Source organism: Populus alba, chromosome 7 (genome assembly GCF_005239225.2).
Source record: "Populus alba chromosome 7, ASM523922v2, whole genome shotgun sequence".
NCBI classification, from domain to species: domain Eukaryota; kingdom Viridiplantae; phylum Streptophyta; class Magnoliopsida; order Malpighiales; family Salicaceae; genus Populus; species Populus alba.
In genome coordinates this window covers 10,563,790-10,696,095 of record NC_133290.1, presented here as the reverse complement: position 1 = coordinate 10,696,095, position 132,306 = coordinate 10,563,790, and the positions used below count along the sequence as shown (strand labels likewise).

Below are 132,306 nucleotides of genomic sequence, written 5' to 3'. Positions count from 1 at the left end.
TCTAAGGTTACATATCTAAACTATAGAGAAATTTATATAAAATTCTCTATTGTTTTATTAAAAGTTTGAATAATAGTCTTCAATCTCAAAATAAACTAAGTATCTTTATTTATATTAGTCCTAATATACTTTATAGAAAAAAAAATCCTAATTAAAACTAAAAACATTTATAGAAAAAAATTTCTAATTAAAACTTGACTAGTTAATAAAACTCATCTAGTATTAAGATTCATAAATATTAATTAAAAACAAATAAATAATATCTAAAATTAACTAGAAAAATAATTAAAACAGCAATCTTAAGCTTCATATTAGATGCTGAGAACTTTTCATCAAGCTTAGTCTCGTTTATATGATTCATAAATATAGTTGTAATATGTTCCACGTCAATCCCCTCTATTTAAGAAAGACTCAACCTCAAGTCATCTCCAAGCTTTGGATACAAAGGTTGATCATCATAGAAAATATAAATTTCCGACACTAAACATTTTGGAAATACTCATTATTGAGTAAATCAATAACATTGTCACTAATCTTTTTCGGGATGGGGTAAGGATCATATTTCTTCTATTGTAACTTGCTATATGACCCCACCATAAATCTCTCTTTGTAAAGGAACACCATTATATTATCTCTTTCCTTGAACACTTTGGCATGGCAGTGCCTATCAACAACTTCCTTGTATTTGGTAGTGGTCTTCATCAACTTCTGCTTCACATCCTCCACAATAGTTTACGCATCCATAGTCATATCTCCTAAACCATAAATCAAAATGAGCTGAAATTTTATAGGAAGATACTAGACACATGAAGATATATTTTGGTAAATTATCAGGTCAAATGGAGTTTATAACATATTATTTAAGATGGTTGAAGTTACTAGACAAATCTTGTCAAATCTATCATACTAGACCTTTGTGTACTGTTTAGAACATATCTGGAGCTATATATGTAATTGTTTTACAATTCAATTAGAGTTGACAATTAGACATCTCAAACTTTCCAACCATCTTTGGTAAGCCCAATAATTCATTCAGACAATAGAGAACGACGTGTTTTAAGTTAGGATTGAAAAATCTGCAAAGAATATGTGAAAATTAAATATTCGGGCTATATGAAGGAATTTTAGCATGAAGAATTTGTTTTTATTATCCTATTTTATTTATTTATTTATTTAATGCTGAATAATTATTTGTTTGTTCTGGCTCATTAGACATTATTTAGAGGTTTGTTTCATTATTGGACTTATGTCAGTTGATTACTAGTTTAGGCTCATTAGCTTGCAACCCAAAATGATTTCATTAGAGTTAGTTAGACGAGATGATATTATGTTTTTTAGCTGCAAATCTTAGTAGCAAGTTGGAGAATAAACGTGAGCTTTTTTTTTTATGGTAAAACAACCTTTCTTTACAGGGACAAAGGTTGTATACTGACTTATCAAAGATTAACTGGCTTCATGACATCATTCGTATACTTAGGGTTATTAGATATAAGGTTATCTCTGAGTCCAAGTTCTTTTTCAATACATTTGGTTCTTAGATACAGGGTTACCTCTGGATCAAAGTTTTATCAAAGCTGATTTTCAACTTTTCAAATTGTTATCTACTTTGTTGATGATTGTTTGACCATGTGATCAAAAGATTCACATGAAGTGGTATCATAGCTCGGCTTTAAAAGTCAGGTTATATATTTTATTTTCTTTTTGTTAGTTTCAGCTTCCTTAGCTTTAGTTGTCTTTGATTATGTTTTTTATTATTTCATATCTACTACTTAGTAGTTTGTGTCTAGGTTTAAAAAAAAGGTGTTATTTTAGTTTGTTGATGTCTAATAATATATTACTAGCACAAAGAGTTAAAAAAGAAGAAGCAAAGAATATCTAAAAATCATTTTTGTCGAATCTGCCACAGTTCACAATCAAGGGAGAATTTGGACCAAAACAATTCAAAAAATTCTTAACTTTTAGATACTTGTTTGAGGAGTCCTAATCACACCCCATATAAAATTTGAGCTCACTCAAAGATTGTTTGCTATAATAGCCAAGGTTGGGGTTAAAACTTGTCGTAACATGTTAGATTCGTATCAAAAGGGAATGTTAAGTCAACTAAATTCATAAAATTATGAAATGTTATATATTAGATTTTAAGATTCTTGTCGAACCCATATAAAATTTGAGATCATTTGAAGTTTGTTTGCTATAGTAACAAAATTCAAGATTAGAAATTGTCGTAACGAGTCTAATTCTCGTCAATAAGTCAAACTTGTTTTGCTGCTAATATTTCTCAATTATGATAGTATAATAACATCATAATTGATATACTTAGATGTTATATAAATTTTTGTTTACTTACACTTTGCATCTTTTTTCTTTTGCATCTTCAAAAACATCTATTTTTCATACAAATTTGTTTGTTACTCATTAAATTATAATTGTAGTTTTGTCTTCGCTTGTTTTTATACCTTTCTTTATTATTTAGTTATATACACATATTTGGATATGTTGATAAGGCTATTATATTTGTTGTTGATTTCAGTTTCGCAAAAATCAAAAAAAGGTGAGATGAAAAGAAAAGGACAATGGATATATTTGAGTGAAAAGCCTATATTTGAGTGAAACAAGATAACAGTGTAAAAATATAAAGGAGTGGGCGAGGAATATATATATTTTTTCAACTAACCAATTTTCATATTCAAAGATATCGGATGTAAGCAACAATAAGGTACCACATAGAGGAGATAATGGAATTGTAACTTAATTACACATTATGAATTAGTTGATGGATCTGATGACCAATGAATTTGGAGATAAGTTAGATAGGGTGGAAAGACAACGTGTTAATGATCATGGTGGGGTTCAAATTAGGCCTGAACAAAGAGAATTTAATGTTAGGAGGGCTAATATGCGAGTTAACGCTAATACGAATGAGTTTGTGGCTGATAATACGGACATAAATGATGTTGATTTGGAAGATGTGTTAATGAGAAACGAGGAACATTTTGGACAACAAAAAAATTTACAGTTTATAGGGAAAAGATATGGTGATAATTTTGGTTATAGGGGTAATTATAGATATCAGGACCATAATATTAAGTTAGGTAGAGATTTGAATAAAATTAAGATGAAAACATCAACTTTTAGAGAAAGAAAGATCCAAAAATTTATTTAAAATAGGAGAAGAAGGTAGAGTGGATTTTTTAGTGTTATAATTATTCAAAGCCCAAGAAAGTCAAGCTTGTTGTGACTAATTTTTTTTTACTATGCCATTGTGTGGTAGGATCAATTAATGACAAACCGCAGGAGAAATTATGAGAGGCAAATTGATAATTAGGATAAGATGAAATCCATTATGATGAGGGGATTTGTGCCTAACCACTATTATAAAGAATTGTATCAAAGGTTGCAGAATTTAAGTTAAGGTAAAAAGAGTGTTGACAAATACTTCAAAGAGATTAAACTTGTTATGATTTGAGCTAATGTTGAGGAGGATATAAAGACTACTATGGCTAGATTCATGAATGGCCTTAATCATGATATAACTCATATTGTGGAATTGGAGAAGATTGTGTATATGGTTGTAAAGGTGGAGAAACAACTTAAATGACAGGATATCATTTGGCAAAACCAACTATTAGGCCCTTCGATACCTTAAAAACTTAATTAGAAGGCTAACAATGGGGGGTGGTCCATCACAGTAGAATAAAGAGGGAAAAGTTGAATACCCTAAAGAGAAGAAAGACTAATCGACCGTTGTTAAAAATAATAACGTTACTCTTACTTCTCGTAACTATAACATTAAATGCTCTTGTTGTCTACTTTTTAGTCATGTTGCTTCACAGTGTCCAAACAAAAAAAATCATGATTATCAAAGTTAATAATGAGGTTGAGACCGATGGGGAGAATTAATAAGAGAAAATGCTACCATTAAAGGATGTTGATGATATTTATGTTGAGTATCCGATTAAGGGGAAGGCACTTATAGTGAGAAGAGCATTGAATATGCATACCAAGATGAATGATTCAAAAGGTCAAAGAGAGAACATATTCCACATGAGATGTCATTTTCATAATAAGGTATGTAGCTTAATTATAGATGGTGGTAGTTGCACTAGTGTAGCAAGTACTAAATTAGCGAGAAAGTTGAACTTGCATACTACAACCAAACAACCTATAGTTTATAAATTACAGTGGTTACATGATGGTGATGAAGTGTAAATGAATAAGCAAGTTTTGGTTATTTTTTATATTGGTAAATATTATGATGAGGTGTTATGTGATGTTATGTTGTGTGAATGTAAACTAGTCAATTGTTGCTTGATAGACCATGATAGTATGATATGAGAGTTATACATGATAGAGTGAAAAATATGTATTCCTTTAAAATGAATGGAAGACCTATAACTCTTGTATCTTTAACACCTAAGCAAATATATAAAGAGCAAGTGAAATTGAAAAGGAAGAAGATTGTTAAAAAATAAGAGTTTGTGTATCAAGAAGACCTCGTTTGTTAACATGGTTCTTCTTAGTTTTGATGATAATGTTATTCTTTGGCTTTGTACTTATTTTTTTACCTTAGAAGATATTTTTCATGATACAAATTCGAGATCAAATCTTTTTAAATAAGGGGAGGAAGATATGAACTAAGTCAAGTCCAAATTTAGCTTTAAAATATCTATTAATCAGTTTTACGAGATCAGACATATCTCTCAAAATATACATCAAATTGAGCTGAACTTTTACAATGAGATACTAGATACATGGAAGTATTTTTGGGTAAATTTTTAGGTCAAATAAAGTTTGGAAACATATTATTTCAAAGGGTCAAAGTTACTGAATAAATCTTATCAAATCTACTACAGTAGACATTTATGTACTGTTTAGGACATATATGGAGTTACAAGTGGAATATTGTTGCGATTCAAGTTGAGCTAGCAACTAGGCATCACAAAATTTTCAACCATATATAATAGGCTCAGTAATTCATCTAGACGAGAGAGAACGGCGTGTTTGAAGTCAAAACTAAAAATCTATCAAGAATGAGCAAAAATTAGAGATTCAAGCTACATGTAGGAATTTTAGCATGAAGACTTTGTTTTTATTATCCTATTTTATTTATTTATTTATTTTTGAATATTTTTTTTTTTTGAGTTTGTTTTGGCCCATTACATATTGTTAATGAGTTTATTTCATTATTGAACTTATATTAGTTAATTACTAGTTTAAACTCATTAGCTTGCAACCCAAAAGAGGTCTATTAATGTTAGTTAGATGAGACTATATTATGTTTTTTTAGCTGCAAATTTCGGCAACAAGTTGGAGAATAAACATGAGTTTTCCTTTTGTTTGTTTATGGCAAAACAAACTTTTTTTACAGAAACAAAGATCGTACACTGATTTATCAAAAATTAACTAACTTCGTGGTGTCATTCGTATACTTAGGGTTTTTAAATACAAGGTTATCTCCAGGTCGAACTCCTTTTTCAATACATTTGGCTCTTAGATACAAATTTACCTCTGGATTAAGGTTCTATCAAACATAATTTTTTATTTTCCAAGTTTATATCTATAATGGTGCCTTTGGTGTCAAGAGAGATTGGCATAAATAGAGGAGGAGTTGATTTGGCACTATAGTAAAAATGGCTTCTATAACTCAAAACCTGAACACTCTGTGGCTACAGAGGTTGTTATTCCAGATTTTGGTGAGGCTGATGGAGAAGATTATAGAATCTCAAGGTACCCCCGAAGATCAAACATTTTATTTTAGGGAGAGCTTGCCAGGATTGCATCCCTGCACAATTTCGACTCCTTCAGAGGGGAATTGAGATCAATGATGTTCGTGTTTTTTGTGGTTCTGCAGGTAAGACTAGAGCATGTTTTGGTGACTTGTCCATAAGCTTGTGATTTGATGAGCATGTTTCTGTTGGCAGTAGTTGGGTCTGGCTTTTAATATGACTACCACCGTGAATTTCCAACGGTGGTTCTTCACTCAATTCTTCACTCCGAAGGTGGGTGTGACCTAGTGGTCCATCTGGAACCAAAGGAACGATAGAATATGGGACAATGGGGCTTCGGCAGAGCATTGAGTGGTTAAGGCTGGTCTGGATTTTCTACAGAGATGGAAAACTGCACAAACCACTCCCTTGTCTTCAGGATCTCGTCAGACTCCTTTGCATAAATAGGAGAAACCTCCAGTTGGGTATCTAAAGTGTAACGTGGATGCAACTGTTCTTGAAAGGACATGGTTTGCAAATGGTATGACTGGCCCCAGCATTTCAGATTCCATATTCCAAATCTGATTTCACTTATTCTTTCCATCCATTTCTTGAAGTTCATTTCTTTTTTCGAAGATTCTGTCAAATTTCGTTCCAGAATACAATCTGAGGCAGTAAACCACTATGGGATTGATGGCGGCATAGAGCCACAATTCCAAGTCAAATGAGAAGCAAAAAGGACGACATGAAATACTTTGAGGAAATTCTGATAAATTTAAGGTCTGCTGCAAAGCATTTCCATACATTTTTGCATGGTAATCCAAGATTCACTACCCCAAAAACACATTGTCGAGATGAATCTACATTTTTAATCATCCTGGCATAGTTCAAAATATTAACAGCATAGACTATGAAACAAATACTACCAATCATAAACAAGTAGAGAATCAACCTAGGAAACAAATTCATGAAATTAACTGGAAGAAATCCAAAAGTTAAAAAGAAAAGGACTTGCAGAGTAAACCGTGCTAGTACTATCATATGGAAACAAGGTAGCCACCATTGAAGGTGTCCTCTGCTTAGATAATCCTACTAGTCAAAAGTCCAACTTGCATACAAACACAAAAACAGCTCATATTATCTTAAGTACCCATCTCCATCGTTAGTCAAACAAGTAACTCCCACTCCCCATAATCACACCAGCATTGGACAAAGACAGAATAACAGCATCCAATACCAAAATGGGCTGATCTGCCAATCCCAATTCATTGCTTAATTGCTTCTCGAAGAATCAAGTTTTTTCCATTTAGCATCCCATTATAGGAAGAATAGGACGGCGCAGCTAAGTAGTAGCACTAAAGCAATTTAGTGCATGAAAAATATGAAAAATAGGCAATAATTTTGGGTACCGTAGACATAGCAATGTATAATCTATTCTCTATTACAGAACACAGCATAAAGTTTCAGCAAGCATATGGGAGGTATGGGCTAAGTTCATCCTAGTCTTACTTTACCAGAGCCTTCCCTGCTGCAAGACTGTACAAAGTCATGATAATCTGTACAGAAAACAAGTAGAGAACCAATTCTTACAGCAACTATATTAGGAAACAACTAGAAACAAAGGCCAAAACCAAGACCAACAAACGACTTATGGCTTGCAGCTATAAATTCCTAATTTCTATACTCTCGTGCTGCTGCTTTCCTAGAACTGATAGAAAAACTCTGGTATTCAACAGCCTGCATCCAATGAACCTGAATTTTTAATCCATCCCACCAGCAGGTATACACACTATAGCAAAGCAAACTCCAATATGCATCATCATGGTTTCTTCCCCTCCATACTAGAGATAGATATGTAACTACAGAAAAGATTACTAATGGCCCAGATAAAGATTCCTTCGAGACACCAGTCTCATAACAGATTAGTGATAACTACTGGCTAGATTTAATCTAAAATTGTCTCATTTATGCGACTAAACTACAAGAGAGAAAAATGATTAAGCAACACGACAAAATAATGGCAATCAAACTGCTATATAAAATCACTAATTCACAATAGAATCATTAAACCCCAAATTGTTAAACACGGAATAAGCAAAGCAACCAAACTGTACATATAGACACGAACAAACAAATAAATATCCAATGAGAGAACATTATTCTCCTTGACTGACGCATAAAATCATCTTGAAAGAAAATAGAAAGTACATACTAACATGTCAATTATGGATCATATCTTATCAATCTTATCTGCCTTGACAACAGGATTGGCTTTAGCAATAGCATCCTGTCCAGCACTCTTGTAATCGAACACACAGTTATGCTTGTCCGAATACCTGTGCTGCGAACAGAAAGTGTGTCCACAACGGCACTTGAACCCTGTCAAGCCCACTTTTTTCCTGCAGGAGTTGCACCTGTTTGCCGCCACCACCGGCCGCTTCTCCTCTTCACCTCCTTCTTGTTGCCCTTCAACTTCTGCTGCTGCTGCTGCACTGTTTTCGGCAACATGAACTGGAACATCAATTGTTGTTGTAGTTGTGTCTTGTTGGGTTAGAAGGAATTCTTTGTAACATTTAGAGCAGAGATTATTAGTGTTGGGGCTTCCAAAAAAACCACAGTTATTCACACAAAGAATTGATGTGTTTTGTGCCTCGTAACTGCTGCTGTCTTCTAGCTTTCTCTTTTGGGATTCTTGCTCCATAATAATAATTAAAAAAAAAAAAAACTCAAATTTTAGGGGGAAAACAACTTTTTTCAAGAAACAGAACTGATCTGGTAAGAATATGATAATACAAGAAAAACTAGAAATCCAGAATTATATTATAGGAAAAAAAGAAGAAGAAAGAAGACAACCCTTTTGAGATTGGAGATAAAACACAAAGGAAAAGATATGAAAAGGTAGAACAAGAAATCAATATGAGATCTGGGAGGATACGGGTAGACAAGTGAAGAAAACATATATATAAAAAAAACGGGAGACAGAGATTGTGCCTTCGTGTGGTTTTGTGCGTAGTGACTTTGTGGGGTGGGTTTGGTTCATCAGAAAAAGGACAAGGAAAGAAAAGGTACCGAAGAGATGACGTAAGAAAGGAAAGGATACGGTCTTCATATTTCCTCTGAAGCTTCTTCATCAATATTTCACTTCTATATTATTTATAGTTCTGAATTTCTCAATGTTACCCTCTTAATTTCCAAGAAGTTCTACCCTTGCCCCTAATTGTTAACTAGCCTAACTTTTCAATATTGACATTTGAACAACGTATTTCAGGTTTTTAAGTGTTTCTGTTACAATATTTTATGTGGGTTTTACAGGAAAAGGCGTGACTAAAATAAAAATATGGAAAAGATTAGCATTTTGTTAGTTATTTACTTATTTTTTAATAAATTAAAGATTTGAATTTTCTTATACTACGAGGGTGGAAGTTAAACATTGATAAATTACAAGGACAAAAATAGATTTGTCGGGAGGATAATATAGAACTTTCAAGTGAAGTATGTGTATGTATAAAATTGTCACGAGCGCATAGATATATTCTGTGATGATTTGCTGTCAATCACTAAAAGCCCATTAATTATATTATAAAATACTTTTTATTTTTAATATAGTTATTTTTTTAATAAATAACACATTTTATAAAATATTTTAAAAAATAATAATATATATATATATATATATATATATATATATAACTCACAAGATTCATGTATCATATATGTGACTTTAAATTTATAAAACAATATGCAAAAAATTAAATTGAGAAGAAAGGAAAGAAGAAGAAAAAAAGAACACATATTAAATACGCATAACTAACAAACATTTTTTTTAATTTCAAAAATTCTCATCCCCCCCTCTTAAATTGTCTGCTCTACTTTTATCATAAATATCTAATTTTTCTTCTTCAATTATATTTTACTTAAAGTTATTTACATCATATTTCATCATAAAAACATCACATTTTTACAATTTTACCTTTTTCCAATTTAACATTTAATAATTCTAATTCAAATTTTAAGAATTTTGCATAAATTTTATTAATCTTTACTTAAACTTTTATAATTGAGTTTATAATATCTTATTCGATAATGACATAAACTCTGAATGCTACCCTGTCAAAGTTTGTTACTCTTTTCTCTCTCTCTTAATATCATGAGCTTCCTCTCTTTATTCCATTCATTCACTTAATTTTCCTTTTAATTCTTGAGTTAGGTTTCTTATCTATATTGTTTTAAATATTGGTTTCTCTTTACGGTTTTAGTGAGGAGACTCTCAATTTTTTTATCTAATTTTTTTCCTGCACTAGCCGGCAATTTAAAAGGAAAGAAAAAGCTGAATTTCTAGTTTTCCGACTTATTTATGAAAATATTATTAATGAACCTACATCTTAGTTTTGGCCCAATTGTTGATATTCTCGCATGGCCTTTTCAAACTTTGATTACCCTAAAGTTTTAACCCATAATAAAGCAATGTGTTAAGAGACTCCTCATAAAATTCAACTCAATCCAATGATCATATTAAGAGTTATGCTTGATGATATAAAACTGGTCAATATGTGATTTTATGTCAAAATCTGAATTTTTTTATTTGGTCATTGCTAGAGACATATTAGTTATTTTACTAAGTTCTTGGACTCATTTTCTTATTCCAAAATATATTTATTTTTCTTTTGATCATTTGTTTCATTTATAGACTTACTATAATTTCACAATAACATCATTGATTTTTAATCGGGGTTTACACTAATAATTTTTCAAGCACTTCCTTCTTAACTTTTATTTCTCATTTCTATTATAATTCCTCGAAATTATTTTCTTATTCTCAAAATAAATATATTTTAAGTTTTTCCTAATCTTTCTATCCATCAAAACCCTTTACCCATTTTGGCATGATATATATTTCATTTGATTTTTTTTTGGAAGTGTGAGCAAGTGCCTACATTGCTCGCATGTTCGACCCGTCCATGCTAACGGGGGCTAGAGTGGATCACATGAACTGTCAAAAAATAATAGGGCTCATTTGTTTTGAAACTCAATCCTATACTTACCTTAAGTGCCGCCTCCCAACAACTGGCCCTTGGCTTTCCTAATAAATACTCCTCTTCTCTTACCAAGTCAAAGCTAGGGATTGTTTAATACTTCTTAACACGTGAAACACAAACTGTAAGCCATAATAAAGTGAAGCATTATTTATTCTCTTTTTTCCAACATTATACATTGAAGTTGGTTTATTAGGTTGTGAGTTATCAATATTTGTTCTTTTTTCTAAAAAAAAAAAAAAAGAATCAATTCTTCTTACTTTATTCATGGTTCATCCTAAATCAAAACATATATTATGAGAAAAAATTGGTAATTTTGGTGGCTCTACTAAAAACAAAACATAAAAAAGATCCAAGTATAATCAAGACAAACCAATAAAATATATCTAATTAATTAAAAAACAATCACTATAACAAGAATTCAAAAACAAATTTGGTAAAACTAGTAGATCCGAGCAAGAAAACAAAAGGAAGAAAAAATAATCGAATTATAAAAAAACCTAATCAAATTCTTAACAAACATCCCAAAACAAAACAAAAATAAATTTTAAGTTTTGGGGTTAGCGATGCTCAATTACCTTAATTTGTTTGATTTGTTTGATGAAAGAAGAATTAATTGGTTGTGCTCTGCTTCAATCTTTTCGTTTGTGATTTATATTCTTATTTATGTATTTTAGCTTATATATTAGAGCTGCAGCGAGAGAAAGCGGTAAAATTCATTCAACTAAAAAAGTTATTTACAACTTCATATTTTTTCTTTCCGCGTAAATAGTTTCAAAGTTAAAGGATAACAAACATATTTACTATTAGAAGGCCCACCTTTTAAATATTACATCTTCTCACACTTAATCACTAACCAATAAAAAACTAACCTACATAATCAGTCATCATATTTTTTCTTTACAGGACAGGGCCCCGAGCCTTTGCTTGCCTTCTATTGATTCTGCCCTGGGATCCAAGAATCAACATTAAAGGGCTAAAATGAAGATTTAATATTTTTATAGGGATTATTATGTACAAATATGCTTTATATAATTAAAAAAGGAGGCAGACATATACAATGTAACAATCCATAATATATAAAACAACAACTAGATGCCATGCCCGCGTGATGTCGCGGGCTTGTGGCATACTTGTACTTTGTCGTGAGTTTGTGAGAAAAAAAATTATATTGAGAAAAACTGTTGCAATTCACAATATTTTCAAGAAAAAAAAAATTACAAAGCGAAATTTTCAACCAGCTTAATATTAAAAAAGTAAAATCAACAAAGAAAATTTTGGAAAAAATCATAACAAAAAAAATAAAAGGAAAAAAAATCATGCAAGGAAACACTATAGCAATCTATAGTGTTTCATGAGGAAATCTACATTTGTAATTCTCAACCAGCTCAATACTAAAAATAATAAAATCAATAAAGACAATTTTGGAAAAAAAAAAATTCATGTAGGGCAACACTATAGCAATCCACAATGTTTTTTTTTTTAAAACTATGAAGCTAAATTCTCAACAAGCTCATTATGAAAAAAATAAAATTAATAAAGACAATTCTAAAAAAAAAAACAAAAAAAATCATAAAAAAAGAAAAGAAAAGAAAAACAAAACTATGTGGGGAAACACTGTAGCAATCCATCGTGTTTTTTTTTTTTTTTTTAAAAAAAAAAAAACTACAATGCTAAATTCTCAATCAACTCCATATTAAAAAAAAAATCAACAAAAAAATTCTAAAAAAAACACAAAAAAAAAAAAGAAAAAAAAAGAAGAAGGTAATTTTGGAAAAAAAAAACAAAAACAAATGAAAAAAAACATGTGGGAAAGTTAAAGCTAAATTATCAACCAACTCAATATTAAAAAAAAAATCGATAAAGATAATTTTGAAAAAAAAAACATGTGGGGAAGCACTATAGCAAAACAAAAACCATGTGAGGAAATATTATAATAATCCATAGTGTTTTAAAGAAAAAAACTATGAAGCAAAATTCTCAACCAGCTCAATATGGGAAAAAAAAAAGATTGACAAAGACCATTCTTGAAAAAAAAATAAGAAAACAATTCATAAAAAAAAAAAATCATGTAGGGAAATATTGTAGTAATTCTATAATGTTTTAAAGAAAAAAAACTACATAACTAAATTCTCAACTAGTTAAATATTAAAAAATTCAACAAAGATAATTTAAAAAAAAATTCAAAAAAAAAACTAAAAAAAAAAAGAAGAAGAAGACAATCTTGGAAAAAAAAGGAAAAAATAAAACATGTAAAACCCAAAAAAAGAATGAAAAGAACGAAAAGAATGGGGGAAAAAAGAAAAAAAAAGACAAAACACAAAATTCAAGAATAAATAATAAATAAATAAATAAAAACATGTGGGAAAAGTAACCGTGCTTTTCCCACATGTTTTAGAATATTAGTTAATAAAAGAAAAAAGTAAAAGAGCTCCCTATAGTTTTAGTTTACAGTGTATTGTAATTTTATTTGGGTTTTTTCTTCCATGAAGTAACAATAAACTTGATCAAATTTATTTTATTTTTGTAATTGAATTATGTAGAAAAAAATATTTTACAATTTCATAAAAAAAATTAAGTAACAAAAAATTAAAATCCTAACAACAATCTTTTTTTTTTCTATAAAAAAGTTAATTGGTGACAAGAGAGTTCACTGCCCATAAATTATTTTACAAACAAAAGGTAATCACAAATTTATTTCTTCGGTTAATAAAAAGAAAATTAAGCTCTAGGTTTTTGTTTTATTTTGCAGTGAACTAATCCAATGGACTGATTGACTAGAATAATTTTTTTTTCTTTTTATATCCTAGTATTTACTTTTATAAAATTTCAATATTATTTTTTATTATCAAGGTTTGTATGAAATAAATTTACCTTTTTTGCCATTGAAATAAAAATAAAACAAAACATGTGTATAAGGACCTTTTGGTCTTTTCACAATGATTTATTTGTTACTAGTAAGGCAACTTGATCTTTTTGTATAAATTAAATATTACTTAAATTTTTTTTAAAAAAAATAAAACATGTTGAAATGTTGTGCAAGTGGAGGCATGTGGGCATCTTTTAGCGGCAAAAAATACCCTTTCATTATTTTTAGAAGCACCGATGAGTCCTTCTCCTGTGGTGAGACGTGTGTAAATGGCAGTTGAGTGGTTTGTTGCCTATATATATATATATATATATATATATATATATATATATATATATATATATATATATATATATATATATATATTATCTCTTCTCTCCTAAAAAGTACAGTTCGATCATCTTTGTTATTGATGTTTTAATTTTCAATTTTTATTTCTAATTTTTATTTTTGATTTCTTTGTAAAAAAGTTTTATTAATTTTTAATTTCACCCTTCAATCTTAATTCATCATATATTATTTTTTTAATTTGATTCTCATTTTTTTATTTTTTGGATCTTTTGTTAAATTAGTTTTTCATATCAATCACACCCTTCAATAAAAAAATATACTTGTATTTTTTATTTTAATTTTGATCCTTATTTTTTTTATCTTTTTGTCCTTTTGTTAAATTTTTTTTTTTCAATTTCATCCTTCAATCAAAAAATAAATTTATTTTGTATTTTAATTTTGATCCTCATTATTATATTTGGTATTTTTTTGTTTTGAATTTTTTTGTATAATTTAATTTTTTTTTTCAATTTTATCTTTAAATATTTGATTGAATGAGAATTGAGTTTCATGGTTTTTTCAGATATGATGCTTCAAATCTAATAATTTGGGTCACTAGTTTGAAATGTTCACGTGAGTCGACTTTGTTTTTTTTTTTTTTTTAAATGGGCTTTGTGATTTTCATTGTTTTCTTTTCTATCAAATTATCCCGATCTCATGAACTGGACAATGAGTTTAGTTGGATAACCCGGGTTAACTTGGTCCTGAATATTAGGGTTATAGGTTTGTCATGCTTAACAAATTCAAACAGATTTCTTTAGGTGTTTTTTTTTTTTCACCCAGCCTCATGTTTCCATATTTAATAGGCTGGGAATTGAGTTATATCTTGGTTTCATATTCAATTTTGGCACGTGGGTGTCATTTGTTATTAAAAAAATCATACCTGCATCATAGCGTGGGTCCATACATCTAAAGTAAATGGAAAAAAAATATATGGTGCTTCATTATTTATATAATCAATGAAGAACCTTTTTTTTTTTTTTTTAATTGTTTGGTCTTGCAATTACATCTTTATCAATCCTAATTAGATGAAATTAAGTTTGGAATTATGGTAAAACTACTAAATTACAAGTTAGAGACCTAAAAAGTAAAATATAAAGAAAATAGATGATCAACCATGAAAGTACAACAAGTTTAATTTTGGCAAAAAAACTTAATTTTCTTAGTCCTTGGTTTAGAGAGGAAAGAGAAATTTATTGAAAAACAACAAAAATAAAGAAAATTATCGGTTTGTCTAGTTTTCAACAACAAAACTCATTTTTTATGTCAACGAGTTTTGTTCAATGAAAAGAGTTTGATGATGGTTGTTTATCTTTAAACATCCTTGAAAAAAAGATTAGGCTCGATTTAAATATTTTTCTTTCATTTGAATTTGAATTTTTTTTTTTTTTTACGGTTTTGAGGTTATTAAGTGGTTTAGGGAGGTTGTTAAGGTAATTGAGAGGTGATTTTAGATGAAAATAGGTTGGAAAATGATTTTTTCACCCTAAAAACTCAAGCAATGGCCAAAATTTAGATTGTAGCCTAGTAGACGACACATCATCTGTCATAGCAAGAAACAAGCCATTTGATGCTTATATTTTTTAATAAATAGGGGGTAAACCCAAAACAAGAAAAAAAATTATACTTGGTCCAATCATACAGGATAGGCTCAAGCCTATACACTTGGGCCACCTAAGCTTTACGCCCATGAATTTTTTTTTCAATTCCATTATTTAGTTTTGGAATTTTATGAAATTTTATGTTTAATATTATCCTTTGATATTTGGTTAATTTTGAATTGATTTTTTTTTTATCTTATCATAAAACAAAATAAAAATTAATTGAACCAAGTGGAATCCATAACTTAGATCATAGGTTTTGCAAGCTAACACTTGTTAACCTGTATTGTTTTTTTTTTTTCTCTTTAATTTTTTTTTCTTTGGACTTGCCAATTTAACTAGGTCATGTCAAGGTAGCTCCTACACTATTTAATCTAAAACTCGTGCTAGGTGAAGAGTTAGAAGCTTTTAAATTAGAATTGTTACTCTAATAGTTTGTTGTTTCTCCATGGTGAAAGCCTTTTAACAAGCTTCTAAAACCATCCATAAAGATTGTAAGCATAATACATCCTAAATGAACTATTCTAATCCACTCAAATACTTGGTCATTAACTACTTCATTATTATTTTTGACAAATTATTCCTTTTCATCGGTTGATAGAAATTGTTAGTTTATTCATTAACATACTTTTTTTTTTTTTTGTCTTAATATGTGAAGTTGTTGGTATGAAGTATGAGTGTATCCAAAAAGAAGTAATAGCTCTTTCATATTTTTCTTTATCTTTTTCCAATCACTAATATTTTATTTTCATTATCTCTTTTGAGTCTTTTTTATTTGTTCCCACCAAGCAAAAGCTTTCCCTTTTAATATAATGATGATTAATTTTACCTTTATCTGCTCCAAGACTTACTTACACTAAAAAAACTTCTCTCCACTTCATTTATCCATTCAATGAATTCCTTAGCTTTGTAGCATACCTGAGAACTCTAGAATTTTTAATCCAAAACCTTAAATCTCCATAAAATTCACCCATTGAAATTAAATTTTTTTAATTTAATTAGAGCCTTAAATTTTGTTTATTGCTTAAATTTTTTTCTTTGATGTCGTCCATTGAAATACAAGCTAAACAATCATATTTATTAATCTCAAGTCTTTCTTAAAAAAAAAAAAAGATTTCATTAAAGTTTAATTAAGAAGATTTGAATACATGAGATTCTATTTTATTTTTTTAAAATTCCACTGCAGTTAAGATTTTTTCGAAGAAAACAAAAAAATTTGCCATCCAGGGAGTCCACAAACTGCAAATCCCCACCCACAGGCCACAATTAACCAACCAACCAACCAAATCTAACCCACCCAAAATCCCTCCCTCCCTCTCCTCCCCCCTCACCAGCACCAGCACCAGCACCAGCACCGCTCCCCTCTTCAATTCGAATCAAACAATGCAATCACGCTTCACATCCTTGGCAACTCGCACCCTCAAATCCACAACCACCAAAGCCAAAAATTGTTACTTCTCCTCCTCCACAACCGAACCCTCGACCAAACAACACCCACAATCCCCCGAAACCCTAGCCGGTCTGCGAGCTCGATTAGCCGCCGAATCCCCTACGCTCGGCGATTTCATCGACCTCCAATCCAACAACACTTACTCCGTCGAAGTTGGAACAAAAAAGAAATCACTCCCAAAACCTAAATGGATGAGAGAAGCCATTCCGGGCGGCGAAAAGTACGTTCAGATTAAGAAGAAATTGAGAGAATTGAAACTCCATACTGTTTGCGAAGAAGCTAAATGTCCTAATTTGGGGGAGTGCTGGTCCGGTGGCGAAACCGGCACTGCCACTGCTACGATTATGATTCTCGGAGATACTTGTACTCGTGGCTGCCGGTAATACGAATAATTGTAAAGTTTATAAGTATTTTTTGAATGATAGTTGTAATGAATGTAGGACGTTTGGATTTATTTTGTTGTAGGTTTTGTAATGTGAAGACATCGCGGACGCCTCCTCCGCCCGACCCGAATGAGCCTACTAATGTGGCAGAGGCAATTGCGTCGTGGGGTTTGGATTATGTTGTGATTACGAGTGTGGATCGTGATGATTTGACTGATCAAGGGAGTGGTCATTTTGCGGAAACTGTGCGGAAGTTGAAGACACTCAAGCCAAACATGCTTATCGAAGCCTTAGGCATGTATAATTAGCATGGCATTTTGGATTTTGTCAGGTTCTAACATGTTATAGTGCTTTTCTAATGTTGTTTGCAATGTTTTGGTGTAGTTCCTGATTTTCGAGGAGACCGTGGTTGTGTAGAGAAAGTTGCAACATCAGGACTGGATGTCTTTGCTCACAACATTGAAACAGTTGAAGAACTTCAAAGTTCTGTACGGGATCGTCGTGCTAATTTTAAGCAATCTTTAGATGTTTTAGTGATGGCTAAAGAACATGCTCCAGCTGGGACACTTACCAAGACCTCAATAATGTTGGGCTGTGGGGAAACGCCTGAACAAGTTGTGAAAACAATGGAAAAGGTGAGAGCGGCAGGTATTGATGTGATGACTTTTGGCCAGTATATGAGACCGTCTAAACGTCATATGCCTGTATCTGAATACATTACCCCTGACGCTTTCGAGAAGTACAGAACACTTGGCATGGAAATGGTATGTTTCTGCCTTGTATTTTTTTAAATTGTGATTTATGCATATGGTTTCAGTTTTGGTTAAATTGCAAACTAGAAATCCCCATGTATTGTGTGAGGTAGTTACGCTCTTTTTTTAAGTTATGAATTGCTGTTCGTTCACTCAAAAATATTTTAATAGCAGCTATTGTTAACTCCAGATTCTCTCCATTTTAGTTCTGTATTTGGTGGCGAATCTGATTTTGTTCCATGAAGGAAAGCACACGTAGTGTATCAATCTATTTGACTTTTTAAATAACTGATTCTATGTATGCTAGAGGATGAATCAGTGGCAGTGAGTTAGGGAGGTGGGCGGCTGTCTTCCATGCTGTAATTAATTTCGTTACATAGATTTGGGTTTTTTTATATGGGTAACAGTGCAATGGCTTCTTAGGGTTTTATTTAAGACTTTGTACATCTTTTGATGTTTATTGAAGCTAAGTTTTTGGCTGTTATTGTTAATGTTCTTGATATTATTGTCAATTATGTTTGAGGTTTATCTGGATTCATTAAAGTTAGATTGCATGCATGTACATTTCTGTATCTTTGATATTCCTTTAAAATATGTCCTTACTCTGCCACTTGCACCAATCTATTTGTAATTTGGAGAAGTATTGTATGTCGGAAGGACTATTCAAGTATTGCAGATGAAAGCACCATTTTGAACACAGTCGACCTTTATATATTTATTTTTTCTGTTGCTTCTCTGTTGTGTCATTGTCTGGTTTCAATTCTTTGATTGAGAGCTTGAGGTTTGTGGGTGACCTAATTTGGTTGCCTGGAAGAAGCATCCACATAAATTAATTTGTGATTATTAGATACCAATTCATTTGTTAAAGTTGGATGCCTTTAATATATATATATCACTGATTAGTTTCCTTGATCCCAGTCTTTAGCTCTTTCGGGAACTAATTTTATGGGACTAGGTTGTAAATCTGAATATGTTTGCAATTTCTTCCCTGCCATTGTCTGACTGTTTGTACTGTGATAAACTGGATTTCAAGCTGTGCGGTTCTTTAATCCTAGTATCAGTGGTAACAGCTGAACTCCTGATAGGGCCCACCTTTATCTATATGTATGTACAAGCATTGCTGGTTTAATGCATTGAACACAGTGGATGCTGTCATTTACCTGGTCAAAGAAATATGTTCAAAGTTCTTTGGCTTGTCCGTGGTGTGCCTGTTTTCTTTTATGATAAGTCAGCTGCCAGCGTCATGTATGACACAACTGTTGACTGTCAAAATAACCCTTACAAATAGAAATGATATTTAGCCTTCCGAGTTTCTCAGTATACCGTGGAAGTATTACTACATCTAATGATATTGATCTGATCTGTGGATGTTCCATGTACTTGTATTAATAATTGATTAGTGATGCCAGCCACAATACTTGATATTCATTGATTATTACTTGGGAGATATGCTTGTTGGCAGATGCAGCATCCTTTGTTGAATTTGCCTGTAGCTGGCACTAGAACTTCTTGTGTGATTCTTATTATCTTTGGATGATTCAGGGATTTCGATATGTGGCTTCTGGTCCCATGGTTAGGTCATCATACAAGGCAGGTGAATTCTACATCAAATCCATGATAGAATCCGATCGGTCTGCCTCCTCGCAGCTTCCTATCTCCTGATGGATGCTCAATTAATTATATTTCACTGCAAATGGATTGGCTGTGCATTTGGTTATCATTTATAGGGACCCGAAACTCAATGAGCCTTGGCAGATGTCTAAAGCAATTTGTTACCAAGTTGTAAGAGGCCAACCTCGTAGATCGTCCTCAAGGTTGCATGAGCTCGAGGTCTTTCTATTCTGCTGCTGTTGTAAATTCAGTCTATTGTGCTTAACCACTTATCCTTTGTTCTCATTATTTTTCCTAATAAAATCATCTTTTTTCATCCATTGGCACTGGCTCGGAGTATACATGCCATGAGCGTTTGGCACCGCCAAGTAACAGGTGGTGCATTCCATCCTCTGGTGGTCCATTAGTTTGTGCACCTTGTTTCCTCATCGTTGGAAAGTGGGTTTGTTTTTAGTTTTGGAAATTGGTTTGGAATTGCAGTTTTCAAGGCCGACAAGAAGAAAAAAGAAGAAAACTTTGATTTTGGATACAGTTTCTTTGTTTAGGTAATATACCTTACATGCGATGCAAAAGGTCTCAAATTACAAGTCTAATGAAAATTTGATGTCCCCACTTTACTCTCAACTGTCCAATCCTTTTCTTCAAAGTGGAAGCAAAGTTTGATGTGTGGATCCATGAATCCTCGAAAGGAGAGAGCATCAGGATAACAGACAATTCTGTAGCTTGGGGCAATAATAGGACTTTCAAATCTTAACTTTTAGCATCCTTTTCTTACATTCAGTTTTGGGTCTTAGGCTTCTATAGTGTTTGACAGGGAGTTGAAAAGTTTTTGTTGTTTTTTAAAGGATTTTTTTTTGTTTAAAATATATATATTTTTTAATTTTTTTTAAAATTACTTTTAACATTATTATAGTTAAAAAAAACTTTAATTTATAATTTTTTAAATCACAACAGTAAAAAAAAAATTATTGCAATGTCAATTTCACTCGTGAAAGCATCAAAGCTTCCGTTTTTATTGAGATGTAATGTGCCAACAGCCTAATAAAATCTCTTTAATAATAGTCTTCACATAATTACATCTGATCTGTCCCATCAATCTCTCATAATACCCACCAGGCTCCCCACCCCCACACTCCGTGGAGCTTCAATCAAAACCCCACAGCAACTTCATTAGCTCACTCTTATCTGTCTTCCTCTTTTGCCTACCTTTTATCTCCATAAATTATACAATTAGCATGTAAAATGTAAATAAATTGTGAAATAACATATAATTTTTTTTTTTAATAAAATAACATATTTTTTAATGATGAGGTTGAGAATCATGAATTTTTTTCAATTCATATCGCGATTCACAATATATCTATTTAAATTTAGGATTAATTAATTGACCTGATTTATAAAAAAAATAAAAAAACTATCAAAATAAACTCAAGCACTAAAAATTGGATAGTTGGAGTAGTGATTTCATACTATTCTAAAAAATAATAATCTTTAAAAAATTTTATATAAATTTGAGCGTCATTCAATAATCAAATAAAAAATTAAAATTTTTTTGAGTTAATATTTTAGTTTGATCTTCTAAGCTGAACTCATAAATATCATATTTTAAAAACTTGGTAAGATAAAAATAAAAAAAAAATACTATTTTACTATTTATTTTTCAAATGATATTATTCTATTAAAACTTTTAATTTATTATAGTGAAAAAAAATCCCTTTTATCTATCTAGTACGTATCTATTATTATCATACCCCATTTTAAATGTTTGGTAGTCCTTCTCTATTGTCATTTCTAGCTTAACCACCAGTAATTAGAAAGTGTACATTTAATAGCCGTTAAGATTTCAGATTTTCAAAACTATACAAACTGCAAATTCCGACATTATCTCATTCTCTCTCTCTCTCCGCCTAATGGGTTGCTGTTTTAGCTACACCGACACCACCAAAAGAGGGCCAAGTCACCCAAAACCACCAAGCCGCCACCATCACCATTCACCGCCACAACCCCACAAACCCAATGTCACCGCCACAAGAACCCCACCACCACTTGAAGAAGAAACAGTCAAAGAAGTCCTCTCAGAAACCCCCATTATCGTCAAACCACAGAAAACTACTCCAGTATCAACACCAGCAGCAGCAGCAGCAGCACAAACCCAAGAACAAAAAATCCTAACACAAAAAAACAATAAGAAACATCAAGAGGACCAGGAAATCTCTCAAGCATCAGAGATATGCAGCAATATCACTGACACTCTCTCAGAAGCAACTACGACAACTGCCGCCACCACCACTACAATAACAGACATAAGAGAAGATGAGGTTACAAGCAAGAAAAGGGTCAACAAATCTCCTGTCAAAGTACCAAAAAAGCGTCCGCACACCGGAGACAGAGAAAGGGTGCCAAAACCTCCGGCGAAGACGACCGGTCAGGTGATGATCAGGACTGCAGCTGGGCAGAGTAATGTGGGGTCCAGTGGTGTCAGGAGGGATTTTGGAAGGTCACCGGGGACTAGGACGGCAGGTGGGGTTGGGAGGGGTCGTGTGGGAGCGAGTCCTGGAAAGGGGACCGGAGAAGCCGGTGGGAGGTCAGTGGAGAGGAAGAAGAATGAGGAGTCGGTAAACGGCGCCGTTCTGAGGCGGCGGCAGCAGCAGGAGGAGGGGAATGAGTCTCTTGAGAACCCTCATGAGTCTCTTGAGAACCCTCTTGTTTCCTTGGAAAGCTTTATCTTTCTTTAGATATATTTATTATCTATTTAATTACTCTTTCTGTATTTTGCATGCGAGTTGGATGCATATTCAACATTTCTATTATGCAAACAATTGGCTATTCATACCGATCAGCTCCATTTCTTTATTTCTTTCTTTGTTATATCTTTGAAAGTAAAGAAAGACAACATCAATGTAATGTTGAATATATATATATATAATTGAATTTAGAAATGTTGGGAAATTTGTATAAGTGCTTAATGAGTTTATTGGAGATTAAATTCAAAATAAGTTCCACTCATTTTTATTATAAAAACTTTGTTAAAATCTAATTTTTAATATATAATGTCAATATGTTTAAAATAAATTATGAATAAATAAAAAATTGATTTCAAATTCTTTTTAATTTACATGCTTTTGGTGAAACTCGAAACTTCTTGAAATAATTTTATTCCACATATGAAAGAAATAATTATATATATATATATATATATATATATAAAATAAAAAGTTCAGAAGTTAAAATTGAGTTCGAAAAACAATAAAGCTTTAAGAGGGGATAAATTCTAAGCGAAGTAGGTTTTGGATTTAAATCCACACACATGCATGTGTCTGCTCGTGCTCGAGGATCAGACTTGAGTTTAAGTTTACTGTAAAATAATATTTTGAGCTACAAAATATTTTTTTTGTCAACTAAAATTTGATTTTGAGTCTGATTCCATGGAAAGTTAATTTCTTTCAATCCATGAAAGGAAGAATCGAATCAATTTTTCTAGATTTCTTTCAACATTTATATATATTTCTGACTCAAAAGTCGCATGATTTAAATTTATTTATTATTATTTTTTTATCTAAAGCTTAGATTCAATCCTTGTAAAGGGATAATTGAGTCCTATTTCTTAAAGAGAAAAGGTATTGGTGCTTACTCAAAACGTGCTAGCGAGTGGTGGTGCCTGTGCCATTTAGACAACACGTGTAACTCCACCCGGTGGCCGAAAATAGCTTTCCACCTCCTCTCTGGATGCGCCATCGTGTCCTCTTCAATTTAAAGTGGTGCATGGTGTCTAAAGGTGGTCAGATTCTCGCTAGTGGCCATTTGATTTTTCCCTTCTTTTCCCTCTCTTGATAGACAATATATATAATTTTCCTTTGTGTTTTTTACTTTTCAATTTTCAGTTTTTATTTTTTTAATTTCATATTTCCTTTTGAGTTCATTTAAAGAAGTTTTTTTCTTTTCATTTTAGTCCTTTAACTATAATTTTCCATAATGTTTTTTTTTTTAATTTCAATATTCATTCTTTTGATTTCTTATTTAGTTCTAATTCCTTTTATAGAAGGTTTTTTTTTTTTTCAATTTAGATGGCAATAGGCACTTGGGGGCCGCGAGTCAAATTTCTTGATATTTATACCCTACGCATTATCTATCGAGTAAAAAATTTAGATATCGATAAACTATCCATCAAGTTACTATATATATATATATATAACTACTTTACTTTTTATTGATTAATAATGATATCAGATAATGGATACTTATTGGATTCCTAGAACTAAAGGTTAGGTTCTGAAGGGTTTTGGGTTAGGCTCGAGTGAGTTTTGGTGCTGCTGTTGAATTTTTTTTAGCTTTCAATTTTATCATTCAATTAAAGTTTTTTGTTTTTATATTTTCTAGTTTGACCACCATTTTTTGATTTATTTTTCCTTTTATTATAGCTACTTTTCAATTCATTTAAACTCCCAATTGAAAAATTTTATCCCTTTAATTTTTTTTCACCCTAATATTTTTAGATCATTTTCTGTAATTGATTTATTTTTCTTGATTTCATCTTTCGACATTTAATTTGTTGGGGATTCAACTTTGTATGATCTTATTGTTATACATTATATATATATTTTTTATTATTGGTTTGTGATTATGTTTAATTTTTTTCTATGGATTTATCTAGATCTCATGACTTAGGTCACACGTTTTCATGTATTTTTTAATCTCTATTTTTTTTTAATAAAAATTTAATTTATTTTTTAAAATAAAAAATATCCATTTTAAAATAATATTGTTGATGTGTGCAACCTTGCATAAAATTTTTTGGCGTGGGTTTATTCGTTCAATTTCATTTGTATTTATCTTAAGTCGTTGGTTTTTTAGGGTGTGGATTTATCTTTTGTTAATTTAAATAAACAAGTTCAGTAAATACAATCTGGTGAGTGTCTCATTTTATATGATTGAAAATCTTGATCTACACTTATCTCTTTATTTTTTCAATTTTTTTTTCATTGTTAATGTCTTTTTATTGTTTATTTTTTTTAAATGGCTATCAATTTATTTAATTAGACACTCGTATAAGCTTTTCAATTTACACTTTAAATTTTTTTATGTAAGAAAATACATTGAAGTAGCCTACATATCCAATATTTTTTTTGAAATGTTTTTTTTATAACCGATAATGAAGTTCGTGTTACATAGCTAACACATAATATGATGTGTATAATTCAATCAAGAGTGCAAAGGCACTTTGAAAAACGTTGGACAAAACATTTAAGGTTGGATTTGCTGTTATGAAAAAGTTTATAAATAAAATTTTTTTAAATTTCAAGATGGTTGACTTAAGAATTGTTTCGAGTCAAGTTTCAGAGTTTTAACTCACCTAGCATGATAGTTATGCTAAAATATGGTAAAAAGTGAATGTTTCAAGTGGTTGCAATCATTGAAGAATTGCCAGTATCTTTGAAAGAATTCAAGAATTATCATATGTATAAAAGCAAGGAAATTAGGGTTGAAGACATCATATTAAGGCTAAGATTAGAAAAGGAAAATAAGTTGTTCAAAAAAGAAGCTAACTCTTATAGTATAGTTTTTAAGGCAAAATTTGTTGTGAAAGAGAAAAATATTGCCAAAATGTTTAATAGTAAATGATGTAATAAGAAAAGGTACCAAGCCAATGATTGCAAATTTATGGCTCGACAAAGTGATCCAAGAAAGAGAATGACTGTTGAAGCCAATATTAACAAGGTTGATAACCTCACTAATGAAGTTTCAGAAATGAACATGTCCGTTGTTGCTTTTTAAATCAACTTGATAAAAAATTCTGAGTAGTGATGGGGTCGACACTAGTACAATAAGACATGTATGTACCAAAAAAAGAATGTCTTCCACTTACATAAAAATATGGTTGGTGAACACTTGTGCATGATGAATTCATTAACCTCCAAGGTACTAGGTGTTGTGAATATCATACTGAAGATAACTTTTGAATTTTTTTTAACTTTTAACAATGTGCTTTATGTTCAAAAGTCATATGATTTAGATTAAAAGATGTTTACGTTTAATACTAGTTTTATGATGGGTAATCAAAGTGATACGATTAAGACTACACTAAAAGATCCATTACAAGTTCTAATTGAGCCAATTACAAGATCAATGGCAGAAAAGTTCATAGATGCATTCAATAAGCTTATTAAAGATGCATTCAATAGGTTTATTCAGAATATTTGAGCCAATGTGGGTTTTAAAAAGGCAACATTAACAAGTGAAAATAATACCTTATTCAATTTAATTTATGCATAATAGAGGCCTGATCCATCCACTTCATGAGCTAATTATTTTTGGCAATTAAAGGTTTATTTTTTTTAATGCAAGATTTTACTCTAACAAGCATAATTTTTTATCCGATTACCGGATCAAGATGAAATTTTACCAAATATTTCTAGAGGTCTTGTTATATATTACTTAAAATTTTGACAATCAAACATCATAAAAGCCTTGAAATAAAGTCTAGAAGCTAGTGTGCGAGAATTATATTAATTTCCTCGTTGCTTTAAGATTATTCTATTCTATTTAGATTTTTTTTTTATTTTCCCATCAATAATTAGAAAAGTTTTACTTATTATAAATAGAGTTATTTAACTTTCATTTAAATGTTTTTTGGGAGATAGACTTTGATTTCAACAATTATTATTGTGTGTGAGGTTTTGCTCATACTTATACTCTTGGTGTCTTGTTACAATTATTGTTGTGTCAAACTCAGTTATAAATATGATCTTAGCTTTCTTCAGTAGAGTAGATTTGACTGGGGGTTTTTTGATCTTTATATTCACGGGTTTCACATCAGCTGGTATAATAGTAATGCTCTAAATCAACTTATACTCCATTATTGTTGAGGTTTTTTTTTTTATTTTTATTTTTATTTTTTTAATCTTCTTTAAAAACTAGTTATGACATCAATTTTTTTTATAAAAAGAAGTTATTTGCAATCTTTATTAAATAAAGTCATATAAAAAAGAACAAAAAATCACAAGAAAAGAAATTTTTAAGGTTTGTCGCAATCTTGATTCAAAGAAACATAGATTTCGACCACTTACTTTAAATCTAATAAAAATCTTCATTCTTAGGGATTTTTGGAGATAAATATTGATTTAGGATATTTTAGATTTAATTGGTTTGGCTTTCTTGAAAATCATATATAAAAAAAATTAGTAGTTTGTTTTTTGTCATTGTCTTTTTTTAGTTTCAGCTACCATATACAAATTTGTTGAAAAAGCCTGTCATAACCTGATTTTTATAGCCTTTTTTTTTAAAAAAAATCCAAAAAAATAGCAAACATTAATAAAACATCCAAAAAATATATTTTGATATAATTGTGTTGTTTTGACATTTTTAGCGTCTTTTCAAAAGAATTAAAAAATCAGAAAATTGCTTTCAACATGTTTGGTTTTTGAACTCACTCGTTTCAAAATCATAGATCAATTTTATTAAGTTGATGTTGACGTTGCATTTGTTCATTAATATTAAAATAAAAATAATAAGAAAAGTTAAAAACAAAAAATATTAGGACTAGGGAACCAAAAGTGCAAAAAATAAAATAAAATGAGGGACCATAATATTTTTAATTACTTGGGGACCAAGTAATTAGGAGGAAAATGAGAAGTTTGTTTTTCCTATAAATAGATGGTTATACCACACAAGAAACAAGGGGGGAATTCTAGAAGATAATTAGTTAGAACAAAAATCACCTACAAACCCAAAGATTGTCCTACCTACTAGCTCACACACACCTACACACCAATAAATACTTAGCCTCCCTTTTTCCATAAAAAGAACAATCTAACCGTTGCTCAGCCATAAAAAACCAGTTGTACTTCATCCCCACCCAGACATTCAACAACACACTAAAGATTTATCCTCTTTTTTGAAAAAAAAAAAAAAAAAAACAAAGAACCTGTGACCCTTTATGAAGACAAGGTTAAAAAAAAAAAAAAAAACACCGAAATAACTAATTCTCCTTCCCCCTTTAAGAAGCACAACCCTTCTTCCTCTCAAACCAATCCAAACCACTAGCTTCCTCTACACCAACGTTACAAGCAAGACCCACTTCCCCTTCTCACCAAACCTATCAGGTCAGCTCGTCGTCATCGACCACAACCAACATCATCAATTGCAACCCTAATCATCCTCCTCACCACCTACATCATCCTCACCTGTAGCAGTACCATTTTTTTTTCATCTGCTAGCCTCCTTTCACAAAAATAATCCCTACCATCATCCTTACAACCAGCCTTCATAACAACACAAACCATCATCGATAACCACTTTTCTCTCTCGTCAACAGCGTTGCCCACTACCTTTAATGCCACCCTCCATCTCCATCTCCATTTTCCATCATCACCAAACCCATTATGGACGAGCCATGAAGACTCCTTTTCCCTATCTTCTTCCAAACCACTACAATTAAACTAAATTACCAGTAACCTCAATTGTTTTTTTTTTTTAACTTTACAACACCACTGCTAACAACCATCTCAATCTCCTTCTTAACCATCAAGTCATCCGGCATTGAAAAAAGCCTCCTCATGGTCTACCTTTCTTTCCATCTCTACTGTGTCCTTGTAGTTATCATTAACAGTAACAAGACTTGTTTCTTCCAAACCACTACAATTAAACTCAATTACCGATAACCTCAATTGTTTTTTTTTTTAACTCTACAACACCATTGCTAACAACCATCTCAGTCTTCTTCTTAACCATCAAGTCATCCGGCACTGAAAAAAGCCTCCTCATGGTCCCCTTCTCTTTCCATCTCTACTGTGTCCTTGTAGCTACCATTAACAGAAACAAGACCTGCTTCTTCCAAACCACTACAATTAAACTCAATTACCGGCAACCTCAATTGTTTTTTTTTTTTTTAACTCTACAACACCACTGCTAACAACCATCTCAGTCTCCTTCTTAACCATCAAGTCATCCGGCACTGAAAAAAGCCTCCTCATGGTCTCCCTCTCTTTCCATCTCTACTGTGTCCTTGTAGCTACCATTAACAATAACAAAACCTGCTTAGACCCTTACTTTCTCATGTCTCTCGGCGATAACCACCTTTTATTAATGACCTAGTAGCAGTAAGAGACATTGTTAGAAACAATCATGCTGAGGGAGAACTAGGGAAGAGAAACAATTGCGAGAGAAAAAAGAAAGGAAAAGAGGACTGAAACTTTAAAAGGCCAGATCTCTTTCCTCAAAGAGCAAGAAGGAGAACCACCAGTGTAAAGGCAACAATGTGACCGCAGAGCATCAGATCCACTAGCTTGCTCCCCTTTAGTAACGGTGGCACGTGAGTTTATGTTAATTTAAACATTAAATCTTAATTCATGGGTTGTGCTTGGATTGAAGTTGATTTATTTGAACCAACATGCAAATTGAATATAAGTTCATGAATTTAATAAGATTTGTGTGGATGTTTAGCATTGTTTGGTTTTGAGTTGATGAGCGATAATTTGCCTTGAATTGATATCGTAGTTAAAATAGCCTTAATGAAAACATTTTATTTGCATCTTGTCTAATATGATCTTCGTCCATTTTTTTAATAAAGTTTTATTTTTTGAAATATCATTTTACAATTAATTTTGAATTCCCTACTTTTTTCTTCTCTCACATATTTAACATTTCGAATTGTGACCTCCACACGAGGTGCTTTTTTGATATTAAACAAATTGGTTCCCTTCCAAAAAAACAACAATAGAAAAATCTTTTCTTAAAAATTACAACTTTATTTTAAATTGTTTATGGCCAACTCTCAAAAGTAAATTATATTTGCATATTTTAACATATTAAAAATTTCCAAAAATATTTTTTTTTATTTTTACATGCATTTTTGAATTTAGTAATCAATTTATTAAAGCCACAAGAACCTGACTTACATTTTAAAAATACGAAAAATATGATTTTGTTTGTCCCAATATCATGGATTATAAAATTATATGTAAGATGTATTTTCAATATAAAAAAAATGTTAATTCTAGAATAAATAGGCTTTAACTTGATAAGATAATGACTTTTTTTTTTTTTTTTTTTATTAAGGGGAGCTTTTCTTAAACATTAGATAGACCAATGATTATAAAACACAACAATATCTTAGTTTATATCAGACAAATAAACAATACAACTTACTTTAGGTAATATGCACTGGAGGAGATACGTCATCTCTATATATAATCAATCCTCTTATCCATATTCTAAAACCAGTTAGAGATTATAGTGATCAAAATACTAGGGGACGACTCCGTCCTTTTTATTAACTGATAAGAAACAATAATTCTTCCCCCCATCATGAAAGAGATCTTAATTCGGGAGGACAATCGTCGCAATGCTGTACACGTGCGACATAATAATGACTTCATTGGAGAAGAGTGAACTAAACTTTATTTGTTTGTCTAATTATTATGTTTTATATTTATTGGTTTGTACTTTATTTTTTTTATTAACATGCATCCTTTTATGCTTTTAAATTTAAACTACTTTTGTCTGTCATTTTTATTTTCAACTTGCATTCTTTTATGCTTTATTTTTATATTTCACATGCATTTGTTTATTGTACAATTAATTCCTTCATACATCACCTGCTTTAATTTTTTAAAGCACACACAAACTTTTAGGTTAGGTGGAGAATTAACGGTTTGCCCTTTGAATATTAGTTAAGGTTCAGATACGTGAAACATTCAACTGATAACTAAGTTTTTGCTTGGTAATGGTGAACATATATGCCTTAGCCATTCCTCGCAACACCCATATGCTATTTTTATAAAGATCGTCATTGGGCAGTTCTGATACCCTTTTGAGACAAGATAGAAAACCTACTTATGATCACTTAAAAATTAGAGCTTGTTCTTAGGTTGTATGTGTTAAAAGTAAATTATGTTAAGGAAAGCAAGCATGTTGTATCCTGAATTCCAGGACTTTTTAGGTGAAAAATAGTCATCACATAGATTATACAAGAGTCTGATTTATTACAAATTAATTGACATGAATATGAATTCCCTTGTCAGTGTAATAAAACATTAGGTGACGGCCATTGCTACCCCTTAAAGGGCAAACTCGTATTCAATTTACTTTATTTTTTTTCTTCACAAGCATATCATATTTGTTAGCTTTGCAACATTACACATCTTTCATTTGTAGAAGAAATATAGGACCACCCTAAAATGCCAACCTTTAGCAAGATCTATAAAAAGCAAATAAGAAAGTCCAACTTGATCAAAAGCTAGATAATTTCATGAGAAAGGAGATGACTTAGTTAACCGATATGATAAGATAAACAATTTGCTTCAAAAGGAAGCCCCCATACATGGAAGCAAATACTGAAAAGATCATTATGAATATGCCCCTTTGTCCATTTTCACACCTACATCAAAAGATTGTTTTTGATACTTATTTGATTTATCGAAGTTTGCAAATTATTGCATTCAATGCCCCGAGCTCATCAAAAGATTTATGATGCCTCGCCTTAAAATTCACTATAATTTTCTACAAACTAGATACATCAAACATCCTCATTTTTGTTTTAGCCCGAATATCATCCAAGAAGAAAATGCTAAGAATAGTTTGAGGTTTTTGATTTGTCATTGGTATGAAAGATTCATTGACTTTGAAATATGGTCGGCGCCTTTTTAAAATAATTGGAGCATGACTTGAAAGAGTATTTAACCATATTTAACCTTCAAAGAATATGGATAAGTCGATTAGGGAATATGCTCTAAGGTTGTGCAAAATAACAAATTCACTCATTTATGGCTAAAAATAATACTCATTATCACCTTCATTAATTTTTAAAAGCTCTGGTTACTTGACTAGTTACTTTTTGAAAAAATTACCAAAGTAAAAAAAAATCCATCAAAAGAATAAATATTAAATTTGATAGAAAAATAAAAATAAAAAGAGGATGAAATCGTAAAAAAAAGGTTCAATTTTAAAAATTATCTCAAATAAAACAAATGACAATGAAAAGAATGAGACTAAATTTTGTAGATGAAAAAAATTGAATGGTGATGAAATTGAAAAAAATAAATTTTATAAATTATTTAAAATAAATGAATAGTAATCAAAAGAACATGAATCAAATCTGAAGGAAAAACAAATTGGTGGGTTGCTTTGAAAATTTAGAGGGCCAGTCCGAGAAGGAGAGAATAAAGAATGAAAAAAAAGAGAAATGATTATCGATGTCAAACTAGAGGTTAGTAAGCTACACATGCTATATAGGGAGGGAGGGGCCACCGAAGACGATTACAACAATGTCAATGAAGGCCATCTTTGGTCGTCGTAATCTATCGTATGCACAGCCTAAACATAGCAAAGCAATAGATGTTTTGTCGTATGGAATGCACATACATTTGTTTTTTTAAATAATATTTTATATTTATTAAAATACTAATTTTTTTCCTTAGTTAACTTGATTATAACTAAAATAATAGGATGAAAATATAAAAAAACCACTAAATATCACTTAATTGTTTTTTGCTTTTAAAGATAGTTTCGTTATTTTACTATGCTTTAAGAAGTGAAAATTCAAAAAAGCCTATAAACACCAATTAAATAAATTTTGTTTTTAAGAATAATTTAATCATTTTACTATACTTAAAAAATATGAAAAGATTGGGTTGTCATTTATCGATCTAATAATGACCAACATATCTTATAAAAAGACAATATTACCTTAATTAGCTAGCTCAATGGTTTTGTTTGAGAAGGGTAAAATCACCATTTTTATTTTTTCAATCTACAATATTACCCTCAAAATGTTTTTTCTTTTTATCACGAGAAAAAAGAAGTAATTGTTTTTTTTATTTTTAATGAATTGCACATGAATAAACACAAGTAATAAATATCCTAAAAGTTGAACGAATTCACATATCATTAGATCTTTTCGTGTGGATCTGATGAATTAATTCATATATTTTGATCCAACAGAAAACTGCTCCAAAGGCTAAAGAACAGAAAAGAGTAAATCATGAGCCACTGGAACCCAACATAAAAACCCAGACCCAGTCCATTTAGCTTAAACTATTCCCTTAGTCCATTCATTTCACATATAAATAAATACTCAAAACGCATTAATTCACAAAAAAAACTCCTTTTAAAGACACAAAGAAATATTCAAACACATATCTGTTCACAAGAACTTCCGGTTTCGCTTGAATTATTTCTATGTCCAGTGAAAGTCATTGGAAGTCTAAATGGTTTTTGCGAATTTTAATAAATAATTTCTTCACATCAGATCACAATGGTTTTTGAATTAAAAAAAAAAAAAGAAGAGAAAATCAAATTTTACCTTAACTCGAATTCATAGTTTAAAAAAACATACCCAGCTGACTTTCATGAGGGAATTATAAACGTCCAGCAAATCAACCAATATGCAAGAATCAAGATATAAATCCATGCTTATGCATTTCAAGCCTCAAAGATAAACCTCAACAAGTAAGATTTTTTAGCCAATTTTTTTCTTAAAAAGAAAAAAAAAACTAGATTCAGAGTAGAGAAAGTTATATATCAACGAAAAGAGGTGTGTGCGTGTGATATTTATCAGGTCAGGAAATAACAAAAGAAGACTTGGAAACTCAACCGAGAGACTTTATAAATTTAAATTGATGTAAAAAATAATTAAAAGATAAAAAGAAAATTTAGCCTGAGTTAACTTGCCAAATTCATGACCTGAGTTATGAAATTAAAATAACTTTATAGAAAATAAATAAAAAATAACCTAAGTCAACCCATGTTAAATTTCCAAACCTACAACCAAGTCATGCAGACTATGATAACCTTTTAGAAAATAAATAAATAAAATTATGAAACTTAATTTTCAATAAAACATTTTGAATGTTGAAAGTTAAAAAAGCTCAATTAAAACTATGACAAAATAAAACAACCTGAGTTATCTGTATTAACCCGCAAAACTCGTGACTTAAGTTATAAAATCAGGATAACCTCATAGAAAGCAAACTAAAATAAATCATGAAGCCTAATTCTTAATCAACTTTATGATGAAGGATGAAATTGTAAAAATACCAATTAAAAAAAAGATAAAAATCGAGTCAATTGGTTAACCTGTCAAACCCGTTAACTGAGTTATAAGATCAAGCTAATCTGATAAAAAGCAAACCAAAGTAAATTATGAAGTCTAATTCCCAATCAACCAAATATTAAAGATTGAAATTAAAAAAAAAATCAATTAAAAAATAACAAAAAAAAAAACTCGAGTCAATTGAGTTAACCTTCCAAAACAGTGAAACGAGTTATAAGACCAAGTTAATCATATATAAAGCAAACCACAATAAATTATAAAGCTCAATCTCCAATAAACTAAAAAAAAAATATAATGTCTCGTAGATTTAGAAGAAAAAAAACCAAAGGCAAAGACAAAGAAAAATTAAACACTATTGAAATAAATAGTGTTTTGTGAGGTTGTGCACAATAAAAGCACCATATCTTTTAGTTTATACTACCTATTTGACTCGTGCTTTGCTGATTTTTTTTTTTCAATGTGACAAGATTTTCTACATGTTTTTTAACATAAAAAACTCTTAATCACAAATAAAAAAGTTCATGTATATGCATTTAATTAAATAAACACAAACTATTAATGCAACCAAAGAAATTATAAAACTCAATTTTTAACTAACCAAAGTTAACCAATTAAACCCATGACTTAGGTAATAGACTTAATTGAGCTAAACATTTTTTTTTCAATAATTTTTTTTTTATCTCAAATAGAAACCTATAAAATCAAGAACAACCCAAATACTAAGGTAACTAGATAAAAATTTCAAACCGAAACAACTTATATTGCTTAATTAATAAATAATAAAATATTAAATGATGAAATTAAAATAAAATTAAGTAAGAAAAAAAAAAGGTCAAATTGTGATGGGTAAAATTTTGAAAAAAAAAAGGGGAAAAAGGAAAAAAGCTTAGGCATGATGGTCAATCCTCTTAAATTATTTAAACACATATATCTATTCACAAAAACTTCTAGTTTCTTTTAAATTATTTCTTTGTCCAATGAAAGTTATTGGAAGTCTAAATGACGGTCAATCTTTCTGTATGAAAAATAATCTAGATATTGCTAAATTTTTTTCTAATAAAAAAGTTTTACTTGATATGACTTGATAGATCTAAATGATATGATGAGTCCAAAGATAACTAGTAAAAAGTAGTTTGATTCATAAAATTTCAAGACAACATTTTCTTTTTTAAATAATATTGAAACAACAACATATTGAATCGATATGGGCCAACCTTGGCTAACCTATTAAATTCTCAATCTAGATCATGAGATCATGATAACCCTTATATAAAGCAAATAAAAACAAATTATGAAATTCAATTCCCAATCAATCTAATATTAAAAAATAATTTTTTTAAAAAATTTAATTTAAATATAACAAGAAAATTTAGCATGAATTAACTTGTCAAACTAATGAATTAAGTCATGAGATTGAGATAACCTTATAGAAAATTAAAAAAAGGACCTAAGTCAACCCATGTTAAACTTTTTTAACCTACAACCAAGTTCATGAAGACTATGATAACCCCTTATAAAGTAAATCAAAATAAATTATAAAGTCTAATTTTCAATAAATCCATTTTGAAGGTTGAAAGTTAAAAAGCTCAATCTAAAACCACGACATAATAAAACGACCTGAATCTACTTGGGTTAATCCACAAAACACATGACTTGAGTTATAAAACTATGACAACCTCATAGAAAGCAAACTAAAATAGATCATGAAGCCTAATTCATAATCAACTTTATGACGAAGGATGAAACTGAAAAAATACCAATTAAAAAAAAGATAAAAAAAATCAAGTCAACTGGGTTAACCTGTCAAACCCATGAATTGAGTCATGAAATCAAGATAATCTCATAGAAAGTAAACCAAAGTAAATCATGTCTTCTAATTCTCAATCAACTAAATGCTGAACCTTGAAATTAAAAAAAAATCAATTTAAAAATGACAAAAAAAAAACTTGAGTCAACTGAATTAACTCACAAAAACCGAGAAACGAGTTATAAGACCGAGCTAACTACATATAAAAAAAAAAAACCACAATAAATTATGGATCTTAATCTCCAATAAACTAAAAGAAAAATATAGTGTTTTGTAGATTTAGAAAAAAAAAAAAAAAAAAAACCAAAGGCAAAGGCAAAGAAAAATAAAACACTATTGAAATGAATAGTATTTTGTGAGGTGGTGCACAATAAAAACACCATATCTTTTAGTTTATACTACCTATTTGACCTACTCTTCGTCGATATTGTTTTCTACATGTTTTTTTAACATAAAAAACTCTTAATCACAAATCAAAAAGTTCATGTATGCATTTAATTAAATAAACACATAACTATTAATGCAACCAAAAAAGTTATGAAACTCAATTCTTAAGTAACTATAGTTAACCAATTAAACCCATGGTCATGAACTCAATTGGGCTAAACATTTTTTTTTTCCAACAATTTTTTTTTATCTTAAATAGAAACCTATAACATCGAGAACCAACCAAATACTGAGGTAACTAGATAAAAATTCCAAGCCGAAAAAACTTACGTAGCTTAATTAATAAATAACAAAATATTAAACAATGAAATTAAAAAAAAAATTAAGCAAGAAAAAAAAGGTCAAATTGTGATGGGTAAAATTTTGATAATATATATATATATATATATATATATATATATATCCCTAAAAATAAAGCTAATTTGTATAAAGCATAAAAAAATAATCATGGAAGATGAAATTATGCCTCACAACCATGTTCAAAATACAACGAATTTAAAATCATATGCCCACATCATATCAATTAATTTAATTTAATTAACATCTCGGGTTTTACATATTAACTAGGGATTGTCTGGGTCAATTAAATGTGTATCCCTCTTAATATGTCATCCAATATGTTTTCAATTTTAGTATTTAAAAAATGTTGTTGCCTAGTTTGCATCAAATTTTAGACTTCTTAACATCTCAATATTTTTCTTTATGTTGCAAAAAAAAATGATTTGAAGTTGGTGCACGTGAGCTTATTTGTTTCTAAACTTTATAAAAATGTTTAGAACAAATACGAAGATGATGAGATATAATATGATATATTTAAGAAAAAAGTGATTAATTTAAAATTTGAGATAGCTAGGGTTATTTTTAAAATTAGTAAAAAAACAATAGATCATAATCCCAAAAAAAAAAAGTATAAAAAAACCTAAGCGAATCTTCAAAACTTAGGTTAATCACTACATTGTGGGTGAGAAAAATTACCCTAAACACAAAAAAAATTCATATGACACTAGAGTTTTTAAAAGACTCAAAGAACATTTGAGACTCGAGTCATTGAGTCGATTAGGTTGAACAATTTCAAATAACTTAAACTAAACTTATAATGTAAGGAATGAACATCTACTGATATATATATAAACCAAATAGAATAGACGATGCGTTGTCTATAATTCCCCTGATTTCGACCACTATGGCGGCAAAAAAATAAGGTTATTTGTTTTCTCAACTTAGAAACTCATTTTTAACCTAGAACACCTATTAAACACCCTTGGAATCTTGTTAAACAAATCTATGTCTTTCAAAAACGCAAAAAACCGCCCTGTAATCAATAATCAACCCGAGAACAAATCTTCTTGAGCTAAAATATATTTTTTCAGATGCTTTCAAGATAAAAAGAAAATACATAATCTTAACTCTCCTTGTCATATATAGCCATTTGACATAAAATTTAATCGTTTTAGTATTCAAAATCATCTCCAATGAAAAGTTTCACTCTACTTTCCTTCAAATAATAGCTTCAAATGCTTAACCAAATCTATAATTTCCAACATGAAATGGATAAATTGCCTTCTAGTATGACGTAGTATTTTGTATTATAGTAATTATTTTTTTTAAAGTGTTTTTCTCATAAAAATATATTAAAATAATTTTTTTTAAAAAAATTAATTTTAATACCAACATATCAAAACAATTTTTTTTAAAAAAATATAGCTTTATTTCTTTCACAAACACGGTGCCATCACAAAATAAACACCCTGAATTAAGCTATTTTATTAACTAAATAAAGGCAAAGAGTCCATGGAAATGTCCCACACATTAAGGTCTACCAAGTCAACGGCTTTAGACCCTTTATATAATGTTAGCCCTTATATATATATATATATTGACATTCTTGCTCATTAAAGTATCAAGGTACATGAACTTGAAGAGAATATTTACTTTGCTTTGTCACGAAATAATATGCTCTTGGATGAAGGTGTCAATATCAAATCTTATAATATCAAGTATAATTACTTTGTTAGAAAATCTTAAACATGGTAACTTGTAATGGCAAACATTTGTAATAATAGCATGGACTTTTAAGGCACAGATGCCTCTCTTTAGGTAGGTCCCCAAATCAAATAACCGTAGTAATGTCCAAAACCCCAAAAAGAGTAGAGCTGGCGTGATTTTGTTGCTGTCTCCAATCATTTGTTAGCCACCGAGCTAGTAGTGTCTTTCAATTCGGTAGGTAATTATTTTGACATATGAACGGCTTCGAAAATGAAAGGATTATGAAAAAAGTGTTCTTCACTGAACACATTAATGCTGAACTGACCCCATTGCCTTGCACAAAATAAAAATCAATGCAAATTAAGTTTAAAGCATTCATAATATTAAAGCACAATACGCAGACACCTAACCTCTCCAACCAGAAAAATATAAAAATGGTATAAAATTCGATAAAAATCTTATAATGAAGCAATGTCCTTCCTCTAGAAGCTTGGTGCCTTTGCTGCAAAGCTATGAAGAACTACTTTAACTTTATGGTGCTCATCTTAGAGAGCCCCACGTTGCCTTTTTGAGCCAACAAGCTTCAAATAAAAGGAGAAACAGCTTTCAGCAGACATTCAATTCCAAAGAACATGGATTTGTTCAAGGTGGAGGATCAGGTAAAGGGAATAGATTAGAATAACAGGCAAAGAATGTCACAAGCAACTTCTCAGAGTAATCAACAAGACGCTGAAAATTTGAGGAAGAATGCAAATGCAGTTCGTCAAATCTCAGAGTGATAAACACGGGAATACGTATTTGAACTACTTCAATAGATATAATCATTCCTTTCAAGCTGATGATATCCCACAAGCATTAGAATCTCTTACCATTGCCTCAGATTTTTGAATGGTTCCAAGATACTGTAACTTTAGCACACATGATTAGGAATGATGGTAAATTACAGAACCTCAAACCTTACATTGGTAATGACTCTGTCATGATTGCAAATGGTGCATGATTATCTTGTAAAGAAACATGCGTGTTATGCTAAGATTGATGCAACTCTTGAAACTATTCATTTCAAAACTCACTCCTTGCTCTTGATATTGAAAGGTATAGTGATATAATAATGAAATGTTGATCTAGCAGTTAAGATATTATTATATTTTTATAACGGTGAAAACACAAGTTCAACTTTCAGAAAGTATATTTATTAGGAGGGGCAACTCCAAACTCCAAACGGAACTAATCTTATTTTTTTAAAAGGATCTAAGGATACCCGAGTAAGAAAAAAAAAAAAAAACTAACTATTGATATGCCTTGCTCTATTGAATTATTCTCAAATGGTTGCTTTGTTAAGGACATGAGAACGGGAAAGATAGTGGCAACCAGGAGCAGAAAGGCATGACTATAAGCTCTTGATGATTGAAAAATGGCTTTACTTGCAACTTGCTTTGCCAAGATGACAGAAGATAAAAATGGCACCAGCAACTTGGATATCCTCATCATCAAGCTGTTCAATCTCTCCTTCGCATGAGCCTAATAAAGTCTACTTCTTCAAAAAAAAACTCAACTCTATCCATGAGAGTTGTCAAATGTGAAAGAAAGTCTTGTCGACTTCCGTTTATCAATTCAAGTAGTCACAGTGACAAGCCATTTATGAAAGTTTATTCAGACAAATGAGGTCCTGCGCCTTTTTGATCCACTAAAAACTTTCGGTATTATGTCATTTTTATTGATGAATTTACTCGATTCACTTGGCTCTATCCATTAAAGAAGAAGTTTGATGGTGTCACTTGCTTTAATTATTCATTTTCATAAATATAAGGAGCGCCAATTTGGAAGGAAAATTCAAAAATCTTTCAATCTGATGGGGGATGAATATTTAAATGCTACATTTGCAGAATTTTTAGACGGTCAAGGGATTATTCATTAGTTTCAGGTCGTAAAACTTCCGAATAAAATAGTATTGCTGAAGGAAAATATAAGAACATACAGTAACTTTTCCGAAAAGGTACTGGTGTGGTTGTAGATAAATAGACTACAAACACCAACACATGACATGGATTGACCTTTTTCCCATCTTTTTGATAAAAAACTAGATTATTCATCTTTGAGAGTTTTTGGCTGTAAATTCTTTTATATCCAAAGTCTTTACCATTGGGATATAGTAACAAATATAAAGATTTCTTAGATTAATTAGCATGAAATTTAAACGAAGTTTCGTGAAATGAATAAAATTCATGTGGACTTTTAGTGTTGCTCGGTTCTGAGTTAATGAATAATATTTCATTTTATGTTGATATCATGTTTAAAAGCTTGATAAAAACATTTTATATGCGTCTTGCCTAAACACGGTCTTAGTATATTTTGTAATAAGTTTTTAATTTTATAAAGATTATTTTGTAATTAATTTTGAATTCCCCACTTTTTTTTTACCCTCCCATATTTAATATTTTGAATTGTAACGTAAACGTAAGATATTTTTTCAGTATTAAATAAATTAGTTCTCTTCCACAAAAATAATAAAAATCTTTCTTTTAACAAAAATACAACTTTATTTTAAATTGCATATGGCCAAGTCTCTTAAAAATAAATAAATAAAATATATTTGCATAAATAATAATTTTTTTATAAAAAAATATATGGCATGATTTAGCATCTTTAAATACTAAAAATCAAGAAAAATAGTTTTGTTAATATATTTGCATGTATTTTTGGATTTAAGAACCAATTTATGAAATCCATGAGAATATATTCTATATTTTAAAAATAACAAAAATATTATTTTGTTTGTTCCAATATCAAGAATTACAAACTTATATGCAAGATGTATTCCTGATATTAAAAGAAAAATACAAAAAACATGTTTTGACTCTAAAATGACTAAGCTTGACCCTAAAGTTATGGTCCACTCTACGGGGGTGAACCGCTTTTAACAATTAGACAGATAAATTGTTAAAAAACACAATAGTAGCTTAGCTTTTATTAGACAAATAAAAAAATACAGCTTAACTCATGTAAGATGTATTAGGCGTGATATGTTCTTTATATACACAATCAATCCTCTTATATAAACTTAGAGACCATTTAAGGTTTCTCATGATCAAGATGCTAGGTGGCAACTCCGTTCTTTTTTTACTAATAAGAAACAAGAGTTCATTTTTCTTTTCACCCATCATTATAAAGATTTCAATCTGGAAGGATGATCATCACAACACTGCACAAGCATGATATTGATGACATGATTTTAATAGGGAATAATCTTGACCATCTAAATTGGTTCATTATTTAGCTTGGCAATGCCTTTGCAATCAAAGATCTTGGCAATCTTCACTATTTATTTGGTATTGAAATTCATTCATTCTCGGGTAGGTTATTTTTAAACCAAGCCAAATGTGCTCATGATATTTTGATTAAAACATAAATGTTATACTACAAATCTATCTCCACTTCTATGGTAACCAAGATGTACCAAATTTTATCAGATGATGATCCATATCTTTAACTTCCACACCACCAGAGTATTGTTGGAGCTCTACAATACCTCTCTGATACAGGATCAAATTTATCTTTAGTGTTAATTATGCATGTTAGTTCATACATGCACCTTTTATTCGTCACTAAAAAGTTGTGAAGCGGATTCTTCATTATTTGAGTGGAACTTTAAATCATGAAATAGGGATATTGAAGAATAATTCACTTGATTTGTATGTGTTTTCAAATTCTTAACAGGCAAGTTGTTCTTTTATTCGTCGTTCAACAATGAGTTATTGAACTTTTTTGAATAGCAATTGTATCTTTTGAAGTGTAAAGAAACAACCATTGGTTGCTTTGTCTAGTGCAGAAGTAGAATATCAGGCTATGGCATCCACATTCGTTGAACTTACATGGCTCTCTTTCATCCTACGTGACATTGATGTTCCCCTTCTATAACCTCCTAAATTATACTATGACAGTATGAGTGCTTTGCATAGGACCATTAATCTAATTTTCCATGCCTAGTCTAAGCACATTGAGCTTCATTATCATTATGCATAGGAGAAAGTTGTTCATGGTAATCTATCTACATCTTTTGTTTCCTCTTAATAGCAAGTGGTTGATATTTTCATTAAACCACTTCCAAAGGCACAATTCTTCAACTTACGTGTCAAACTAGGCCTTTAGCCTATACCTAAGGGAGAGTGAAAACAAATAAAAATATGAAGATTCTAAAAGAAATCAATATAATCATGATTTATGTTCATTGTATTGATTTATGTCATTAATGTAATTAAGTTATTAGGTATGTTATTAATTTCTATCATTTTAATTAGTCCCATAATTATACATATTATGCATGAATCATGAGATCATGATTTGTAATTGTTGCAGCACCCATATTGAAATGGAAAAACATCTCACCTAAAAATAATTAATATACTAATATTTCAATAAGCTATCTCAATCAAACAAACTCCACCACTTCTTTAATAAGGAAAGTCTTCTTAATGCATTCTTCTTAAATAAGTTTATTCGTTTTGCTATTATTTAGAATTTAGATGCAATTATGACAAATAAGATTTTTAAAATATGACTGATAATAAATTTAGTTATAATAATTAAATTAATTTGATTTGACAAGTTAATTCAAGAAATTAAGAATTTGGAACTTAAACCATGCTAGGTTTTTTGTTGAACTAAAATTTTTTTTGACTTTATTAAATCCGATTAGCCTAACCGAGTTTTTAGTATTTTGATTGATTTAACCATACTCGGTTTAAATATGACCAAATCAATACCAATAAAAAAACATAAAAAATATTATTTTAATAAAAATAATTAATCCAAAAACCTAAATTCTTTTTTTATTGATCTCTAAATAAGATTATTTTGAATTTAATCATAGCAATTTCAACTAAATTAAAACTTAAAACTAAAAATATAATGTAAGTGACCGTTTAGTATTGTTAGAATTTCTGTTTTTTTTATCTAATTATATAAAAAAAATCATTTGATTAGTTAAATAACTTATATTTTTTACACTAAATTTTATATATAATTACATTTTAAATTTTAATTTTATAAAAACTAAAATAATCTATTTTGTTTCTCGGATCACGATCTGTTTTTTATTTACTATCCAATTCCAAACTTCCACAAAAAAGTTGAGAAATGAGCAAGTGTCGGTCATAAGCAGAAAACCAGAGCCCTGAAACAGTAGAGTACATATATATAGGCTAGTCAGTAGCAGTACAGAAGAGGAAGGGTCTGAAGCACGCGCCACCAATAAGACAGAAGTACGGTACCAATTGTTCAGGTGAGTGGTACCTGCACTGCTGCACACATGTCATCTAATTCTGTCAGAAATGAAAAGACACCGCCACTCTCTCTGTCACCGACGCACTCACCATTCATTGCCTAAATTAAAACATCCTTTCTTTTACCAATTGGACTGGGAACAATCATTTTCCTTTTTTTTTTTAAGAAAAAAAGAAAAAAGAAATTCTTTGATTTGATTTGATTTGATGTGATGCTTTCTTTACAAAGAATGTTTACAGTACCGAAATGTTTTTCGTTTTGTACTGTTATATCTGGGATTCTAGAATCTGGATAAGTATTGAAACCTGGATTTTTATGAGTAAAAATTGCAACCAAAAAAAGAATTAACTATAGTAAGGAAAATTGATAACGTCGCATTACCTAAAAGGCTATAGTAAGGAAAACATATGGGTCTTTAGTGTTTTTTTTTTTCTTTCTAAAATGTAAATTTTAATTTATCCCATGAGATTTATATGCTATTTCAATTTTATCTAAAAATTTTAATTTGTTTTAATCATGCCATTATTCTTTTATTAATTTTCATCCATTTTTGCTACAAATTGAATAGAAAAGGTGTGTAGATTTTAATTTGATTTATAAAAATAAATTAATGGAATACATCAAGGTAATAATAATAAATAGAAATTAAAAAATTCATTAAAGAGAGATATTTTGAGCAAAAATATGATAAAAAAGATTTTTTATCATCGAAACTATCTACCAATTCTTTAATAATATAAGAATAAGTGTAACATAAAAACACGATATGATAAAAAAAAATCAATTTTCATTATTATTGCCTCTCATAAAGTATCCCACTAGCTTTTACACATTTTATCCAATTTCTTTTTATATCAAAATCAACATCAATTCTAGAGTTAAGAAAACAAATACTAAACATTTCTTTAAACTTCAAATTCAATCCTTGAAACTCTAATTATTTTAAATAAATAAAATTGAATTTTGTTTGACCAAATCAAGAATTAACTAAGCAACATAACATTTTCTCTACACCTTAAGATCCCTATATGCAAGCATGAAAAATAAATCACCAAAACCATTAGCAAATCAAAGAAATATTAAAAGACCAAATAAAAAAAATAAATTGAAGGACTAAATTGTAAAAATATATAGGGAAAAATGTTCAAATAAAATAGTACTTCCCTCACAATTTATAGTGAAAGACTGAGCACCTTTAACTTTTTATATAATTATAGGAAACCTTGGTAAGAGGTTTATGATGATGTTTTAAAAAATCAAAATAGCTTGGGAGCAAGATTATGTGTTAGATAAATGGTTAATCTCTTAGTTATAGCAATCTGATTCATTTTCTTAGCCAAGGTGGGCTAGTAGTTAAAACTTGGTACCTAGAAAGCTGAGGTGGCTAATACCCACAAATAATCTCATTTGATAGATGTGAATACTCTCAGATGCTTAAGTAAATATTTTTATAAAAAGAAAAAGTGTCGTAATATTTTTATTAAGATAGACTCTGAAAATATATATGTTAAAAATATTAAGAATGAAAAGATTGTGAACCTGAAGCATGAAGGAATCATAAGGTATTTATAGCCCTTAAGTCTTACACTTTTATGAAGATGAGGGGATATACTGTTATTTTTCCCTAATAGTATTTAATTATGGATAAATATCGTTATATATGCATTAATGAGAGATAAATATGGTAGGTCCTTGAGAGATCTTTATACACCTAGAAGTTTAAGCAGAGTAGGATACAAAATGTAGTTGAGCCAATGACGGCTAAGCTCTTCTTGTAAGCTGAATCCAACTATATTAGGTATGACAACTTGCTAGATTCATGTTGTCTTGGGCTCAGCACATGACTGAACTCAAGTGTGTTGGGTTTAACAATTTTCTAGACCCACGTTGCATTGAACTCGGCATATGGATGAACTCAATTGTATTGGCTCTGGCAATGTGTTAGACCCACGTTGCTTGGATGAAACCAAGTGTATTGGGTCTTGCAACCTATTAAACCCACGTTGTCTTGGGCTCAACACATGGATGAATCCAATTGTATTGGGTTTGACAACCTACCAGACCCATGTTACCTTTGGTTTAGCACATGATTAAACCCAAGCATATAAAAGTTGGGTTTGATAAGGTGATAAGCCCATGGTGTTGGTGTCTGGCCATTGAGCCACACCCATTAAACCAATGTCAATGAGCTATAGGGTTATAGGGCCAAGGAGCCACAGGGCCACAACTAATACAATAATTCCTGATAAATCTTAGTCCATCAATTTCTTATGACAATAATCTTGTAGTTAGGAATTCATGGAAAGAATAATATCACAAGCAAATAAATCTATTATGTTAAGGAAAGTTATGAATTTTATATATAGCGATAGCCATAACTGTAAATATTCTTTATTGCACCAAAAATCATAGCTAAAAGCAAGAACTATATCAATAAACAAATAGCGTATTACCCAAGTGCAACTCTAGGTAAGAATTAATCCAAACTAGAGAGCTTTAGAAGGCTAGAATGTAATATTTCTATTTTAGGGTGGTGATTTCATTAGGACTTGTTTGAAGATTTTCTTACAATAAGGAGGGGTTTAAAATCTTCTTTTAACTTAGAGGAGTTATGGTTGCCCTGACACCCTTATAATCACACCTGATTTTAGATAATGAAATGTGACTCCTCAATATTTTTTTTAAAAATATAGGGCATGAGAGAAATATTATAGCTATAAACACAACACTAAGGATTATAATAGTGATTTGGCAATGTTGACCTTCACCAAGTCAACCTAGAAGGCTTTACTAAGAGGTAAAATAGACTTTTCCATGTGATACATTTGTCATTAACTTTTTTATTGGGGTATGGAAATCTTCTCACATTTTTTAGACTAGTGAAATACCTTCACTACCCTTAAAGGCAAAACTTAAATAATTGGTTACTAGGGGCTTTTTTGAGATTTCAATTTTTGTTTTTTATATAGTTCAACTACTAACTTATTGTTGGAATAAAAAAAAAAAATTAGGCCTGCTTTAAGGGCATTTTTGGATTTTTCATGTTGGCTTTTGCATTGTAAGCGAATTAGTAGCGTGGTAAATTGGTATTTTGCATAAAATAAAAATTATTAAATTTTAAAATATACCAAGTGTGTGCTTGTAAACTGGAAGCGCTTGGAAGGGTTTCGCAAAGCTTAGATGACATCTTATGGCAACAAAAAATTATCTTCCACCATGTCATTAGATTCCTCGTGATGTCCTTATCCTCTAATGGCGGCAAATGTTTGGTTTTTCTCAACCAATTGTCGCTTAAGCCATTTTCATATGTTTTGCTCTCTTTTCTCTCTTCTCCATCCAAACTCGTGTTTGGAAATTAAAATTACAAGGTAGTCCCCTTAGTTTAGAATATTTTTATATCAACCCTCATTCTTTTGATTTATTATTTTTATCCTTGGCTCTTTTGTAAGTTTATTTATTTTTCAAATTTATCATTCAATCTAGATTTTTTGTTTTTTGATTTTTCATATTTGGTCTTGGCTTTTTTCTCTCTTCATTTTCCTCTTATCTCTTTTATAAAATTTCAATTGTTTTCAATTACATCCTTTAATCAAAATATTTATTTTATTATTTTTTAAAACATTTGGTCCTTTTTTGGATGGTATCTTTTTTTAATTATTTTGTAAAATTTATTTTTTATCTCAATTTAGCCCTTCAATTCAAAATTATCCACACTCTCATTTGTTTTTCTTTTTTAATTTGATTATCATTCTTTTGATCGCTATTTTATATTTGTAATTTTTTTTTTTGTGATTGAATGTTTTTTTTTCATTTCATCCTTTTCCTTATCATATATTTTGACATTTGTTTTATATATATATATATATATATATATATATATATAAATATATTTTTTTTTTCTGTGAAGTTATCCCGATCTCATAACTTAACCCTTGGGTTGACTCGAGCAGGCCCATGTATTTTTTTAGTTTATAATCTCTCTCTCTCTCTCTCACTCTCTCTATCTATCTTTTCATATATTAAGTTATTTTTTTTAATTGTATCCTTTAATATTTAGTTTATGAGCTTTAATGTTTTTTCAATTTAGTTACTTTTGGTCAAATTGCTCTAGCCATGGGCTTAGTGGATTCATAGAGGTTGGGATAATTATTTTTTGCTGATTATTGTTTTTATCATTCGAAATTGCTTTTTTATGTTTTGCATTAGCTTAACATCATTTTTTTTCCTTAAAATTCTTTTTATCCAACTTGTGAGAGAACATGGGTCACATATCTAGTTATGTATATAGTGTGTAGTGATGGCTATAGGTCAAGTCATGATTGTGTTTTTACAAACCAATAATGAGGAGAAAATTTTGAAATATAGTTTAATTTTGAAAGACTAGAATAAAAAATTCTAAAAACCATCAAAGAAAATTGAATATAATTTTAGATCATGGGGTAATTGTTTTTAACCTTAGAGCCAATACTCTGGATCTGACATTACTAGTGGTCTTGCTTATTGTTATTAACGCAATCAACTTAGCTTAAACCAAAAACTCGGTTTCTTTTCAAAATCAGTGAAAAATCCTATTGGAAGAAAATTAATAAAAATAACATAGCTTAAACCGAAAAGACATTAGCTTAAGAAAAGGGGGGAAAATTAAGCAAACCCTAATGAACCTTCTAAACTCGAATTAAACTCTTAAACTGGCAATATGTGAAATTCTAGACTCAGGCTCAATCAAGAAGCTCAATTCTCAATAAATTTAATGTTGAAGGATAAAATTGGATAAATATCAATTTAAAAAATGGGCCAAAGTAAAACAAATAACAATAAATAGAATAACGGTTGAATATGACAAAAAAAAAAATTGAAGGGTGATGGAATTGAAAAAAAATCCAATTTTGTAAATCATTTTAAATAAAATAAATAATAATCAGGGTTTTTTTTCCAAATCTAAAGGAAACAAATTGAAGCGCTGATTTGAAATTTGGTAAGGTTAGACGCAAAACTCGAGGTGGAGAGAGAGAAAAATAAAGCTCATCCACACCAAATCAAAGGACAATAATCCATATGCCCCGTCTAGGGATGGAAGGGCTACCGAAACAATTTAAACACCAATATGGAAGCCACTGTTTGGCCACCTAAATCCCTCCATTTATTGCCTAAAGGGAATAAAAGTAGCCCACATGTTCATATATAAAGTGCACGCGTCAAACCCCTTTTTAAAATAATATTATACTCTTAAAATATTAAATTACCCCCATGTTAACTTGATTACGCACACACACACAAATTGTGAAAATGCCAAAACACCTTGATCACCTAGGAATGAGATTTAACTTTTTAGGGATAATTTTGTCATTATACTATATACAAAATAAAAAATAAAAAACCCCTAGGCATCGATTTATTTTTTAAAAAACAATTTTAAGAGTAATGTAGTTAATTTGTTTGTGCATCAGAAATGAAAAAGACCAATGTACCCCTTATCAATATGATAATGACTAATGGATTTCTATGAAAAGACTAATAACTCTAATAGCTAGCTATTTGATTTGTTTTGAGAAGGCCGAAAAAATCCCCCCTTTTTTTTCTATGGATTGCTAATGTGGTTTTCTAGCACATTTTAGATTTTCTTATAATAATAAAATAAAGTTTAGTGTCTAATGTAAAATCTTAAAATTGAAGGGATCGAAAAAAGTAAGTAAAAAAGTTCATGAAAAAAAATGAATTTTTTTCACTTGAAATTGATAAAACGTTTCTATTTTTTATATATATAGTTATTTTGTATGCTACAAATTTAGAATTTATTTTTTTTACTTGGCCTCTAATTTAATTTGAAATTTGATAAAAAAAAAACCCTTAAATTCTCAATAATGTGCAAAGAAAAGAAAATATTAACACATTAAATATCATAAACAACATATTAAATAATAAAAATTTAGAAAACAAATTAGAGACCAAAAAAAAAAAAAAATATTCATTAAATAATGTCATTCATGATGCATTATAAAAGGATGCATAGTTATCAATAATAAAAGAAAGGTTTTTTTAAAAATCTATAATGTATAATATAAAAAAATTTGACTATTAGTAAATAAAATAAAATAAAATAAATAAAGACATAATATTAAATGATTAACATACAATTATTAGAATCTTAACTAATAATTTAAAATTTTTAAATGAGATAGTTATTTGATATTATATCAATTTTTTATAGCTTAAACTCTTAAATTAGATTGTTATTCAATACATGGAATAAATCTATAAATAATTAATTCAAGATTTTAATTCAAAAAACCTGAAATTATTTTAATTTAAAAATTTATAAGTTTTGATGTTTATATCATCATGTTTCGGATACATCAACAAATTCTTAAATTTGATAATCTCATTTGATAAAAATAAAAATATAATATATTTTGTTATCTCATAATCTGTTGTTAAGTGTGGTGTGATGCATTCATGTAGTTAAATTTCTCTTAAATTTGAAAGCAAACTGAGAAAAGCAGGCACATGTTTGAGCGGTCAGACGCAGTCAAGGCACGTGAACTTGAGAAGTTTGTAGGAAGGCAGCAGGACCAGCAATCATGTCTCTGGTAAGAGTACAGAAGTTCACTCCCCAAAGAGAGAGAGATAAAAAAAGGAAGGGTCATCTCATGACAGCTTGCTGGGTGGTGGTGATCATGGCATCAGATACGTATCTCTGATGAGGCATGCTCTACGTCCTCAAAAAACCTAATCAACTTGTTAGAGTTGTTTAAGAATGAGGTAGTGATTGTTTTTTAATGTATTTTTTATTTAAAATTTTATTAAAATAAAATTTTTATTTTTAAAAATTAATTTTGACATTTTAACCATCAAAAAAATCTGAAAACATAAAATAATAATAATAATTTGAAGTAATGAAAAAAAATTAAAAAATTCAAATTTTTTCAAAAAGGTTTTTAAAACGGCAAAACAAACGAACTCTTAATTTAAAACTTGGCTTCTGAAAATATCTAATCTTTTTTAAGAAAAGTTTCAAACAATATTATTTCAAGAAGTTTTTTGAAAAATTAAATTGATGATTATTTACTCACCTGGCAAAAATTTGATTTAAAAAAAAATTAATTTGTTTTTTTGTTATATTTGGTTATTAAGCAAGCATTGGTTCAAGGAAGAAGAAGAATTCATCATGTAATGAAAATGCAACCATATGAGCATTTAGATAGTTGGGGAAGAATAAGTCATGTGCAAAGTTAATTGGTTAGGTGTTAGTTAATATCTCCCTTATAGGCTGCAAGTTGTATATAATCCCTAGTGCAAGAATTTAGCAATAAGAATTGTTATTTGACAGTTAATTCTGTTATACCCTTTTCTTTTTTTTTTCTTTTTTCTCTTTCTCAATCTTCTTCTTAATTCATTATTGTTGTAATATCCCACATCGACAGATGAGAATTTGATAACTAGCCTTATTAGTAGTGTTGGTTGCTGACTTATCATCAAGAGTAATGGAGGTTGACATAAAGAGAATAATTAACACAGATATTGATGGAATTCTTCCTCATTATATAAGTAATCAAAGAAGAGAAGACATAGTAGGTAAGATGATCCAAAAAGGAGGATATAACGTAACTTCACCTAAAGTAAAGTTGTCAAGCTTTAACAGAGACAATGCAAAGGACTGGCTTAGAAAGTGTTGGAAATTCTTTAAGTTGAATTTCATTTCAATTAAGCCATAGGTAGAGGTAGCTTATTTATACTTGGAAGCAAGATAGAGGTATGGTATGAAGGGTTCTTGTTTGGAGAAGAGGGTTTGGCTGGTTGGGAAGAATTTACTAAAGGACTTTTTATGAGATTTGGCATTAAAGAGGATATGGTAAAGGAATTCAACTAATTAGTACAAGACAAAAGTGTGGAAGAATGCGTGGAGAAATTCAAAGAACTAAAGTCCCTCATGAATGCTTTAAATATGGCATCACCTAAAGCATATTATATTTCAAGTTTCCTTAATGGATTGATACATGATGTAACACCTACACTCAACATTTTAAAACCTACTACATTAATGCAAGCATTTCAATAGGCAAAACAACAAGAGGAATTGAATTGGGCAGTAGCAAAAAGGGCCAAAATGCTTTTAAGAACATCATTTTCTTATGGAGTGAAGAACATCAAGTAATATGCCAACAAAATCTTTTATTACTTTTAAGGTAGATTTCATAGTAGGACCAAAACACACTAAGCCTTTATATGAACAAAAAAGGTCGTTGGGCCAATGTTTTAAATGTGGAGATAAGTTTATCTGGACATCAATGTAATGTGAGGGGAATTGATATGATAAAGGGGTTAGAAGAAGAAATAAATGAATTATTGGAATTAACAGAAGGAGAGAACAATGAAATATAAGATTAGATAGAAAAATAAATTAATGTGGGTTATCATTGATTCCACTAGATGATAATGATACCCATAACACCATTAGAGTAAAAGGTTGTTGTTAAGGAAAGAATTTGATTGTTCCTATATATAATTGAAGCATCCATAATTTTATAGATGTTTTTGTGGTTGAGAAAATTAACGTCATTATACTTAAGACAACTATGTTCACAGTAATAATAACAAATAGAAATGTGATAAGATGTAATTCACATTGTTCAAAGCTTACTTGGTTTATATAAGGTCATGAATTTCAAGTTGATTTAAAGGTATTAAAACTAGGAAGGTGTGATGTTGTTCATGATGTTGATTGGTTACGAGTGCACTCTCTTATCTTTAATTTTATCAAGATGAAGTTGTCATTAAGAAAAGAAGAGAATGATATAATTAAAAAGAATGACTAATGTTGTTGAGTTACAGATTATCAGAGCAACCAAAGTGCATAAAAGTTTAAAGAAGGTAGTCTATAGGTTTATAGGTCAATTTTTTTAATATAATTGGTTAATGAACCAATAATAACTAAACAAGATGAAGTAGTTGGGGTTTTTTTTGGAAGAATTTGAGGATATTTTTGTAGAACCTACATAGTTACCACCAATTAGAACTTTAGATAACAGAATTCCATTGATTCCTAAATCTAAACCGATAAACATCAGACCTTATATGAGTTCTTATATTCACAGGGGATAAATAGAAAAATGGTAAGGTAAAGGAAATGTTATAAAATAGTCATACAACATAATTGCAGCCCTTATATTTCTCTAGTTTTGTTAATTAAAAAGAAAGATAACACCTGGAAATTCTGTATAGATTATAGACAAGCCAACAATATGACCATTAAAAAACATTTATTAATCCCTTAATCGATGATATATTGGATGAACTACAAGTTTCATAGTTTTTCTCAAAATTTGACATTAGATTAGGTACCATCCAGTGAGGATGAATATAGAGGATACATAAAAAAAAAATTTCCTTCAACACACCTGATGGTCATTATGAGTTTAAAATGATACTATTCGGCTTCATAAATGCTCCTGCTACATTTCAAAAATTAATGAATATAATACTAGAACCTTTTCTAAGAAGATTTGTATTTGTATTTTTTTATGTTATACTAGTTTATAGCCCTTCATTAGACTCATACTTTCACCATTTAAAGGCAATATTGGAGGCTTTGAGGGAAAAGCCAATTGTTTTCTAAAAGAACAAAGTGTTCCTTTTGTGAATTAAAGATTGAGTGTCTAAGACACATCATTTCCATAGATGGAGTCTCAATAGATCCTAAAAAGATTGTTGCTGAAAAGATTATTAACAAGGAAAATTGGCTTGAGCATTCATGGGCGCATGGAGTTCTTAGAAATAAAACTAGAATTGTCATTGGTAGTACTTGAGAGTTGAAAAAAAGTTGGTTAGTCTTGTACATGGTCCACAATTTAGAAAGCATATAGAACATAGAAAGAGGATAGAAAAGAAGAGAAAGAAAGGAAAAGTAACGCGAGAGAGAGAGAGAGAGCCGACAATGACATTTTTAAAAGCAAGTTGAACAGAGGCAGGGGCGTTAACTCAACCAACATAACATGTTTTCATCGCCATATCCCTCATCATCTCCACAGAGAGGCAAGTAATATGAGAAGGAAAACAGGGAGCAATAGAAAAACAAAAGGAGAACAAAGGGAGTAGAGATAAAATTCAGAGAACAGAAAGAGTTCCTGTTTGTTATTGTGAAATGAGGAAAAAGGATAAAGAAAGCAAAATAGAGAAGGAGGGAAAGAAAAGAAAATAGGAAGAAGCAGGGAAAAAAGAGGCCAAAACCAGCGTGGCCATTGCTTTTTTTTCGCCAAAACCAGTAACCACCGACCTTGTGCAGAAGTTGTAGTGTCATCTCCTTCGCCTGTTTCAACACCAGGTAAGTTTCCATGCATTCTTTTCACTTTGCATTTTAATTACATAGTTATTGTGCATGCCTTTTGTGGTTACTGTTCAAGTGAATTATAATTCACTTTAACAGTAGCTGAGTTTTTGTGTCCAACCGGGTTCCTGGCTTAGGCAAGCGACCCGACCGGATCTACTGCTTTCATTTTTTTTCTTCTCAAAAAAAGAAAAGAAAGAAAGGGTGAGAGATTTATGATTTTCTGGCATATTTATTTTAATGTGTGTGTGTGTGTGTCTAGAAGAAATTTTTTTTTGTGTGTTGCAAATGGTCAATACCCTATCATGTTTTGAACTTTTTTTTACATATAAAAAAATAAATATTTGAAGTTTTGAAAATGTGTTTTCGCATAGATTTCTTAAACACACCAAAAAAAATTATTTTCTTGCATTCTGGATTTTACAACATGTTTGTAAAACTCCAAAAGATATTGGCCATTATTCCAAAAAAATACAAAAATCTTATTTTTTTGGGAATTCATTTACTATTCACCGTTAATGTTTGGATAAAGAGATCCCAAATGGATGAATATCCGAAATATTATTGGGAATAACTTGTTATTATTCACTGGTAATATTTGAATAAAGAAACCTTAAGTGGTAAATATCCAAAATAATTTTCTAAGAATAACAAGTCATCACTCATATTTGAAAGAAGCCTTGATTATAATTGAGGACATTTCAATTTTTTATTCCACGGTTTACGAGCCGTGAGAGTATGAAACACTAAAGCAAAAATAGGCTTTTAAAGCGCCCTGAATTTCCTTAGATTTCTAAATTTTTGTCCCTCCTCCATGCGATTTACAAGTTGCAAACTCTTGAAATACTAAGGGAAAAATAAGCTTTTAAAGCACATGGAGTCTCCTTGGATTTCTATCTTAATAAATTTAATTTAAATCAAATATAGATTTCAAGAGATTTGCAACATTTCTTCTTGGCGCTCTGTAAACATATATAAGGGTATGATCTATATTGGCCAAGGGTTATTGCTTTTAGATTAGAAAACACCAACACCATAGCAATTATAAGGCAAAACTAGGGGTGTTAAAACCTTCCCTTTACGCAACCAGTCCCTTGCATTAGAATCTCTGAAAAACTAGTTAGGTTTTCTAGTGACCATAATACTAGGTGGCAACTCCTTCATTCATAAAAAAAAAAACAAAAGAAAAAATTAAAATTAATTGAGCGTCGCCTCGACGCTGCGCTCCGCCACGAGGGTGCGACAAAGATTGTAAAAAATAAAATTTTAATATTTAAAAAAAAATCATTATTTTAATTTAATCTTACCTAAAGGCGTTGTGATTCTCCCACTCTCCTAGCAACAATGTTGTCAGCCTCCTCCTAGTAAAATTTTTCCTTACATGTTAATTTTACAAAATAATTAGTTTATTAAAATTAAAAAACTAATTGAATTAGATTTTTAAAAGAAGTAAATTGTTTATGTATATGATAACCTTGATCTTTCCCAACCAAGCATTAATTATAGGCATCCATTCAAGATTTTAGGAAGTTTGACTTCACTGAAAGAAAGGCAATTCCATTGACGGTTTCATCATTAATGTTATCATGCGAGAAGCCTCCACATTTATAAATCTGAAATTTCATTCATTCATTGAAATTAATTATTTAGAAATTATCCATCAATTTTTTATTTTTTTTTATCATATAGAAAAGGAATACAAATTTACATATTGTGGTCGGGTTTTCATGGCGCAATATACTTCCTAGAGTATACATTCTGATAAAAAAGGACACCTCCTTTATGAAGGCCTCACACTTGACGAGTTTGCATCAAGAGAGGGTGCCTATGCATGAGGTGATTGTCCATGGTCGACACCTAGTGACTCATAGTCATTAAAAGCGTTGCTAGAAAAACCAGCAACACTTATTTACGTATTACTCTTAAATGACATTTTCTTCATCATCTAAACAAATTAATTAATTAATTAATTATATATAACATTATCATTATATTCTATTTTAAAAACATATCAGTAGTACTTTCCCTCTAAAGGAGATTATTCAAAATTTTATTACCTACAAATAACCATAAATAAATAAAGTCACAAACCAATTGATTTTATTTATGACTAATATTTAATTTAAAAGCATTCCAAAAAATCAATTAACATCTTAGCATCCTAATATATTTTATAATTATTCCACATTATTGTTATCCATTGAGATATATATATATATATATATATATATATATATATATATATATATATATATATATATTTCGAGATGTGGGATCTAAACCTAATCAAACACTTCAACCACGACTACCTTACCTTTGAAATCTTAATTGTTGGACCAATGTCTCATGACAACTTATACATGCATTAATAATTTATATGATTACTGCTAATTGCGAATCCAATTCAAAATGAGGTCGGTTTTGGATCTCTTATAGAACAAATATTTCAAAACTTTCATGGGGATTTTATCTTTATAAATCACTAAAGAGTTAGACTACAACTAATTATTTTATTTGTAAACTAATTAGAATGGAGTTATATAATTTAATATTTTTAGAAAATATGGATATAAATTGAATTGAAAATTAAACAAGTTTAAAAAAAACAAACAAATTAGAGAAAAAGGAATTTTTAGTTTGATTCAAGAATTTAATGTTTCTTTTACAAAATTTAAGAAAATTCCACAATCAAAGCCCTAACATAAAATGCAAAACTTATCATCTCACAGATATTGTAACACATCCATACATAATTTATGCAAAACTTATCATCTTAACATCCTAATATATTTTACAATATTTATTCATTTTCATTTTTCCAAACACACTCATACAAATTCTTAAATTTAGAAATTTTTCAATCTCATAACAAAATAAAAAAAAATAATGGATGCAAAAGAAAAAATCATCACAATTAACCCAAACCATAACCTAATAAATAAAAAACAATCCCAAAAAATCCACATTCAACCTAAATATTAGCAATAAAGAAAAGGAAAGAGTAGAAGATTTATTTGTTATGGATGATGAAGACTTTTCACTTGTCTAGCGTGGAAGATGAAGGGAGAAGGGAAGAAAATGAGAGAGATGATGGAGAAAGAGGGGAAAAGAGGGACAAAGGACAATGAAAAATTGAAGGCAAGAGAAGGAGAACGAAGATAGGGAGAAAAAATTGATAGAGAAAAAGAAGGATAGGAAGATAAGAAAGGAAGAAGACAGGTTGTTATTCTAAAATGAAGGGTTATGGTCTTTTGTTAATAGGCTTTTTTACTAATAGAATTATCGACAGACAATAAAATTTTTATTAATTTTTAACATCTATCGGTAATTCCATTGGTAATTAACAATGAAATTTTTAAATAAAACCCAAAATTTTCCAACCCTCCCAAAATTTCTCTGATGAAATTTTATTCTGTTAATAATTTCGTTAGCAATCTTTAATTTTTAATGGTAAAGTCTAGGAATTTTTTTTCCAACTCTTTGAAACTTTATGATGGACTTAGTTTGTTAGTAATTTCATCTATAATTGTCAATGACAAAATCCTACAATTATTTTGCAACTCTTTAGAACTTTTCAAAAGACTTATTCCGTTAGTAATTTTGTCTGTAATTGTCAATGGCAATATCCTATAATTGTTTTTCAACTTTTTGGAACTTTCTTAGGGACTTAGTCCATCATTAATTTAATATGTAATTATCGGTGGCAATGTTCTGTATTTTTTTTCAACACTTTGACCCTCAATAATTGCGGTGGAGCATTCATTATTATAAATAGTCCTATCTATTCTTTTTGGACAAAGACTTTTGCAAAGCCCTATCTGGGGTTTGTAAAGCTCCTTTTGGAACTATATGAGGGACTTAGTCTATTAGTATTTGTGTTGGTATTTTATATACCATTGGGAATTCCATCAATATAAAATAGTAACCTTTTCCCTAATATTTTTGTATTCTATATCTATACAACCTGTGAATACAATAAAATCACAACACAATAACACTATTTTTGTTCAATAACATAATAATAAAATTAAAGTAAAAAACATTTCAATTCTAATAATAATAGTTCATTGTAAAGCAACAACATATGTAAGAATTATATTAAAGTCAATTTCATTACACATTGATGTTTTACATTTAAAATTGGTTCAAGCTTCATCTTTAAATCTAAGTAGGTAAAGTTTTGTATAACTTGAAAAATCATTTATGAAGGTCACATAATATTTCTTACCTCCTCTAGTCATAATTTGTTTTAAATCTCCTAAGTATGTGTGTATTAAGCTAAGTAATTTAGTTTCTCTTTTATCAGAAGCATATGTTTTCTTAGTAATTTTAGATTCAACACATATTTCATATTTATTCATAGATGAAGAATTTAAGCAAAAAAATAAATCAAGAGAACTCATTTTCTTAAAATAAGATAAACTAACATGTTCTAATCTAGCATGCCATAGATCAATAGAGTCAAGCAAGTAAGCAGAAGAAGATGCATTTTCATTCATTATATTAGCAACATTGGGTATAAAAAGTCCATGGTTACAATATCATTTCCCCACAAATACATTGTTCTTAGTCATTACAATCTTATCATATTCAAATGACACTTTAATCCCAAATTTTCCCAACAAAGCCACAGAGACCAACTTTGCTCTTATATTAGGGACATGCAGCACCTCATTCAAAGCCAATGTTTTGCTCAAAATCAATTTCAAAAGGACTTTGTATTTTCCAAGAACATTTGCAGTTCTTGAGTCTCCAAGGTAGACCATTTTTTCTATCCTTAAAATGTGTATAAGTGGAGAAGAATTCTATATTTACATATATGTGCCTAGTAGCACTATAGTTTATCACCTAATTTTTCTTATTGATCACAATATTGGCTTGAGAAACAATTACAACAATGATGTCTTCTCCTTTAACCAAGTTGACCTTAGTTTTATGAGGATTGTGGTTTCTCTTTTTATTTTAGCATTGAGGTGCATGGTGGCCTAGTTTGTCACACACAAAATATTTTTGTTTTTTTTCTTAAAATTGTTTGTTTTGGGTTTGAACATATTGGTATTGTTACCATTGGACTTATTATTCTTCTTATTAAATTTATGCCCATACCTTTTTTTATGTGAGCTCCTTTTTACTAAGTTTGCTTTGGTGGTCATCTCTTTCTTTCTAGTAGCTTACAACTCCTTTCTATTTGTCTTCAATGATGATATGGGTGACAAGATCAATCAAAGAAAATTGTTTATGCTTATGCTTGAGTTATTGCTTGTAGTCGCTCCGTGAGTTGGGTAGTTTTTTGTCTGATATTCTAGCAACGAATCCCTTAGGAAGGTTGATATTTTCAGCTTTCTTATCCTATAGCAGCCTCTGGTATTTGTTAATTTAAGTTTTGATATCTTTGTTATCCACCATTTCTCATTGGTAAAATTTTTCAATGATAAATTTTTGTTTTCTCACATCTTCGACAGTATACTTTGTCACCATATTACTCCATATCTCCTTTACTTCCTTGTAGCTTGTTCTCATGTGTCCATGGTACAACATTTTCATTGGTCATGGGATCAGTATGAACCCATGCAATTTCATACATGTCAAGGACACCAAAGATCCTTTCTTGCCATCTTCTGAAGTTTTCTCCAGCAAAAACCTCAATATTTAAAATATTAGGGAATAGCTTAGCTAATGACATAATGGCAGCAGCAACAGAGTTGGTGACAAGAGAGATGGCAACAACTGAGTTCTCAAAAACAGCATTGTTCAGGGTGGCAGCATTGTCGAAAGTAGTATTCTCATCCATGTACTAAAATATCCTTAAGATTGTTGTAAAATTAAATACAATGAATAGAAACAAACTATAACTTGAGACGTGTACAAACACTATCCTTAAGGATATTTTCTCAACACAAGGCTATCCTTCAGGTTCTAACAAGTTCCTCTTTTAAAGCCGAGTTTTACAAAAATAGCAACCAAGATAGAAAGGAAATTTCAGCAAGCCTTGTAAACATAAAAAAAAAAACAAAAAAATAGGGAGCGGAAGAGGGACACTTTGTATTATATGGTACCAAATCTTAGCCCTTGATTCGACTTAAAAGGATCTCAATTGTCGATTCAAAGTGGCTATCATTGGCTGCTAGATTTATTACAAGAAAGGGCTGGCCAAGTTGGCTACTTCGAAGTGATGCCACAACCATTATGGTGTCAATCAGACATAAAGGATCACATTAGCGTGTAGTCAGGTGTCAAGTGATCGTTTGCATACATGTTTTGTCAAATATGGTGGAGGGATTAAGCATTAAATGCCTTGGGAATGAGGCCACAAGAGCAGCTTCTTTAGAGAAGAAGATAAACAGTTAACCCAAAACAGTGTAGTTTTAGTCAAGGTCATTTTAGTCATTCGATTTATGATTTATCTCAATTACACTCCTGATTCGCTATAAATTTTCAATTTTATTTAATTTTACCCCTAACAAACTTTAATTTCACCCCCAGATTTCAGTGCCTTTTTCAAAATGGTCCTTAGTCTTGGATTTCTTTAATTTAGCTCCTAATTGGCCATTAATCTTTCAAAACTCTTCAATTTCACCTTTGATTTCAACTAATTAGGTCCCTAAAGTTCGGCACCTTTTTTAAAATGGCATTTAGCTGTGATTTTCTTCAATTTAGCCTTTAATTGACCCCAAAACTTTGACTTTCTTGCAATTTTACCCATGATTTCAATCAATTGACATGGTAAAAATTAAATTTGGTCTTTTAATATTTTAATTTTCTCAATTAAGCTCAAATTAGGCTCCCAAACTTAATTCTTCTCCAATTAAACCCCTAATAAAATTAATTTGACTCATTTAAAGTATAATTAATTCGTTACACCTAATTAAACCTTCAATTGGACCCAAATTAATTCTTAAACATAATTAAAATTTAATTTGGCCCATGATTAAATCAAATTGGTCTATTAAAAATCTAATTATGTCATTAGACTTAATTTTTATGCAAATTCATCCAATAATCATGTAACTTCACCTTGAATTTGTATTGTCTCTCTAGTTTTTGGTAAAATATGATACAATTAGGCTCTTGATTCCATCCAAAATTATAACTTGATTTTTTCTACATATAAAATCCTCACAGCTTGCTTTTGCCAAAATTTTAGTCTTTATTTTATTTTTTGAATTTTATTTTGGAAAGAAAAAGGTGAATTTGGCTAATAACCCAAAAATGGGTTATGACATTTACATGGCTTATTTTTTTACCCCGAGGACATTGTGTAATTGTATTCTACAATTAAAAAATAAAAATACCAAAACACCTTTGTCCAACAATGTTAGTTTTTTTTATTATTATTCTAGGGGTATTTAAGTTATTTTACTATGCATTAAAAGACAAAACAACGAGAACTCCCCCAAACAAATCAGTAATTACAAATAAACCATGTAAAAAGACCAAAACACCCCTAAGTCAAAAGCAATCATTTTTTCTTGCCAATGACATAAACATCAATGCACTGTTATAGTGAATAGTAAAGTTCATCTATCGCTATAGAAAATATCTCATGTCTTTTAGTATATTTGTTATATTGTACAATAAAACATGTTTTCTAATATGTGTTGCCTTCTGAGAATAGTTGCCTTCAAAACAATTTAAAAAAAAAAACACTATTAAAACTAGCAGGGACAAAGCATCAAAGCCAAGGTCTAACTCCTCTAAATTGTGTTTATCTACATGGCCTTTGATTCGTAGAGACAATTAGTGACATCTCTACTAAGAAAGCTTAACTATGTGTTCAAAGTTACTATTTATTTTCATACATAAGCTTGCTTTTGAATGGTATGGGTGTCTTACACCTTCCCATGTTGTCATGGTCCATGAATTTTAGATTTTTTTTACTAGATTTGTTACCTTTACTTCGCCATGGGAAGACCAATTCTTTTCAATGCAAAAAATTGTTGTTGTAAAAAACAATCCAAGTCCCGAGTCATTGGTTCAAGTGGTAACCTAAACAACACGGGGAAAAAAAAAAGCAACAACAATAAATAAAATAAAAAAGAAAAAAAAAGGTGAAAAGCACATACCGAAATCTATTTGGATTATCAAACAAACTAATGTTAATCTAATTGAAGGCAAACCATAAAACATAACATAGCAAAACTAATAAAAAAACATAATCTTTTAAAAAAAGAAAAAAAAAAAACAACCAAGTAAACTCAAATGAACCTCTTAAACCTAGAGCAATCTTAAAAATTTGTAACTCGTTAAATCCTAGACCCGACTTTGAAAGATGAAAACGTGGAAAAATATTTTAAAAAAATAACTTGAAAAAGAACAAAAATAAAAACAAAAAGAATGAGGATAAATTTGAGAAAAAAAACCTAGGAAGAGAGAAATTTGAAAAAAAAAATAAACTATTTTAAAAATGATTCCAAAAAAATTAAAAACAAAATTAAAAGAATTAGGAAAAAATTTGAAACAAGAAAAAATCATAGGGGTGAAATTAAAAAAATATATATAATTTGATAGATTATTTATATATTAAAAAATAATAGTGGGTGAAATAAAATAAAATAAAAAAAAAAAAAAAAAAAACCTATATAGGACTAGCCGAATAGAATTAGACCATAAAAAAAAAGATAAAAAATAAGAAAATATCAGCTTAAAAGGGGAGGAAATAAAGCAAACTACGGCAAACCTCTCAAACTAGGTATAATCTCTAAAACCAACAATTTATTATTCTCTTTCAGTGTAATCAATCTCAATTGATCAAGAAGAAGCTATCTTTTTCATTCCACACTAATGGCTGTGAAACAGGTTATTTTATCGCTTTTTTTCTTTATAGTCGTATGTAAATAATAGTAATATGCAGAAAAGGCTTTTAGTTCAGTCCTGGACCTATACCCAAGGGTATAACTTTATTACTCTGTTTTGGTACCTCACGTGAACTATAATCTCTAAAACCTATAATTTATAAAATCTTAGACCTGAGCTCAATCAAGAAGTTTAACTCTAAAAAAGAATTAATTTATAAAATCTTAGACCTGAGCTCAATCAAGAAAAAAAAAACCAAATGAGGATGAAATTTGTCAAAAAAAATTAAAAAATAATCCAGAACAAAATAAATAGCAACTAAAAGAATGAAAACCAAATTTAAATGATAAGAAATTATACGGGGAATTAAATAACATTTGGAATTTGATAGAATATATATATATATATATATATATAGTAGGGGCTGAAATTGAAAATAATTTATAATTTGATAGATTATTCATAGATTAAAAAATGGTAGGGGGTAAAATTGGAAAAATTCTTGTAATTTCATAACTTATTCCAAAATTAAAAAAAAATAATGATCAAAATGATGAGGATCAAATGTGAAGGAAAAAGAAATGGCAGGGGCTGCTCTAAAATTTTGCATGGATGATGCAAATTTCAAGGCGAAGAGGAAGAAGATGAAGGAAAACAAAGAAATATTCTTTGGTGCCAAACCAGCGGTGCTTCGCCTACACGCGCCATATCACCAATTAAATGGTGTTGAAATCTTCCAAACATTGCACTATAATGTTTTTGGTAGTCGAACAGCTCTACATGTGCCGCTTAAATGGTGCAGGGGTCATTCACACGCTGGCACGCATGTTACACGCATCAAAAGATTTTTTTGTAATAATATTAAGTATATGATAATTACAATAACACCCCTGATAAACCTCAAAACCTACACTAAAGCAATAAAAAATTACCAAAACACCCTTATGAGAGAGTTTTAATTATTGTTTTTGTCTCTAAAAGCGTCAGTAATTGCACTATACCCAATAAAAGGAAAGTACCTAAATACCCTTGATCCTAAAGCATAAGAATTTTTTAATCATAAGCTATAGTAATGATTTTACTATGCATAAAAAAAAAATAACAAATCTAACCCCATATAATATGTTAAAGATAAATATATCATGGTAAAAATATATTATTGCCCCAATGCCCAAATTAATGTGTTTTTCTTGCAAAACCAATTTTGCACCTTCACTATTACAAAGAATAGCCATTTGTGTCTTAGAGCACAATTAAACCTCAAGAAAAATTAGTTTTTTGGATAAAAATGTGAGATTGTTGTTTTCTTTTCCTTGAGCAAAATTGAATCACATTGCCTTTTCTTTTGAAAAACTTGTTATCAAAATAAGGGAGGACTCTTTGTTTTTCAGAATCCTTACGAGGACCAGCCCTTTACCTTTGTTAAGTGTCATCAAATCCAAAGAATGATGTGCTTGGGAGACCACTTGAAGAAACAAAATGGGAACCGAATGAAGCAAATTTCTTGGCCAAGGCAAGAATAAAGGTGATTAAAGCAGCAATGTATATATTTATTTAATTATTTATTTATTTCCCTACAGAAAAAAAGAAAGTAAGAAAATAGGGAACGAATCTAAGTGGCATAATGGCCCCCTATAAACAGAGACAAAAAAGGAAATGATGGAGTTTGCCACCCCGTGCCCTATCTCTCACTTAATTAGGGCCCAAAAGTGAAAGTGATAAACATGTAAAGTATTATTTTAACAGTCTCTGTGGATTATGGATATTATATTTATCAATGGGACGTCGCATTGTGACATCATGGCCACATCATGGCCACGCAAGAATACCCCCCTCCAGCATTTACCGTCTTTACATGATACTTAGATATTGTATTTTTTAAACTAGAAAAATCTAATTAGACAGGCTATTTTAATATATTATTTTACATAAAAAAAAATCAAAGTATAGATAAAAAAATTTATCCATGCATTTAATAAAATAAATCGATAATCATCAATGTAAATAAATAAATAAATTATTAACAACAACTAAAACAGAAACTAGAAAAAATGAGAAAATAATATAAAACAAGATATTTAATCTTATAAAATAAAATATTTATTCGTTTATGTTAACCAGATTTTTTTATTAAAATTAATAAACAAATAACAGAAATAGAAACATATTTGAACTAAGTGAATAAAATAAAAGAAATGAAAATTATGCAAGGAAAGACATATCATAAATATTATTTCAAAATTATTTTTTTTTTTTTATAAAATAAAGCTCATAAACATAAAATAAAATAAAATAAAAGCATTCCAACATTAAATACAAAACCAATCTTTAAAAAAAAAACAAATAATGCATAATGATAAAATTGTAAAGGCAAATGAGAAGAGGGAAAAAAAGAAATCTCTAACCGTGCTAACTTTTAAAACTCGTTACACATGTTATTAGATCAAAAACATGACAGCTAAAGAAATCATAAAATCCAATCCGCAACAAATCAAACGTCAAATGATAAAACTGGAGAAAGAATCTATGACATCAAAAATTATAATTAAAAGAATGAGGGCATCAAAAATTTGAGAATCAAAATAAAAAATAAATTAGAGAGCATAAAAAAAGCTAACATTAAGAGGGCATCAATAATTTATTTTATATATCATTATCAAATATAATTTTATCTCCATTTCCTTTTTTTATCTTATCTTTTTTGTTTTTATTTTCTTTGTTTTTCCTATTTTGGAACAATAATCAAACACTATATAAGTATTGTGATCATGATAGGAATTATAAAATTAGATTAAAAAAAATCAGTCACTTTATTTTGTATATCATTATTAATACAATTTTATCTCCATTTTCTTTTTTATCTTATCTTTTTTTGTTTTAATTTTCTTTGTTTTTTTTTTCATTTTGGAACAATAATCCAACATTATATAAGTATTGTGATCATGATAGGAATTATAAAATTAGTTGTTGTTCAAATAACTACAAGATTTCATTTTATTTCGAGGAAATTGACTTAGTAATTATGTTTAAAAGGTTTTCTATTTAATATCCTTTACATGTCTGGTTAATCCATGACGTCCTTAATTTAGGATCAAGTTTATTATTAACTAAATATCATCCAAATTAATGATAAGTTTATTTTTTTAATATCAAATTACTTTATTATTTATTGAGATCTTAAAACACATGATACATTTCATAATCAATATCTTTTTATGTGTATTATATATTAACAAAACATATAAAGCATGTTGATTTTTCATTGCTTGGATCATTGTGCATGCAAGTAAAGTGCTTTTATTAGAGCATCTCCAATGGTAAATGCTATATTGAAGAGCCAAATGGAAAAAATAGCTTTTTGAATAGTGTAAATATAGTTTTTTTGATTATGTACATTCCAATGGTAAAAAAGCTATTTAGAAAAGTCATTTATATTTTAATATGTTTCATGTTAAATTAATTTTAATATAATTATATAACTAATTTAGATAGTTTATATATAATATAATTATGATGTTATTAATTATATAATTAATATGAGTAATTTATAAAAGTAATATAAAATTAATGAAGTAATATTTAAAAGATATAATTTAAAATTTATTTATATGAATATTTTTAATTTTAAAGTTTTATATGTTATTGTTAAAAATTTTAATTTTTTAAAAAGTAAATTCAATTCAAACTTTGAAAAAAATGACCGCCAACATTTTAAATTTTAAAATCTCAAATTTTGAAAAAATTACCGCCAACATTCTTCTATAAATATTATCATATATCTTAACATTTTTTTCTCATCATTTTCTTCTCTCCAATCTTTGTTATATTTCATTCAAATTCATCATGAATCATTCTAATTTTATTTTTTATGATGCTTTTGATTTTGATGATGACACTCCTGTGTTTGCTTTTCAAGTTGCTACTATTGTGGTTGCTGAAGAAGAATCGAATAATCAAGGGCGGAGAACAGGGTATCGTGGCTCTATTCCTAGTCACAGTATTGTCAATCGTAATAGAAAGGAAGGTGAGTTAAGGTTATATAATGATTATTTTGCAGAAAATCCTAAATTCACTGAAAGTCAATTTCGAAGAAGATTTAGGATGAGTCGTTGTCTTTTTTTTTTTTTCGGATCGCAGATGCAGTGGAAGCTCATAATCCATATTTCAAACAAAGGACAGATGCTCTTGGTATTCTTGGTTTATCTTGCCTTTAAAAGGTAACTGCAGCTCACAGAATACTTGCATATGGTATTCCTGCAGATCTTACTGATGAATATCTTCAAATTAGAGAAACCACTGCAATAAAAAGTCTTAAAGCTTTCATCAAAGCAATCGTAGAAGTTTTTGGGGATTGGTATCTAAGGGCACCAAACGAGGCTGATATTTGTCGATTATTATCAATTGGAGAGCAGCGCGGATTTCCAGAGATGTTAGGGAGCATTGACTGTATGCATTGGAAATGGGAGAAATGCCCAATTGCATGGCATGGGATGTATACTGGTCATTGTCGTGAACCAACTATAATTCTAAAGGTGGTTGCTTCACAAGATCTTTGGATATGGCATGCTTTTTTTGGAATGCCTGGATCATTAAATGATATTAATGTTCTTGATTGGTCACCCATCTTTGTTGCACTTGCTGAAAGTCATACTGCTCCTGTCAATTATACAATTAATGGGCATGAATATACAATGGGATACTATTTGGCAGATGGGATTTATCCTAATTGGTCAACCTTTGTTAAGACAATCCCAAGACCATTAAGAGCAAAGAGAAAATACTTTGCAAGCAAGCAAGAGTCTGCAATAAAAGATGTGGAGCGGGCATTTGGGGTGCTACAATCTCGTTTTGCAATTGAACGTGGACCTGTTCGATACTGGGATGAAGCAACGCTTGCATATATTATGAAAGATTGCATAATAATGCATAATATGATTATTGAGGATAAAGGAGCAATGAACCTTGGATTTGACTATGAACATGAAGTCAATTCCTTTATATCAGTGTCACATGGTGAAATACCAGAACTACATGATTTTCTTCAAACTCATAATTGAATTAGGGATAGAGCAAATAGCTCTCAACTACAAGAAGATTTGATTGAACATTTGTGGGAACAATATGGCAACGAGTAGAATCTTTAGATTTGAACTTCTTATGTTATCATAATTTTCAAGTTTTTTTATGTTTTTTTTTTTATTATGGTTGTTATCTTTTAAGTTAATTAATCCTACTTATTATTGTTAAGTGTTAGAGGAACTTCAAAAAAGTATTATGAATTAATATCAATTTCACAATAATATATTTAAAATAACCAATAATTTTCTACATATTTAATTAAAAATACATTACATTACATTACAACAAATCAATCAAAGTTAATTAAAAATTAAAACCCCTCTTTTGCATAATTTCTAACTTTCTATTTTGAAAATACACTGCAGAAATTGGATCCAAATTAGAAACATTCATTTTCATAATTTGTTCTTATTTCTCAATCCTTTCCAATTCTTGTTTGTCTTGACTTTGTTGAATCATCATGGCTTGTTGCTCTAACATGATTTTCCTGTCTTGTTTCTTCTGATCCTCAATTTCAACTAGAGTATCCCTAAATTGTTGTAAGAGATTTTTTACAGTTACCTCCCCAACTTTATCTTTTCCTTGTCTACGTTTAAGTCGTTCCTTTGCAGCCTTATGACCGATTGGTCTATCTTGATAAATAAATGGTTCACTATCTTCTTCTAAATTAACAGAATCATGGGTAGATGGAGTTGATGAAGCCGGACTTGCATTGATATGACCTTTTTGTTTCTTATTTGACCTCTGATGTTGACTAGCACGCTCAAATTGTCATTTGGGTTCTTTTCTTAAGATAACCCAACAATGTTCTAGTTGAAATTGTTTGGCAACGCAAGAAGCATACATTTGCCGAGCATCATTAATCTGGTAAAAAAATAAATTAATTAAATAATGTTAAAATATGTGTTAAATAATTTAACATAGAAATAAATATTAAAATTACCCTTGATTCTTCAGTCATTCCACTTTGCTGACGATTTTCAATTTGAGTAACAAATCCAACAAATTTACCAACTTCTCTATTTATTTATTGCCATCTACTTGAGATGCTTATTTGAGAACGATTGTTCAAGTTTCCTCCATTCTCTACAAAGTAAGCATGTATGCGAGCCCAAAACTGTTTTGTTTGTTGTTCAACTCATATAATTGGATCCTTACTTGTATTTAGCCATACAGAGACAAGTAAACAATCTTTCTCTGGTGAGAAATTTTTACTTCTTTGTGATTTTTTTTCCGAATGGACATTTAAATTCGAGTATGTTAAGTCATCAATTAATTGATTAGAATCACTTGGTTGAGAGAGAATATCTTCTGACTCACTCATAAGAAAGTTGGTAAAAGAGCTTGGAAAATTTGAATCCATCTACATTAAAAAAAAATAAACTCAACTTAAAACCTTATAATAGGGTGTAAAGGAAGCTCACACATTCGATGTTTAGCAATTTTATAGTTTTCATACATGTGAATTAATAATAAGAATTGCCTTCTACTTGTTCTAACATTAATCTAATCATACAATTAATCTAATCACTTGGTTTAGTTGCATTTTTAACAAGACAAAATATAATTGACCTCAAATTAAAATAGATAATCAAAAATAAATTTAAGATATGTCACTCCATGTTTTTACCAATATCAGCTACCATCATTACTTCCTTTCAATTTTGTCAAAGATAACAATATAAATAAAAATTATCTTCCTTAACCCAGATCAAAAACATAAAATAACAAAGAAATAAAAATCATTACAAATAGCAAATAAAAATCAAGAGATGCAAAAAAATAATAAAAATAGAAAAAGTCTTTAAGCAAACATACCTTATGATTTCAGCTAATTAATACAATCGATGTTATTAATTACCTGGAGAACAATTAATTCTTTTTTTCTAAATAAAAGTAAATGGTGAAATTTGCAAGTAAGTTTTTTTCTTTCTTTCTATTTTGCTTAAATGTTGTCTTCTTCTTTTGGTTGGTTCTCCTTTTAAATGAAAAATATAAACGTTGGCCAACGGATACAAAATGTATATGTTGGCCAACGGATACAATCGATAGAGAATAAAAACAACTGCCAACGTCTTTATTTATCTTTTGCTACAGAAGAAGATAGGAATGGCTTTTATCGTACTCAACAGCTATTTTAGCTGTGAGTTTAGCTCCCCGGTTAGAGTTGACATAACCAAATAAAAAAGCTAAAAGTACAAGATTTTCATTTTGGCTCTTCTTTTACCTACTCTGTTAGAGATGCTGTTATGGACAGTGATAGTGTGCTGGCAAAATTGTCCTTTGATCTCTGGGTTGTTCAGAGCTGGGTTTTAAGGGGGGTTTTTTTTAATGTTTTTTACTAATCATTTATCATTAAAAAATTATTTGAAAATATTTATATTTTTTTTAATTTTTAATAGTAAAATTACAGATTTACCATTATAGTCAACAAAAATTAAAGTTATTGACCAAGAGCTTTATTGACTTTTCATAGTGTTCTTAACAATAAAAATATGTATTTAACCTCGGATAAGATAAAAAAAAATATTAGTATTTTGGGGTATTTTTGTATTTTCATTCGGGTATTTAGTATAATTATCAAGGTCATAGAGGGGACATTTTGGTATTTTTACATTGTTTATTAACTTTTTAAAAAGCAAAGTTGTTTATGCATGTTCAGAATACGCCAACAAGTGTGTTGCATTCACGTCATTCAGGTGATGTTTGGGACGCCACTCAGTGGCTAAAACAACCTTTCATCATCTCCGTTCATGCATTGTCGTGTCCCTTTTAATGTGGAATGGCACATTGTGTCTAAAGGTGATCGGATTATCGTTAGAGGTCATTTGATTTTTTTTTTCCTTCTTTTCTCTTTCCTAACAAGTAATGTACAAATTTGTTTTGTTTTTTATACTTTTCAATTGTAGTCCTCATTCTTTTAATTTCTTATTTCCTTCTTAGTCCATTTGTAGAAGTTTTTTTCCTTTTCAATTTAGTCATTTAATTACAATTTCTCATATGTTTTTTTTTTTTAATTTCAATCTTCATTCTTTTAATTTCTTGTTTAGTTCTAATTTTTTTTATAGAAGTGTTTTTTTTTTCAATTTAGTTACTCAATTGTAGGGATGTAATAGGTATTTACGGGTTGGGTTTCTTGTTATCTATACCCTAGCCATTATTCATCAGGTAAAAAATTTAGATATTCATAAATTATTCACTGGGTTTTATGTATTCAATCAATATTCATTATCTATTATCATGTATTAATCAATAAAAAGTAAAATAGATAACATATATATATCATTAGGTTCGTGTGGGTTTTAGGTTTGGTTTGAGCAAGTTTTGGTTCAGTTTTGACAATATCAATACTCTATCCATTATCAATCAAGTCAAAAAATATATAACATGTCCATTCGGGTCGAGTCGGGTCGGGTCGGGTCAACATCCATCAGGTTCGGATTAAATTATCATCCCTATTCAATTGCAGTTTCTTATAAGTTTTTTTTTTCATTTCAGTACTCATATTTTTTTGTTCTTAGCATTGTTGTTAAAGTTTATTTAGCTTTTAATTTCATCATTCAATCAATTTTTTTGTTATTTTATTTTTTTCTATTTGACTATCATTCTTTTGATTTGTTTTTTCTTATATTGTAGCTATTTTTCAATTCAATTTAACCCTTCAATTTAAAAATTTTATCCCTTTAATTAATTTTTTTTCCACACTAATTTGTTTAGATCATTTTGTGTAATTAATTTTTTTTTCTTATTTCATCTTTTAACGTTTAATTTGTTGGAGATTCAACTTCGTATAATTTTATCATTCTGGATTATTTTTTTTTAGTATTGGTTCTGTGATTATTTTCAAAAAAAAATTATATGGGTTTTTTCAGATCTCATCACTTAGGTTACGCATTTTCCATGACTTTTTTTATCTATGATTTTTTTTATATATATATATATATATATATATATAATTAAATTTATTTTTTAAATAAAAATATTCATTTTAAAATAATATTATTGATGTGTTCAGGCTTGCATAATATGTTTTATGGCCTGAGTATATTCAGTCAATTTCATTTGTATATACCTTTTTAAGTCGTTGGTTTTTTAGGGTATAGATTTATCTTTCATTGATTTAAATAAACAAGTTCAATAAATATAAGTAGATGAATGTCTCATTTTATATGATTGAATATCTTGATCTATATTTATCTCTTAATTTTTTTAAATTTATTTATTGTTAATGACTTTTTTTATTTATTTAAAAAAATTATTAGTAATTTATTTAATTAGATATTTGCATAAACTTTTAAATTTACATTAACTTGCATATCCAATATATTTTTCAATGATTAAGAAATGTAATATATATTCCAATGAAACACGTGGAACTTATTGAAAGCAAACCTCTAAAAACCCAAATTTAAGACCATTAACTCCTCATAAAACTCATCTATCTTGTGCTCAGTTAAGAAACTAATTTTTTTTTTTTTTTTTATGCTTGGTCAAAAAAAGGATCCTATCCCTCTTGACCTCAGATAAAGGAATGACTAACCATCTCTTGGGCTCAGCAAAAGAAAAAAAAGATATATTTATTTTTGGGCAAATTTATATTTGGAATTTTACTTTTTATATAGTCATTAGTATAAAAGTATTTCAAAAATTTATATATTTTTATTGATATTAATGTTATATAAAGAATAGTGTGTAAATTTTTTTTTAAAGATTCACTATATTTTCATCGACATTAATACATATCTGAGATATTTTTTCATTAACATTAATACATATGTTAAAGATTTTTTTTTTTTTAATACTATCAAGAAAATATTACACTTTTGTTCCTCCTCTACATTAAAATACTCATGAGTTATAAATAGACTATGAATCATTTAAATAAAAGGTTTTGAATTTTTATTTCTCTACTGCATATTTATTTCTAGAGTATCTCTCTGTAGTATTATTGTATTTTTTAAAAAAATTATTTGATATGATCATTAGAGAGTCCTCAAATTCATAAAAAAAAAAAAAAAAAAAAAAAAAAAAAAACCTTTTGTAGATATCATATGCCCGTCTCTAGTCATCTTAACTAAAAAATTTAAATTTTTAAAATTAAAAAATTAACCAATTATCTAATATATTATCCTTGTCCTGAGCCACTTAAATTTTTAAAACATCACGATCAATAAAATTATTTTTCTAAAATTAGCATTGGATGGACGAAGGTAGTTATTGAATTCAGTACCCCATCCTTGATTTTATTTTGCAAGAGTAATTTATATTGATCCACAAGGTCATCTTGAGTTATTATTAAAAAAAAAAAAGTACGCAATTAATATTTATTTCTCTCAAAACATATTCACAGCAAATTTAGCCATGGACAAAATTTCCTACTATATTTTCCGTAACTTTCTTCAATCTATTTTTTTTTAATTATTTCAAAATATGGATTATATCATCCTTTTCTTCTTCTTCTTCTTTTTAAAAAAACTTCACTCTTCCATTATAGATTTACGAATTTTAACCATCATATTGAGTCTTAGGTGATCTCCTTGGCTCACTCTTTTCCACTACATGAAGTTAATCATTCAATCCGAGTTGAACTTCATTGGCCCAAGTACGGCGACGACATAATTCGTTTGTAAGTTAAAAGAAATATAATCTGATCATGGCCATGGCCATGGCCTGGATTGAGAAACAAAAGGAAGAGAAATATTATGATAGCAATAGAATTACGACGCCAAAAGAGTTGATTTTTAACTATGAAAAACTCAAGAAAGCAACGAGATCAGGGCTGTTGTGTTTAATTGAAGGGATCATAGCAACATAATAGGTGGACAGTTTGGAATTTGAGAAATGGTGGGTTGATGTGTGGGGTTGGTGGAAGTATACAAAAACACAAACACATGTATATAAATATTTATAAGGTGAAAAAGGCTAAAAGTAATGACAAGGGAGAAAGCTGAGAAGCTTTTTTTCTTTTTTTTCTATGCAAAAAGTTAATAGGGCCTCTCTCTCGTCAATCATAATGATATCTTCACCGTCGTTTCAGAGTGAGAGATTGGCACCTAAGATTCATCATCATTGCTCCTGATATTTCTTTTTGGTGCCCAGAAGAAATAAAACCCTAGTGAAAACAATTTAGCAAAAGAAACCCTAGATAGTGATACCTTTTTATCCTATCATTTAGGTATCATCTCCTGTTTCTTCACTTTCTGGATATTTGTAGCTTGTGAGTAATAATTTTCTCATGGGTTCACATGTATTTGATGGTTTTTCTCTCCTCTTGAACGCTTGTGTTTCTCCATTTATAATTCCTTCGCACTGAACAAAAAGAATGAGTGTACGCAGAGAAAATCAGGCAGCCAGCAAGGTTTCGTTGGCATATACGCGATTAAAAAAAATCAAGACTTTTTAAAAATACTTTTAAAATAAAAAAGAAACAGCTACCGAGTTTCTTCCGGGTGGATTCAACCATTTGTCATCTATTGTTGACCTCTAAGCTCTGGAGACAACAGGAAATTCCATTTACCCGCTAAGGACACGGAAATTCCAATTCTTTCGAGGGCAAACAGTAAATGTGGTGCACAAAATCACTTAGAAAGTGAAAAAACCAACTTCATTTTGTAGAAAGTCTATGCACTTTTTAGTGTTATACTGTATATCGAAGTCACAGGCTTGTTCCCTTTTTATATATATATATTGTCTTCCCATCCCCTTCCTCAGCTCCATCAACTAAATAAAAAGTTCAAATCAGAGGAGCTAGAAAATTTTAAAAGGCTCTTTTGCACAGAGAGAGATAAGAGACAAAAGGGAGAGCTAAAAGGGAAAGTGGCTGGTCATATTTATAGGCGCACTCGGGTTCATATCTTGATAATTCTCTCTTACATGTTGTTTATAGGAGTTTGAGAGAATAACCCTCCTTGTTTTTTGTTTTGGTTATTTAATTTAGACTCCTTTCACACCTGTGATCATCTACAGATCTCCCTTGCCAGATTTTTCTCCTATAAAAGGAACCAAAGGTTACTGGTGTTCTATCTTCAGGAGAGAGAGAGAGAGAGATAAGAGATGGCAGCCGCTCCCCAAGCTACACTAAACCAGCAGCCCTTGTTTGAAGATCAAGAGATGCCTACACAAATGGGTTTCTTTTCTTTTCCTCCACACTTGACCTATCCTCAACTGGGCAGTTGCCACCAATCTTCCAAAGGCTTCATAATACCTCCTTCACTTGCAGCTGATGCACCTTCAACCACTAATATCGCTGAAACCCTACTACTCTCGTCTGCCACTCACAAGCAAAGAGAGGGCACTATTGCTTCTGATTTGGGAGGACACCCTCTTCTTTCCTTGCAAAGATCTCGTGCAAATCTCTGGTAAAAAAGATCACTCTTCTGAGAAGAAAATCATGCAAATCATTCCCCTCCTTTAACTGTTAAAGAAGCAACTATACTGCATGAATATACTCTAGGTCTTGGATTACCATTTAACCTCCTTGTTTAGCACTTGTAATAGATCACATATTATAGAAGTCAAATGTTAAAAACTTAAGAAGAATGGATTTTTAATTAATCCATGCATAGATAGGTAGTCTTTCAATTCATAAACTTTGTTTCACCCAACCAAAGTAGGTATGTATATATTCATGCATGCTGTACTCTTTCTCTGATCAACTAGGGTCTGTTGAAATGGTTTTCAGGGCATGGGGAGAGGTAAATGAGTGCTTGAGCAGAAAAAGGAGTGGTTCTGGAGAAGATCATCTAGGGCTGTCATCAATAAAGATGAAGAAGATTAAAGCAAGGAGGAAGGTGAGGGAGCCCAGGTTCTGTTTCAAGACTATGAGTGATGTAGATGTGCTGGATGATGGTTACAAATGGAGGAAGTACGGCCAGAAAGTGGTAAAGAACACACAGCATCCCAGGTTAGATATTCAAATTAAAGATCAGTACATACTATCACCTAATAAAGTTGGATATCACTTTGGATTTTAGCTTTGCTTTAGTAATTTTATCCCACATACACATGTGTTATGTTCCTCCCTCTCTCTCATCATTGTTGATGCTGTTATCATTGTGGTTAGGCTTTACAGTCTTGGCCAGGAGATTTTTATTGATAAATAGTATGTGAGATATCGATCATATTGATGCATCATTAATTGTCAATAAAAATAATTGAAGAAAGGGGCCAAAAAGAAGTAATTATTAGCTTTTTAAGACAGAAAACTGATATAAAGTAACAAAAAATGTGCAACAGCTGATCAATTATAATGGCGTTTGCCAAGGAAAGTAGAAGATCTAATTTAAGCAGGAATTCTAAAAGTTAGATGATATCATAATAGCTGAATCCTTAGCGAACATTTTGGTCACATCGAGCTATACATTGTTCCATGCTGTATGCTTCAAAGGGATATGGGAAGGTATGAAGAAATCCACCACCGGTTGCCGTATAATGAGAACGTATGGATCTGAGTCAGTGAAGTGTACTGTCATATCCTTATTCCTTAAATTACATTGTGTTTATGTTCATCTATGTCCCACCTCTTCATTACTAAATTTCAACTCAGCATGTAGAAGAGAAGGTAAAGTAACATTTTTTTTACCAAAACAATGGTACATGCGCGTTCAATTCGCAGCCTACATGTGGGCAGTCAGGTTAATTATGCAGGTGCAAATTTTTTTGTCTGGTGCATTCTCTTTGTCCTCTTCCCTGACATGGTTTACGACGGGGGTGGACATTGCAATGGAGAGGTGAGAGAGGATAAGAGACAGCTTCAGACGAACACCTCTAGAAGAGCGCCTGTTTTGCAGTGCATTATAGCTAGTGCTTTTAAGCAGTTGCATCTTGCTTTTCTTTGGTGACCACACGTATCAAATTTTCTTACAATGCAGAAGAAAATTCTACAGAAATGATATCGGTTTTGAATTTCTAAATCCTGCATAATCATTTGGAAAAAATCAATTCAATTATGTAGTTTAGAATAAATCACTTTACAGTCTTTGGATTACTCGATATTTGTATATTTGATTAGAATAGATCTTTGAGAGGAACAAAAATATATGTCACTCTTTTTCTTTGTGGAAGTAAACGGCTGCCTGAAACCAAAATCCTAAATTTGAAAATCTAGAATCAGCAGATTAGGGGTGAAATTATGCACACTCTTTTTAGCTGCGTTAAATCTCTAGTTCATAATATTTTGGGAGTTCAAGGCCTTAGTCTTATGCCATCCTCTCAAAAACATCATTTGGAGAGGATGCTATGAACTATAGCATACACAAACAATTTCGTATGCCCAGAACTTTTCCTCACTGTTGCATATATATATATATATATATATATATATATATATATGATCATTAATTCTTGGGCTAGCCATGTGCCACGATTGAATTTGCACAAACTTTTCATGCTCTAAAGGTGCCTGCCAAATTGTATAAAGTTTTCTTGATGATCATGATTGTTGAAAATGGACGCAAGTAGTGATGCTAGTGATGTGTACGTGCATACATACCCTTAAGATTCTTTCATTTTCAGGCAACTTTCTGCATTTTTCCAGGACAAAGAAGGTGTCTTGTTGCATCACTTCCGTACAGTATATATCTCAAGGGACAGTCTAAATTGAAACAAGGGTCACATGCAAGTGCTCTAATCATTTCTTTCGGAGCATGTCTTTCAAGTCCCTATAACCATAGCACAAGCACAGCTAACCAGTCGCATCACTCACTTTCTTTCTAATCAAGTCAAGATGACAGAGATTATGCTAGGAAAACCATGCCTGCATAATACATAAATGTCGCTAGCTAGGCTTCAAGCATTTCGTCTTGCACAGTGAAGCCTGCTGCTAGTTAAATGCAATCAACTGGGTGACTGTTTTTTATGTTTTTCCATGCAGGAGCTACTACCGTTGTACGCAAGATAATTGTCGTGTGAAGAAACGCGTGGAGAGATTAGCTGAGGATCCAAGGATGGTTATCACAACCTACGAAGGCAGACATGCTCATTCCCCGTCTCTTGATCTGGAAGAGTCACAAGCTCCTTCTCAGCTTAGTAATTTCTTCTTTTAGCATGTTAAAAGAAGTCATCTTAATCTAGCCTCTGCAAATGGTGTGCATGGGGTTTTCTTCGATGGTGCAAGGACATGGAAAAAACAAGAGAGTGATGTGGGTACCGGCCGTGTTTCTCAGGCCTCCTGCTTCCTTTGCCTAATTTATAATAAATAAAAGCTTACTACAGTTCATGTTTTAGGGTTTTTTTATCCGAATTGGTAGTCTACCGGGTCTTGGGTCGGGTCAGAAAGAAGAATCAAGTGTGAATACCTATGATTAGTCGTCTTTTTAGCTCTCTCTAGTAAGAATTCTGAGTGCTTTCCATACCCATTTTCATGTGCAACTTCCTATATTCACAGACTTGAAAAATGATTACGCGTCTGAGTTCCTTACCTTTCCATTTGATGATGACATGAGATTTTACTTGCCACGTGCCATACACGATTTTCCTTGCTGCGTTTCTGTCTTCTTTTTCCTTTTTTATGGGCCTGCTATCTAACTTTCACCTGGGCCATTGGCCTGTTTACAGTCTTAAGGCCAGAGCTGCCTCCGGTCCCTCCAGCCCACTACTAATTGTAAATTGTAAATTGTTAAGAAAACCTAATTGATTAGTGGTAAAACCACTTGAAAGTCACTTAACTTCTTAAATTACTTCTATACTACTAAAAGACTTGGATTTAATTATGAATTCACCCCCTCCATTTATTTTTCCATTTTCCCTTTTGTTTTATTTTAATTTTATATTTTCTTTTCAATTTAAATTTTTTTATCAGTCATCCAAGTTAAATTTTATTTTATTTTTTTTATCAATTTTATCCTTGGATTTTTTTTTCAAATTTATTCCTCAATTTTTTTTCTTAGTCAATTTAGAAACGAATTAAGTCAAATGGATCATGTTGGAGAAAACTCTCATATGCAAAAAATTTATGTCAATTTTACTCTTTTTTTCAATTTAATTATTAGATTTTTCTTATCAATCAAATAGAATATCTTTAGCCGATTAAATCGATTAAATTATTTTAAAAATATTTTTATATGGTTTAATTTTAAATTTAGGTTAAACAAAAATTCACTATAATCTAAATATTTTTATTATTATATTCAAAAAAATCAATTTAACCCCAATAAGATAGCTTAGTTAATTGTTGCTTTTATTCCCTCCCATTATTATCTAGGATTTGAATCCTAATAAAAACCTATATATATAAAAAATAATTTCTTTTTATTTCAATAAAATGAGTTTGGACAACTTATTAAAAACTCAACAGGAAATAAACCTAGCTGAAACTATCATTACTAATTAAAAAAGAAAAAGAAAAGAAAAACGAAAAACCAAACAACACTTGGTAATAATAATAGGTGGCACGGATTGGCGTTGGTCCACCGCCTCCAAAGGCCTTTCTTCTTTTCTTTGTTGTTAACTGACGGAAGCTGAGAACTTGACCCCACTGTATAATTGGGCTGAGAGACTATGACGTGGATTCTGATTAACGACGGTGATGCAAGAAGAATTGGGCCCAGATCAGCTTAAGGACAAATGACAAGTGATCTCCATCCACGTGTAAGCCCTTCGTCCCCAGAAGAGGAAAGCCTTGGCTCGTTACTATGCTGATGTTAAATTCTTCAGAATACTGATAAATTGGATTCACGTCTTCTTATTTTAAAATTCACAACTACTTTTGGAATAACTTTATAGAAATAATGTACATTGAAAGTGATAAATATCTAACTTCAAGAGTTTATAGAAATAATTTGATCCTTTTACTGAAAAATATTTCATAATATTATATCTTTCTAATTAAATTTTAACTCTAAAATAAATATATTTCGGTTTTTATTCACATAACACTTATCCATTATCCTATAATTATTCTTCAGATTTGTTTAGAATTATGATAGCGGTGATAGTTCAAAGTATTTTTTGTTTAAAAATACATCAAAATAATATTTTTTTATTTTTTTAAAAAAATTATTTTTTGCATCATAAATTAAAATAATATAAAAACATAAAAAAATCATTTGAAGCAAAAAAAAAATATTTGGAAACGCTATTTTTACCACCATTTTCCAAACATTCCCTTTATTTATTTGAGCCAACCGCATGGTTTTTTGGAAAACAAACGAAACCTTAGGTGTTTATGATTTGAACCGTTAGATAGAGGGGTTCCCTTTAAATCTCCACCTCTTTATAACTAAAAAGTAATGGATTGTTTGTTTGACCACGTGCCAATTTCAACGAGAGAAAATTGTTGAATGCCCCTCTATTTTTAGTTCTTCCACAACTTCATCAGGTCAAGTGACAAGCATATAGAAAATCATGAGGATGGAATATTTTTTTTGTGTGTAGAGAAAAAATTATTAAATGTAGTGTTGTTCATATTCTTTTCTGTCTCTCTCAAAACATGAAAATATATAATATTGAAAAATATCTAACAAAATACAAGTAAAGAAAACACTATTTATATACAGAATCATGCATATTATTATTTTATAACTAGTAATAAATAGTAAATTGAAGGTCAACCAAAATACCTGATCAGCTAAAGCTGAGCCTAAGCTCGATTAAGCCTGATAAAAAAAATTAAAAAAAAAAGGAATATAGCTCGATTGGACTATGACCCAACCAAGCTAAAAAAGCTTGGTGGGGTTGTGAGCCAACCAAGTTTTAACGTATTTCTTTTATATATATTATTGTATTATTACTATTAAATATTTATTTATTTACTTATTTAATACATCATATATGTTATTTTTATAGTAGAAATGCATGTATAGGAGAAAATCTTAAATTAATTTTGAACAATATATAGTTTTTTATATAATTTTATTTAAGACTTCTCAAGTTTGAGCTCAAATGATTATTATATACACAAAATAAAAAAGAAAAGTAAAATTGTAAAAACAAAAGGATGATGATTATCAAGCAAACTAAAACCCAAATTTTCGTCTTCTTTTTTTTAATACAAGAAAACTTGTAGAAAAAATATTCGTTGTATTCTATGACAATTTTTCTCAGGAGTTACAGTTTGATTACTACAAGATTTATAATAAAATAAAATAAAAATATTTTCATATATAAATTCATCCTTGAGTCGTGCCATTTCTTTTCCAGTTTCATCAAAATGTTTTCATGGCTAGTTTTTGCTCAAGTCATTGTCGAGCTCATATAATATAATGCCCTCATTTTCCAGTTTAAAAAATCACAAGCAATGAGAGGAGGTGAGCATCCTACAAGTCGTCCCCATGTAAATTAAACAGCAATATCCCACAGATTAATTAAATACTAATTAGGATTAAGCTGCATATTTGTGAAGGAAGATGAATAAATCAAACCCTTCTGGGGTCATATTTTTGTGGAAGAGACCAGAAAACGAAAGCAGCTTATGATAGAAGGCGACGTTGCATGCAGTGTAAAGCACTCAGACAGAAACAGATAGCTCATTGACCAACCTGTGATCCGCCATGGGCGTGTCTTTGTGGAAGCTATGGTTTAGGCTATTTTAGCCACAACATTCTCAGGAAAATTGGCCCTTCCTCCAACAATCTGTGTCTCGCACACCACGCTTGTCTTTCGAAAATGTCCCGTACGTGTGCACACACGAGCCAAATTGAATGCTCTCTTTCAGAAAGCTACTGCCTGTTTCTTTTCTTTTTTTTCTTTTTTTCCAAGCAAGCAATAATGTGTTAGGATAGGGAATTCTGTTGGGTATAGGGTGGATTATGTGCAGTGTTGGATCCGGAAATAAGAACTTCGAGGAGTTGCAAAATCTTTTTTTTCCGTAAAACAGTAATATGTTAAGCTTTTGGAGATTAAAATAAACTTTTTAAGAACAAAACAACCATATTTGCCGGTTTTTAGAGAAAGAGAGGTTGAATATGCGAGGAAATGTCGTTTAGGAGTAAAGGTTGGAATAAACTTTAATTTGAAGGGATCAAGCAGGAAACTTAAAGGAAAAAAAGGACTAAATTAGATATACCCTTACTATAGAGAGTTGCAAAGACTACAAGGAAAAGATTGGGTTGTTTTTTTATTGGGATGCATTTGACATTGAAGAAATGGTTTAAGAGAAAGTAGATAATGCAAATTTTAATGGGGCATGGTGGGCTAAAGGCCAGAGTCTACAAACACCTAACACTAGAGCTACCATGTCCTTGGTGCTAGAGCCAGTCCCGCGTGCTTGGCTCAAACACAAGCGAGCAAGTCTCTAAGCCCACGCACCTGGGTTTGCAAACCCGATCGCATAGGGTTTGTAGTCACACGCTCTGAATCTGCAGACCCGCTTGCTTGGGTCTGCAGAACCTCTCGTCTGGGTCTCTTCTGACCCGTGCCTGGAGTCTGCAAACCGCCCAGAGTTGCAAACTCATTCTACTAGGTCTAGAGGCCCTGAAAAGAATAAACAAAAATTATATATATTTTTTAAGCACTTAATCCACCATAAGAAGTGTGTACGTTGATCAAGGTACTTTGCATTTAATCTAAAAAATATGTGTTTGGTTAAAATTATTGTGAGATGAATTTTTACACACAGAATAAATGGAAATTAGGTCTATATTATTGAAAAGCAAGTTATTTCAGCTTCTATAAAATCAAGGTTTTAAATGTATTTATATGTGGGGTCTTGTGCAAAAATATACATAATAAGACTTTATTTGTTTGTGTGAAAGACTTCTTATAATTTCTCTCAATATTTATGTAAGAGAGAGAAGAGTTTATTTATCTTGCTTTATTAAAATAAATAGTATAGTGACAAAAAGTGAGTTTAAAAGCAAGTAATGTGATTTATATATGCATTCAGGATGCAAAGAAACGTTTTCTGAGTAGTGACACAAAATGGAGAAGGATCTTTAATTATTTTATAAATAAATGGTCATAAAGACCAAGAGATGAATCACAACCTTTTAAGATTTTTATTAGGGATATTAGAGATATAGAGAATTGAATGCTTTTATTGAAAAGTTTAAAAGATGCAGATACAATTCTTGAAACAAATTCAGAGATTATTTAATCTCAAGCAGATCATCAAATGTGCAGTCTTTCTTCTTTTCATGCTCGGGGTTTGTTTTTAAAAAAAAAAATTGGAAATATCCTCAGGTAATCAGTATTTTTTTTTCAAGGCATGACGTTCCTCATTCAGTGTTGTGTCCATGGTCATGGGAAAAAAGACAAAACTTGTTTTGAGATCCTTGTATTTGAGCCATTTTTCATAAGAGGTGGACTTTACATTAAGTCCTTTTCCTTAATGAAGACTAATATCTTAGCACGTGTGGTGGTGAGAGGTATGGTAAGAAGCTTGAGAAATTTTAGATAATCATAACGTTTTTTTTTTATGTTATGGTAAAAGATTGATGGCATTGTAAAGATTAAGCTATCTGAAAATATCAGTGTCCTTTCCTGGTCACACTTGCTTTCTTTACTTAAATATGGTTCTCCATTACTTATTTCATGTTGAGAAGAGTTCTGTCATAAAAAAATATATAGGTGTTCTTATAATGAGTAGATGTAGACTTAGGTTCAAGGTTGTGATACCACAACTTAGTAGATCCATGAAAAGTTAGAGGAACACTCTTACATAGCATCACAAGCTCTGTGATGCTTCTTACATTTTATATATGTTCCTTAAAATCAATGAGGTCATCATAGTTATCTAGATTATTCTTCACATTGACATAATTTTTGGAAAGGTGAATGTGTAACACTTTATAATAAAATGAAGATTCTCCAACATGATAGGAATTGTGTTTAGAAGATGGTGCAATGTTGCATCTAAGTTTTTTTTTTTTTTTTTTGTTATCAACGAATGCAAGTAAGAGTTAAAAGAGGATTGATTGAGATAATCATGCTTGTGACTAGGATTTGTGAAAAGGTTCTTTTTATAATGAGAGCGATTCCTTTGTAAAGGGAGTATTATGCATACTTTGCACATCATTTTGTCTCGTTCCTTCATGAAAATGGAGTTGTCTTTGTGTATCTAGTGAATGTAATGAAGTTGTGTGTTAAAAATTTTATTGATAGAATAAAAGAGTGTAAAGATGTTTTTGTATAGCTAGAATAGCTTTGTTACGCACTTGCACTTAATAAGTGAGTTGTTATAGATCCAAGGGAGCTAGAGTCTTTATGGTAAGGAGATTAGTAACCTCCCTTGTCCTAGAGTTTTGTCAGCCATGAAAAAAGTTTTAGTGAGTAGTGATAGGGAATAAACTTACTTTTTATTCAATTTCCACGAGCAACTTCACTAATGAAGTTGTGAAAAAACATCACATAAAAAATGGGCTTTTTATAAGCTTCGACCTTGGGCCAAAAGATGTAAGCTTGATATGGGCTTTATTCTTGGGCTTATTGGTTGTTGGGATAGAATAATAATTGAAAGCTTGCTTGAAAAGCAAGTCCCTCGTGGGACAAATGACTTTTTGATACTTTAATTTAGTAGTAGTATGAGATAATTAAGAGAAAACATAAGTGTATAGAAGTGTTAAGTTTTGAGAAAATTATAAACTATTGTCTTCACCTAGTGATCCAAAATATTTACGAATCTTAGTCAAGTCATGTCACCTTAAGATTTGCATGAAAATTGATTGATGAAAATGTTGGTGTCCACTATTAGAAGTAGTGTCTGGCATGTTATTGGTGAAGTGATTGGTAAATGTTAATGATTGGTGTCCATCATTGAAAAATTCATGTAAATCTTCTAAATTTTGTAATTTTCAAAATTATAGAAACCAAATTAATAGTAGTCACTAATTTTTTTGGTGGTTCTCTGAAAAACAACATTGAATTTTACTTTTATATTAATTACAATAATGCAGATATAGTTTTCTCTTTATGGAACATCCATACTAATTAATTAAGTAATAATTCAAAGGATGTGGAAAAGTATTGTTTTCCATGCTATTGTTCAACTATGGATAGATCATTATGAATTGACATAAGGATTTGTTTTTTTTTTCTAGTTCCTCTTTGTTTTTTCCTGATTACATCCTTATAAGTCTAAATTGATGTTCAATTAAAGCTAATTTATTAAGAAATGAAAAGGTTTAAAGATAGGGGACTAAATTGAGAAATAAGGCAAAAAAAGATGGTTTTTATAAACTTGGTCCTAAATATACACTTTGATCCTCCAACTTTGTAAATTATAAACTTTTAGTCCCTTATAATTTATTAAAATTAATTTTGGTCCTAGACATTATTTTTCTTATTTTTTTATCTATTGTTTGAGAGATAAGAGAGAAAGTGGCTGAATTTTTATGGTAAAAAAAATCTCGATTGAGACAAATTTTAACCATAAAAATAGATAATTTTGGTGTCAATAAATATTTTTTAATGATATTATTTTAGTTTATAGTATATGTAAAGCTCATGCAAAATCTGCTCAATTAGTCGGCCAAGGGGGAAAAAAAGAAATGAATTGAAGCATCAAAATTCAAAAGTACTCTATCTTGGGATCTGAGTTCTTGAAATGGGTCACTGAGGATATTGACTTGAACATTCAAAATGATTGGTCATCAAGAGGGATTGGTTTTGGAAATATGGGAGAAGTGAAGGAATGATGGTTGTTTTCTCTATTTGGTAAGAAGAAAAGGAACTTCTCAATGTGCACTTGAGCATTCATTTCAAATATTAAAAGGAGATTAAGTTGAAATGCAAACCTTGTAATTGTTCATATTAATTTTGACTTGGAACTTCGTGGATGTAAATAAATAGTCACGAGATTATGATAACTATTTCAAAGATCAATTGAGTTGGTATTATCTAGTATGTAAAAGAACTAGTTAAAAAAAAAAAAAAAGGTACCAGACCGTGAAATTAAAAATAAAAAATCAATATGGCCCAGATATTATACTATATAGTATCATGTATAATATTTCACAAGTTGCTAGAAGCCAAGATGCGAGCATTGAACTTCTAAAAATGCCCATCTAGGACAGCATGCAAGAGTTGTATGCATACAAAGGCTCCAAAAAGAGGCACACACTTTCCAAAGCCAGAAAGGGAATTATAATTGCTTGGTCCAGAGCAACACATTATCCATGGAAAAAGAGACAAATGTAATTGATTGCTTTTTCTTCCGAATCCTGAATTCCCTACACTCATGCCATCATTGATGCCTATGGTTTTTATTATTATTATCATCTATACAAGGTATCAATTAATTTTATATATTTTAAAATTAACAATTATGAAAATTTTTAATAATTTTAAAATTGTAATATTTAAATTAATAATGGAGAACATTTTTTATTATATTTTATTGTGTGAGTAAATGTGTGTATACGGTTTACAATTATGAGATTGAGATTTGATTGTGGATTTGGATGGTCCTCGTCCTGGTCCTGCCTCGATGTGCCCAAAAAAAAAAAACCTTCAAATTGTGAGAGAAAACGTTAATAGAAATGGCCCAGATATTCTCCTACTCACAGTGATTTTTAGGCTTTCGCATCCTCCAATGTTGCCCCCTCTACCCCTTTGTTTCTTTCATTTTTTAAGGTTTTTTTTTTTTTTTTTGTATTTTGCTCAAATTTGTTTTTTTTTGTACGTTTTTGTATGTATTTAAAAAGTACCAAAACGTTAGAATAGAAACGCAACAAATGCCCTAGGTTTTGATGCTTTGTACCTTGTGTTATAATTGCTAACATTACAAGAGAAAGGAAATGCCATTTTATAGGCAGTGAGAGATTTCGGAACATTGGAGATTCTATCTGATTGATTTCATGTTACCATTTATTGTAAAGAAACATTTGAGAATGAATTTCCAACTTGTTTTTATTTTAAATTATTTATTTTAATATTTTGAAAAGGTGGAGCTGACGTGCGAAAACTTGCATAGGAATATCCTACATGTTACCGGAAAGAGAGAGATTTTGGAATGCCGCAATGCAGCTGAATTTTAAGACAAGTGAGGAATATCATGAAAACAAGCATGGAGAAAGGGGCGAGAGATCCAAACCTCTAATAGGTCACCATCGCTGAGATCACTACAGATATATAATCCAGCAGCTCTTTTTCTACTTTTTCTTTTTTTTTTTTTCAAGGCTGGTTTGCAACAGAAAATTAAGTAGAAACCAAAGCTGCATAACAACATATGAGACTGTATATTTACACCTTTTTAACAAGTTAAACAACGTTTGTTTTATGTATAAAATCACAAGAGTTTGCTAGGAGGATACAAGACATTATACATACATCAAATGGTAGAAGCCATGCAGGCAGACAGGCAGTTTTACGCCGCCATTTTCAAGGTGGTGGAAAATTTTGTTGGGGTTGAATGAGAATCATTTCTATGATCACCTCCTTTCTTCTTTCTGTGTTCTGAGCTCGATGGAAAATCGACAAGACTTGTTTACCTACTGCTTGCTTAGCTCTGGCCCTTCTTTTATGCTCATCTCTACCATTTCAACTGCACTAAAACCTCCATCTTCGGTGGTAGTTGTGGATTGTGAGTCAAGGCCAGACCCTGCTTGAATTTCTTTAAACGTTGCCATTACTTGAATCATTGTGGGTCGTCTCCATGGCCGATCATCTAGACAAGCACAAGCTACCTTCAAATGTTGTAGGAGCTCCATCTCAAGGTTTGGATCCTCTTTTAAGAGCACTGGATCAAAAACATCGTTTATTCTCAATTTGGCATGCTGCTTCACCCACCCAACAAGATTATTGTCACCAAAATCAGATGAATCTGTTGGCCTTTTTCCTGTCAGCAACTCAAGCAAGACTACACCGAAACTGTAAACATCCCCCCTGATGGAGCACCTAAAGCTTTGGTAGTATTCGGGCGGGACATAACCAGGTGTGCCTGCTAATGTGCTAACACTCAAATGAGTGTCCATTGTACTCATAAGCCTCGCCATTCCAAAATCGGAGACTCTGGCCTCCAAGTTCTCATCAAGCAAGACATTGCTAGATTTCATGTCCCTGTGAATTATAAGTGGGATGCAACCATGGTGAAGAAAAGTTAATCCTCTGGCAGCACCGATGGCAATCTTTCTTCTTGCAGCCCAGTTCAGTTTGATCCCAGTTTTCTTTTGGTTATGTAGAACATCTTCTAAACTACCATATTTCATGTACTCATACACCAAGATTCGCTCTTCTCCTACCTTGCAGTAACCAAGGAGTGGAACAAGGTTCCGGTGCTTGATTTTGCCAATGGTCTCCATTTCAGCAGTGAATTCTCTATCTCCTTGTCCACTGATATGTATCAGTTTCTTGATGGCTACAATGCTTCCATCTTTCAGTTCTGCTTTGTACACGTCACCAAAACCTCCAGAGCCTATAAGGCTATCATTGTGGAAGCCATTTGTTGCTTCAAGAAGATCTGGAAAAGTGAGATTCCGCAGGGGCTTTGACTCAAATGTGGCGATACTGATGCTTAATGCTTCACGACCAGTCAGCTTCCAGGCAGTATTTGCGGTGCCAGAGTGTGAGCGGCTGTCTATATAGACATCAAGGGCTGAATCCTTCTTTTTCTTCCTCTTCTTCATTTCCACAACAACAATAAGCAAACCAAAGATGCAGAAAAGCGAGAACAACAATCCCATTGCCACACTCCCTGCCAGCGATGCCAGTCTCCTATGAGACTTCTGATGCTCAATATTCGAGCTTGATCCTGAAGCTGACCCACATGGAGGAAGAGGTATCCCACAGAGGCCTGAGTTGTTGACGAAACTATGATTTAAAAATGTTACAAACTGACCCCCTTCAGGAATCATTCCAGTGAGGTGATTGTTGGACATATCAATCTCCGAAAGCAATGAAAGGCCAGTCATCGACGGAGGAATTATCCCTTCAAGCCTATTGTTGGAGAGGTCAAGAATGTCAAGATCAGTCAACTTTCCAATCTCTTGTGGAATGTTTCCAGAGAAATTATTATGACCCAAGATCAAGACATAGAGGTATGACATACTCCCAATCGCTACTGGAATACTGCCGGACAACATATTGTAAGAAAGATCAAGGAAGATCATCGATCCATTATCATTAAATGTGGGCTGGGTGTATTCTCCATATACTCTGGAAAAGTTGCAGGGGTGGCTGCTGGAGATTCTGCTCAGCTGCTCCAATCTTATTCCGGCAAACTCAAGCAAATTTCCCTCCCCGTGACACTGTTCGCTCCTTTCATTCTTCAGATACACGTACCTCTTTCCTCTGATAAAATTGACAGCAATGCTGCCAGACTGTTTGAACAGCTCGGGTGGGATTGTTCCATTGAGGAAATTGGAATTAAGATCCAACCAAATCAAGCTACGGCAGTCTCCAAGCTCTGGTGGGATTCTACCATAGAAGGAGTTGTTGCTCAGCTTGAGAATTGCCAGACTCCCAAGCTTGCCAATCGATGCTGGAATCTCACCACTTAACCGATTGTTAGACAATGAGATCCAGTTAAGGTTGGTGCAGTTGCTTATACCTGAAGGTATCACTCCTGTCAACTCATTGAAGTCTAGAATCAGAGTCTCCAATGCTTTTATGTTCATTAACTCAGGTGGGATTTCTCCATGGAGCTGGTTAAACCAAAGGTTCAAGTCACGAAGCTGGTAGAGCGATCCCAAGCTCGAAGGGATGGTTCCAGTGAGGTAATTGAAGCTCAAATGGAGTGCCGTGAGTTGAGAGCAGTTACTGAGGGTAGCAGGAACAGACCCAGTAAACATATTGTTTTGAAGATACAGCTCCTTCAAGTTGTTACTTGGACCTTGACACAAACCAGTAGGGATTGGCCCAGATAAACCATTAGAACTCAGATCTAAAGATTCCAAACTAGCGTGCTGTGAGAAAGAATCAGGCAAACCACCAGTAAAAGCATTATATCCCAAATCGAGCCTCTTCAGACTTGTCATTTTCAATACAGTATCAACAGGCAATTCACCAGTGAAGTTGTTGGTAGAAATATCAAGAGTTTCCAATGAAGTGCAAGAACCAAGACTACTAGGGACAGAACCACTTAGATTATTGAAGGAAAGATCAAGCATAACAAGACCTGGGCAAGCATCCACGAGATGCAAAGGAAACTCCCCTTCAAAAAGGTTTCCACCAAGTGAAAGTGACTGCAAACTCGCGGTTGGAAGCACTGGAATTGGACCTGAAATCTTGTTGCTTGAAACATTCAAGAAGTTGAGCTTAACACAAGCACCAATTGCATGACCAAGATCACCATGAAACTTATTGGCAGAGATATCTAGATGCTCCAGAGCTAAACATTTACCAAACGAGGGAACACTCGAAGAGAAATTGTTTGCAGAGACATCAAGATACTGGAGATTCTTGCAACTTGAAAAATCAATATCTCCGCTCACTTTATTTCCCTTCAAAGCCAAGTGCTTCAACTCATTGCAGCCTTCAGATAAAATAAAAGGCACCGCGTTTGAGCCTACAATCTTATTGAAAGAAAGATCGAGAAACTCAAAGCTGAGCCCTCTTAGCCCACTTGATTTCTCTTCATGCACTGAAAACTCAATGGAGTTGCCGGAAAGGTCCAGGGATTTCAAGGCTGGACAGGAACGTAAAGTGGCTATATCAGAAGCATTTCCTGAGAGGCTACTCTGAGATAGATCTAAGTAGCTCAAAACGGAGCTGCACTTAGATCCAAGTGGGAAAGAAATCGAGCCAGAAATGTTGGCTGATTTCAAAGAAAGACTCTCTAAGTTCTCAAGAGTCAAAAGAAATGCAGCTACAGGGTGAAAATCACAAGATAAAGAAATGTTAGCGAGGCCAATAGAGGTGACTCTGTTAGTGGTTTCATGGCATTCAACTCCAGTGAAGGTACAAGGGTTTTGGTTAGGAAGCCAGTTTTGAAGGAGAGATGGGTTAGGGAGAGTGGTCTTGAAGTTGATAAGGTTCTGGGCGTCTTCGTTTGTTGAGCTAAGGAAAGGTGGTGGTGAAGCTTGTAGAGAGAGAAAGGTAAGAGAGAGAAGCAAAGCAAAGAAGTGGGCTTTCATTTTTGTCGATGGGTTCATAAGAGAGAAATAAAAAGGTTGAGTCTTTAGGGTTTGAGAGCAGCCATTAGAGAGGTAGAGAGCTTCAAGTTCTGGTTTTTTTTTGTGTAGAGAGAGATAGAGCTTGGTTTTACTTCAAGGGTGAAGGAAGGAAGGAAGCTGAGAAACTCAAAAGACCTAGTACTGACGGTAAGAAGGGTATTTATCAAGTGGGGAGTGGACACAGCTGTTGCTCACATGCCATGTGCCTCTCTGCCTTCTCTCTCTCTCTCTCTCTCTCTCTACAAAGACCTTAACCCAATTCTTTATCTTTGTTTCGCGTCTCTAACCAAACCCCATTTCTCTGTCTACTCGAGTCTGTAAATTATCTCTTTGTCTCTACGGGTGTTTCGCTTTTCAGGGCTCATGAATAATTGTTTAATCTACTCTCAACTTCTTCCTTTCTCATCAAAAAGGAAACAAAACAAATCAAAGATTAATTAGCCATCTTCAAAGTGATAAGAGGAGTGTTTATGTTTCTTTCTCTTCTCTCTTGGTTTAAACACAGCTAGTCTTGTTCAAGTGAATTATTTGAGAGAGAAAAACTTGAAATTAGAATCCGCTAGTCGCAACCTATGTAGTTTTAACTGTGATTGTTTGAAATACATTTTACTGCATAGAAAAAAAAAATCTTCTGATTACTGTTGAGGTTTTCTCTCTAGGGCCCTCTCATCGTCTCTCTAGCTTCTTCTTCTTCCTCCTCCTTTTTATTGCCAGTGTACGTGTGATCAACGATCGAACCATCACTGTCAATTAATGGAATGGAGGAAGATTCCATCTCCTTAATTTAATTATTATTATCAGCCCCTTTTTGCTCCCGAGGATTAATCGATGTGGTTTTGGCATTTACATAGGGAGGAGAGAGTTCTCTTTTCTTTTCTTTTTTCTTTTTTTTTTCTTTTTTCTTCTTCTTAAAGCAAGCAAGAGCAGCAGCAGCCCTTTTGTTACATTGGGAAAGTTAAAAGGGTGGAGTTGTATACTACAGTAATTAGTACTATTAATTATTAATTAAAAGGAGCGAGGGCCACGTGCTAGCCCTTATGTCTCCTACACGTTTTCATCGCACGTGTGGCTCTAAATTTTTCTCCTTTTTCCCTACAAAAAGTTCGAGTGGAAATCACTTCATTGACCTGGATGGGTTATGATCCAGTAATGGAAAGGCACTTATACACACTCGTGCCTGTTGTTTCTTGGGGTTTCCGCTTTAAATGTCAAATCTTGCGAGCTTGACATTAGGGCTCAGCTGTGACAGACACCATAAATGGCTTGAGCTGGCATTGATCCACAGCTCATGGTTCCCATCTTTTAGCACCATAAATTAATATTAATATTATCGGGAGAATTTAGCTGATTGGTGGAGGTTGGATGGTTAGTTGATCAAATCAAGAGGTTGGAGGACTTGATTGCATTAGTCTGATTTATTCCCGTGCTGGATCGCAAATTAAGGAAAACCCTCCTCCATATGGGATGTGGATGATATGGGAAAAAAGGGTTTAATTTAAAGTAAGTTTTCCAATTTGGCATGGAGCTTTACATTTCCCGAGGTTATAAATGAAATTCCTTAAACAAAAAGGATTAGAAGGGAGGAAAAAAAATGTTCACCGAAGCTTCCAACACCAAAATAAATCTAAAGATGTCATATAATGGTATTTTTAATTGCTAAGATCAATTGCATGTGTTTTTCAAAAATGATAAAGTACCTTGTGCATACTCAGCACGCATCAATAATTTTTTTTTTTTTTTTAATTTATTAAAAAACAAAATTAACTTTTACTTTACCTTTACCTGATAACAACAAAAAACAAATAGTGTAATAGTAAAAATATCTTCGAATCCAAGACATAAAAAATTAAACCCTAAAAGCAAAGAGGTATTTTGATTGTGCAAATAAAAAGAATAAGATAAAAACACTCCTCTTTAGCTGTCAAGGTATTTTTTTATATAAAGGCAAATTAATTATTTAATTGTACTCTTTATAATTTTAAATGAAAATATACCCCTCAATAACACCAAACATTGTATTAATCTTAATAATATTTATGATAATATAATGTGCAATTTAAAAGACAAATACCCGTCATGTCTTCTTCAGTCAATTTAGAAATACCAAAATGCCCTCATTGCAGATAAAGTTTTTTTTTTTTTTTAAAAGCAAGATAATAAATTCATTTTTCTTATCCAACGTATAACATTTGTAAGGGAGAGAATTCAACACCCCTTCGGGTTTTTTTTTCTTTCTAATTTTGAAGTTGCAATTCATGAGCATTTTCAAACTGCAAAACATATGAATTAGAATAATCAAATTTAATTTCTTTTCAATTTTAAAATAATTTTGTTACAATATGTAGTGAAAAACAACTAGAAAGGAACAGATTTTTATTTCTCTTTACTGACATTCTCTTCTCGTGAGTGCACTTATAACAATAACAAATTGATTATAAATAAACCATAAGTTCACGACACGTGCGACTAATAAACTTCCGCCCGTTACCGGAAGATATTCTCCACGACACCGTAATGAGCACACACAAAAAAATAAAGAAAAAAAAACAAACAAACGACAACAGCTAAAGATATAAACGACATTGCAGAATTAAAATAACAAGAAGGGCAACATTGTCCTAAAGCATAATCAGTCCTGAAAATCTGGTACCTGCCTTTCAATGAAAGAGAGATCTTCTAGGGGCGGCCTCTTCTGGTAACAGGTTAAACCACTGAATTAACCTTTGAACGACAACTTCGTTTGAACAACCTCCTAGATACGACAACATTCTCTCCCTGATCATTAGTAGCTGTTAACTCACTGTCTGGAACCACCTTGGCTCCTAGTTTCCTCTTTGAGCAATGAAACATGGAAGGCTGGTTGGATTTAAGACCCTATAGAGGTTCTTTCTGCAAGGATACTGAAATCTGTCTCTAAGGTTACAGCTTGAGGTAAACGTGGCCACCCCCACAAAAATTGCGAACAGTTTTTCCCTTGTTAGCTTGTTGTTTCATCCAATTTCGAGTCTTCTACAAATTTTCCATGAGCAATGCCACCTTCTGAGTTTTCTCTTGCAACAATTCAGCAATAGTGGCCACTGGTTGGGGTATCCCCAAACATAGCTTGGTGAGGAGTCATCTCAGTTTCTGAATGGAAACTGGTATTGTACCGAAATTCAGCCAAAGAAATCCATTTGCGCCACTGTTTATACCCCTGGAAAGTCAAGCACCTCAAAAAAGTTAGCAAACTTCTATTCAACTTTTTTGTCTGCCCATCTGACTGGGTGATGTGTTGAACTAGAACGCGACTCAGTGCCCATTAGTCTCAAAAATTCTCTACAAAACAAGGTAACGAGTAACCTATCGCTGTCAGTCACTTGCGAGCTGGAACACCATGCAATTTATAAACATGCTTGAAAAAAAATTGGCCATATTCAAAGCTGTAAAAGGATGACTCAGAGTAAGAAAATGGGTATATTATATGAACCTGTCAACCACCTCCTTCAATGAAGTCCATAGTGATGTCACTCCAAGAACGAGGAGGAGTGGGTAGAGGTTGCAGCAACCCGGGGTATGCTACAACCTCACTTTTGTTTCTGGCACATGGATCACATTCTTCCACCACTCTCTTTACACTATCTTTCAATTTAGGCCAACAAAAAAGAATTCTTCGCTCTCTTATAGGTGTTGTGAATCTCATATTGGATCCCCTACAATTTCTTGAGCACTTTCTTTTGGATAGAAGTGTTGATGCGCTGCTCTAAGCCTCTAACATGTATTTCAAGCTCTCTTGATAATAAATTTCTTACTCTCCAAGTAGCACCTCCATTTCTGAACTGCTAGCAATATAGCCAAGAACTCTTTCTCATAAATTGAGAGTGCCATGTGTTTTTGATATCCAGCTCATAAATCGATCTTGGAAAACCATTCATCACTGTATAACTCACAGAATCTCCAAGTGTTGTCTTGCTTCTGTACCAGTGGTGCTGGTGAAGAGAAAGGCCTGTGACTCACTTGAATTATGGAGGAATCTAGCGTTTTCTTAACCAGTTTCTCTATCACATCCTTTTGGCCATGGGAATGTCTATATGGTCAAGGATTGACTGGTTTAGTGCCTTCTTCCAGTGGAATCCAGTGATCACACTCCCTGCTTGGTGGTAGCTGAGTAGGTTCAGCGAAGATTGCATCGAGTTCCAGTGACAAATCATGCACCACAGGATGAATCTCCTCAAGCTTCTGTTCTTGCCCATCGATAGCAAACGATTGAGCCACCAGTCCATAGACATCCTGGTACAGAGCCTTTTCTACTTACTCTGCGATAATCATTTTTAATCCAAACTCTGATCACCAATAATTCCCTTAAGAACTATTTCTTGCCCGTCCTTCTAGAAGGTCAAGCTCATCTTCAAGAAATCAGACAAAATTGGGTTGCATGCCTTCATCTAATCAGCCCCAAGCACCATGTCATTGCCCCCTGACTGCAGAACTACAGATTAGTTAAAAAAAAAGTATGGCATTGCACCTGTCATTCAGAATTTGGACACTTGGCTCTACACTGAATCACACTACCTTCAGCTACTATTACACTGAGAGGAACAGCGGTAGTGGTTTGTCATTTTTTTATTCACTTCCCCCGACAATGAGAATTTGAATTCTATTGACATCTACAAAACTGTGCGCGCTTCAACTGTCAATGAGGATGGCTAATGGTAGTTTATCAGTTTCCCCTTCAATTACAATAGTGTTGCAAGTGATGCTGCCAGGAATTGCATTCACTGACAACCCATAATCCTCCACGACCTACTCGTCAATCTCAATCAAACCATCCGCTAACTCTCCATTCTCAAACTCCTCTACCATGTCTTCCTAAAACTCAAGACTATTTAAATCCTTCCCTTTGCATTGATGACAGGAAAATATGGATACCGCACTTGAAACATTAGGGTTTCTGAGTGGAAAAATGAGGAAATGGTGGTTTGTTGCAAGTGCTATGATTATGGGTACTGGTTTGGGTTGTTGTGTGAGAGTTTCGATTGGGAGGTGGTGATAAAAGGATGGAGAGCCTCGATGGGTAGATGGTGTGGTTAAAGCCCTGAAACCAAATGTTTTCCTCCCCCTCCAAAAACATAGCAGCTTACTCCTGTTCCTCTGGAATTTGGTAAATCTGTAAGTATTTGCGACATTTTCTAACCCTGAAACCACGAGGATTTTCCCCATCAAACAAAGGCGGATCAATCTTGGGGGTGTATTTAAAGCAAAAAGGATCTAGAAAACTCACAGAGGAAACGTGGTGTAGCGGTGAACCCAAATTGACAGGGCCAGAAGGATTGAATTTCAGGCCAATCTGTACTGTTTCCACCACATTTAACCCTTTTTAGCGCAGTAACAAATCAAGCTTCTGTTTCAGCTCAGCAAGTTTGGTCTCAGTCCCTCCAGTGTGTTTCTTGAGCCCCTCGTTGATTTGACCTAGCTAAAAGCTTCAACGCGAGAGAAACGAGACTCCAGTTGTTTAGCTTGCTCTTATAGAGCTGCCGTTATCCACCATGGTTGTGAAGCGGCAGTGGCAGGACCGCCGCTTTGATACCACTTGTAGCGAAAAACAACGAAGGCTAGCCATTTAGCTATTTTTATGCTGTTGACATTCTCTTCCTGTGAGTGCGCTTATAATGGAAACAAATTGGTTTTGAATAAACCTGATCACTGATAAACTTCCACCATTTACTTGAAGATATCCTCTACGACATCGTAATGAGCTACCAAAACGACAGCATAGCATAATTAAAATACCAAGGGTTGCCACCCCATACTAGGCTTACTAGCTTGAAGATTATTATTGTATTATATTATTATCGAAATAACTAAGTTTTGATTGTTCAATTTTATTTTTAAAAATTCTTGATTTTTTTAGTTTTAAATTGATATTTTATTATTTTCTAATTGTTTTAATATATTAATATCAAAAATAGTTTTTAAAAAAATAAAAAAATCATTATTTTCATACAAAAGTGGCTCCAAATACTTCCAAAAATAATTTTATTACACTTCCCAAAAAATTATTATAATTTATCTTCAATTATTTTTCTCTTATATTTTATATAAATGAATTGGATTGATGCATTTATAAAAATAAAAATTGTCTGTTGTTTGCAATGAAAAGCAATCTCTAAGATAAAATAAATGAAGATATTTAAAATTTAAAAAGAATAGTCAGTATAAAACATTTATATTTGTATTTATCTTTTATTTTTGGTATAAATATTAGCTTCTTACTTTAATTTTAACTGATATTAACAACATGGTCAAAAATAAAAAGTTCAAGCTAAGAGATTTGATATCAAGGAAGTTAAAAGCTCTGAATAACAGACAAAGTAAGGGCAAACTGACCCTAGAGTGGGATGGTCCATTTAGAGTTGTTAGAATTGTCAAGGCAAATACTTATCACCAATAAGAAATGGACAAGAAGAATCTTCCTTACACTTAATGTTCTGCTTAATTAAAATTATATTATGGATAATTTGAATAGCAATGTAATTATCCCATGAATGAAATGTTATTTTGTGAAGAACGGCAATAAAGTCCATCATTCTTTAAATGATGAATTTGTTCTTCTTAGTGTAATAGCATCACTTTTTAAGAGATTGACCACAAGTCTTCCTAACTACTCTTTAAAGGATGAAATTTGTTTTCCTGGTGTAATAACACCACTCTTCAAGATATTGGTCAGGAGTCTCTCTAGTACAATAATACCACTTTTCAAGGGATAAACTTGAAGTTTCTCTAATAGATTGGCAAGTGGTCTTTCTAGTATGATAGCACCACCCTCCACAATAACTTGGGATGCCAACATCAACAAAGCAACTGGAATTGCCTTTCTATGACAAAGCATATACTACACGAGGGCTAATTGGGATCCAGACCTAATTAAAAAATAAAATTCTTAAACTAAATAGACTGAGTAAAAATACCATAAAATAAAATATTTTTCTAAACTAAAAAAAAAAAAAACATATATTTTCCTCTAAAAATCCTTGAGCATCTACTTCCTCATTTGTTGCCTTTTGGATTGACAACAACTTTCTTAGGAAAATCCCAGTTGAGGAAATTTGAAAGAATTTAGGAAAGATCACTACAACTCTGAGTTTTTCTATTGGCATATCAAACCTATTTCCGTTAATTCCAAAGATGCTCGTATTTATTAGAAAATGCAATCTGAGCAAATATGTGATGGCTTTGAAGAACCGACAGTGTTTTGAACATTGAACTCTTGATAGAAACATCAAGCCACCAGCCCATGTGAGGACAGTGCAAGGAAAAAGACAAGAAAGCTTGTTGACCATGGCTGCCAATCGATCAAAAGTAAGCAATATCAGGTTTATTTTTGTATTTTTAAAAAAAAATTTTAAAAAAATTATTTTTTTATTTAAATTAATATGTTTTTTTATTTTTAAATTATTTTAATACGCTATATCAAAAATAATTTTTTTAAAAAAAAATATTATTTTAATATATTTCTAAATAAAAAACACTTTAAAAACAATTAAAACACATTTCCAAACAACTTAAAAGTTATGATATCAAGCCTAATAGGGTAAAGTATTCCATGCTCATCGAGAATTAGCAATTAGAAGTTATGGGAATTGGCAGAGGCGAAATTTCAACAGCTTTGCTTCTCTTAATATCTTCTTTTTTATGTGGAGATTATCGCTGCCATAGATACCATCACATCAACCCAATTCCTGAAGGATCCAGAGAATTAACAATATAATAAATTATAATTTCAATACTTTTTCTATAGAAGTTGTCAATGTGATCCTTATAAATGAAAAAAAGGATTTTCCATTTTTTACCCCTATATAATACTTTCTTAATCATATTTAACCTCTCAAACGATGGATTGTTTCCCCTTTCCCTTAAAAAAAATGCCATACATATGGCTTGTTTTGGTTCAAAAAGTTTTAATTTGATCCCTTGATAGAAACTTTTATGCATTTCCATCCTTAAAGAGATATTCCTTATAATATATATTGTTGAAAAAATCCCTCCATTTTGAGGTTATAAAAAAAATAAAGTCCTTTTTTACTTCCATTGATTCGCTGCTAATAAGGGCATCTTTTAGCTAACTTAGATATTAATTGATACTAATTTTCTTCTTAGATGATCTTAAAAACACATATCTCACATTGATTTAGTCATACTGTTAAGACCGGCCAATCCAGAGCTAGAATTGGACCAAGTTGAGGAAAAAAAAACAAGAAAAGAAAAAAACATGGTTTAACCTCGGCTGACTCAGCGGGCTGACCCGGCAAAACTCAGTCAAAAACCCGGTTGCAACCTGTTGATTTTTTTTTACAAAAACGACGTTGTTTTGATTCAACATAAAAGCTTAAGTTATTAGGTAAGGTCTCAAGATATGATTTATATTATTCTCTAACACAACCTCTTAAGTGAAAGCTCTTTAGACTTGAAACTTGCACAATCTCATGTTACTTTGTGTTTTTTTTTTTTTATCAAATAAATAGAAATGAAAAAATTCAAACTTATGGTTGCTTTGTCATTAAGACTATAATACCATATCAAATAATCCTCTCAGTCTAAAAACTTAAGTTGTTAGGTGAAATATTTATATTATTCTCTAACATTCATCAAAATTTTTGCATGTCCATATTTCTTTCTTTAACCTTCAACTTTCTCATCACCTCTCATAAAAGATTATCTTATAAAATAAATAAGGTTCATATTATGAGTACATAAAAAAAAATTTGAATTTTAATAGGATGTGTTGATGTTAGAGGACACGATAAATGAGATGGTAAGAGAGAAGGGTGGTTTTAAAATATAATAATTATAAATGATCAATTTTCAAGAAAATCACACTCGTGTTGAGGTGGGATTTGTAAACAAGATTTCTTTATCTTCTTTTTTAATTAAAAAAAAAAGTTTACGAGTTTTATTCTTTTAACCGTAGTACTTTTTAATCGCTGAAATTAGGCGATTTAAAAAATTCTTTCAAACATGATGAGAAGCACTTTTTAAAATAATGGTATTTAAAGTATAGTTGTAATTATTTTTAAAAATATTTTAACAATAATATATTAAAATAATTTTGAAATAAAAAAATAAATTTATTAAACATTCGTTTAGGCCACCCTTCAAACAGGGAGGTTAGAATAAGCAAAAAGCATAGCATATGTTAAAAAGTAATTCCTAAAATAAAAAATGGGAATAAGTTCTTTCAGTTATTTGAATCTTCCTTCCAAAAATAAATCTAGTTGATCACATGTCTATTTATTTATTTACCTTCAAGAAAATAAATCCTTGAATTGTGTAAGTTTGACTACTGGCATTATCCATGTGACATGTGTTCATGTCCATCATTATACGAGTAATTGGAAATGATAATGAATTGAGTTTATGTTATATTTATATTTATTTATATATTTGATATAAAATTTAGATATTTATATTTTATCTCTATTCAAGTATTCATGTTTAAGTATTATTTATTATTCAATATATAAATAAGTAATATATATATATATATATTAAATGAAGAAATTATAGATGTTACATATAAATGTTTGTATTATATTGATATTAAGTTATGTACATATTATATTGAATTTTAAAAAAAAAAAAATTTCACACACACACACGTATGAAATCAAGTTTGGATAAGATGTCAAGTAAGGTAAATATTTCAAAAATCAAATATCCATTTAAGTTGCTTTAGTTAAATACTAGATTGATGGTCCACTTTATACCATGAGCCAGATCAATTTTTTTTCTAATATAAAAAAATATGATTATACAATATTAGTGTTTTTAAAAAAATAAAAAAAAAAAGAATTGAAATTCAGGTTCATTAGACTTAATTGTGTTTAATAAAATAAGATTAAAACAATAGTAAAATTACATTAAAAAAAAAAAAAAAAACCTCTTATACTTTGGTTTGTTTTTAATCTAAGACTTGAGAAACTCTTTTTTAATCTATTTTAGACGTTGATTTGAAACCTCTTGGAAACTTTAAAAAATGAAAAAACATCATTTGCATTGCTTTTCGCACGAAAAGCTATTTTGCTACCACACTACGCTCTCTATGAGTATTTTTTGCGTGAGGAAAGAGAGAGAAAAAGGGAAAAGGGAGAGAAAAAAAAAGATTAGGTCTTTGTGGTTAAAATTAGAATGAGAATGCAGATGTTATACGCAACAAGTGAAAGTATACTAGATTTCTAATTATTTTTTTGATTGTATCACTTTATCAAAAAAAAAAAATTAACTGTGCCAAAAAAATCCATTTCTTAGAGTCTTAATTTATTTATAATAAATAAAATAATATAGGGTTTTATTGGAAATAATGAAGTAGATTTCAGAAGAGGCAGGCAAGGACATGATCAATGCTCATCTATGATCACGATTGCAACACCAAATGGCACCTCTGAAAAGGGTGGTTTCAATAGCTTCCCACCCAACCCAAATTCATTATGGTCAAATTTTAAATTTAATATAAAATTCAGTCTCCAAAAGCAAGAAGAACATACACTGATGAATTAAAAAAAAAAAAAAAAAAAAAAGCAATAAATCTCCATGAAAATCTCAATCAAGATCGGTAGTAAGTAAAAACATGGAGCGTTGAAGTAGCAAGTGAGGAGTGGTTGCCATCAGCACCTGTTCATTCCACTTATTTTTATTTCATGAACAGGAACTCAAAGTGTTTGGTTGCCAAGAAAAAAGGTGCCATTATTTATTGATGGGTTTGCATTTTGACTCATGCTAACACGTACATATTGTAATAAAGATGGGGGGGACAGCACACGTGCACAAACAACTCCTACACAATCAATTATTGGGGGGGAGGGGGGTCCGTCTCTTGAAATAATGTATCCAAATTTCTTTTCTTTTTACGTGATCTATTGGAAAGTCCCTTCCTCTTCACTGCGTGTTTATACACACACTGTCAGGCATAGCCTCAGGCACTCCTCGTCTTTCAGGAGAGAAAAAAACACTTTAATGGAGGAAAGGTGACCCCCTGGTTTCTTAAATAAACAGTGGCATGAGGATAAGAGAGGGCGGGAGCTCCGAGGGAAGGCGTTCATTGGTTAATGAGAGGTTATATGATTAAGCTAGTGAGAGATGTTGGGTTGGAGAGGCGTGCGAGTGGGTCTCCCTCTCTTTTTGGTCTTTCCCTGCGTTGAATGGAAAGTAACAAGAAAACGATAGAAAATCAATGCCACACGGGAGAGAAGATGGCTTTCAAAGGGACTGACCCTACCAGAATTATTATTATGGTGTGAATGAGAGGAGAGAGAGATGGAGACGGGGGAGAGAGAGAGATAGAGAGAGAGATACCTCCGGTGTGTAAGGGAGTGGACAGAAGGCCCATGCCAGCAGCCCCTACCAATACTGAATAAAGCCCATGCCAGCAGCCCTGCCGGAGTTATGGCAGTGCAGGCATTGTTATACTACAGTAGAAGAGATGACAGCCTCTTTTAATTCTTGACCTAGAGCTACAGGTTTGCTGCACAAAGGTTCGTTCTTGTGCCAGCAAAAGAGCATGAAGAAGCTACCATAGAAAGGTTCGCCAATTCCTTCACCCTTTTGTCGTCTTGTAACTTGGAGGAAGGCTTGAAGATGAAAAACCGAGATGCTTTGTAACGTAAAATGAGATGTATTTTTTCTCGATGCCATTTTTATAGAAGGGATTGCCTGAATGCTAACTATTACCAGTGTGTATCAATGTCAGGTTCACAGAAAGTCTTGTTTTCTGTGTTTCAAGTGTGAATAGGCATGCCTCCTTTGGGACCATATCGAGAGAGAAAAAACTACAGCACAGATGCATTAAAGAGAGGCCAGAAGGAGAGTGAGAGCTTGATTTTCACAAGGAAATAAATTGCTATAGAAGATGATTGTGGACGTAATTTTGGGGAATTAGTATCCCACTCAACAGCATCCTTTACGTGAATTAATTCAAGAACAAGAAAACAATCTGTGATGAAAAAATTTAGTAAAGTACTATGACCTCCCAAGTGTAAGGAGTTCCTGAAATCAGCTGATCTAAAATGCCGAGTGCATATTTGTCTTTTTCCTCCTTTTCTTTTCCAACCTTCAACTGAAATCTAAACCTTATCATCCACCTCGGTGGATTCTGGTAACCCATCATGTTTTTGTGCTTTGTTGCCATTCATTGAAAGACTACGGCGCTCCTTCCCTCCCGGCTTAGATGAGGCGTTGCCATACCAGATCATTCCTGCTACTGCAATGATCATGCCTACAACTACATGAAGATTGAGACCCTCTTTCCCGAAGAAAATAAATCCTAAAATCAGGACAAGAATTGTCTTCATATGTCCAAGCACTTGGAATGACACGGCTGTAAACCTGCCAATGCAGATGAATTGGCTGAGGTTTGTCCCTACTGCAATGCTGCACGACACGACTATGAACAACTGCAGACAACAAAGTGCATGTCAGATCATCTGAAGTAACCACAACTAGCACACAGCTTCTTGGCAGCTTTAAAAATCAGGCATGCTACTGAGCTTTTGAACATCATTGAAAGAAAACCATAACTATAATAGCGATATAGCGAGAATTTAGCAAGGTGCTTCAGTATCCACAAAAGTATCTACACAAGCATTTAATATCCATGGAACAGATAGTCACCCCAAATCTGCAACCTAAACATATAGAAGCACGCGAATAGATGTTGCTAGACCATATTAGATATATTTTACCACATTAAAAGTGTAAAAAAGAAAATTCAGAAACTGAAAGTTAAGTGCTGTATGTTTTCTAGAAATAAACAGGAATTTCATAACTAGAATTATCAACCTGTACAGTCCTGGTATGAGATTTTAGTGATTGTTCAAGTGTGGAGACAGAGAACTTCTCCATGCAGTTTCTAATATCTGACCAATTATTGGCAGGGATTATAAGACATTAATTTTCTTTTGGGTCCTTAAAGGCACTTCACCAGATTGAGCACACCCTACAAGTATTATTATTATTGTATCATTCTTGTTATTTATTTTGTTAAAACACCAAGATTTCCCCTTAGGCTCAATTATTCAACTGAGCCCAATGTTTAGTTTGTCAGTTTAAATCATCCTCAGCTTAATCAGTCATAACACATGTCCACTCATGTAATCAAGTACTCATCTGGTGTATGCTTACACTTTCCTTTTGGGGCAACAACGTAAAAGCATATTTGCAGCCACTGTTTAATGGCATACAAAAGGATGTTAAGACCGTAGCCCGCTAAACTCTCTTTGGTGCCTAAGCATTAAACAAGTTGCTCTTTTCTTGCTCTTGTAGTGATCAAGCATTGGCTTGAACCCCCTGTACGTCCTCTGATGATCTAACGGGAGAATTATGCTAGCTCAAAGTAGTCAACTTCAGTGCAAAGTAACTATCCCTCAAATAACAATCCAAAACCAGATAACAGAAAGACAACTTACAGTGGATGTTAAAGTGTAGGCGTAAGCATCAACTCTATTGTTTGTCAACCAATAGTCCAAAAAGGGCCCTACTACCAGCAGAGATGCAGCTTGTGCTGGAGCAGTGTGCCCCAATAAGTTGAAAGATCCTAGAGAATACCTCCGTTGAAGATAATGTACATACTGTGCAATGTGAAAACCCAACAGCGTTATAAATAAGGTATCCAAACAAATATTAGAAACGGAAAGAAACTAAGATTTGGAAGAATCAAAACCACAATTAACATGCCCCAACTGCACCATATGGGCATAAAATGGTGCAGGTCAAAACAATTTTCTAATTAAACCATTGACTAATTTTTCTAATGAATGCAATTAAGCATATCTGCATAAATATGAAAAGAAAAGGTGCATGTGGGAGGGGGAAAAACTAAATATGCAAAGAACCTGTGCTTGTCCCATCCTAGAACTTATTGAAATTTGAATTTAGCACCCAAAAACGATCCCAGCTTTTAATGCCAATCATATGTAATAACAACGTGTCCAAATAGAGTTACTTACATACTGCTGCAAGGCAGTGCTCCAAACTGCTATTACAGCAGCTACAAATCCTTTGGCATTAACACTCACATCTGTAACAGTACATACTGCCACACCAAGAAGAACTACTAGTATACTAAGCTTTGTGTCCCTTGAATACCGCACTTTGTCCAAGACAACTTCCAGAAAACAAGATACTGGGATCATACTCAGCTTTGCAATCTGACAATAAGTTTTAAAAGGAAAGTTGTAACTTCTAAAATTGACATAATAAAGAGCAAACAGACATGTAGAAATACTCCGAAACTGACCTGATAAAATCCAACCGAGTTCCACATCAAACTCACATTCATTCCAACAATAGAACAGTTTGCAAACAAAACAAACTTCAGAAGATCAGGCAGTGGTAGATGGGAAGGCTGGATATAACCCAGCCACCTAAGGACAACAGTTAACAATGTTGTTGTGGCAAAATGCAGACCCGTTAATGTTGTAGCTGCAAGAAAGCATTAGATTTTAAAAATTAGGCACAGCAAAAAAAAAAAAAATCGGAATGCCCAGGACTCCTTTATCAGCTAATAGAAGGCATTATCCTCACTCCTTGGTGAAATTGATAATCGAGTTCTTCATATTACATACAAAATGGATCACAATTAATTTTCCAGTTTTACAACTTGAACCACATGAACAAACAATACTAGATAAATTTAATTCTTATGATATTACTTGACAAACATGTATGCATTAGGTGATTGCATAATATCACGCTGTTAATTAAGTTAGTTATAATTATTGTTTTTTTTTTTTATAAACAACTTAACTAAGTGGGTAGGTAATAATGTGCAGGCATCCAGCATAAAAAAGTAATTTAGATATGTAATGGTAGGCCAATGGAAATGAGATAGTGATGCCTGGCTTCATATCCCTGCCCAATTTAACATTTCTTAGTACTACACAAGAATATAATATCCAAAACACATTCTAATGAAAAGAATGGGCGAGATCAAAACCAGCAAGCCTTGTCCTAAGCACTTGCCTTAAACTACGAAATACATAATCAGTCTGGTGATTAAAAAATCAGACACTGATAGATTTTTTTGAGTAGATTGTCATTGGGAGCATACCAAAACTATAACCGTAGGTAGCCATCAAGGCTTTATTGACGAGGATGATTCCAACAGATGTGACAACATTGAACAGCCATGAAGCTGCATCACCAGCTGCCTTTTTGTCAGCCTTTGTTGAAGACATTTTCTTCTACGACTTCCAATTATCAGCAGAAACTTCACTGGTCACTCTTCATGAGAGCAAATACAATACTTGAAGGTTAAAAGTTAAGTGTAATATCTGTACCCAAGAAAAATACATGAATAAGATTAATTGGTTATGTCATGAATTACATAACAACATAAGAAAATTACAAGAATACCATAGCATGACAAATTGACATGTCAATTTAACAATGAAGAAAGCTGGTAGTTTGAACCAAAAACACAAACTATAGATGATAAAAATGTAAGATGGATGCAAGAGCACCACAACTACCCAAAACAATGACACGAATCAAATTGGTCATTCAATTAAGGCTAAAGCATAAGGAGCCTCCATGAACTATCAACATTTTGATTGATACCCCCTATAGTATTCTTCTCTGATTTTAATTCATGAACTACGACGTATTTGGATTGGGACCCCTCTGTAGTTCTCAATCAAACAAGGTGATCTCTTTACATATTAGCCTTAAATCAATTCAAAGGAACCACTGAGGTGTGCATAAACAGGACCTCTACCACTACTACGACGTGATGCTCATTCAAACAGCTAATCTATCACAATGATCATTGAAGCTTACAGTATACATCCTGTAAAACGTAACGTAATGTCGCATTAAATTTCATCATGATCTACCTTAAAACTATCATACCATGTTAGATTTCATGTGAACTAAAGTGCTCTAAGCTTTGGGATTGAACAGTGATCTTTTTATTATTCTTCAAATTTACTCTTGAATCAAGCAGAGTATTGAAGAGAACCCAAAAACGTTTTTAGCTTTATAATTTTTTTTTAAAAAAAAGATCAAAGTAATCATATCCCGGAAACTTAAACAATCCCAATTTCAATTTCAGTAAATGAAATCCAAATGGAAGCAAAAAAATCCATAAAATTGAAGCAGATCCATCCAAATTCAATCACAGACAGGAAAAAAAAGTAAGAAAAACTAAAACTGGAAAGAAATTCAGGTCAAACGAATCCCATCTTGCCAATAATTACAAGGACTAAAATGAAGTAACTGGGTTGTACCTGGAAAAGAAAGAGACTTTTCCGGGAAGCAACTGTGAGTTTTCCCGGGAAGCAAACGGAAAAACGATAGTCAATGGGCTGTACCTGGAAAAGAAAGAGACTTCTCCGGGAAGCAATTGTGAGTTTTCCCGGGAAGCAAACGGAAAAATGAAAAATTCAGCAGGAGATTTCAGGGAGGCAGAGAGAGAGGGAGAGGATGATGGTAGTCACAAAAATGGGCTTCGGTGCTTTGAGGGAAATCATTAATATTTAAATAAAGAACGAAAGAAAAAGAAATTGCAGAGAGAGGATCTTTAGAAAGGGAAATAAAATTAGTGGTTTAATGTTTTAAAAATAATTAATTGATTTCTTTTATTTTCACGGAAAAACAAAACACTCGCAAACCAAAAAAAAAGGAACTAATTTTGTTTTCTTGATTTAATTTTGATTTGTCCTATTGAGATAAAAGTACAAAGGTAAGAAAAGTTCAAAATAGAAACATCGTTTTTAATCTCATTTCGTAAATCAATGCGCCGCCGTTTATTCTAATTATGATTTGATTGAATATCCAGTAATTTTTTATAGCATAATGAGCAACGAGTCACGGAGATAGATTTTGTATTCGGAAAATTACTATAAGAAATTTTATAGTTTATTTTATTTTATTTTATATTTTGTTTTTATTTTAAAAAAAATTATGAAAAAAAATATTCTAAATCTTATCAATTCATAACACTTTATACTATAATAAAATCAACAAAAAACATTAAGTTATTTATAGATTACTATTATATTCAATTTAATAACTAAAAATTTATTATTGCTTTAAAATAAAAATATTATCACTCAAAAAAAATTATTTGAAAGTGTATTAAAATAATATTTAATTTTTAAAATCTACTTTTCACATCAAAATGATAAAAAAAAAATTATTTTAAAGCATAATAGTTTTCATGCTGATGTATTTCTTAAGCTTTTAAGAAAAAAAACATGTTTTGTAATTTTTTATTCAACAAGTTGTTTGAAATCAATTATCCAACTATAATATTTAATTTAAATTAAATTAATAAATAAATTGAATTCATATATTTGGTAGAAATAAGATTCAATTCATTTTGTTTTTTATATTACTTTCATTGCCTTTATCTTATTCATTAAAAGGTCTATAAAAAAATATATGGGTAGACAAATTTAACATTAATTTCTCTTATTTAGTGTAGTAAATAAAAGGGGTTGACATGTAATTTACTTTTGTATAATTTTTAGAGATTGAAATTCAATTCTTAACACTTAAAAAAAGTTCCCAACAAAGTGTTAACCTCGAAAATAAATAAATCTCACTTTTAATTTAATCCAAAAAGTATCAATTAACTAACTTTTTTTAAATAAAATTCCAATATTAATTAAACAGTTACAACTTTAAATCTTATTATTTTTATTTTTTTTCTAATTAAAATTATAAAGCAAAATAGTGTCTCCCATGTATGTTTTAAATCTAAAATATTTTTATTTAAAAGAGAGTTTAAGAAAAATAAAATAAATCATATTTTAAAATTAGAGTTTTTAAGTTAAAAAAGTTTTTTTAATACAACTGATTTGATAACAAGATTTTGAAATAAACGGTCATGAAAATGTTGTAACAAATTCGAATTTGATTATTTTTATTTAATTCTTTATTGATTTACTAGTTGAAGATCAATTTTGTCATTGAATTTTATTATTATACGCCAGACAAAAATTTTGAAATAATTCAATTTTTTTTTTAACAGAGATCCAAAAGTAAATGCAAAGTTTCAGCACAATAAAAATAAAGGAATGTACAGTAAAAAAAATATAATTTGAATTGTAGGATGTGCAAGCGTAATTTATTTACTTCTCGAAAATAAAGTTTAATGTAAGTATAATAATCATAATTTTAAATCTCATTATCTTTATTGTTTTTTAATTAAAATTAATTATTAACACAGGATAATATAAATTTATATAAATTTTAAGTCAGAAATTTTTTTACTTGAATATGACTACTTTAAAAAATAAAATAAATTATATTTTAAGATTTCATTATAGTTTTTAAATTGAAAAGATTCTTTGATAAAAACAAATATGATATTAAAATTATTAAATAAATGATCATGGAAATGCTGTAACAAATTTGATTTTGATTATTTGTATTTAATTCTTTGTGGATTTATTAGTTGTAGAGTAATTTTGTCATCAAATCTTATTATTACACGCCTGATAATAATTTTGAAATAATTCAATTTTTTAAAAAAAAAGGGATCCAACGTAAATGCAATGTTTTAGCACGTTAAAAATAAAAGGAATGTACAGTAAAAAAAATATTATGTTAATTGTAGGATGTGCAATTTTTTTTCCTTCCCGAAAACAAATGCTTAATTTAAATTTTTTTGAAAAATAATATAAATTATATCTTAAAATTTTATTTAACAACTTAAATATTTGGATTAATATAATTCTCTGATATGGTATCAGAACTTTAATGATTAAATAATTATAAGTTCGAATCTTATTATCCTTATTTATTTGATAAAAATCAAACAAAAGATAGTAATTACATGTACGAGTTTCAAACTCAAATGACTTTCACTTGAAATGATATATTAGACAATAATATAAATCATATCTTGAGACTTCATATAATAGTTTAAGCTTTTGGATTGAATTGATTTTTTAACATGATATCAGAGCCTTGATAACCAAGCGGTCACGAGTTCGAATCTTACCATCCCCATTTATTTGATAAAAATCAAGTATAAGATGGTATGAGCATATACAAGTTTTAAATTCAAAAGATTTTCACTTTGAAATGATGTATTAGAGAATAATATAAATTATTATATTAAGACCTCACATAATAGTTTAAGCTTCTGGGTTGAATTAATTCTTTGACACGGTATTAGAGTCTTGATGATTAAGTGATTACGAGTTTGAATTTCACTGTTCTTCATTTATTTAATAAAAATTAAATACAAGATAATATGAGTTTGTGCAAGTTTCAAACAAAAAAAAGCTTTTATTTAAGAAAATGCGTTAGAAAATAATATAAAATTATATTTTAAAACCTTACTTAATAATTTAAAATTTTAAATTAAAATATTTCTTTATATCTCAAGCTAAATTGTGTTAAGGCAACTTTTTCATTGTAAAAAGTAGAAGCAATATGTTTTCTTTCTTTTCTTTTATTTTTCCTGTGAGAGCCCGCCCATCCTACCCATCAATGTATTACCTCATTAGATTTTAATACCCTTTTGATTGCAGATGTTACCGTGTCTAATATTTTAATATTTTAGGTTGGGAGTATTTTTTAAAAATAATTTTTATGTTTTAAATTCATCTTTTTCACCTTGTGAAAAGAAACCATTTAAGCAAGGACTAGTGGATTTTTAAAATTTACATTATACTTATCCACGCCGATAATTAGATCTCATCTAGTAGATTTGCTATTCTATTTGAATTCTGAAAAATCATCATTATTCATGACTAGAAAACTGAGAAATACTATGGAATATTTTGTAACATTCAAAGACATGTGATCATCAGAAAAATACATGTATTCCTACACGAGAGAAGAAAAAACAACAGGAAATGGCAATCACCATTCCATCATTGCAACTATTAATCATGAGAGTGTAATTTAATTGGTTAATTTTTAAATTTATTTTTTAGAGATTATTAATTTGAGTTTTATAAATTTTATTATCATTGAAGACTTCTATGATTATTAATTTCAGGATCCATAAAATTGGTTGAGGTACGCGTAAGCTGACCTGCACACCTATATTAATAAAATAAAAAAAACCATGCTGAAAAATACTACCACTGTGTTAATAGTGGCAAAATTGCTATCAAAGCTGTGGTATTGCATCACATAAGCACCTAGCTCAAAAAAGTAGAACTTTTCTTTTTTGATCATTATGATGCTATGGAGTATTCAGGATAGGATATTGTTAGAATTTATTTTTTTAAAATATTTTTTATTAAAAAATATTTTTAAAATAATATTTATTTTATCTTTTAAGAATTATTTTTAAAATCAATACACTAAAATAATTCAAAAAACATCACAATTTTTTTTTAAAAAAAAATTAACAAAACAATAATCACACCACTGTGACAAATAAACACTAAATAAGTTAATTAACCACAAAATCTACAATTAAGTGGCTGGTGGAAAAAAAATGGCATCAAGCATGCCAATCGATCACGTGAAACATTCTCAACCTTCACTTCAAGAAATCAAAAAAGAAGAATAAATAAAGAGAAGAGAGACTTCTCTTTTAATTCATTTTAAAATTATTTTAAAAAATTTTATTGGTAATTTAACATGTAGAAAATGCTGATTTTTTTTATTTCATCACTATTTTCATTAATGTTTTTTTTTAAATTTTCTTGTAGTGAGGACACCAATGTTCCAATCATAATGATTATAGACTTCCCATAATTAAATTTCTTTTTTCCAAAGGAAAGTAACAAATTAACATCTCCAGAAGAAGAAATAATAAACATGTCATTAAAATAACTTTAATGGTAGCGTTGTCGTTTTCGTTGTAAACCTAATAAAATTAGGTAGAGGGTAGGGTGGCCCTAGTCTCGTGGCTAATGCCGCCATCCTTTTTTTACAAGATGCAAATGTCACTGACCCATTTACACACAGCTCCTCCGTTTTCTTTGAAAAGTAAAGAGGGAGAGAAGACATGTCAAAGCTCGCCAGTACTGTTACAAACTCCTTAATCTAAGGAAATGCATAGTTGATAGAAAAGTATTTTTTATTTAAAAATATATTAAAATAATATTTTTTTTAATTTTTCAAAACTTATTTTTGAAATCAACTCATTAAAATATTTAAAAATAATAAAAATATTAATTTGAAATAAAAAAATTTAATTTTTTTTAAAAATATATTCTTAAGTTTAAGTTTAGATTTAGGTTCAGGTGAATGATCTATATGTGTCACAGGACGAGAAATATACTTTAAAGCAATAACTGTTCAATATATATATATATATATATTAGCTTTTTCTTTAAAAAAAATAATAGTCCAAACTTGAAGATGAGGATACATTTTTACTTTAACAAAATAAAAGCAGTACCTAATTTCAAGGCCCAGTCAACAAGATAGACCCAAGCCCAAATATGAGGCCCACACGAGTGTAACGTGTAAGCTGAACCACCTTTCTTTTCATCCAATCACAGCCCCCCCTCCACACACACACTCACAAAAAAAAATTCATTCCCGCCAACATTTCTCTCTCTATACAGTTTTCACATCTCTCTCTCTCTCTCTCTCCCCCTCTCAGCAATCAGCTTTAAAATTCAATCCAGGTACGCTATTTTTCTCAATCTCATAACTCCTAATTTCTATAAAATCTCTTTCATGAATTCTGATATTGATTAGCACTACAAACAAACCCTAGCTAATCATTAATTAATTTGCACTAAACTAAACCAAGCTGATTATGAGATCCGCTAAAAGCCTTTTCTTTAGTTAATTATTTGGTTATGGTATTGTTTTAGTTTAAAATTGATTTTTAATTATTAATTAGGAAAAGGTGGGTCAGCGGAGAAAGCAAGCAAATGCCCGCGAAGATAAAGCTGCAGCTCTTTCCAATTGATGAAGGAACTCGTGTGGGATTGGAAAAGGTCAAGAATATCAACCAGCGGGATGTTGCAAATATGTTTTGACCTCATTCTATTTTGTTTTGTGTATTTTTAAATGCCGACCCTTTTTTTTTTTATATAATTAATCTCTGCAGGATGGCTATCATCCCTACCTGGAACTCACTCTAAGCGCTCGGAAAAAGGTGTCGTCTGTGCTAAAGCATTTAAATGACAAGTGGGGTGGTTCGGGAATTGCTTGCGGGGAGCCAGTCCTCTACCCTTATAACACATCTGAAGCTTCAACTACTAAGAAGTGGACGTTGAGTGACATTAATATCAGTGCAGGAGAGGTCTATGCAGCTATTGGGAACCCATCTATTTTCCGTCTAAGGTCTTGGGTCTGATCACCTTTTTGTTGCATTTATTAGTTTTGTTTAGTTTTCTGATTTGTTTTGTGTCTTAAGGTATGGTTGGTTCTCGGATTCTGGAACTGAATCTGTTGGAGTACCTTCAATGTCAACTACCTATGATGCCTGTTTGCAACCTCAAATCATGCAGCAAGTTTGCAGCATTGATGCAGTGAGTGCCCGTGGTGAAGTGAAGTGGATGGAGGAAACCAGTGAGGAGTTCCAACCAAGCACTTCAACTGGAGCTACAAATGCGGTTTTGGCTGATAAGGTGTCTTCCAATGAATTAATTGGACCTGTGGTACTGTATATTTTTTGGGCATTTTCTCAATTGATTGCTGTTATTGTGTTCTTGTGTAATTTGCTTGATTTGAGTGTTCAGCAATCTTTTCCTGTGGCGCTTATGACTTATGAGTGCTTCCAGATTTCAGCCTTTAGAATGTGTGTGTGTGTGTGTAACTGATAAGTCATCAAAATGATCATCGGATCTTAGTGTTTTAAGATTTGTGGAAGTTACTTGAGAAAGTTTCAAGATCGATTGCCAGAATTATTTGATTAAGGTCAACTTTGCATGTTTGATCTATATGGAGATTTGATTAGAATGTGCTTTTCAATGTTTTATCTTTCTGAAATTTGCTTATTCGTGTCTATCTAGGTTAACGAAGCAAAGAGGGATGCTGGCAGCTTTGGGCAGCCTTCAACTCTGTGGGATGATGGTCTAACTAACATAAGCATCGGGGGCCTGCTATCTGAAGCATCATTGCAGGGAGTGTTGAATACCTTTGATCCAAAATCAAATGGGAGTAACCCAGGCTTGAAGCCTTCCCAGTTAATCTCTGATTCACTAGATGCCTTTATTGCTGCGCAAGTAAATCATTCCCAAGGACCGAGACTTCCTCAATGTTCTAGCTCATCTATTTTTGATGCTGAAGACACTTGCCATGAGTTTGCCATTAAGAAATTCTCTGCCTCAGGCAAAGATTGTCAAGCTTTGAGTGGAAGTGCATATTCTCAGACCTGCAGTCAAGATGCTGCTTCAAAGTCATCTAAACATCCAACTATGACTGCGGTTTGTTAAGTTCTCCCATACTGTAATTTACTTATGGAAATATGTCTGAGGATACTGGTTGTGTAGAGTACTTTAGCTGCATCGTTAGACCCGTGGTCACCTATTAAATTGATTGATATAAATGTTTGATGGTTCCAAGAAATTTGAAGCAGAGCTCTGCTAATAGATATTTGATAATTTGGTATTATACATCTCTTGGTTTGGGACAGCAGTTGAAGTCATTTTAGGGGTACTGATCTCTTAAAAAGTTGTAGTCGAGGACCAAAATTTTCACGATTTCAGATAAACTTCAGCAAGCCATTAAATTTTGTGTCCTTGGTTTGCAGGTCAATAACCAATCTGGCCTTCAACAAGGTCATGGCTATGAAGAATCTGAAACAGGGCTGTCACTTGGTTCTCGAGGTTATAATCATGAAAACAGCCTAGGGCTTTCAGGAATCAAATGGGTACTTGAATTCGTAATTGAAATGTATTCTCTTTCCTGCATATAACCTTACAAACAGCTAATTTACTTTCTTGATGCAGACTGATTCTTTGGGACCCTTCGACCTTGGACTGTCATCTTCTAGAAAGATTATCAATGGTGACAACAGCTTAAGCATTGGCAGGATTATTTCCTGACGTCTGATTACAGTGTTTTAATTGTGAAAGTTGGAGCATACTGGGCAAAGTGAAATTGAAATAAGCAAGCTAAAGCTTGGTCGTTGGATAAACAACTGTGGGATATCAATTTGAAAATATTTGAAACATGTTTTATTAGCCATGAAATCTGAATGTCTATAAAGGTACTTGAACTTTTGGTTCTCCCGTTTTTTGTTTAAAAGAGCAATGTGCACAGCTTGTTATAACTTCACTCCTGCATTTTGTCTCTTTTCCAATGTTCCTGGAATGTATTTTTCAAGTTTAACTTCTATTGATAAATAGAGAGAGCACTTCTGTTTTCTCCACAGAACAATCTCTTCAAACACTATCGAAAGTAACTGCATATAGAATCCAGAATCTTGGATATGGAGCTAGACTTCAAGTGGAAAATGCTTGTCTATTGCAAACGAGGGTAAATTATTATTTATAGTGAAGTTCGAAACTCTGAATTGTCCCGGCATGCAAGAGGCTGTGATCGGTCCGACACACCCTTGAATCTCACCAACCCGCCAAAATAAGAAAGAGCTAAAGCTTTTCCTTGGTAACACAGAACGAGTCATCGACGATGGAGGACAAAAGTGAACCCTTGTCTCTAAAGTCTTCCTTAAATCCTAAAGCGGAGAAAGCAGGGTCAAACAAAGACAAGACAAAAGGCATTTCCATTTAGCAAAAATCCAAACAAAATGCAGGCCAAAGGACGGCCAATTCGCATTTCTTGATTGTTAAAAAATAAATCTCTATGCTGCTCACAACCATTTCATATGTAACTCCTTCCATTACCATTACTATGTCACCTAGCAATCAACGTGCTTTTGATTCCCTGCGAAGAGTTAGGATTCTGAAAAATGGGGTGTGTTCAGACCAAGAGTTCAACATACTCGCCTCCTCAGACACTAGAGAAGTTGAAACAAGAAAGTGGGTATGTTAAGGGAGAGAATGGAGGGAGACCTACTGGTCAGAGAGAACCTAGAAAGTTGTTCAGGCAAGAATTGGAAAAGAAGAGAGAGGTTGCCGTGAATGGTGCTGTCAATGGAGGAGATAAGTTGGTTGTGGGAGAAGGGTTAAAGAATGATGTTGGAAATGTGTCACAAAGATTTTCTTCGAAGAAGGCAGGGGGAGATGAACTTGTAGACGGGTGGCCAAAATGGCTTGTTGACAACATTGCTAGAGAGGTTATGGCTGGTTTGGTTCCAAAGAGTGCTGATTCTTATGATAAGCTAGCTAAGGTTAGCGTTTGATATTTGTTTCCATTTCCTCTACTTCAGATCCACAAACACACACCAAAACAGTATTTGAAGAACTCTTTTTCGAAATTGTATGGCGATAGAGGCTAGGGTGATTAGTGGGAAATTAATGGAGCAGATACTATGAATCATCTTATTGGAACTATGTTTTTCATTTGCAGGTAGGCCAGGGAACTTATAGCAATGTCTATAAAGCTCGAGATAGGGACATGGAAAGATAGTTGCTCTAAAGAAGGTTCGGTTTGACACATCAGAGCCTGAAAGTTTCAAGTTTATGGCAAGAGAAATAATGATGCTACAGAAGCTAGATCATCCAAATGTAATCAAGCTTGAAGGACTAGCCACATCAAGGATGCAATATAGTCTTTATCTTGTCTTTGATTTCATGCAGTCAGACCTAACCAGGATCATCTCTCGTCCAGGCGAAAGGCTCACTGAACCACAGGTTTGAACTTTCCCTCCTGCTTTGAAAAACAACCGTCTCTGGCTGTTTGTTGGGCCATAATAATGAATTGACCATTCATTAATTGTTTGCGGCTCAAAGAGATGTTTAATCTATTACCTCCTGGAAAATATGTAGAACCAGGATGGAAAAAGTTTCAAATATTACATTAAAATGAGGAAAATGGAAATTATATAAACTAGTGGTTAATTAATGCTATGTTCATATATATGAGATTCTAAACATGGCGATTTGCTGTCTTTGATATAGGTCAAATGCTACATGCAGCAACTGCTTTCAGGTCTCCAGCACTGCCATGAGAGGGGTATTCTGCACAGAGACATTAAAGCTTCCAACTTGTTGAAAGACAAAAATGGGATGCTGAAAATCGCAGATTTCGGGCTTGCAAATTTCTTCATACGTAAACCAAAACGACCCCTTACCAACAGAGTGGTAACACTCTGGTATAGAGCCCCAGAGCTACTATTAGGTTCCACTGATTATGGATTAGGTATTGATCTTTGGAGTGCTGGTTGCTTATTGGCTGAGATGTTCATTGGAAGGTCAATCATGCCTGGAAGGACAGAGGTACATTGATAGGACATTATGAGACCATCAGGAAAGTGCATTGAATCAATTCCTATTCATAATTTATAGATCCCATGATCACCAAGAAGCACACACAATCAAATGCTAGAGGAACATATTGTTTTCATTTCCATTTTCTTGAATGCAGAATTTCCTCCTTGTCTGTTTTGTGAGGCTATATATATGTAATATGCATGTGTTCAGGTTGAGCAACTTCATAGGATTTTCAAGCTTTGTGGTTCACCACCAGAGGATTATTGGAAGATAATGAGGTTACCAACAAGCTTCAGACCACCTCAACACTACAAACCTAGTTTCCAAGAAGCCTTTAAGGATTTTCCTGAGTCTTCACTTGTCCTCTTGACCACACTTCTCGCTCTGAACCCAGCATATCGTGGCACTGCTGCTTCTGCTCTCCAAAGTCACGTACGTGAGCGATAATGGCAATGCCTGCCTTAATTCGTGATTGTTATATACTGTGTTATATCTTTTCTTCTTTTTTTCTTTCCTGCTGCTTTTGCAAATTTCTGGAGCTTATTTCAATGAGTAAAAGTATAAGCAGTTCTATCCCCAGCAGTTCTTCTCTTCGAGTCCAATGGCATGCGAACTTTCAGGTCTACCAGTAATTTACAAAGAGGAGGAAGAGCCAAGTCAAATCGATGATCGGAAAAAGTAAGTATCAATGGTGCTCAATTTATCGATTTATTTCTGCAACCAACAAATTGATGAATGTGTACTTGCTTGTACTTCCATCTTGTAGGCTCAGGAATCCAAAGAAGCACTCATCTCGAGCAAGACAAGGTGGTCAAGGGAGAAGGAACTCATTTTCTCAACGTGCCAAAGAAGAAACAGAATCTTCTAAAGAGGTAACATTCTTGATATATATATATATATATATAAACAGTCAACCACCTTAATTTTTTTTCCATCTATTTTTGGATCAATTTTTTTAATTTAATAATTATAGTTTAATTTTACAAAATTAACTCTCAATAAACCATGAAATCATGTTTGAAATCATGAACACTTGAGATAATGAAAATTAAAAAAATATATTAAAAACAACAAAAAACAAATAAGAAAAATTAACTTGTAATCGTAATTTATAATGTTTTTTTTTTAATATTTTTATCATTTGATTTTTATTTGATTTTTAAGTTGATTTAGTATTGAATTGATATTTTATTTAGTTAATTTTATATGAGGCTTTCATGATTTTTAAAAATATATTTTAATATTGAACAATACTAATATGACAAAATAAAATTTTATTTATTTATTTCAAAACCAATTAAAACTTTAAAGACTCGATTTCTAAACCAAAATAAATATTCAGTCTTTTTTTTTTTTCTGAAAAATAATATATTTATTTAACTTCCCAACTTAATTTTTGAATTAAAATAAACAAACTTATTATTATTTATTGTCATATATAATTCTTCATTTATTCTAGTTAACACAAAAAAAAAAAAATAACAAACGCATGCATCGTTCTTAGTGCTAAGAAAGAAAAGAAAGAAAAAAAGCTTTATTTTTTGGCGCGTTGACTCGTAGTGTGAGAAATCAAACTAGTAATTCAATAAAGAAGAAGATGTGATGATCTTGGAAATAATCTATGGTATTCCGCTTTGTTTTAGGTGGCGAAAATCTCAGAGCCAAGCATGAATAATGGCCTTGAGACAGGAAACAGTGCAAGCAGCAGCACATCCTAGGGTCTAAAATCAATACTGAGGCAAGAACAAGGCCTCCCGCGGCGATCCTTGTCGCCGATTCTTGATCAGAATCAGAAAAGATAGATAAGAACGGAGGCTCATCCTAATGCTACGAAGAACATCCAGAATTTCACCCTTTTACAGGCTTCTGTAACAGACATCATTAACCTTAATGGAGGCAATGCAATGCCAGGTGGTTACCGCCGGTCTGTTTCTTCGCCGGACCTTCGTGCTCTTGATCCAGAAAAAATATAAAAAATCTTTGGACTTGACAAAGATTAGGCCAAGCAAAGTCTCACCAGTTACTATCTGTGATATTACTGCATCTTCATCTCCCTCCTTGAAGCTGTTGCTGCTAGGAAATATTGTACAATGCGTTCATGTTTGTAAACTGTTCTTGTTTTATTTGCACTCGTCAATAAATGAGAGCAGCCTTTCTTCTTCGTTTTTTTCCAGCTAATTTCAGAGTCTTTCCGGCCTGAAATCCTGAGCAATTATCTTTTGATTTTTTACGATATTAAATTTGATTTTGCAAAGAGAAAAAACACGATCAAATCTTACAAGATATATATTTTTTTAATTATCCCTTTAAACAGTTGCTATTATCCAACCCAACCAGGTCTACCTAGAGTGTTTGCTTTCATGATTAGGTGTGGGGATATATATGTTGAATTGGATTTCAACTTTTTCGTCTCTCTCTCTCTCTCTTTTTAATTTCGCCTTTTTTTAATTTTATTATGACTGAGTTTTTTTCTCTCAGATACTAGCTAGTATTAACTCGAATTCAAAAGGTTATCAAATCAGTAAATCTTCTTAATCATCCAACCTCAACCTATCCTTTGAGGAACTCAAGGGTTCTTATTAATTTGTTTGATTTGAAAAACAAATTCAAGACTTCATCACTTAATTAATATTTTTTTCATATCATGCAACCGAAGTATTCTTATTTCATTTTATTAATTTGAAAAGTTAATGGTTTGATTTATTTTCTTTTCTTTTCTTTTTTACAAAACTAATAGTTAGATTAAGACAACATATGTAGCTCAAACCAATTAATTAACGGTAATTTTATGAAGAATCCTTTATAAAAACCACTTTTCTAAACAATTCAGGATTTACATATATATATATATATGTATATGTTGGACTAATAAAGCAGGTTACCTCACTAGTCATTACGTACACTTGCTGAGGTTAGAACTTGGGTTAAACAGAGCAACTCAAGCGAAGAACATGAACACAGTTCCAGCGAAGACGTGGAAGGGTTTCATGGGTGGATTCGCATGAATTGAATATGGAAGGAGAAGCATGTTTCTCCTCCTCCTTGGTTACAGTCTGAGAAATTAGAGAGCAGAGAGCATGGTTATTGCATATAAAACCCAGTAACATCGCACTCTTGTTTGGCAAAGTACTTCGAAGACTTTAGACATAATTATTAATTTACACTCTTGCACATATATATATATATATATATATATATATATATATATATATAAACAGTGGCAAGGCGGCAGAATATATAGATACAGTTCAGTCATCAAAATAGTCATCTACAAGCTTGCTCTTGATCCACTTGAAGCTGTTTCTCAACGATGATTTGATCTTACCTTCCATGGTGTACATGTTATACTGTGCCACTCTCTTCCGCCGCTTGAGCTCCGGATTGCCTGAACTCTCTAGCTCAATATCATCGACCTTGCCTGCCGGGCCATTAAAGCTGTAAGATCTAGACCGTTCCTCGAAGCCTAGCCGGATTTCTGAGTAGGCATTTGAGTAACCGGAAAATGATTTGCTCTTCTCCATCAGATCAACGAGCACAAGAAGCAGGCCATGACCTAACTTGTATTATATAAGAGAAGCTAAGCTAAGCTAAACTAGAATGAACCTAACCTAGTGGTAGTGGAGTTTGCATGGGCAATGACGTGTGCTTGAAGCTGATGATAATGGAGTTTGATTAAAAGAAGATGGAGATCGTTTTGAACATAAAGTAAATGGTGTTTGATTAGATGGGAAAATATGATATTGTGGGGTTTGGTGGGAGACAATAGTCTGTGGAGAGGAGGGCCATTTGCAATATGTTTAGCATAAAAACTTTGAGAAAAAGAACGGTCCCTCCATGTATTACCGTATTGCCGTGCTCTACCTGTTTTGCTCTCGCTACAGGGAATCACCGCTGCTTTTTTCTTTTGGGATATTTAGTACCTGTTTGGCACTGTTGTTCAACCTATTTTTTAAAAAAAATTTTTTTTTTTTTATTAAAATTGAGGCGGTTTATATTTTCTGAATCGTTTTAATGTGCTAATATCAAAAATAATTTTTTAAAAATAAAAAAAATATTATTGGCATGCTTTTCGGCATGAAAAGCTATTTGAAAAGCAACAGCTACCACACTCTCAAACACCCTCTTAAGGGTATAATCATAGATTTAAGACCTGGTTCAAATCCCAGGTTTTAACTGGGTTGGTTTTTTTAAAAAAAATAAAATAAAATGTCGTCGCTTTAATAAAAAAAAATAAAAGTCAACAGATTTGCAACCGGATCTTGATCGGATCATCGTGTCAACCCACCGGGTTTTTTCTTTTCCTGTTTTTTTTCAACCCAATCCGGTTCCAACCCTGGGTCGACTCGTCAGGCCTAGCCAAGTTTCAAAACTATGGGTATAATAATGATTGTTTTTTAAAGTGTTTTTTGATCAGAAATATATTAAAATAATATTTTAAAAAAAATTATTTTTGACAATAGATATATCAAAATGATTTAAAAATACTAAAAAAAATTAATTTAAAGTAAAAAAATATAAAATCAACTTGAGATATTTTTAAAACGAAAAAAAACAAACAAGCTATTTTTTTTGTTTTTTTATTTCTTTCAAATAGAAGCATCTCCAGGCATCTTTCAAACAATAAGATCACCTCTTTGGTTTTGTATACATTATAAAACTAGAAAGTTTATGGAAATTTTAGTATCTATTACAGAAAACTATTTTCTTTCTCTTTTCCTTATAAAATAAAATAAAATAGAAAATGTATTCATTTGTTGAGAACAAAAATGAAATTTTCCACTGAAAAAAATATATCAGGAACACAACTATTTTTTTTTTTTTTGATAAAAAACTAAAGCCATAATTTATAATAAATATCCTGTATTCATAATAATTATAGAATATTAATTTCATTTCATTCAAATTAAACATTAACATAAAAAAGCTATATTATTAACTAAAAAAATTTTATATTAGATTTATAATAGAAACTAAATTTATAAAAATAATTTTTAATATTTATAAAGTAAAAAAGTATTTATATATAAAAAATTGTATTGTTCATGTTTTTTTTTAAAAAAACTTTTGTAAAGAAAAATCACAAAGACACATTTAAAATATATTTTTCAAACTCGGTATAAATTTAAAAAATTAAGAAATTATTATTTTTAGTTTTCTGATGCAGAAACATCACATTAAATAGTGATTTCGAATTTCCTTTTTATGACCTAAGCTTTAAAAAAAATAAAAAGAAAAAAAAAAGAAAAAAAAAAAGAAAATTAGAATATTATTATGTAGTTGAACATCACCCTACTTTTCACGGCTAAACTAAGGAATGGTCCCCCCATTAATTGTTTTTCCCCTCAATAAGCGTACTAGTCAATGGAGGGATTAACCATCTCTATCGAATTGAAGCTGTCATTATGCCCTCCTAGATGACAGCCCTCCTAGACAGCTGAAGATCAGTCCATATCCTCTCCAACTTTGGTGGCACCTTAGAAGACTACTTGCTATTAGACTATTGTTTTCACATAATCTCGGGAGCGATCCAATCCAATAGCACCAACAGATGCGCTTTATTTTTCAAATTTTTTTTTATTTAAAAAACATGAAAATAATATTTTTATTTTATTTTTTAAAATTTATTTTTCACACCAACCCAGCCCCCTCCTCTCGGATTGAGTGGCTGCTGCACCTAATCAAAACAAAGATGTTCACAAATTATCAGTGTTCTAGACAAGTTTGATGTGATGGAGGCCCCACAGATGTTAGGTAAGGGCCGGAGGGACCTACCGCAACTCAGAAGCCAAGAAGAAGACGGCCACCAGGAAAGAGGGTAGTGAAAAACACAGTAAAGACTAAACTGCTGCCTCGACAAATAACGCAGCACTTTTTCTCTGAGCTGATAATTTCTTCAAATTGTTCAGTGTCTCTGCTCCTCAGAGCTCATTCTCCATTTGCATCGACAAGAATTGTCTTTTTTCTGATAAAAGAAAACAACTGATACAGCGGAAGCATGGCTTGAGATCAATTTTGGAAACTGAATAAATAATGGAGTTCATATCCCAAACAGGCTTACACACTTGGCCAACCCTCATCACCAACCTGATCGAAACCATTGATCAAGCAACCAGTTGAAAGTTAAGACTAAACACCCCACCTCAAAACACAAATCAAAGAGAGCTTCAGTAGTCATCTATCAGTAGGCTCCAGGACAGGACGATGACGAGACATCACAATCCAGAATGATTATTGCGGACCCAGTAACCTGTTGAAACTCGGGAAGTGCAAACCTATTTCTGATATAGCTGATCTTAGCACTAGTGATTGGTGTCTATATGCACACAATATAAGCGCGCACAAAGAGTGGTTATCCCGAGTGCAAAGCTACAGAGAATACCTTTGAGGTGGCCTCATCCTTCAATGAGATGAAAGATGTCTGAGAACTTGCTGACAAGAACAAGACAGAACTATCTCAAATCTCCCCACCTTCACTGGTGATGGATTTCATTTGCTCTGTTTGTCAACAGGCCTGACTGATCACGACACATGAAAAATGCCACTTGAGGGAGTGTGTTCCAACTAGAACTTCCACAAGAAGGTCATTTTCCTAAGTGAAGTTAACAGATCAATTGTCCTCCTAAAGAAGGAATGACTGAAAAAAATTATAAATGATTTATAGAAACCTCTACTCTTGATCCCCGAGACTTACAGCAGGGAGTTATTTAAGATGAGTGGTTTCTGAAAAAGTCAGCACCATCTTCAACGTTATCAGTTATGATGTTTCCACTCTGAGCCATAAGTATCCTGTAAACTCGCTTTGAACAAATCTGACCAACTCTTCTTTCACCACCAATGAAACCCTCAGTGGTCAGATTCTCAAGCAGAAATTCCTTTTCGTGCACCTACATTTTCATAAAAGAGAAAAATGAATGGTTATTCTAATGCAGCTACCTCTGAAAGCACAAAATAGAGAAATTACACAATTCAAGGGCCATCTTCCAGACACTGGTGCCCTGCAAGGATACAAATGAGAGCTGGGGAATATTCTGCCTTCCAACAGTATCAAGAGCAGCATTTGGCTCTGCCTTTGGTTTACATTTGACAATGAAAAGGGGTTGTTGTTTCTTGTAAATTTTTAAAAAAAATTATAAAGAGAATGCATGAAAAAAAAAAAAAAAAAAAAGACCGGCAGAAATATTGAAACAAGCATCTTCTTTGTTCAAAGAATTCAACATCATGCCTGGAGCAGTGCGCATGAGTATGCTTGTCACCAAACTTTACTCTCAACACAACCACTGTAACTTCATTTGCATAATAGCATCAAAATAAATGTCGGTATAAATTAACGATATTATGCAGCAATTGGTAGGTTGCTTTTCATTCATTGATACTCTTAATTTTGGATCATCCTTCAAAACATTTTCTAGTACTCGTCAGCTCATTTAATTTTTCCCTTAAAAGGATATGGAAGACACAGTTGATTATAATGTTCCAGGACAAGGGGTCACAAAATCATATAACAATCGTTTCATCCTTGGGAAACTGCGCTTTTTCTATTTTCTTTTTATTTTTTATTGTTGACTCATCAGATGGTTCATTATACCTTAAGCTATATAATGGGTCAGCATCTCCCATCACATGAAACCTGCACACCCATTCTGAACCTCACATATTTCCATGTTATAATTTTCAAGCCCGCTAGGTAATTGAAAACTTGACAGGCAAACATTTTGGTCCAGTCCTTTAATTTTCTTTAGTAAAAAGATTGGTGCAATTAAACTCCACAAGTTCTACTTAACAGTAAATGAATAGTAACCAGACCTTCCAGACCAAAATGCATGCGCAAAAACATAAATTTGCATATATAGGAATAGAGATTAACACCCCTTGCTCTCTGAGTCTCTCCCTCTCCCTCCTAGTGAAATTAATTTGGCAATAAATAGCATCTTCAGACCAGTTAAAGAGCCCTGTTTCTTTTTATATATAGGATATATTGTCACAATAGACAGCATGATGGTGGAAGTGTCAACTACATTGAATGAAATCCAAGCCCAAAATTAATCCAAAATGGACCATTTCAATTCACAGGGATGGTAGCGAAAAACCCATAGTAAAATGTGTAGTATATAGGCCATTAATGATATACATAAAGGGCAAAGCTTGAAAGTCAACATTAATGCCAAAATTTTGGTGGCCTTTTCTTAGTACTTACTGATTTGTTAGGGTCCATGTATACACTCAAAAGAGACTTCATGGTAGGGTACTTCTTCCATATAGCAATAGCAAACCGTGGCTGCACCTTTGGAATAGCTACCAAAGCTTTTAACCTGAATGCAGATAGAAGAATCACAAACAACAGCAATTGCAACAGAGAAAATAAATGGAGGCAAATATAAAAGGAAAGCCAACATGCCAATATACTACTCGGCTAGATTTGAAAATAAAATTGATACTATATTTAGTTTCATATCTATGGATGAATTTACAAAGGAAACTTGATATATTTCAATAACATTTTGTCGGTTTGACTCACTTTTATAGTATCACTGATTAATTGTTAACAAAACCATATCAAACTGAAAAGGAGAACCTAATAAAAATATTTCAATTTTGCTAGTTCTCTGCTCATTCCAGTTCTGCAACTTCTGTTTTAATGCATGATCTCAGTATTTTTCAGCATTGAAGTCTCTGGTGGAAGGTAAAGGGGTAAAAAAGGAAAGGAGGAGCATCATGGTGCTGTAATTTTGTCATGCATCAGCTCAAGTAATTATTTTCCAAACAATTTGAATTTAGATTAAAATATGCAAATCACTTTTTCATGATAGGAAAACTGCAGCATGAAGATTGAAGAATATCAACACATGTATATTTAAATAAACATCATGATTTTTTGTTACATAAAGTGTTGAAAAATGCAAATGGTATGGCAAATAGACTTGCCAAAAATGTACTAGAATAAAAACAATTGACAACTGGAGAAACAGAACTCAATAGTTTACATAAGCAATATATAGATTTTAAGAGTTATACGATAATATGTACACAAGCAGGCTCGTCACTAATATAATTTGGAAAAAATATTACTCACCATGGACTCTTTTTTATTAAATTTCTGTCAATGAAGTCTTTAGGGATAAAGGACCCATTAGCATTTACAGATAGTTGTGTTAACTTCTTTCTGCAATTAAAAGTAAAACAGAAGAAAGAGTGAGAAAATTGAACAGCTAAAATATAAAAAACAAAGCAGGATAGAGGAGTTTGTGATTCAAAAAGAATAAAAAGATGTGTGATGGTGATTACAAGTTGAGCTGATTACATGACAACAGAAATAATTTTCAGCACCTAAATTGACAAGATGCCAAGCTGCGTGTCAAACCAAAGACATGATCAGCAAGCTCAGCTTCATCTGTGCACAGCCTATAATGTACCCTAACAAAATGTGTGGTTAACTTCGCTAGCGCCTGCAGACAAGTTTGCGATTTATTAAACTTCATAATGCCTTCCAAACATCTATTATGAAAATACAGGAAGTGATTAGACTTGTATAAACTTTAAGCTTGTCTTTTGACCTCTTCAACAGATGGACATCTCCAACCATCATCATTTTCTTGCTGCTTGTACTGCTCCTTTCCCCTAATACATTGTCAACATTCAATTTAGAAAGCAATACAATACTACAACATTATCAAAAAATAAACAACATAAAGAATAGCAGAAAACTCTAAAGTAGACAGTACAAGCTTCAGTACAATCACAGATTTCCATTGACACAGCAGCAGCAAGCATTGCAGCATATTTATCAAGTAAACGAAAATGCTAGAGAAGATGGAAACTGCTACACAAATGAAGAAACTTTCTTTTTAGATGTAGCTGGCATTTATTAGAGAGAACAACAACAGAACCTCAATCCCAAACTTATTTGGGATTGGCTACGCGGATCATAAACCAAATCTACTTCAATATCAATAGTTTTAGATCCTCTGATACCACTTCCATCCACATCATCTTAACTTCATCTTCCCCATGTCCCTCCTGTCAACTTATCACTTCTCCAAACCACTGCTACATGTGGCCTATGCTGGACATGGCCAAACCATCTCAGTTGCCCTTCTTTCATTTGTTAGAGTGCGAGAAGAAAGTCGCATTGTTCCAGTAGCAAGGATCTCAGCTAACCCATAGAACCCACCAAAAGGCGTCCAAGAGAGAGTAGTTCTTGTTATCCCTTCACATTTTACCATGAACAAGGCCTTAGCCTGGCAAGGACATTAAGCCAAAGAGAACACTCTTACCTCCTTGAGTGGTCATCGCCAAAATTATGTGCTGAGTGGAGAAACAGAGATGACAATCTGGAAATTAATTTTTGAGGCTGGGGATCAGTTAATAATCCAGACTACGGTGAGGAACACTTTGGGGTACTGATTGCATGAAATGGGTTTTGCAGATTCTTGTATTTACCAACAGCTTCAAAGCAGAGTTCGAGAAGGCTCTCTCTCCAACTTACACGTTGGTAAAAATTGCTAAATCTGTTCAAAGTACAAGGATCAGTAAAAGGCCAAGGATAACCAATACACGGTTTTTGCTCAGAAAAATATGCCTTGGTCTGGATGGTGGGCTGAATTCACTTTATGAGGCTGCTATTCTTTGAAAGAAATTGAAGAATTGAAATGTCGAGGTCTTCATTGTCAGTTGTGGCTGAAAGAGCAGTGTTCTGCTAAAAGGAGAACGATTAGATGAATTGGAAAGTGAACGATGATGACTGCAATTCCCTTTGGAAGATAGGAGAGGGTTGAAATGGTCAGAAACCCGGACCTGATTTAAGAGGGGATTACCTAGTTGGCTAGATCATTAAGGAATTCAATTGGAGACATCACTAGAAAAATTATCAAGGATATGGATTGGCCTCATCTCTGAAAAGGGAGCTTGTGGAGAATCCTTTTGCAATAGAATTGTCAGTGAAGTGCTAACTTGAGCTTGCTACATTGGTTCTCAGGTGTATTCTTCAGTTACAGTGGATTTTAGACTTTAGACCGACAGGTTTTGGTGCCAGGTGTTCATAAAGTCTTGGCTATGAGGATTCTCCAGGCTTGTGTTGACTGATGAGAGTTAGCATTACAAAAGCACTTTCATGGAGGACAGAGATTCTACAAGCATAATCAGGTGTTAATGAAGCAAAAACTAGATGAGTCTAGAGATGACAAGGAAGGGTATTGTTTCAATGTGGATTTAAGAAGGCCTATCCTATGATAGTGTAAATTGGGATTTTCTAGGAGTGGAGATGTTTTCGAAGATGGATGTAGCAGATTATGAAATATTTGTAAATAGTGGTATTTACATTGATTGTCAATTAGGATAAAAAAATAATATGGTTTGAAGGTTTTAGAGGGTTGCATCAAGGTGATTTGCTGTCTCCTTTACTTTTTCCCATTGTGGATGATGTGTTCCAATCACATGATCAACAAGAATGTGTAGTGGAACCTGGTGAAGGGTCATAAGATGGTGTTGAGGATGGGATGGTGATTAGTGGAAGACACTATCTATTTCTTGGAGGATGATGATAGACGCTTCTTCAATGTGCAATCTTTTCCACATATCTTCTACTGAAAATTTGGACCTGAATATGAACATGTTGAAAATGGCATAGCGTTCATAGTTATTGCGCCTAACTTGATGCTGCCCTTTGTTTAGAAGAAAACCACAAGGTGAATCCATTTGGGACCAATAATCTGGAAGGTCTCCGAGAGGCTGAATGGTAGTTTTTCTCCCTTTGGAGATGGAAACTTAGCCAGATCTGACCATCATCAGCCCAAACCACCCTACCTATTTGGGGAGAAGTTGTCCCTGTCAGACCAAGGTGGCAAAGATATCCCCCACCACAAAATCCACCAGGACCCAAACTTATGTACTTGTACCTTATATTTTACCATATCAATTATTTAAAAGATTTACTAGCTCACAGAAATATATTATTTAGTATCAAAATACAAAAACTATTGTATTTTGGGGGCACTAAGATGCCCCAAACTTTCACCAGTGCCCATGCCCGGGGTAGGGGGGTGGGGTGGGGTGGGGATCTCACTTGCTTAAGGTGAGGAGGGGAAGGTGGAAGCTAAATCCATCCCTTTAAACTAAATCCATCCCTTTAAACTAAATCATAAGCTTTAAAACCAGGCTAACCAGCCTAACATTCTAGCATATCATAATGATAAAAAGATTACTAAATAAGATGGAGAAATTTCTGAACAGAGTGCTACTTGAGTAGCATTGAGAATAGTGCTACTACAGTATGATACCAGCAACAACGAGCCCTTAATAGCCATTATAGTGCTACTGCTGTATGATACCACAAAACTTTATAGTAACACTGCCATAACAGCCCTTTATTAAGCTTAATTCCTTTCCTGTATCATTGAGATTTGTGCTTCAATGTTTGATTATGTGGTTCTAGATAAGTACTCAGGCTTCTCAAGTAAAACAAAATTCACCATTTTATTAATGAAATCAATTTCCTGATATTCAAACACACATCTTTGAATTATGTCTCCAGTCAGATTTGCAAACTAAAATAGTTTTCATTCCTTTCTGATTCTGCAAATCAAGTGATTGCTCATCGCTTCAAATTTAAATTTAATCTGAAGAACTCTCGTTTTTGGAATGAGTTTTAATAAATTTGGATTCACAGTTCTCTACTTTTTTTACGACCTCATCTATTAAATCTTGATTTTTCTAGGGTAAAAAACAACAAAAAACAAGATGAACAATCCGTGTCTCTTTGGCCAGCTATGATAAACATGACTATCCCTCCACATGCAAAACACAGAGACAACACAATCATAGAAGCAGAAACACGGCATAAAATTTCACAGAAAGTAGACAAGCATCAAACATGGAAAGAAGAAAGAAGTTAAAATTTACATTAATTAAACTTCACCAATTGCTCACCTTTTATTGACATAAGCCATCAGCCTAATTGTGAGATAGCAAATTGTATGAGATGGATAACGGCTTCGAACTGAAGACACATGATCCAGGAGTGATTCACTCATAACAAGATTGCAGAACTCTTCTGCTTCATATACAAGGGCTACATATCGAATGTCAGTTCCTTCACGAGAAAGCTGCATTAAATAATGAGGATTATATACGTAATAATTTAACGATAGGAGAAATGCAACCTAACAACACACATAGTGCATGCATAAAAACAATACAAGTTTGAAAGAAACTGGCAAGGTATCTCGTTTGCAAATTTGTAATTAGCTTGTTCTTACAAAATCTACTGAACACTAATTACCTGAGAAATATGTTCTGGAGCACTCATGGTCCACAGAATAGATCTTTCAATTGGATTTGATGTTACACGATATGTAAGGCCCTTATCAGCAAACCTGGTGAGCAGAGGTCCTATACTAATAAAGTAGATAATTCAGAAAACTATATATTAGCATAATGAATCTACTGAAGTATAAAAGAAGAAATATATTGAACAAGAAAAAAATAATTCTTACCTCCCACTGAGCCATGTTCAATTACTCTAGTGTCAAATTCAGCAACAATAGAATTTAGAGCAAACTTCCCTTTTTCCCACTTTTGCATTTCTTTCTCCATTTTTTTCAACTCTGCTGCTTGAGCCTTAAGAGCTGCTTTCTGCAACTTCTCTTGCTGCTCAGCAGATTTTGATTAGATAATTTAAATTTATAAACTCATATACTATATAAGTTGACTAACATTACTAAAATTATTACTTCTTTCTTTAGCTTCTTTTCTTCCATTAAACGAATTCTTTCGTCCTTTTTCGTATTCTTCGTTCCCACTGCTTCATCTGCACTATTTTCCCTGGCAGAGTTAACTTTAGTTTTCCTTTTCTCTTTCAAGGTGCAAGCCATCTGCTCCATGCTAAAATTTTCTTTGTCAGGACAATCGCCTATCTGGTTCAATGTCAATAATTAAGCTAATGTGAATCAGAAAACTGAGACTCATATTCAACTAGATTTAAAAAAAACAAGTTGATTAGAATAGTGTATCCTAAAGTGGAAAAGCTCATATGCTCACAGCAGAAATCGCTACTCGCTTTTTAACACGAACAGAGTTTTGGCTTTAACTATTTTGAACTTAATAAACTTCTCATAAAAAGCTTCGAAAAATCCATTTTAATTAACTTGATAAATCAAAACAGAATTAACAAGCAACATAACTTCCATTTACAGATACTTCTAAGATAAAAGAAAAATGAAGTTAAGACTTCAAAAACAGAAAATACAAATTGATCTTATCATCAAGATTTTCTAGTAAGACATCAATTTCATATAAATCGTAAGAAAACAATACCACTTACTCTTCAAGTTCAACCTTAAATAAACTACAAACAAAAACGCAATATGTTATTGTTATTAAGGGATTACCTGACAGATATCATCTTGTGAGAGACTCGGCTGCGAAGAACTGACCCCAGACATTTGATTTACATTAGCATCCACTGATAAACAAAATATCTTCAGTTAGCATCCGTAAATTTGACCTAAACATCGAAGAGATTTTTAATAGCATTGTCCAATAAATCAAAATTGATTTTACCAAGCCAATCGACTGAGTCAAAGTTGGTAGAAGTTCTCCATCTTCTTCTCTCCTCCACTTCATCATAACCCGCATCCATAGTCGTCTTCTCCTTCCAGTTTTTCGCACTTTCCGGCTCATCATTTTCGGATTCCAAACAGATCAATCCAGCATTTCCTTTCACACAAGAACAAAACCCTAATTAATTGCAAATAAAAAAGACATTTCAATGGATAAATTGGGAACCCTAACTAACCAGAGAGGGTTTCAGGATCAAAATCGGGAACCCTAATTCGGGGGAAAGTGCATTTGACGATGGAGACATCGGACAATGGAGTTTCGGGAACGAAAGAGGGAGATTTGTGTGGGGTCGGGTCATCGACGTCGAGGACTAGAATGGTCGGGTCGGGTAGGGTTCGGGGTTTTTTAGGGAGAGATGGGAGTGGCGTTTTTTGGTTTCCTTCTTCTTCATCGGAGAGGATTATCGGATTCCACATTCAACACCAGAGAGAGAAAGAGAGACTGTTGCTGGTTTGGTTAGTGTCTTCGAATATGCGCGGGATACAAGAGAACAGTTTTGATATTGTAATATTTTTATTTTCTGATTTCATATTTACGGGTTAGTTCTTTTTTTTTTTGTTCACTCCTTTGTAAGTATTATTAACATTAATTAACAATTAATTAAAAAAACAATAAAATACTTTCCTGTAAATAGTATTGCATAAATTTCCTTTCTTGGTTCCTCAAATTTTATACTTATTTCAATGTGGTTATTCAACTTTAGTTTCTTTTAATTTGGTCCTCCAAAGTTTTGTTATTGCATCTACAAGTTTTTTTTCATTTGGATTGCATATTATTGCATGTATGAGTCCTCATAAATAATAAATCATTTTTTACAAGAGAAAATTCCTAGTAATGTAAAAAAAAATTAAAAAAACAAGGAAAAAAATTAACATGTTTTTCCATGTTTATTGTTTAAGAGGCCTGTAAATCTTTTACTTTACTTTTTAATCCTTGAATTTTGAGAGAGAAAAAAGAAAATAGCTAAAATATTT

At 31.7% G+C, this 132,306-nt stretch overlaps 8 protein-coding genes, 1 long non-coding RNA gene, 1 other non-coding gene and 1 pseudogene across 14 annotated transcripts; 5 read left to right on the top strand and 6 right to left on the bottom strand.

Moving 5' to 3' along the window:
* Nucleotides 1-7,720: 7,720 nt before the first annotated feature.
* LOC118049650 (zinc finger A20 and AN1 domain-containing stress-associated protein 6) lies at nt 7,721-8,762 on the bottom strand. The gene has a single exon (XM_035059706.2). The coding sequence runs from the start codon at nt 8,404-8,406 to the stop codon at nt 7,936-7,938; it is 471 nt and encodes a 156-aa protein (XP_034915597.1). The 5' UTR covers nt 8,407-8,762; the 3' UTR covers nt 7,721-7,935.
* A 7,979-nt stretch (nt 8,763-16,741) lies between these two features.
* On the top strand, nt 16,742-20,054 carry LOC118049649 (lipoyl synthase, mitochondrial). Its single transcript, XM_035059705.2, has 4 exons — nt 16,742-17,367; nt 17,454-17,665; nt 17,756-18,135; nt 19,666-20,054. The coding sequence occupies exons 1-4, from the start codon at nt 16,922-16,924 to the stop codon at nt 19,783-19,785; spliced, it is 1,158 nt and encodes a 385-aa protein (XP_034915596.1). The 5' UTR covers nt 16,742-16,921; the 3' UTR covers nt 19,786-20,054.
* Nucleotides 20,055-62,999: 42,945 nt separating this feature from the next.
* Nucleotides 63,000-67,475, top strand: LOC140955768 (uncharacterized; annotated as a pseudogene).
* Nucleotides 67,476-74,197: 6,722 nt separating this feature from the next.
* On the top strand, nt 74,198-77,848 carry LOC118049648 (probable WRKY transcription factor 13). The gene is made up of 3 exons (XM_035059704.2): nt 74,198-74,855; nt 75,179-75,400; nt 77,369-77,848. Exons 1-3 carry the CDS (start codon nt 74,551-74,553, stop codon nt 77,538-77,540), a joined length of 699 nt encoding a protein of 232 aa, XP_034915595.1. The 5' UTR covers nt 74,198-74,550; the 3' UTR covers nt 77,541-77,848.
* An 8,720-nt stretch (nt 77,849-86,568) lies between these two features.
* Nucleotides 86,569-91,322, bottom strand: LOC118049647 (systemin receptor SR160). The gene has a single exon (XM_035059703.2). It carries the CDS (start codon nt 90,459-90,461, stop codon nt 86,862-86,864), a length of 3,600 nt encoding a protein of 1,199 aa, XP_034915594.1. The 5' UTR covers nt 90,462-91,322; the 3' UTR covers nt 86,569-86,861.
* A 1,505-nt stretch (nt 91,323-92,827) lies between these two features.
* LOC118049646 (uncharacterized) lies at nt 92,828-96,185 on the bottom strand. The gene is made up of 2 exons (XR_004687730.2): nt 95,740-96,185; nt 92,828-95,653 (listed from the first exon to the last, which is right to left on the bottom strand). It is a non-coding gene; the product is annotated as an uncharacterized lncRNA (long non-coding RNA).
* Nucleotides 96,186-102,330: 6,145 nt separating this feature from the next.
* On the bottom strand, nt 102,331-107,073 carry LOC118049645 (UDP-rhamnose/UDP-galactose transporter 4). 4 transcript variants are annotated; one of them, XM_035059700.2, is made up of 6 exons: nt 106,736-107,073; nt 105,559-105,731; nt 104,746-104,930; nt 104,456-104,656; nt 103,916-104,077; nt 102,331-102,904 (listed from the first exon to the last, which is right to left on the bottom strand). In XM_035059700.2, the coding sequence occupies exons 2-6, from the start codon at nt 105,683-105,685 to the stop codon at nt 102,575-102,577; spliced, it is 1,005 nt and encodes a 334-aa protein (XP_034915591.1). In that variant the 5' UTR covers nt 105,686-105,731; nt 106,736-107,073; the 3' UTR covers nt 102,331-102,574. The 4 variants fall into 4 exon arrangements, with proteins under 4 accessions (XP_034915591.1, XP_034915592.1, XP_034915593.1 ...); XM_035059701.2 differs by having other exon boundaries at nt 105,559-105,781; nt 106,820-107,073; XM_035059702.2 differs by having other exon boundaries at nt 106,820-107,073.
* A 4,925-nt stretch (nt 107,074-111,998) lies between these two features.
* On the top strand, nt 111,999-114,751 carry LOC118049644 (TSL-kinase interacting protein 1). Its single transcript, XM_035059696.2, has 7 exons — nt 111,999-112,057; nt 112,279-112,375; nt 112,489-112,724; nt 112,798-113,041; nt 113,396-113,809; nt 114,136-114,255; nt 114,335-114,751. Exons 2-7 carry the CDS (start codon nt 112,310-112,312, stop codon nt 114,428-114,430), a joined length of 1,176 nt encoding a protein of 391 aa, XP_034915587.1. The 5' UTR covers nt 111,999-112,057; nt 112,279-112,309; the 3' UTR covers nt 114,431-114,751.
* A 545-nt stretch (nt 114,752-115,296) lies between these two features.
* Nucleotides 115,297-117,166, top strand: LOC118049687 (probable serine/threonine-protein kinase At1g09600). Its single transcript, XM_073410332.1, has 5 exons — nt 115,297-115,677; nt 115,861-115,935; nt 116,087-116,140; nt 116,408-116,725; nt 116,930-117,166. The coding sequence occupies exons 1-5, from the start codon at nt 115,297-115,299 to the stop codon at nt 117,164-117,166; spliced, it is 1,065 nt and encodes a 354-aa protein (XP_073266433.1).
* Nucleotides 117,167-118,322: 1,156 nt separating this feature from the next.
* Nucleotides 118,323-120,629, bottom strand: LOC118049643 (uncharacterized). The gene is made up of 2 exons (XR_012170277.1): nt 120,045-120,629; nt 118,323-119,772 (listed from the first exon to the last, which is right to left on the bottom strand). It is a non-coding gene; the product is annotated as an uncharacterized protein (transcript).
* Nucleotides 120,630-122,719: 2,090 nt separating this feature from the next.
* Nucleotides 122,720-131,869, bottom strand: LOC118049642 (crossover junction endonuclease EME1B). Of its 2 annotated transcripts, XM_035059694.2 has the most exons (13): nt 131,508-131,869; nt 131,273-131,428; nt 131,101-131,174; nt 130,444-130,626; nt 130,207-130,360; nt 129,993-130,102; nt 129,641-129,816; nt 126,271-126,334; nt 126,044-126,162; nt 125,790-125,879; nt 124,914-125,028; nt 123,411-123,603; nt 122,720-123,308 (listed from the first exon to the last, which is right to left on the bottom strand). In XM_035059694.2, exons 1-12 carry the CDS (start codon nt 131,746-131,748, stop codon nt 123,424-123,426), a joined length of 1,662 nt encoding a protein of 553 aa, XP_034915585.1. In that variant the 5' UTR covers nt 131,749-131,869; the 3' UTR covers nt 122,720-123,308; nt 123,411-123,423. The 2 variants fall into 2 exon arrangements, with proteins under 2 accessions (XP_034915585.1, XP_034915584.1); XM_035059693.2 differs by having other exon boundaries at nt 122,720-123,603.
* Nucleotides 131,870-132,306: the final 437 nt, after the last annotated feature.

Excerpts from the sequence above, each read along its gene's own strand:
- LOC118049650 (XM_035059706.2), bottom strand. The coding sequence starts at position 8,406 with ATGGAGCAAGAATCCCAAAAGAGAAAGCTAGAAGACAGCAGCAGTTAC.
- LOC118049649 (XM_035059705.2), top strand. The coding sequence starts at position 16,922 with ATGCAATCACGCTTCACATCCTTGGCAACTCGCACCCTCAAATCCACA. Across the intron at positions 17,368-17,453 it reads ACTTGTACTCGTGGCTGCCG|GTTTTGTAATGTGAAGACAT; the intron begins GTAATACGAATA and ends ATTTTGTTGTAG. Across the intron at positions 18,136-19,665 it reads GAACACTTGGCATGGAAATG|GGATTTCGATATGTGGCTTC; the intron begins GTATGTTTCTGC and ends TGGATGATTCAG.
- LOC118049648 (XM_035059704.2), top strand. The coding sequence starts at position 74,551 with ATGGCAGCCGCTCCCCAAGCTACACTAAACCAGCAGCCCTTGTTTGAA. Across the intron at positions 74,856-75,178 it reads AGATCTCGTGCAAATCTCTG|GGCATGGGGAGAGGTAAATG; the intron begins GTAAAAAAGATC and ends AATGGTTTTCAG. Across the intron at positions 75,401-77,368 it reads AAGAACACACAGCATCCCAG|GAGCTACTACCGTTGTACGC; the intron begins GTTAGATATTCA and ends TTTTCCATGCAG.
- LOC118049647 (XM_035059703.2), bottom strand. The coding sequence starts at position 90,461 with ATGAACCCATCGACAAAAATGAAAGCCCACTTCTTTGCTTTGCTTCTC.
- LOC118049645 (XM_035059700.2), bottom strand. The coding sequence starts at position 105,685 with ATGTCTTCAACAAAGGCTGACAAAAAGGCAGCTGGTGATGCAGCTTCA. Across the intron at positions 104,078-104,455 it reads GCACTGCCTTGCAGCAGTAT|TATGTACATTATCTTCAACG; the intron begins GTAAGTAACTCT and ends CACATTGCACAG. Across the intron at positions 102,905-103,915 it reads CCTACACTTTAACATCCACT|TTGTTCATAGTCGTGTCGTG; the intron begins GTAAGTTGTCTT and ends TGTTGTCTGCAG.
- LOC118049644 (XM_035059696.2), top strand. The coding sequence starts at position 112,310 with ATGCCCGCGAAGATAAAGCTGCAGCTCTTTCCAATTGATGAAGGAACT. Across the intron at positions 113,042-113,395 it reads ATGAATTAATTGGACCTGTG|GTTAACGAAGCAAAGAGGGA; the intron begins GTACTGTATATT and ends GTGTCTATCTAG. Across the intron at positions 113,810-114,135 it reads AACATCCAACTATGACTGCG|GTCAATAACCAATCTGGCCT; the intron begins GTTTGTTAAGTT and ends CTTGGTTTGCAG.
- LOC118049687 (XM_073410332.1), top strand. The coding sequence starts at position 115,297 with ATGGGGTGTGTTCAGACCAAGAGTTCAACATACTCGCCTCCTCAGACA. Across the intron at positions 115,936-116,086 it reads GTTGCTCTAAAGAAGGTTCG|TCAGACCTAACCAGGATCAT; the intron begins GTTTGACACATC and ends GATTTCATGCAG. Across the intron at positions 116,141-116,407 it reads AAAGGCTCACTGAACCACAG|GTCAAATGCTACATGCAGCA; the intron begins GTTTGAACTTTC and ends TCTTTGATATAG.
- LOC118049642 (XM_035059693.2), bottom strand. The coding sequence starts at position 131,748 with ATGTGGAATCCGATAATCCTCTCCGATGAAGAAGAAGGAAACCAAAAA. Across the intron at positions 126,163-126,270 it reads GATGTCCATCTGTTGAAGAG|GCGCTAGCGAAGTTAACCAC; the intron begins GTCAAAAGACAA and ends ACTTGTCTGCAG. Across the intron at positions 125,029-125,789 it reads TTAATAAAAAAGAGTCCATG|GTTAAAAGCTTTGGTAGCTA; the intron begins GTGAGTAATATT and ends ATCTGCATTCAG.